Here is a 137,556-nt window from a genome sequence, read left to right as displayed (position 1 = left end):
CACTAGGGGGCAGCAGTGTGTTAGGTTTCAGTAGCATGGCTGATTGACTCCCTTTGTATTGCAATCGAGTCGAAATAAAACCTCATGAAGTGCAGAAGAAAAAAAATGTAACACTAGAATGGCGGAATCATTTATTATGATTTTACATTTGTTAATGTATGAGCTATTTGCATCATTTAGGGCTGTTGTCAAAGGCTCATCTCTACAATGGTTGGTTCATTTAGGCTATTGTCACTGCCCCTAATTTTGTCTGTAGGGGTTTTTAAAAATGTAAGAAGTGTTGAGTTTGACCTGTCAGCTGTCGCAGATTTAAGTTGCTTATTGACAATTTGCTGGATTCACAACCATTCAGCACAATAGGAAATGAAATGCCTATATTATTTAACTTCTTTTCACAGTAAAGGTCACTAACATGTCACTGTGGGTGTTCCTCTTGCACATTTGCGCTCTCTATTAAACAAACACATACATAGCCAGATAATGATGGTGATTAAACAATATGACAAGCTCTACAGATCAAGACACATACATTGGAGGATAAATATACGGCACCACACCGTGTAAGGTCATAGGAGGTCAGAACTTATACACTTACACACACCTTAAATAGCTCTCTTACACATGGCTGGTCTTGGGCCTTTGTGCTCAGATCTTTTGTGCTGTACGTGCAAGCTGCTAAAAGACTTCTTTTCAGAGCAGAAAAATGTCACCTGTGTGTACGTTTAAAAATATGTGTGTGAGTGTGAATATATTTTGGTTTGTGTGACAGATGTATTATATAGCTACTTGAATTTAATCTTAAATCTGAGGGATATGAGCATGGGGCAACTTTGTTGATGCTTGGTGATCTTTTGAAATGAATACTTCTACAAGTTTGAAGAATAACCTGTCCCTCTCTCTTTATCTTTCTATCAACTCTGTATTGATTGCTCAACATCCCACAGTCTTTCCTGAGTGTGAGGCCTACTTTCCTCCCACTTCTGTACGGTGGGCTGCTAATCTGCCTGCATGGGGTGGCCATGACATTTACCCAGGAATTATGGGAACATAATAAACTCTTAATCAAAGAGGAAATGACTTGTGCTATGAGACCAGGAGAGTTGAGAAAGATAAGAGTATCTTTCAAGTGTGAGAAGATGCTTTCATGTGAGTTGCACAGATTGCTATTGTAACTATCTCTAAAAAAATAATGACCAATATGCATCCCCTATTTATGAGACACAATTAGTCCATTAGCATTCCTTTGCATTCTACATTAATGATGAAATGGGCTACAGAAGTAGACTTGTCTTGTTAGCATCACCAAGCTACCACTGTGGGTTGTATTTCATCTGGGAACAATAAAACACTTTTTAACTTGATCAAAGGAGAATTCTGAGATTTGGAAAGCACTTCCAGCAATTCCAGGAAAAAGGGGCACACCTTTTGTGTAGTTCAAATTTTAAAGGCGAAGTCTGTCATTTTGGAGTCACCATACAGAGTTGCAAAAATAATGATAGTTTTCAAAAAGGCTTCCTGAACACTCTCTCTGTCTTGCATTGGTCAATCAAACAGATAGTACTGCCCCAATCTCATGTTATAGGTTGAGCCAATGTTGCTGTGTCAGGCTGGTTGGGATGCTCAAACAAACAGAGACTTCCTGTTTCAGTGGCATACCCAAAATTAAAGACTTATAACTCGAAAAAAAAACAAGGAGGGTCAAGTGTTTGGTATCATTGCAAAGAAAACTTTTCAAAATCTTGTAAAGAAAAGACTCTCAGTCTAAAAAACTGCTGAAAAAAAATATAAATAAATAAAAAAGTAGAGCCAAAAATGTACTTATTTTTCTGATTTGACATTATATACAGTATCTCTGGACGTAAATAAGGTGGCTCCGAAATTTTTATTTTTATTTTTTCAATCGTGTCAACAGTAGCTGCATTTTTTTGGTGTGTGTGTTGTTATGACAAAGCAATCAAAAGTAATAGCATTACAAAAATAAAATTATCATAGTGTCCAAAAATGTCTCCAAGTGTCCAAAAGACTCTCTAAACAAATAAAACATGATAACTGTACATAAGAACTAATTACACAAGCATACACAACAATGACTAAAGGTTTGCATAGCATGCAGACATGATTTTAGTAATGAGATTTCACAGAATGCATGCCTTTTACATTGCGGGTAGTTAGTGAATAAGACTTTTTTTGCGCTGAAATACCATGCACAAAAGTGACACAGCTGTTTAAAGAATTTGCCCCACAGTTTTACACTTTTTGGGAAAATATGCCTACAAATGGCTTTTTTATAGTTGTCTCTGTATAATAAGCTAGGATATAAGAAAGTATTTTAACATAAAAAAGTACACTACTTTTTATGCAGTCTTCCTAAAAACAGGGCTGTAAGTGCTAATACAAATGACATGAGCAAAAAGATCGGTTCTCAAATAGAAATATCAGGGGATACTTGGTGTAAAATATTCAGATGCTTAGTGCATTCTCTGCCGTGGCTGTCCAAAATGTGTTTCTATTTGAATGAGTAGAAATTATTTGACAATAATTAATAAGGTGTTAATATTTAATATCTCATCACTCATAGGCCCAGCTGGGTCCTGCCTCTGACTAACCAATGACTGACAGACAGCAGTCTTGCTACTGTAACCATGGTGACACCTGGTCTCTCATGGACTCAAGACTTGGAGACTTTAATTGGAGTTTACTGAACTGGATCAGAGTTTGTAGAATTAGAGTGGCTTGAATAGATTATAAATTGTAAAAAAAAAAAAAAAAAAAAAAAAAATTGAGAGAGAGAGAAGAGATTTGAATGAGTTAACAAGGGAACAAAGTTTGCTTGACAGAAGTGTGTGAGCATGTGCATGTGTCTTTGACAGCTACAAAAAAGGATAGTGGAAAGACAGATGTCATGAGTGTTGTCATGGTGATATCAATGGAGGGAAAGATGAAAATATTTATTTTTCTCACTGAAATGTTGGTGTGGCATTCTATGCTTGTAATGATTGGATGAATGCAATAGTACGTTGTAATGTGTCCCAGTTTGTCGGGGAGAACACATTCTTTAATATTAATAGATGCTAATGTGCCTATACATAGAAAAGCACATGCTGGGTAACACAGAGAATGCAGGCCACAGGACTTCTGTGGGTGGGGGGTTGGGGGGCAGCAGCATTCTAGATTGGACCCCCATCCTTCCTTCCAAACCTGTCAACATTTTTAGATTTAAAGAAAAACTTGATTTTACAATTTATAAGCTTGTCAAATAGTGAGAACTACTTTGAATGTCCTCACAAATCAGTTTGTGACTGGTTTCACTACATTTGTAATGATATTTTCCAATATATGGTCCTCACAATTACAGCCAAACCTACACACACACACACACACACACACACACACAATTTATTAATTAATTATGAATTTTGAGAGCAGGGTTTGCTATGCAAATGTTATAATCTGGTGGGAAAATGGAGAATGATGGGTTTTTACAAAAATATGACCCATCAGAAATTCCTGTTCTCAGTCTCTGTGTTTGTGCGAGTACGTAATGTTCTCAAATCTCAGTATATGTGTGCCTCTGAGAGTGTGTGTGTTTGACAGCAGGGTGCCAGGACACTTCTGGGGAAGCAGTCACACACAAGGTCAGATCCAGAAAAGCTCCTTTCAAAGGTCACCATCCTCATACAATGAACAGACATCAGAGGAGATAAAAGAAAGGATTTTAAACAGAAGAGCAGAAGGTGCAAGAAAGAATTAAAATGTTGGGAATTAAATATGCGTTGGTGATCTCTAGTGGAATATATTAAGGCCACATCCACACACCTATGCATTTTCGGCGGAATAAAACACCATTCCAGTGTGGATGAGTGGTGTAAATGTGGCAAAATCAATGCATTTTCAAACGAAAATGACATCCACATGAATCAGTTTTCGTTTGAGAACTCTGTTTTCAGTTTCCTAATGTGATGTTTTCCAAAGTATAATGGAGACCGTTTTCGAAATGCTCTGTTTTCGGTGGAGTAAAACGCCATTCCTATGTGGACGAGAGGCATAAACGTATCAAAATCAATGCGTTTTCAAATTAAAACAACATCCACATGAATCAATTTTCATTTGAAAACTCTGTTTTCAATTTCCTAACGTCATCATTTTGTGATAATGGAGAGTTTTCAAAATACGCTCAGTTTTTGGTGGAATAAAACGCAGTTCCAGTGTGGGTGACAGACCAAATGTAGCAAAATCAATGACGAGAGGCATAAACATATCAAAATCAATGCGTTTTCAAACGAAAACAAAACACACATTAATCTATTTTCATTTGAAAACTCTGTTTTCAGTTTCCTAATGTCATTGTTTTCCAACGGCTGTGGTAATGCTCAGTTTTCAGTGGAGTAAAACGCCGTTCCCATGTGGACGAGTGGCATAAACGTATCAAAATCAATGCTTTTTCAAATGAAAACAACACCAACGCGAATCCATTTTCATTTGAGAACTCTGTTTTTAGTTTCATAACATCATCGTTTTGTGATAATGGAGACACTTATCCATTTCTGGTGGAGTACAATGCCATTCCAGTGTGGTCGAGATGCAGAAACGTAGCAAAAGATGTCCACATAAACCTATAAACCCGAATAAGCTAGCAGAACAAAACAAAAAATTGAGGTAATCAGTTACATCAATATTTTTTTCTCAACTTGAAATACTGAGAAAACTAACTCATGCATTTCAATGATATTTAACTTTCAATTAAATTCTTTGGCTGCTCAACAAGTACTGTATATCATTATACTGCTGAATAATCTAATATTGTACTCTAATCTCAAGCTCCACTATTCACCGTAATGGTAACCCCCCAAAAATTTTAACCTGACAGAAACTCTTCTAAACAACACAACAAAACATTAAACACTACCAATCTCCCTTTACATTCATCTTGCACAAAGACACACTATATAACACTTTATAATTTTAACATTTACTCTCCCTGTCGAGTGCCATGTAAAGCATGCTGGGAAATAAAATTCTCCTTCCCAGTTTCAGTTAAATTTAAGTTCCTGTAAATTTAAAGAGACAAGTTCATTCAACTCAAAACATTAAACAATTCAGATTACTTAAAAGGTGTAAGTTTTGTGAACTCAAAAGAAAGTTTTAAATACTCATCAAGGTTAATTTATTTGAACTGAATTTGAATTGAATTTTTCCCTACTCAAAACAATTAATTATTTTGAGCATTAGGGTTTACAGTGAATCTATTTTCATTTGAGAACTCTGTTTTGAGTTTCCAAACATCATTGTTTTCCAAAGTATGTGTAATGGAGACCATTTTCAAAATGCTTCATTTTTCAGTGGAATAAAATGTTATTCCAGTGTGGATGATAGGCCAAATGTAGCAAAATCAATGCGTTTTCAAAAGACGCCAATCCGTTTTTGTTTCACAACTCTGTTTATTAGTTTCCGAACATCCTAATTTTCCAAAGTATGCAGTAAGGTAGCAAAATCAATGCGTTTTCAAAAGAAAACAACATCCACTTGAACCCGCTCAGTTGACTAACCTCATTGTTTTTCAAAGTATTCTGTAATGGAGACTGTTTTAGAAACGCTCCATTTTCGGTGAAGGAAAACGCTGTTGTATCGTGGATGAGAGGCGTAAACTTACTGTAGCAAAACATTACATTTTCAAACGAAAATGTGAGTGGTAGTTGCTCATCCAAAACTCACCACCACAGCGTTGTGGTCTCAGGTGGTTTCCAAGGGTTTTTAGGGGGTATGAGCAGTAGTAATAATGATTCTTACAAAGCCTATATTCAAATTAGAGAATTAATTATAACATATTTAATTAATGAGTAAAAAAATATGAATAAATTACTAAATATGTATTAGTATTAATAAATATTAATGTGCTATTATAAAACCAATTAATTTATCACTTTTACTCTTTATGTCCTCCGGATTGGTCACCAGCACTTTGGAGAATTGGCAGAGACTCTTGATCATTGGGCAGTGTAGACTTGGCTCATCCTGGTTTGGACACACCACATACACAACACACACATGCACACAACTCTGCCAGCTGCAGCCCTTGGTTTTTATATCTCGTTTAGTCCCCCATCAGCACAGATTTGTGTGTGTGGATGCAGTGGTATGGTGCTGTGTTGAGCAGGTGTGGTTCCAGGAAGGGGTGTGACTGCTGTGAGGTTTGGTGGAGTGATCAAGAGGGATTTGAAGAGGAAATGTGGAGGGACAGGATGTGTGTGTTCCGAGGATTATATTAGGAGATTGGCAAGGCGTTTGGCATTACACTCTCACTAGGGTCCACTGCACACAAACTTGTGCGTATTCTGTGAGGGTGCAGATGTGCCATCGATTGGGGGGTAGAACTAGAATATTAAGACCTCATAGTGCTGCTGGTTTAAACAATATATATGGTTGTGTGTGTGAGTGAATTAAGTACAAGTGAGTGCTTGTTTTTAAGTGCAATGCTGAATATCAGGGAATTCACTCAAGCAATGGTGGCACTGAGATTAAAAAAACCCTTTGCATTATGTATGTGTGTGTGTGTGTGTGTGTGGAGAGAGCCCCAAAATAACGTATTACTAGGTCAGGAATCTGACACATCTGTATGTGGGTATCTGATCATTTATAAGGGCATAATACCTTTAATATGCTATTGTCTACATACAGCAAGAGTCTCTCTGACAGAGAATGCATCCCTATAGAAGAAACCAGCATTATTATGTGTCACATTTCATAAAGCATGCAATGTTTAAAATAGATACAAAACTGAATGGCCAACATTTATGTAAGAAATCCATGCTGGCAGTTGTAAATTAAGAGCAAAAGGGTAACTCAATACCTTTTTACTTTTGAGTAACTCAAAAGAATAGTCTTGGCCCAATTGAACATTCCGTCAATCAAGTCTATTGGACTTCTTGGTCGTTCACTGTACGAAAACAGGAACAGTGTGAAGGTCTGTGCCGTGTTTGGAGGATGTATTTTAAAAGCTCTAGGAGGAGATACAACTGATCCCTATTTTGGGAAAAATCCTAAACCCAGTCTGTAGAATAATAGTATGTTGACTTTGTCAAGCCAACATAATAACAAAAATGTAATACCAAAAATAAGAAGAAACATTACTATTTCAATAAAAAAATAATGAAAAGTGATAGATCATGATGAGATGTCTGAAAGCCCCTGTTTTCCACCATAAATTATAACGTGATTTATACTTTATGAATTTTCTTGTTAAAAAGCATGAATTACCATATAATGTATGATTAAAATTTATATTAGGGTGAACTCACACAAGTTGAGGTTGGGTTTTTTGACATTTGACATTGATCCACCCATAATGAAGATTTATACAATACATCATAAGTTAATTTTTACTGCCCAAAATAAATAAATATATTTTTATAATATTTTAAAGCTAAATTTTCTGTATTACTTTAAACATATCACACATTTTCACTATACACAGAAAGGTTACATACAGTTACCCAATTAACAGGCTTTTGCTGCATTTTTATTTCCATCAAATTATTATTATTTTTTTTTTTGCAGTCTTACTAGTTTCAGTTATGTCTTGTTTTGCTGCTGTAATTTCAGAAAATGCCCGCTACCTGTAGACTTTACTATGCTGGTTATTCTTTAGAAGAGAAATAGGAGGGATGGGGGGAAAGAAACAGACAGTTAAGGACTCAAGTGTGTATGTGACCTTTCTATATTGTAGCAAGACTGTGTATAAGAAACAGAGTTTGAGGGCATTAGAGACTACTGCAGCCACCCCTTTCACACACACTCACTCCCTTCATCCGCCAGTGAGCTTTAACTCATGCAACATTAATGCCTTGATTTATTCCCCTCACTTAGCGAGAGAGGGAGAAATGTCAACCATTGTCAGCATCTATACAGCCTTCCACTTCTCTCACTCCCTTCTCTGATGCAGAGGTCAGCAGCACAGTATGTCCCATCCAGGCATCCTTACAGAGTTTTGCTGTCAGCCTGGTGTATTTGCAACTTCCTCTTCAATCATGCCGACACTTTTGGATTAGTCAGGAAAAGCTGACAACACTTTCACTCAAAAAATAAACACCCACACAAACACGTTACTATAATGCTTGACTGACACAACATTATCAATCACAATTTGCTGATCAGATTACAAGGGGGCTTCTAACAAATGTGGCATTATCAATTTAAGAGACAGTAGATTAGATTTCTGATATGCCTAGTTTTTTTTTTTTTTTTTTTTTTTAAGCTGACCAAGGGACTCCTAACATAAAAAAAGCTAGATTTTCATTATGAACATGGTATTACATTACTAACCCTTCTACATGGACTCCCAGGGGATAACCTAGCCATAACATGCAAAGTTTGTACATATACGTATAAAACATATTTAAAAATATAATTGCAATAAAGCCAGAAAGATTATATCAAACAGGTTTATTGGTTTAAACACACACATGCTCTTGGGACTTGATCCAACATAATCCATAATTTCAACAGTTTGTGGATGTTGAGTTTTATATAAGAGTTAAGAATTTACTTCTTATAACATGAAACTGTTTGTATTTGTGTTGTTTGTCAAAATTAGTTGCTTTTTTAAAAGTTCTTATGGACCAACTTTCATCTTCACAGCAGCCCAGCAACACAGAACTCACTAGACAAAAGACAGAAACCCAAAGTCAAAGGTCATGCCCCATGTCTTTTCAAACAGTATAAGCAGAGTGTTGCACGGTCATGACCTCATTCAGGGATGGACTCTCCAAACTGAAACATGTCTTCATCGTAGAGGTCTTCAGGGAGCTCCTCATCTCCATCAGTAAAGAACGTGGGAAAGGGTGGGTTCTTGTTCTTCTCCAACCGATTTGGTAGGACTGTGTCTCTGACCTGATCAGGTAAACATAACCACAACATTGGTTGGCAATTGTAGATTAACTTTGCTTACTACTGATTCAGCATCTACTTCTGTATGTTCCTCAAAATTAGACAAGGTACTATTTTGTCATCTATCTATACTTCTGAAAACAAAAAACAAAAGTGCATGCAAAACACACTCTAAAAGACAAAATGCTGACAATATTTGATCGATTCACTGATGCTTATTAATGCACTTTGTACACACAAGAACCTCTCTGTGTTGATATAGATGAATCCCTCAGCACGAGTGCATGCAAGTGCAGGAGTGGTGGTGGCTCAGTGGGCTAAAGCACATAACTGGTAATCTGGTTAAGGTTGCTGGTTCGATCCCCACAGCCACCACCATTGTGTCCTTGAGCAAGGCACTTAATTCCAGGTTGCTCCAGGGGAACTGTCCCTGTAATAAGTGCACTGTAAGTCGCCTTGGATAAAAGCGTCCGCCAAATGCGTAAATGTAAATGTAAGTGTGCCAAGGTCAGTGCTTGTACTGGTGTGGACAGTACAGTATAAAGCTCTTATTTTAGCTGAACACTGCTAAAACTGAAGACAGCAACAGAAAAATTAAAAGCAGAGATAGACTCTCACTTAGATTATGAACTTTCTGTTTTCACCTTCAAAAAGCAACTCCTTAGGACGAGTGTTTGAGACATTCTTGCATACTTGTGAAATGTGTGTGTGTGTGTGTGTGTGTGTGTGTGTGTGTGTGTGTGTGTCTGAGGGGTTTTACCTTAACCATACAGTTGCGGTGGCCCGGTACAGAACCGTTGACATAAAGAACGTTATATTTGGTGTTTACTCTCCATACCTGCCATAGAGAAGAACTGAGTGAACCTACAAATGCACACACACTATTTTCTCTCATGCATCATCATTACACTGTGACACCAGGTCACTTCATAAAAAGCCTAGGTGTGCTGAGGTTGCACTATCTTTAAGTAAATATTATAGTGCGCAGCTGAGCTTTGAAATTCTTTTCACTGTGCACTGTTTGCATCTTGATATACCATGTGGGTATTTAAAGCATAACATGTCCATTAATGGTTTTTGTAGTCAACATTAAGATTTTAGGTTAAAATTCATATTTATATGGGGAAGTGTATATTTTGTGTTCCAACTGGCATTCCTGTTAAGTTATTCACACTTTTAAATGACTCTTTTGCCTTCTAGTTCAACTTTTTGCCACCAGTTCATTTAAATGGTTCTGTTGTGTGACAATTTTTTTTTTTAAACATACAAATATCCCATGCAGTCTCTTAATTAATACAGGGTTATAAAAAATTCCATGCAAAACAAAAATAAAAAATGTGAAAAATACTGTATAAACATGAACGTGCTAAAACCTGCATTTCTGCAAAGAGCGTGACAAATGGGCGGTGTGAATCTCGTCTTTGGACACACATTACACGGAACAACTTTTACTCTAAACATGCAGTAAAAGGATCTCGCTGCTGAATACTCCACCACTATACTACACAATTACTGGTGAGTGAAATCTAAACATTTACCAGCCAGTTGCCAAATATATACATTTTAGTTGCATAGCGTGAAATTTGGTTGAAAATGCATGTGATTTCCTCTCATTGTAGTAGAGGGTTGTGCAAAGAGTAAGAGCGATCTTGGGATTTAAGAATCGATATCAATATCGTTCAAATGAAGATCACGATGCATCTGAAAATCCCATCCTTAGTTTTAGCAGGAGTATAGCATGTCACACCACAGAACATGGAATTGTTTCATGTCAAAAACCAATATTATGTATATACATGCTTCATGATTAAAGCTTGCATTTAATCCCTTTAGTTAGCGACTTTTAGTCATAGCACAGATACAACAAAATGTGTCTATGCCATCCAAAATCTGCAATGCACAATGTAAACTGCAACCTAGCAGTTTATGCACAAGCATGTGTGTTATGGCCCAATTAAATGGACAAATGTTCATACTGAGAACATTTTGCAACACATTTAGGGGCAAACAGATTCTGTAATTTTACTCATTCAAAAAGTGAAGTGTGTAATTTCTGCACCACTAGCAGCACCAAACAAAACTGCAAAATAATATCCTCCCCCCAAAAAAGTTTCCTTGTCTACCATTAGTAGGAAAAAGCAGTAAATTCCTTGCTCAACAGCTTAATACAAGTAGTTCTGCCTCAAATGCCATTGGTTGAGCCAGAAGTTGACATGTCAGACCATTCAAACAAGCAGCAATGATTTGAAAGTGCCACAAGGAAACAGCATTTACAGTCTTCGGGAGGTCAACCAACAACATCAGAAAAATTACACACCTCACCTAAATTGATTTACAATTTATTTTGCTGTTTTAAATGTGTGTGCATTCCCATTGGTGTACCTTTAAGCCATGAGCAGTGTCATAAATATTTCCCATCCTGCCTGGCATTTTCTTTCCTTTGAAAACTTTAGCTGGGTCCTGGAAGTGAAGAGATAAAGCCATTAAACATTCAAAGATCACTTAAAGGTCACACTAAACTCTTTCAGCAAAGCTCTCTTGATAGACCGAACTGGACAGTTACTTATATGGATGCCCAAAATTACTGACATGAAAGTTAACAGAGTGGAAAGTTCCCACAAACTCAGAAAAAATCCAGTCTGAGACACTGCACTGCAGAATGCACTTTGTTTTCCCGGGAAGACATTCACCTTGAATAACACCTTTGTGACAAAATATTAAGTCAGCAATGAATTGCGGCCTCCTTTTTTGCAAAAGCTCAGCTACATAGTAAAGGAATCTTTTGGGTTAAATACAAATGAATCTCTTATGGACAGCATCTGTGGCATGACACGTACAAGTACCCATAGACTTCCACTGTAAGTGGATTTCTGTCAAAATATTATTTTCTGCGGCTAAAGGATTCATTTGTATTTAACTAATTTCTTCAATGCAAAATTACCACATATAAAACTAATGTTTGCTACAGCAGAACTAAGACTGCAGAGCCCACTTGGATGAAGTGACTTCCATACATTGTATCTACTGCACATCTACATACACAAACAATCTACATACATATAAACACACTTACCCCTCCTGGTCCCAGAGATCCAGGCCTCCTGTGCGTCTTAGTTTGGCCGTGAGAAGCAGGCTGACCTTTGAATCCCCAGCGCTTCATTACACCCTGAAAACCTTTTCCAATGCTACATAATAAAAATAAATAAATAAATAAAAGCATTTTTATTAAGACGTAAGCAAAACAAAATTTTGTCTTTATATGTTGTGTTACAGCATTGGAGACCCGTGGATGAAGCTGCAGACAGGGGGTGTCTCAGGTGTGCAATAGGGCTGAAAAGACTGAGACACTATAATTTATAGCTCTTTGAAACAAAGCTCTTTTCATTAAATGTGAAATATTTTAGAACTCTGTCACTCACTCGATGTTGTGTTGATGTAGTGACACTAGGGGTCTCCCTTGTGAGCCTCAAACACCTCTAATCTTTGAGAAAAGGCCAATGAGATTTGGAGAGTGGAATTTGCATGCCACTCCCCCGGACATACGGGTATAAAAGGAGCTGGCTCGCAACCACTCATTCAGATTTTTTCTTCGGAGCCGAGCGGTTGTGTGTCAGCGAGCTGAATTCCACTGCCGGTCCATTCACCTCGGATAGAAGCGTATGCTGTTGGATATACGGCGCATTCCAGTGGCTTTCTCTCCTTTTGCATGCTTAGTGCAGACTACGCCCCTGGGCGCTTGGACAGCGGTACTAAGAGAATATATATCTCTGCTTAAGAGTATATGTTCCTCTATTAGAGCAGCACATTGACGTGGACGTCTTTTTAAAGATGCTGTTCCGTCTTTGTAATTCCTGGATGCGGTCATTATCTCTCCGCCTCCGACGGCCATGGGCGCTGCCTCATGTGTCTGGGCCACACTCACACCGAGGCTGCATTTGTGGATGGTTCGTGTTCTCATTCCGAGAATATGACCATGGCAACGTTGCGGTCGCGACTTTCCTTCCTCCGAGGGAAAACCATTCCAGCCTGAGGCCGATGCAGAGGTGAACGCCACGCTTGCCCTGGCTACCGCGAGTGTCGCGTTGGACTGGAACTCTACACCCTCCCCTGAGCCCTCGCAGCTAGATGACTGGTTCCTGGGCTCGGGGTGCCGCTCACAGCCGCGCCCCCCCGGTCCCCTTCTTCCCGGAAGTGCGCGACAAGTTGACGAGGTCCTGGAGGGCACCTTTTTCTGCCCGAACTGGACTTCCCAGCTCATCCGCTCTCACTACCCTAGACGGCGGGGTGGCCCACGGGTACGCGGAGATCCCTCAGGAGGATAAGGCATCTCTGCCCGCAAAACACCGCCACCTGGCGGGATCGTCCGGCGCTCCCCTCCAGGGCCTGTAGGACTACGTCGTCTCTGGCGACTAAAGCCTACAGTGCCACTGGACAGGCTGCCTCCACCCTGCATGCCATGGCCCTCCTGCAAGTACACCAGGCCAAGGCACTGAAAGAGCTGCACGTGTGTAGTCCTGATCCCGATGTGATGCAGGAACTGCGCACGAAGGTCATGGCGCGAGCACTCGGGCAGGCGATGTCCACCTTGGTGGTCCAGGAGCGCCACCTGTGGCTGAATCTAGTCGAGATGAGGGATGCCGACAAGGCTCGCTTTCTCAACGCTCCCATCTCCTAGATCTGCCTATTCGGCGACACCGTCGAGGACTTTGCCCAGCAGTTCTCGGCGGTGAAGAAGCAGACTGAGGCGATACAGCACATCTTGCCCTGGCGCGGCTCAAGATCCCGTATCCCGTCTTCTCATCGAGGGCGACCCCCTGCAGCTGCGAATGCCCAGGCAGCTCCACCACAGCCCAAGCCCAGTTCTCGGCCCCAGCATAGAGCCCCCCGCAGGAAGCTGACTGATTCCCCTGAGGAAGGACCTCCTCTCTCAGGGACGGGGCACCATCTGGCACCCGCGCCCAGACCTCTGGAACCTCCACGTCTCTCACTCCCTTTTCTGCCTGGAGTTCGGTGCAGTAGACTCTCATGTGATCCCGAGACCCCGGCCGGGCTATGTGCCCAAGGTTCCCACGACCCCCTTCAGGGATCAGGTGGTGAGGCTGCAAGCGCTGCCCGTGGAGGAGGCAGACCCAGCCCTGTCGTTACTGTGTCCGGTGCGTGCTTTGTGCATCTACTTGGATCGTACGCAGAGCTTTAGACGCTCTGAGCAGCTCTTTGTCTGCTTCAGTGGACAGCAGAAAGGGAACGCTGTCTCCAAACAGAGGCTTGCCCACTGGATCGTAGATGCCATCGCTCTGGCATACCAAGCCCAGGCCGTGCCCGCCCCTTTGGGAATACGAGCACACTCTAAAAGGAGTCTGGCATGCTCGTGGGCACTGGCCTATGGTGCCTCTCTAGCAGACATCTGCAGAGCAGCGAGTTGGGCAACACCCAATACCTTTGCAAGATTTTACAATCTCCGGGTTGAGCCGGTTTCGTCCCGTGTTTTGTCAGGTACGAACGGGTAAGTTTGGTAATATGGAACAGCTGGTCGGGTGTATTGCTTGCGTATAGAGCCTTTCCCCTCCATGAGGTGAAGACGTGCGCTTCTTCTCCCATGCGAGTTCACGAACCGTGAACCCTGGATGTCCTTCCTCCCTAGCCCTGGGGCTCGTGAATTCGATGGAGGAATTCGCAGCCGGACCTAATACGGGTACTAATATGCCCTGTACTGGGATAGGTGCTCCACAGGTGCCAGTTACTCCGGTATCCCCCTGTGATGTATTTTCCACGGTACGGTCTCCCTGTCAGCAGACCCGCGTCTCCCTTGGGCAGAGCCCTCTCTGCCCCCGGTTGCTGTGTTTTTAGAGCTCCTCCCCTTCCAGGCAGGACCTACCGCCGCGCCTCTTCCATGTGTGGCTACTGAGCCCACGTGACGCATTGCCACGTTACCTCTCCTCCGGGCAGGATGTGGTCTCCACAGGGTCTTTTCCCCCTGAAAGAATAGGAAAGGAATAGAACAACTTCCCCGGCGTGTGTAATAGTGTTAGATGGCCCCAGCCGAATCTAATACTCTGTGGAGAGAAAACAGAGAGAAAAGGCTGCGGCTGGCGCAGCCTGCTCCCACACTAGTTACGTCGCTTCCCCCCTTCTGGGATGTGGGGAACTACATGACGTCTTGTGGGGCGTTGGGGGAGGTTACGTGTGGACTGATGCACCTGCAATTACACATGCAGCAGCTTGCTTGCACCTGCATCGGCAGTTCACGTAACACGGTCCAGCTGTTGTGCTGTTTTTCTATAGGGACCCCTAGTGTCACTACATCAACACAACGTTGAGTGACAGAAGGGGAACGTCTCGGTTACTGTTGTAACCTCCGTTCCCTGATGGAGGGAATGAGACGTTGTGTCCCTCTTGCCACAACGCGGTACTATCCGCTGAAATGGCCGGGACCTTGTCTCGACTCCTCAGCACAAAACCTGAATGAGTGGTTGCGAGCCAGCTCCTTTTATACCCATATGTCCGGGGGAGTGGCATGCAAATTCCACTCGCCAATTCTCACTGGACTTTTCTCAAAGATTAGAGGTGTTTGGGGCTCCCAAGGTGACCCCTAGTCACTACATCGACACAACGTCTCGATCCCTCCATCAGGGAATGGAGGTTACAACAGTAACAGAGACGTTACTTTTCTATTATTCAATGAGAAAAGCAGAAATGAATCAATTTTTTGTATCCTAAGAACACTACTGGATGTATATTCAGTTTCATTATTAATATAACATTATTATCAATGACCTACAAGCTGAAGAAACATCTTGATTTCTCGTTGGTTTTCAAAGGTCTTTTTCTCGAATATAATCAAGTGTAAATCTGCATAGAAAGAAAATCTCAGGCTGATTTACTGCAGAAAGAACTAAAGTGGATCTCAGCCAGCCCTTCCATTCTCTTCCTGAGATTCACACACTTATTTTCTGATGAGGAGATGAGGCTCTTGAAATTAGATGGATGAGTAGTAGTAAGGTGGGAAAGGAAGATGCACATTTTTGCTGACTAAAATATCAGTCAGTCATGCTTTTAAGCACTCGAAAAATAAATGTACCCGTCAATCCCTCTCTGCCAGAGCGTGAAAACAGTACGTCTGCAACAAAACTTGCTGTCAACTTAAAAAAAATCTACTATTGAGGGGAAAAAACAATGTTCAGTTTCACACTATGGTGCATAAAATTACAAAACATAAGATTCTCATCAATAACAGGATGTATTTACATTGCTTATGTATAGCAGACTCACGTTTTGGCTGTGATGTCCACATACTGCCCTGGACGGAAGTGAGCTGCATAGAGAGGTGTGCCTGAAACAAAAAAAAAGACAAAGACATGAAAATGTGAGCATGACTGGTGTGCAAATGTGTAATTACAGGTATGATGCAGAAACTTCTTTAACTGGTAAAGAAAGAGTTTTACAAGTTACCTGGTTTGATGATAGCATTGTCTGACACACAAAATGTGGTAATTTTCTGTTTAGGAGGAATTCCTGCATTCTGGAAAATCTCTAAATATCCCTCTGCCCTCTAAGAGAGAGATACATTGACTTTCAGTTACTTCAAGTAGTCTACTAACTTATATTATCCTAGTTCTTAAAAAAAAAAAAAAAAAGGGAAAAAAGGAGATATTGAGAGGAACAAAATGAACAGGGAGAAAGAGAATACATTAAAGTCAAACAGCTCTGCTGTGTTTTGGGAGTTGATTGACTGAAGAGGGACTGAAGGCTCATCCTGAAGGTCAGGAAAATTGACAATTACAGTTCAAGCCTCGCTTTGTGGCAGCTGTCAAGTACAGAGAGAAACAAACACCACCCTTTTCCAAATTAAAAAAAAAAAACAAAAAAAGTCACAATGACTCTTTTGAAAACTCCATAGAACAGTATATTGCAGCCGTTTAAAAAAAATTTCTCCCTCAATTTTTCTCTCATCTGTCCATCACTGCTACTCTTTTCTTTTCTTGGAACAAATTTTACTTAGAGAGAAATGAGAGTTAAGGCCCAGGTATGCTTCACTTTGCGCGTTTCGTTCCGTCTCGCACACATTTGTGTGCGCACAGCTTTGAAAGTATACCTCACGCGGATGAGCACGAATGGATACGTTCGACACATGTGCAGTACAATTTCTTTGTTATACACTACCAGATGTTAGAGGGCAGCACCAAGTTGTGTCATTTACAGGACATCCGCTCTGAAGGATAAAGAAGAAAAACGGAGGATCCGCCATTAGAGGAAGCAAGAACAACAAAACAATGTAGAAGGATATGTTGCTCTGTTTACTGTTCTTGGAGGAAGAAGAAATTGTTATTTCAGCGTGTTGTTGTTCTTCAGTTTCAGTGTGTTGTTTTGTGTTGCTTTATATTCATAATTTCCGCACTCTTCTTCGACTACTGCTTGACAGTACAGCCCAACTGTGCGTATTGCCATCAAGTGGACTCTTCTATCTCAACAGTCGACCTTGCACATGCGCGTTTGTCCGCACAGTCTGTGCGCACAGAAAAATCTGCCTGCAAGCAGACACTGTGTGCGATGTCTGCGGACACTCCTGATGACTAAATTTACATCTCGTGGATTGTGCGCTGACCGTCGTGAAACGCGGACAGGCGAAGTATACTTTAGGCTTTAGAGAGGGTACTAGGGATGTGTCAGGGTTGTCGAATAATCGACTAGTTGTCCAACAACTACTAACATGAATATTTTTAGTGGTGGTGGTTTAAATGGGAGAAGCAATTCTCAAATTAATTACTGTAAGAGAATTGACTTGTTGGAGAGCGTTTTTGCATGATGATAACTTGCTATGCTTAACAGTGAATAACAGTCAGCATGGTAAAACCCTCCGCAAGACATGTCGTCTCTTTAATGCTTTAGGTTAAACTTTTTATCTGCTGTTGTGAAACCAAAGCACCACATCAACAATACATTTCAAGATGATCACTGTCTGATGTTAAATCCTCTGCTGTGAGTGATGTTCCCGTATTTGTGAGATGTTGTGAAGAGATTAAAGTGTTTTGCTAATTCTGTCTGACACTGCTTAAACAAAAAGTTGCAGTAAAAAAAGGTTTAAACTGCTTGATGTTGTGAACTAGATGTGTACCTGCAGTTCTGCGCTTTTGAATGGGCAGCGAGGATCGCCCTGAAGCACTCTGGTTACATTAAGCATGTCATTCAGCGTTCAGGATGCACATAAGTGGTTTTGTGCTGCTCTGTATCGGAGCCTTTCTTATTTCTTACTTTGATAGTTTTGTGCAATAACCATTATCCACCCTCATGGTGTTGGAGCCGGTGCTCATTCTATTAACAAGTTTAGTTTTAAAACAACAACAAATCAGTCTGACAATAGTAATAAAAAAAATTAAAAAAAAGATCTCACATTAAAAATCAACCAATGGAAATGTCCACACGCTAAATTAATGGCACAGTTCCTTTTCTAATTTTATTTGTTATAACATATTACTGTTGCATTAAAGCAGCATGTGATTGTTGCATAAAGATCTAATTACTTTGGATGTTCTCTAACATAATTTATAAAGATCGTTATATAGTAATACAGTCATTTATGTTGTCTCAAATCAGTGAAAACGGTGCCAGTTCTGATACAGGTTCACAGGTGCGAAAGCGGTAGGAGAGAGACAATGAAAAAGGATGAGCAAAAGAGGAATAAAATGAGAAAGTTGCTCAAAAGATGAGCAGACTTGCCTCCCATTTAAATTTTTCAAAATGCGCCTGCACACAAAGGTCACCTCTACATCTACTGAGAGCTCAGTAATTTCTCTCTAGGAGCTCTACAGTTCTTATTATCCTCCCTCTCCAGAGAAGCACAAAAGCTCTAGTCTATTATCCAATTCCACCTCAGAGAGGTTAAGGATCTCAGGAAGGGCAGAGATTACAGGACAGAAGTTACTCACATGAAACGGAGAGACATTTTTTCCTCCCACAATGAGAGCTGCTGTGCGCCCATCAAACTCTTCTTTGGACAGGTGTTTAACCACGTGACAATCCTGGACCTAAGAGAGAGAGCTTTTGGTGTGTTCATGTCAGATTTACAGTGGCAAGAAAAGTATGTTAACCCTTTGCGATTATCTTATTTTTTTGCATTAATAAGTCATAAAATTTGATCTCATCTTCATCAAAGTCACAAGTATATACAAACACAATGTGCTTAAGCTAAAAACACACAAGCAATTATAATCTTTCATGTCTTTATTGAACACAACCTTGGATTTAATAACTGGCCAATCCTCCTTTGGCAGCAATAACCTCAACCATGCGTTTCCGGTAGCTGCAGATTAGACCTGCACAACGTTCATAAGGAATTTTGGACCATTCTTCCTTACAGAACTGCTTCAGCTCAGCTATATTCTTAGGATGTCTGGTGTGAACGTCACCCTTGAGGTCATTCCACAGCATGTCTATTGGGTTAAGGTCAGGCTCTGAATGGGCCACTCCAAAAGGTGGATTCTTTTTTTTTTTTAAGCCATTCTGCAGTGGATTTACTTTGATGTTTAGGGTCATTATCCTGCTGCATCGACCAGCTTCTACTGAGCTTCAGCTGGCACACAGCCACCCTGACATTATCCTGCAGGATATCTTGATAAACTTGGGAATTCATTTTTCCCTTGATGATAGCAATTTTGTTGTAAAACAGCGGCTTCCTTCGTGGTGTCCTTCCATGGACACCATGTCTGCTAAATGCTTTCCGTATAGTAGACTCATAAACAGAGACGTTAACCAGTTCCAGTGATTCCTTTAAGTCTTCAGCTGTCACTCTAGGGTTCTGTTTTTTTTTTTTTTTTTTTTTTAACCTCATTGAGCATTCTGCGGTGTGCCCTTTGAGTACTTGGCTGGATGGCCACTTCTAGGGGGAGTAGCCACAGTACTAAATCATCTCCGTTTATAGACATTTGTCTAACTGTGGACAGATGAATACCTAAGCTCTTTGAGATAACTTTGTAACCCTTTCTAGCTTTATATAAAGCAATAATTCATGATCATAGGTCTTCTGAGATCTTTAACTGGATGCTAGGTTTGCCAACGACTCGAATTAGCTTTTATTGATGTCATTAGATTAGGGGTTCACATATTTTTCCAACATACACTGTGAATGTTTGAATGATGAATTCAATATGTACAACAACAATACAATAATTTGTGTGTTATTAGTTAAAACATATTATGTTTGTTCATTATTGTAACTTGGATGGAGATCAAACCAGATTTTAAAACAAATTTATACATAAATGCAGGTAATTCCAACGGATTTACATACTTTTTCTTGCCACTGTAATAGAGAGGTCAAACATGTATCATGTACCATTGTATCCCTCTAGATCATGGATCTTTTCTACTAAAGACTGATTCTGGTGTCATCAGCTCAGGGCCCATTTTCACAAAAAATCTTAAGGCTAAAAGTAGCTCCTAACGTGGAAATTTAGGAGCAACTCTTAAAAATTAGGGGCATGTCACTCCTAACTTTAGAACTCATACAATTTTAATCCAAGAGTAATTCATGAAGCATTTTGACACTAAAAGTAGCTGTAAACCCACAACAGCTTAGAAGTCCTCCTGAGGACTTCTAACTCCTTAAGAGTGACTCACAAACGACCCGAAGCGTGGCTGCTATCGTCAATCCACATTAACAAAAGATGTATTAGAATATTATTATGACATAGGTAATACCTTTTAAAATGGGCAATCTATCTATCCGTCTATCGATCGTATATATACACTACCGGTCAAAAGTTCTGAAACACACTCATTCTTTAATATAATTTATTTTTTCACATTTTAGAATAATAGTAAAGTCATTAAAACTATGGAATAACATAAATGGAACTATGGGAATTATGTTGTGACTAAACAAAATCCAAAATAAATCAAAACTGTGTTATATTTTAGCATCTTCAAAGTAGTTACCCTTTGCCTAGAATTTGCAGACATGTACTCCTGACATTTTCTCAACCAACTTCTTGAGGTATCACCCTGGGATGCTTTTTAAACAGTATTGAAGGAGTTCCCATCTATGTTGGGCACTTATTGGCTGCTTTTTCTTATTATTTGGTCCAAGTCATCAATTTCAAAAAAGTTTTTTTTAATTTTTTTTATTACATTTTAGTTTTATAATGAAATAAATTAATATGGTGGCACAATTATATTTTTGTCTACAAAACTAATTTCAAACATTTAAGCATACGCCTTCAGATCAAAAGATTTTTAAGATCATGGAAACATTTCAGTGAAGTGTTTCAAAACTTTTGACTGGTAGTATATATACACACACATATATGCATATATATCTCTATATACACTCACACACACACACATGTATATATATCTATATATACACACACACACACACACACATATATATATATATCTATATACACACACACACACACATATACTGTATATATCTATATACACACACATATACATACATATATATATCTCTCATTGTCTGTATTAGCTGACAAATAGCAGTTCCCTGTCTACCAATCACTGAGGACAATTTAAAAGAACACGCTAATAAAACGTGACGTCATCCATAGCAACGAGGTCAACTCCACCTTACTCTTATCTTCAGATTTCCTTACTAAAACTTGCTCTTAGCAGTTTTTTGAATATGTTTTAAGCAAAAACTCCTAGTGGTAAGTCTTTGTGAATATGGACCAAGATCTTTAAAGGAATAGTTCACCCAAAAGTGAAACTTCTGACATTGTCACCATTATGTCATTCAAAACCTATATGACGTTCTCTCTTATGTGGAATATTAAAAGGAGATTCTCAAGCTATTTTCTTTTTTTTATCCCCTTTTCTCCCAATTTGGAATGCCCAATTCCCACTACTTAGCAGGTCCTCGTGGTGGCGCAGTTACTCACCTCAATCCGGGTGGCGGAGGACAAGTGTCAGTTGCCTCCGCTTCTGAGACCACCAATCCAAGCATCTCATCACGTGTCTCATTGTGCATGACACTGCAGAGACTCCGCATGTGGATGCTCATGCTATCCTCCGCGATCCTTGCACAACTTACCACACGCCCCACTGAGAGCAAGAACCACTAATCGCGACCACGAGGAGGTTACCCCAAGTGACTCTACCATCCCTAGCAACTGGGCCAATTTGGTTGCTTAGGAGATGTCTTCTGAAGCTAATTGATAGGTTTATGTAAGCAACGTCAATAATTAAAACACTTAACTTTAAATCGGCGCTTCCATCCAGGGCTCTGATGCTGTTTGAAATGGCCGAACTCTCGCATGACGTTCGTTCTTGTTGTAAATAAGCACCGCTTCCGAATTCTCGTGTGAACTCGTGGACGCGCTTACGTCACACTTCGCGTCAACTGCTGGTAGGAAGTACTTTTTAGAAGTTAATAACGTTAATAACATTAATAACATTTTTTTTACACAAATGTATCAGTTTGCTTCAGAAGACATTCATTGATTGACTGGAGTCGCATGGGTTACTTTTATGCTGCCTAAATGTGACTTTTGGACTGTCAAAATGCTGGCACCTGTGTATTTCCATTATAAGGATCTGAAAGAGCTCTATCTTCTTCTAAAAGTCTTCATTTGTGTTCTGCTGAAGAAAGACAGTCATACACATCAGGGATGGCATCAGGGTAAGTGATTGAGAGAATTTTCATTTTTGGGTGTACTATTCCTTTAATTGTGTGATCATGCTTTATTTAATGATGAGCCACAATGCGCCACATATTAATTTATTATATATAATTAAGCTTTTGAGCTAGTCAATGTAAACACTTGTGTATTTTTAATCAATATTCACGTACAGTGCAAATAGCACCTTCATGTACATTTTGTGTCTTCAGCATATTTTTGGAAAATAATTATTAATCGTTCCAAAATAATAACATCGTTTTGTGACAGATTTATATATAAGCCTAATATTTAATATACAAAAACCCTAATATACAAAAGTAGTAAGTCATTATACTGTAACACAGTGTTTAAAAATAATTTTAATAATTTACACACCAATGCAATAGTTGTTAACATTCCATGTCACTTTATTGTGCTTCAGTACCTTTCACACCCTGTTTTCCCATGGCACTTCCAGAGTCTTGTTTCTGGCTATGCCAATGGTTTTAATTATTTTTGGGTGAACTATTCCTTTAACCACTTTGTTTCTATACCCTGGTCATTACTAAGTTCAAAGTGCTTTATGCTAATGTTCCTGTTTAGAAAAAACAGACACTAAACTGACACCAACTTGGGCCTCTCAGGCTGTTGTACCTGAAGCATGGTCACTACATGTCTCTCTCCAGATTTGGTCCACACAGGCATCATTCCGAGTTTAACAGCCACGAGGCCAACCCTCCGACTCCCTAAGGAAATGCAGTGAATTCAGCATTAAAGATTTAATATCCATACAACCACGACAACAGCAAGATTAATCTGGCGTATATATAAAAAAATTACAATACTGATCACAACAACTGCCATCCCAGCAGACCAAATTACTCCAACAGACTCCAGAGTTGGTGTGACCCACCTTCCACCCATTCATGTCTAGGCCAGGGTTCATCCTTAAGGGGGTTGAGTTTGTCTGTAATCTGTTGTCTGTATTCCTCCCCAACAGTCTTTTTTAGAAAAGAAGCATTGTCTTCTGTGAGGTGCTCATCCCACCAGGTGACTGTCTGATGTGTCCTTACACACTGAATGACAGGTGTTCTGCTAAAAAACAAAAAAAGAGACAGACAGCAGTATGATGGAAATCAGTATCAGGATAGATGGTTGAACTTTGTGTTTCCTGCTGACAGTGCTTACATTTTAAGAATATAATAAGTTATGTTGCATTACATTTACATCTAGCCATTTCAAGACCTAAAATATGGTCTTCCACAAACAATGCATTGCACATGTAACAGTGACAATGTGCATTTGATCTTTTGAGCTACTGAAGCTCTACAAACTTGTATACAGCACTTCAAACTAAAGGCTGTATGTATGTAATACTAAACGTTAAAAAAAGATAGGCCTAAACAGCAACTTATATATAAATATACATATCAAATTGCTATTGAGTTGAAAATACTTATTTAGTAAAATATCTGAATAAATAGCAAAAGCAAAACACGATAATACGCATTTACAAACACAGTATTTTACACATTTGCTACAGGTGAGATTAAATATGTTGTAAGTCAACTTTATGTTGTTAATGTGAAACTATCTGTTGTCAGATACCTTTCTAGTGTTGCTCCAGCTCTGCAAACGACTTTTGGGGCTCCTCTTAGTAAAGAGTCACTAAGCCTGAAAAACCTACACGTCCACGCTGCCATCGTTATTACATGAAAGAATCACACAACACATTACAGTTAAATCATTCAGGCAGACCGCAACATTGTATCAGGCATGACAGTCTCGTGTTTGTCCTGGTCCTGCTCGAGAATGTCATTCACTTCACTTCCGGTGTAACACTGAAATAAGATCGCTGCTTTCTGACGCTTGATTTTCGTTCCTTTAAAATATAGTTCCCCGTAGGTCTAGGAGCTAAAGAGCTTGTTATTATTATTCTGTTGTCAAGCCAAAAATAAATTATATGTACCTTTATTATAAAATTACTGTAGTAATTTTGAGACTTGAGAAGAATTTGTGTAAATAGCAATTTAAAATAACAACCCTGACATAAGAGAAAAAAAATATGGTGCCTAGCTTTAGAGAGGGAAAATGGGTTGGGTGTACCTTAAGTTCCCTTAGGACTCAGTACACCCGGCATTGCGTACCAGTGCATATGGGGAATACCTTCTTATACAACCTAGTTCAAACCTCTCTACAATAACGGCAGTATTCTTATATTGGCTATGGTTTTTGAGCCCCGCCTGTTTTGGCGCGAAACTGTCATTTATAAAAACAGAATTTCCTCAGAATTTCTTCCTCCAAGACAGCGATCTTCTCTTTTCTAGAAGCCTTCTACCTTCACCGTCGATATACACGAGTCAGCAGGCAGAATCTTCACAGGAAGACTTTCCGCTCCCCTGCAGTGCGCTAAAATCACACCGTCTCACCGACTGACGCTTCACTGGTGAACGAGCCTCAGCATCCTGATTCCCCGCAGCGCTTCTGCAGGGTTTGTGTATCCTTACAAAGCAATTGTATATTGTGTATTGTATATTGTGTGATATAAATATACTGTATATTAATTTATATATTTATATATCTAAAAGTGTCACTTACATGTTCATGTCTTTTTAAAGATGTTGTTCCGTAATTGTTCCTGAGAGCTGTGTTTACTTTCTGGGCTGTGCCCACGCAGGGCCAGCTCTCATGGAGACAGGCTACCCTCACTGTGAGGGCATGAGTCTCAAGATGCTTCGCTCACGAATCACCCTCGTTCTGAGGGACGATTCAGCCTCACGCACCCTCCCAGCCGCTTCTTCTGTGATACCCGAAGATTCACAGGAGGAGGCATGGCGGGGCCGGGAGTTCGTGCAGGATGACTTTGAGGTGGTCTTCGTGGCGGCACACACCCCACGAGCCCCTCAATCTCTCCAAAGCGCATGTTTTCCAATACGCTATGTGCGAGACGAGCTCCGAACTTCTGAAAGAGCGGGCGGCCTCGTCTCGTGTAGTGGTTCTGATGCTGGGGATAATAATGACGATGTCATGTCTCTCGCTGCATCAGGCGAGTGGTCAGTGGATGATGCTGCCACTCCTCCCCCCAGCGAGGACAGAGAGATGATTTGCATCCTTACAAGGGCGGTCGAAGAGCTTCACCTTGAGTGGTCTCCCCCAGAGGAACCTGAACAGTCTCGTTTCGATGAATGGTTCCTGCAGTCCAGATGCTGTCAAACGGCAGCGTCCCGCAAATCTTCTCCATTCTTCCCCAAAGTTCATTATGAACTATTTAAGTCCTGGCACGCGCCCTTCTCGGCACGCCCGAGCAGTTATGCCATCCTCTTTAATGTGGATCACGGGGGAAGAAAATGGTAATGCCCAATTATCCCCTGTGGAGGAGGCGGTAGCGGCACACCTCTATCCAGCGAGTAACAGGGCGTGAATATCACGCCCCTACATCCTTCTAAACTGTGTCAACAAACGTCCGCACTGGCAGGAAAAGCTTACTCAGTGGCAGGACAAGCTGGATCAGCACTCCACGCAGTGATGGTGCTCCAGGTATTTCAAGCCAAGCTCCTCAGGCAAAATGGACGAGAAAGGCTTCGATCCAGAGACATTTAAAGAGCTTCAGGCTTAGTGCTGCATACCACGAATGTCACTGCACAGGCCATTGGCAAGTCCATGGGCAACCTGGCATTTCTGGATCGACATGTATGGCTGACCCTCACAGAAATGAGTGATAAGGAAAAAGCCACTCTTTTGGATGCTCCAGTGTCTCCTCTTTGGTGGCTCTGTGAATAAGTTTTCTGAGCATCATGACTCAGCAGCAGTCACAGACTATGAGACACTTTATGCCCAAACGGAGTATATCACAGCCGGTTCGCCCTTGCTCTGTTTCGAGCCAGTGCCCGATTAAAAGCCCCATACCTGCTGCCTCACCGGCACCTACATATCAGCACGTGCAGCAAAAGCGCTTCTGATGGGCACAACCCTTTGAAGCGGAAACCAGAGCCAGCGGTTCCCTCCGGGTCTGCTCCAAAAAAAGGCTCCCCATCTCCCCACTACTGGCTGTCGGGAAAGGAATATTGTTGTTCACAATATTGGTCAAAATGTTGTTTCTTTGTCTTATCAAAAAAATGCAATAAAATATGCAATAAGTGCAAAAAAGAATACAGCACTTGTTGCAAATATACGAGATGCTCACACATTCTCAAAAAAGAGCCCTTTTCCTCTTCAAAGCACACACATTATGCGCAACCACTTCCCTATAGCACATCATATCGTACAGTGAGCAAACCAAATTGCCCTCTGTCCCATTACGTGGAGGCATAATGAGTCCTAACGGGTATTTCAGAATGGGTGCAAAAAACAATCAAAAATGGTTGTATGATCCAATTTGAATGCCGGCCACCCCGTTTCAAAGGCATTCTGTCTTCCAAGGTTTCATCCCAAGATGTGCCAGAGTTACGAGCCAAAATACACAATCTCATCATGAAAAACGCAATAGGGATTGTGCCAAATTGTCAAGCACAAAAAGAGTTTTACAGCCGTTATATTCTTGTTCCAAAAAAAGACGGCAGACTTCAGCCAATCCTGGATCCGAGGTATTTAAATCGTGCACTCATAAAGCGGCCATTCAAAATGATTACTCAGAAATGGATCTTATCGCATGTATGCCCACACTATTGGTTTGCGTTGACTGATCTGAAGGATACGTACTTTCATATCCAAATTGTACGACATCACAGGATCTTTTTGAGATTCGCGTTCGAGGGAACAGCATATCAATTCAAAGTCCTGCCCTTCAGACTGTCTCTGGCTTCTCGCACATTCACGAAGTGCATCGATGTGGTTCTCACCCCTCTGAGACTGAGCAGCATACGCATCTTGAACTACCTCGATGATTGGCTGTTACTGCCGCAATCAGAGGCTTTGTTATGCCAGGACAAAACGTACTGTTTCAGCATCTAAACAGTTTGGGACTCAATGTGAACTGGGCGAAGAGCACACTCTCCCCCAGCCAACAAATCTCCTTTTTAGGAGTCCGCTTCGACTCCACGAGCAAGCATGTTCAGGCCATTCTACAGTGTCTGTCTCAGTTCAAACTAGGGAGAACACTTCCACTGAAGCTGTTTCAGGAAGCATCTGCTGTCATTCCATTAGGTCTCTTACACATGAGATCTCTGCAGTTCTGGCTGAAGCGCCATGTGTCACAACATGCTTGGCGCCAAGGGCAGCTCTTGCATTTTACCAGTGAGGTGTTGAGCTGGGGCAAGTTTTCAGGTAGAAAGTGGTGACCACGGATGCTTCCAACACAGGTTGGGGGGCGGTGTGCGATGGACGCCCAACTTTCGGCACGTGGACAGGGGTGAAGAAAGCATGTTACATCAACCGCCTAGAGCTATCGGCTGTATTTCTAGCCTTAAAGGCTTTTCAGTCAGAAATAACGAGCTGTCATGTCCTGGTTCGCTCAGACAACATGACAGTTGTGGCATATATAAACTGCCAAGACGGAATTCATTCACTGCCATTGCTGAGACTGACGCGTCACCTCCTCCTATGGAGCAAGCATCATCTCCTTTCCCTGAGAGCGACATACTGTATATCCCAGGCCACCTAAATTATGGCGCAGACCTACTGTCATGCCAAGGGGTGATACCGGGTGAATGGAGACTTCATCCTCAAACTGTATTGAGGATTTGGGAAATATTCGGCAAAGCAGAAATCGATCTATTTGCCTCAGTGGAGAATGGCCACTGTCCCCTCTGGTCCTTGAAGTCCCAAGCCCCACTGGGAGTGGCAATGGCACACAAATGGCCGGTGAAACGCAAATATGCGTTTCCCCCAGTATGCCTGATTCACTCTGTCATATGCAAAGTCCGAGAGGACAAGGAAACGGTTCTATTAGTTGCGCCGAAATGGCCCAACCAGCCATGGTTTCCGGAAATGATGGAGATGCTGTACAGCTCACCATGAGAAATACCACTGAGGAGGGATCTCCTCTCTCAAGTGCAAGACACAATCTGGCATCCACAGCCCCAGCTGTGGAACCTGCATGTGTGGCCCCTGAACAGGGCACACTAGACAAACCAGAACTGACGCGTTAAGTCATGAACACCATTTTACAGCCCAGAGCACCGTCCATGAGATGCCTCTATGCGCTAAAATGGAAGGTGTTCACTGATTAGTGTCTCCTACATGGGAAAGACCCAGTAAACTGCCCCATATATGAAATTCTAATATTTCTTCAAGAGCGATTAGATGCAGGACTCACCCCGTCAACGCTCAAAGTGTATGTGGCAACTATTTCTGCATATCACGCACATGAAGCCGGCGCCTCTATAGGCAAGCATGATTTAATCATAAAGTTCCTTAAGGGAGTAAGACAATTAAACCCACCTCGGCTGGTTACAGTCCTGACTTGGGACTTAACTTTAGTACTAAAAGCTCTCGCAGGGCCCCCCTTTGAGCCTTTGGACTCACATGCTCTCTGTTAAGACTGCACTACTGCTGGCTCTGGCCTCAGTAAAATGGGTAGGTGACCCATGTCTGGAGATTGGCCCTGGTCTTTCAAGAGCCACTGTCAAACCCAGGAAAGGCTATGTACCTAAGATCCTAACCACGCCCTTCAAAGCGCAGGTGGTTCACATTCAAGCCTTCTTCCCTCCTCCATTTAATTCGGATGTGGAACAATCATTGCATTTGTTATGCCTTGTGCGGGCAGTACATGAATACGTTGAGCATACTTGCCAGTTCAGACTGTCTGATCAGCTCTTTATATGCTATGGAAGACACACAAAAGGAACGTCCGTCTCCAAACAAAGGCTCTCTCACTGGATTGTCACTGCAATTGCCCTGGCTTATGAGTCGCAGGGTAAGACTTGCCCAATTGGTGTTAAAGAACACTCATCTAGAGGCATGGCCTCCTCATGGGCATGGATGAAAGGTGTGTCCTTACAAGACATATGTTTTGAAGCAGGATGGTCCTCTCAAAACACATTTGTAAGGTTTTACAACCTAGACGTAACGTCTCTCTCTTCACAAGTCCTCTCTGTTAATTCTGCGACACTAGCACCACCAAATTGAATTGCAAAAATAAACAATGTTTTCACAAAAGCTTTCTGAATACGGCCCTCATCTGCCATTGGTCAAAAAAAGAGACAGTCCCAGGTCTAAGCGGGTCTCTCAAAACAAACACAGGAATCTTTGTAGCGCTGAAGAAACAGTGTTTACAGTTTTTGAGAAAATTAACAGATTAATGGCTTACTTATAGTTGTCTCTGCATGTTAAGCTGGAAGAGGAGAAAGTATTTTAACACCAAAAAAGTTACATACTTCAGCTTTAAATAAGCACAACACAAAGTATCCCCGAAGGGCAAAAAAAACAAAAAAACAAACAAACACAGTTCTAGCAAAATAGACTTGAAGACAGGTGGAAAAGGTGATTGGAGGGACTGGTTGGGCAGCTGAACCAAGGACACCAAAGAGGCAGGTGGGCCAGGATGAAGATGTGCGGCAGACCAGCAGGCAGCGATTACCCACAGATGGCAGCAGGGCAACTAGGACAAGGCAGACAGAGTCAGATGGAGAGCCAGGAACAGAGGGGCCCAGGGAAGGGAAGCCAGGGAGCAGATCCACCAAGGCTGGGCTGGACGGGAAGAAAATGTGGCCGAGACAGGCCAAGTCAAGACCACCAGGGAAACCGACACAGGACAGACCAACAGGAAATAAGATTAACAGGACCAACACAAAGTATAATGCATAAGGAGAGCACTATCAGACACCTAGAGGGGAAAGAACCACAACGACCTGGCACAAGACAAAGCACACAGGGAGATTAAGGCCACATCCACACTAATACGTTTTCAACACTAATACGTTTTTGTTTGAAAACGCATCTTTTTCTCTACGTTCTGTCCTTCCATCCACACTGAGACTGCGTTTTTGACAGGGAAAACTGAGCTTTTTGAAAATGCTCTCCCAAGTGGATACATTTGAAAACGTTGTCTTCGCTTTGTAGTGTGGACAGTGGAAATGGAGATATTGTTGTCAAGTAATTGTTATTTGTATAGTGCTTTTCACAACACTCTTAGTTTCAATTAAATATGATTGTAAATTTTGTATAAAAATAAATAATTGTATTTAGAACCCCTGTGAGCAAGTCAAAGGCAACTGTGGCAAGAAACACAAAACTCCATAAGATGTTGGTTAATGGAGAAAAATAACCTTGGGAGAAACCACGCTCACTGTGGGGGCCAGTTCCCCTCTGGCTAACATCATGAATTTAATGCCACTATTAGTTATTTGTGTGCAGTGCAAGTCATGGATTAAAATTTGTAAACTAAGTAAGTGTTAAGGGCCAGTGTTTAAACAAAAATTTTGTATGAACTGTAAGATTAATGACTAATGTCTTTGAAGTCCATCCTGGATTAACTGCAGAAGTTCACATAGATGCATTGTCCTTTGTTTGTTGGTTGTTGAAAGCAATTGTTGGCAGTTTATTTGATAGTCTATTTATTCCATTTCAAGAGTGTAGTCCATCAATAGACAAAGGTAATGCAGGCAGAGATCAGTGAGGTGCATCACAATTAAACCGGCAGGTCATTTTAGTGAGGTTCGGTGGGGTCCATCCTAAGTCCAAAGTTCAGGCCGTGTCATATGAAGTATCTTGTCTTACAGTTGGAGTTGGCATCAGTTCATCCTCTGAAATCCAACGTAAAAGACCGAAGTGATGTCTGGCTAGCACCGGCTGCGGTTAGTCGTCATCACTCAGTGACACGTAGTAGTGGAGTTCGACACCAAGCAGGAATGGAGCTGGATCTAGCTGGCTCTGGTAACCTTGGGATATGAATCCCGAAGTTGAGACAGGGAAACAAATAGAATAATATTAGTGTAGCTACCATTCAATTTATTGCAGAGTTATAGATTATGAGAAATGTTTCTGGTTCCGACAGACCTAACTAAAGCAGCCTAATTGTGAGTTGATGGATAAATTAGGTGTATGCCTGGCTAAACAGATGAGTCTTTAGTCTAGACTTTAACTGAGTAAGTGTGTCTGCGTTCCGAACAGTGTAAGGGTGTAAGGATACGCAGACTCAGAAGCTTGAGATGAACCCAGGTGTGGGAGTTTATTGGACAGGACACTGATAAAGCAGGCAAGCTGGCAAGGTGAGTGTTCAGGTATAGCACACAGTCTTTGGAGACAGTCTAGGATCAGACAGGGAATCAAGGTAGAAGGCACAGATCTACTAGAGTAGATTACTAAAACAACAGGTGCCCAAACAGGTAACTTCAACATCTAACAGGATCACAGGTAAGTCACGTGCATAAACAGTGGAGCAGGTAAGTATACTGTAAAGGACAGTCGATAAGGAGGACACGGGAGGCAGGTTGCTCCACTCACAGGTAAGGCTTTTAATGACCACACTGATCTCTTCAGCTTCACAAAAATAAATTCTTAGATTCACAATAATAGTCTCTTCAGCTTCACAATAATAGTCTTTTCAGCATCACAATAACGACTTTGGGGACCCAGGCTCTCAATCTTGTCTGGTGGCGGTGTGGCTCTTTTATACCGCTCTCCCTGTGCTCACTGTAATTAGAGACAGGTGTTAGACATAATTTAGCTCAGGTGCAAGCTAAGTCAAATATAATACAGTCTCAAAGTTTGTAGTAAAACAATCATAACTGTGTAATTTTAACTATGCTACCTCATCTGTCAGCATGATGCCGGTGAATCATGTTCAGTCTCTTTGAACGTTACGTTATTGTTTTGGCCAATGCTCGCGTCACTATGGAGTGTGTGCACGAGCTCGAGCACGAGCAACAGGTAGCTGGCTGCAGTTCACTTAACGGCCACAGGTGTCATTAATAACAAGGGTTTCTGAATCTTACATACTGCACCTTTAAGAAGTGCCATTGTATTTAATCATTTTATAGCTGCTGTCTCCTTCAGCAATTATGAATTTCAGAATCTTTTCTAAGTTAAACATAATTCATCATAAACTAGTCTGGATCTCCCTGGGTCTAATCTGGCTTACCTCAAGAGACTACAAAAATAATTCAAATGTGTATAAATGACACCTAAAATGACTTATTATTAAATTATAATTAAAAAAAATTCTAATAAATACTTACACTATTTTAAATTATTAAAAATATGGTAAGAATTTACAAAATGGTAGTTAACACAGTAGTTAATGAACAATGGACAATACTTTTTCAACATTTACTGTATTAATCTTGATAAATGCTAATTTATACACATGGTATTACATTTCCCACAAGATATATATATATATATATATATATATATATATATATATATATATATATATATATATATATATATATATATATATATTAACTAGTTAATTAGCATTAGTTAGTGCATTATGAACAAACAATGAACAACAGTACTTTGATAAATTAACATTAAACATGCACTCACGACAAATGCATTCTATTATTATTAAATACACATTATTAAATACATATTATTATTATTATTATTATTATTATTATTATTATCAACATCATCATCCTATACTCAGAATGAATGGTCTGATGCATTTTGGTCTGATGCCTTTTGGTCTAATGCCTTTTAGCCTGATGTCTTTTAGCCTGATGTCTTTTGGTCTGATGTCTTTTACTCTGATGTCTTTTAGTCTTATGCCTTTTAGTATGATGCCTTTTGGTCTGATGCCTTTTAGTATGATGTCTTTTAGTCTGATGCCTTTTGGTCTGATGCCTTTTAGTCTGATGCCTTTTAGCCTGATGTCTTTTGGTCTGATGCCTTTTAGCCTGATGTCTTTTAGTCTGATGCCTTTTAGCCTTATGTCTTATAGCCTGATGCCTTTTAGCCTGATGTCTTATAGCCTGATATCTTTTGGTCTGATGTCTTTTAGCCTGATATCTTTTAGTCTGATGTCTTTTAGTCTGATGCCTTTTAGCCTGATGTCTTTTGGTCTAATGCCTTTTAGCCTGATGCCTTTTAGCCTGATGCCTTTTGGTATGTTGCCTTTTAGCCTGATGTCTTTTAGTCTGATGTCTTTTAGCCTGATGCCTTTTGGTCTGATATCTTTTAGTCTGATGTCTTTTAGCCTGATGCCTTTTGGTATGTTGCCTTTTAGCCTGATGTCTTTTAGTCTGATGTCTTTTAGCCTGATGTCTTTTAGCCTGATGCCTTTTGGTCTGATGCCTTTTAGCTTGATGTCTTTTGGTCTGATGCTTTTTAGCCTGATGTCTTTTAGTCTGATGCCTTTTGGTCTGATGTCTTTTGGTCTGATGCCTTTTAGCCTGATGTCTTTTGGTCTGATGCCTTTTGGTCTGATGTCTTTTGGTCTAATGCCTTTTACTTTTATGTCTTTTAGTTTGATATCTTTTGGTCTGAGGCCGTTGGGTCTGATGCCTTATTGTACAAGACCTTACACACGACAGTGTTTTTCCTGAGACCTGAGACCTTTTATTCAGAGGAATGATGCCGTTCTGTCTGATGTCTGAGAAGTGATGCTGAGGTCTGAGAATGTTCTAAAATGAACACCGTATTCTCGTTGTCTCTAGATATCCCCTAGTCTTGTCCCGTTGATCTAAGTGTTTAATTATACATGATGGAGCTAATTGAAAGGCTGGGTGCATGTGTGCAGGGAAGTGTGTGCGTGAGCATGTTTGTGTGTTTAAACTTCAAAGATTCCTCTAACTCACAAAGAGTTGATCAGGCCTGAAGGACTACTTTTTTCAAGGTTTTTGATGCCTGTTAAAGAGCCTCTACATTCAAGCATCGCTCTGATTAATTTTGCATTTAGTGAATTACAGTATTGTATTTTGGAAAGACTCTGAATTGATATTATGGAGTGTGAATACTTTATAATTCTTAATGGCTTGCAAAGTAAGAAATGCTGATCTACAGTGCATACTGTACAGCATAATGTAACAAAATCACAAATAGCAAAGTCAACAGAAAAACTGGAGCACAAAAATTGGGAAAACATATTTATTGGCAACATGCAAAATACAGTCCTGCGTTTGAATATCCATACTTCCCTACTATACAGTATGCCAGTGGAGTAGTATGTCCGAATCCATAGTATTCATAAGACAGTAAGCGAGAAATTCCCGGATGACCTATTATTTCCGGCGGGAAACCGAAGTGTGGATCAGTTGAACACTTTCCTATCCCACAATGCATCGGGAGCTGAGGAGACGTCACGTTCAAATGCTGGATTTAAAACAAATGGTGGAGAACCATGGGGCGGATGGCTAACATTAAGAGCTGTATACACAAAGAACTTTGCTCATTGTGCTTAAATGGCTCTTGTTTAACCGAACTTGAGTGGATTATTTTCACGGTTGTTGTTGTCACGTCATATGTTCTGGTCACAGGACCATGCGTACGTTCCCCGATGTTAGTATGTATGTTCTAATTCTATTCATACTGCCTCTCGCATATCTAAAGAACATACTGTTTTAACGGCCGAGAAGTGCGTTTCTCATCAAGTACAGTACATACTGTGACAGTACACAGTTTCGGGTACCCCCCCCCCCACCCCCCCCCACAAACAGAGACCTCAAAAAGATGGGAGAAAGAAAGGAAGGCTAATACAGCACCATAATACATACCTACTATTTCAAACATCTGAAAAGATTATGTTAAGAAATTTCGCAAAACAGCTGTAGAAAAGAATAAAAAAAACAATGATCCCTAAATACTGTATGTATTCACAGAAATTAGTCTGTTCCACATGCTTTCAAATAAATATTAATATTCTTTTGTTTATAGCGCTATACACAGTATACTTTCTGAAACATTTGTAGTCATAAAGGCCCCACATTTAAAATGAATCAAATAAAATAGACTTTATGGAAGCCCTAAACTGCACCGTGAAAAAAAAAAAATTCACAAGGTGATTTTTTTTATTAGGTGTCTTAGTGCCATCTTGAGCCTTTGTTCTTTAAATATTTTTTTTTCTGTTAAAGCCTTTTTTTCTCAATCTTTTTTCTGTCTAACATTTTTTTCTCTCTAATTCTTTTTCTGTCTAAATTTTTTTTTTCTCTCTAAAAGTTTTTTCAACCTCAATTTTTTTTCTCTTAAATTGTTTTTCTCAAGAGTCAACACATGAGAATTATTATAATTATTGTTTTGCTTGCTAGCTAACAATTAGCATGTGGTACCAATCTCGATCACCAGGTCTGACTATCAGTAAGCATGAAATCTTATGCTTACAAGGTGACAGATGACAGCTGTGGAACTTGATCTGTTGATTTATAGCTGTATAATACTATATCAAGTATGTTTTGCAAATCGTAATCAAGGAAAGAAACATAATGTTTGAGAGTCTATTAATACATGAAATACTACAATTAAATGAATATGCCTCAGGTTACATATGTTTCATATGGCATTTGTTGTCAGGTGTGACAATGGGAGCTATATCTGGTTGTTTGATGACATTCACCACCGGGAATATTGATGCTGCTATTGATATTGTGATTTTTAATTTGTTGGCCTAAGTAAACATGCACTAGATAGACGACTTTGACCGTTGCGACACCTCTCGCTATGTTTGTCAAAAGTCATGATAACACGTATTCACATGTTTCCATCCCTTGTGTTCAAAAGAAAAAAATCGCCACTTTGCCACAGTGATTCCTATCCTCGTGGTTTAGAGCATGCAGACAAAACACTAAAGAAAAAAAATGATGTTTAGACAGAGAATAAATATTTGTAGGACATAGGCTCAGGAAGGCATTAAGACACCAAAAAAAAAAAAAAAGTCACCTAGTGCGCACAGTGCGGTTCAGGGCTTCCATAAGGTTCTAATAATAATAATAGGAAAAAAGCAATGATAAAATGGTTGCACATTTTAGATTATAGAGAAATAATAGTGTTTACTAACTGAGCATTGGTCATGCACTGGCCAATAACCAATAATCACATGCCTCCTGCACAATCACTTATTGGAATATTGTGCTATAATGGACTATATAGCCCTTTAATAGCAGGTCTGTCAAAATTATAAAAATACAGAAAAGAAATCAAAAACACAGCACTGTCAAATGCAAGTTGGAATCAGTCTGACATCTGAATCTAAAAGAAGACTATCCTCAGTTGCATATTTGAACTCTTTCCCTATTTACACAGAATATGTGACAGTAGACCAAATGGTGCTGGCAGATTTTTGATTGGTTGCAATGAAACAAATTATATGTCCCATTTTCCACTGTTACAGTGTCCCAAAAAAATATTTGGACAATTAAGTCATATTACAAAATGTATAAATGTCATTGCATTATATAACAAAATATAACTTTTCGAGCAAAATATATTTCACAAAAAATAAGGTTTTGTTAGGTTTCAAATGATAAAACTATATATATATATACTGTCCAATATTAAGATATACTGTACTTCAGAAATCCACTAAAAATCAACTGGTTAAAAGTAATTGTGAAATAAATAAATAAATAATGCAGATACCACTTGGTTTAATATTTAGTTATCCATGCAATGAAATTCTTTCATTTTAAGTGTGACCAATGTGTCCAAAAATGTCCAAATACTTTTTGGGGCCACTGTACTGTACAGTATGTTGTTAATAAGACTAATAGTTGTATAAGAAGAAAAATATATGCTATGGAGATCCTAAGGTGTAAGCTTGATTGATAAACATCTAAAAACAAGGATTGAACTGCCTCTCAATACTTATAGTGTTGCTGCAAGCTCTGAAATGATCAATGAAGTTGTCTTTAAGCTTTAGAAGATCATTGAAATTGTGTATCGAGGCAACTCTATGGCTGTGTGTAGCTCAGGGGCTGAATGCCATGGAAGACTCATAGTCCGACAGACATTTGGGCTTGATGCCTTTTCCATTGTAGTAATCCACCACTTGATTGGGGACCTCAGCCAGTACACTTTTAGCCAACGCTGCAGGAGAGGCCTGTGTTGAAGAAAAGACAGAAAGAAGCATGAAAAGAGTAAAACAGAAATCTCACACTCTTTTTTTGCTTGAGTGGGTGATGCAGGAAAGGTGTCACTCTTATTTCTCTCTGTCTGCAAAACAGGTGGAGACAAACAGGAGAAAACAGCAGGAGAGAGCTAAAAATAAAAGCACACGCTCAGTTTCTCGCTGGAACATTAGTATCGGATAGCCATCTTCACACCTCTAGAGTTGCGTTATATTTATGAATTGTGTGATATTGCTGAAGTTGACCTGAGATAGCAAGTTTCCTAACAGTCATCTCACTGTGAGGAAGAAGCCAATCAAAGCCTTCTTTGGCTGTAACTGCATGAAAAGCCTGTACATAGTTTAAATAAAGACAAAAACCAGAACAATTTTAAAGAGCAAGTAACTACCTTTTTTTCCCATACAATGAAAGTGAATGGTGACTGAGGTTAACATTCTGCCTAATATCTCCTTTTTGTGTTCCATGGAAGAAAGTTGTACACATTTGGAACAAAATGATAGTGAGTAAATGATGACAGAAAGGGTGAACTATTCCTTAAAGATCATCTAGTAAAATAACTCCCACAGCTCTTCTCACAGCTTTCACCATAATAATTACAATAAATTACTTATGATTGACTAAATAAATCTTTATGAATAATTTCACATTAATTGAAGTGGAATTACTGTGGAATAGTTTGTCTGTTTTGACTGTGAAGGTCTCATTCTTAACTCATGTAGGCTTATTGGAGAAATAATATTAAAGGAATATCCTGGGTTCAATACAAGTTAAGCTCAACTGACAGCATTCAGCAATCGAGGATACAGTGAGGCACTTACAATGGAAGTGAATAGGACCCATTCTTGGAGGGTTTAAAGGCAGAAATGTAAAGCGTATAATTTTATAAAAGCACATTAATTCTTCTGTTAAAACTCATGTATTATTTGAGCTGTATAGTTGTTTAAATCATCATTTTTCAGTTGTTTTTAGGGTTTATTGACATTACAACAACCTGTCCCACAACGTGTAGAAGATAAAGGAGGTTGTGATGGACTTCAGGAGAAACTCCGTTGACCATCTCCCACTGACCATCGATGGCTTGACCGTGGAGAGAGTCAACAGCATTCAATTCCTGGGGGTGCACATCACAGAGGACCTCACCTGGATCACCAACACAACATCAATCTCCAAGATGGCCCAGCAGTGCCTCTACTTCCTGCTTCGGCTGAAAAGAGCAAGTCTCCCTCCACCCATCCTCACCACATCATACAGGGTAGCCACTGAGATTGTGTTGACCAGCTGCATCACCGTCTGGTATGGGAACTGCAATGCCGCAGACCGCAAGACCCTGCAGTGGGCAGTGAATACAGCTGCAATCGGTGTCCCTCTCCCCGCCATCCTAGACATTTTCCTTGCACGGTGCTCCAGCAAAGCCACCAGCATCATGAAGGACCCCACCCATCCCTGCCACAGTCTCTTCCAGCTCCTGCCGTCAGGAAGACAGTACCGGAGGATCCGAACCAGCTCTGCCAGACTGCTCAACAGCTTCTTCCATCAGGCTGTGAGAGCCCAACACCCAGCATCCCCCCCCCCACCCCCATCTTCTGAACCCCCTTTGAACCCTTATCACATATGTTTACAAGGACTGAAAATCTATTGCCCTCTCTGTTGTTGTATACATTGTGTATTTATGGCCCTTAATGTCCTTTGCACTGTTTGCGCTTTTTGCACTGTCTGTATTGTTGCACTACGTGTAGTTACATATAAGTAAAATTGAAAGTATATGTTTAGTTAAATTACTCTTTAATATAGACTAGATATGTGTATATCTATATATATGTAGCACTGTGGTCCTGTGAGGCACGACATTTTGTTCCTTTGTATATCTCTACATATAGCGGAATGACAATAAAGCTCAACTTGAACTTGATTACATTGTCATGGCAACAAAGTTGTAAAATTGGCTAGAACTTTACACAGAAAAGGTTAGTAAGGGATTTTATTACACTTAAATCATGTTAACACACATATTGTTTACGTCTTGTTGCTATACTTTTGAAACAGTGAGTATTTTAACGTTTACAAATTGGCCTTTTTCACTTCCATTGTAAGTGTCTCACTGGAACCCAGATTTTTGCTTTTTATTTTAAAGAAAAAATGGTTAATCAATTGATACATTTTTGTGTTAATCAATATTATGTCACAAATTCTGTCAATTGATCTTAACTTGTATTGAACCCGGAATATTCCTTTAAAAAAACTGTACTTTGAATGACCTCAGCTTGAACGTAAACTTCAGAGGCAAGGATATATCTGGATGGAAAAACGCTGCACTTAAAGAAATGTTTTCATAATGAAGACTGTTCAACATGAATGATTTCACACTCCTTAATTAAACTAAACACAGAGCTGTAAAATCTAAAAGCTTTGATGTTTTCCTTCCCCGAGTTCCACAGCTCAGATGCTTGTTATTGGAGCTGAGACAGACAGCTGGGAGAAAATGCACAGACCAAAGAAAGGGTAGAGATGAAAAGAAAGGAGGAACATTTTTTTTTTATGTATGACACCCACTTATACTTTCTTTTCCTGACTGAAACCTGACCAGAGGTTCCATACAGTCTCCTAAATCACCAAACTTGGCATGAAGCATTTGTATTCATTAGAAACATCTGGTCATTAAGCTTTGATTTATTAGTCATCTGTTATACTTCCAAAACTTTATATTCTGTTCTTGTAGTCATATGTTTACTGTTTACAGCATCTTCTTATAGTGTTCCATAAAAACGGATTAGTTTAAAGGGCAGCAACAGTCAACTTTTAAGCTACTGCCAAAATAATTAAAGGGAACATATCATTAGCAATCAATTTTCTTTGATCTTTTGAAATAAAAAAGTTAATTGTACTATGAAAACATGAACATTTCAGAACTTCCTCAAAACTTTCTGACATCAGTCATATGAGTACATTTGAACACTTGAACACATGATTGACCATATTTACACATATATAATGCCTGTTTTTTAAGAAACTTGGCCTGCCCAGTCACAGTGAGGCAAAAAGAAGAAGGCAGGATAGATATTAGTTCTAAACACCAGAATAATGTGTCTGATGAAGAGTTAAATTTAGGAAAATCTGCCAACCGTTGGGCTGTTCCTAGTTGTGTGTAGCTTCTTATGCTCTGCATTCTCTTCTAAAAAATCCCAACATCAGAAACAAGTTGAAGCTTATTTATAAACAAGACTCCCGATCATTTCAGTCCGACCTTGATAGGTTTAAGGGTACATTACAGTGTAGAATGTTTTGTACACCTGTCACAATGTAATGCAAACTTTGCAAAGAGGCTGTTATTGAAGAATGGAGCAGTTATAATGGACAGTTACATGGGGGAGTTACATATAATTATATATAATGAAGTTCTAAATGTAGGTTCGGGAGGAGCTTGTGCATCTAGGCCTGCCAATCATTTTGTGGGGGGCGGCAACGAGGCACCCACACAGACCCCACCCACCCCCCACCCCCGTCAACAACTTTGGGGGGCGTGTTGAAGGGGGTTTCGCCCAGGGTGGCATACAAGCTAGAACCGCCACTGATGACATTAATTGATAAATTAAAACTATTTATGGCATTAGTTTTGAAGACATCCTTACTATGCTACATTTTTCATAAGTGCCTAAAACTTTTGCACAGTCCTGTATATGTACCAGCGAACTCGTGAAATACTGTATATTGGACTGAACAGCAAACCCGCAGCTTGGGAATAATAGTGCAGAATAGTGCTGTATCTCCTTTCACAGAGGCTGTTTACAAAGGATTTTTAAATGCACAGTGCAAATAAATAAATAAATAAATAAAATAGAAAGTAGATTCTGACCACAATTTTTTTATTGCCATGAAAAATAAAATAAAATAAAAATAATAAAAAGAACAATTAAAATATGATTTAAAGAAAACCCATTTATGATCCCTTTAAAACATTTCTTGAGGTGCAAAGGCCATAAAACTCTTAAGCTGGCTATTATCTAGCCAACATAATGTTTGCCGGTCATATGATTATTGTTTTTACTTACATGTTTGAAGTTGTGGAAGGGGACAAACTGAACGATGTCCCTCAGGACGGGTTCTCCTTTGGGTGAGCGCAGTATTCCATCATCACCATCCAGCATCTGCATGTCGCTGAAATCTGCGTTGCCCACGCCAACGATGATGACAGACATGGGCAGGTGAGAGGCGTGGACGATGGCCTCTCGTGTGTCTGCCATATCTGTGATCACTCCATCTGTCAGTATTAGCAGAATAAAGTACTCCTAATGCCATAGAGGAAGCAACAGAAGGATGGAGAGGGATAGAGGGAGGGAACGAAGAAAAAGGAAATGTGAAAGAGCACACAAACATTGAAACTCACACATACACTAACTGAGCACTTTATTAGAAACACCTATACACCTACATATTCATGCGATTATCTAAACAGCCAATCATGTGGCAGCAGTGCGATGTATAAAATCATCAGATACAGGTCAGGAGCTTCAGTTAATGTTCACATCAACCATCAGAAAGGGGAAAAAAGTGATCTTAGTGATTTCGACCGTGATATGATTGTTGGTGCCAGACAGGCTGGTTTGAGTATTTTTTGTAACTGAGATTTTCTTTAGAGTTTACTCGGAATGGTGCCAAAAACAAAAAACATCCAGTGAGCGGCAGGAAATGCCTTGTTGATGAGACAGGTCAATGGAGAATGACCAGACTAGTTCGAGCTTACAGAAAGGCTACGGTAACTCGGATAACCACTCTGTACAATTGTAATGAGCAAAATAACATCTCAGAATGCACAACACGTTGAACAAGATGGGCTACAACAGCAGAAGACCATGTCAGACCTTTTGTAAAAAGGAGTTAACATGATCAATGAGTGCGTTTACATGCACGTTCTTACACCGATTATTAAGCCAAAAATGTGTGTGGTCTTGTAAATGCATTAAACGACTTTCCTTTATCTGTGTAAGGTGATTAACGGTGTAAGAATAGACTGATCGACTGGTGTAGATTTGAACCCATCACCCCGATTCCGCATTGCATGTATACACCCTTACCGACGTTCTTACTGGCTTCTCCAGTGTGCCCAAGTGTTGCATGCCTGTTCATGGTTTGAAGTCAAGAGCAAAGCATAACTATATTATTTCAAATCTCATGTAAACACTGGTTTCTTGCTTTGTCTGTTTTTTTTAAATATGTTAAATTTTAGGAGTAAGAAATAGAGCAGAATCCTAAATATTTATTTTTCATTTTACATCACGTTTCTTTAAAAAATTTCAAAAATCTAAAATGTGTTAATTTTTTCCAGGTTTCAATTACAAAAATCTCACATTTTCAATTTTCAGACTGTTTTTAGACTTCTGGATCCCACTGAACATCACAGTAGGCAATAAATTGGGCATTTCTTCCACACTATGTTTTCTGTCAGGTACAACTGCTACTTGAGTTGTGATAAAAAAGGTAACAGCAGTAAAGCAGATGGTGGCGAAATGGTGCTGGCCAGGAATTGAGCTCTTAACAGTCTAATTAAAGGTGTTCTCTTTCTAAGTCTCTCTCTCTCTCTGACTCACTAACCATGGCCTCTTTGGTATGCATCTCCTCAGAGGCAGAGTTGGCAACTTTCTGGATGATGGGAGCAATATTAGTGGGACCGTATAACTGGATTTTTGGTAGGCAGTTCTGATAAGCCTCCACCACACCTTGAATACCTGCAAAACACAAACAAAATGGGTACAGTCATTTACGAAAACCACTCAGGGATAAGTGACATGGCAAACATGTAACAATTAAGCTGGGCCTATATTCAAAATATAGCACACCCTTGAGTGCTTTATTGCTTTTATAAAACCGTTACTACATATTAAAAATATTAAGGACACAAATATTCATTTAAGCATTATTTTATCATGCAAATTCCTTAAGTGCATCCTTCCACTATATGATATAGTCCCTAACTTTTAAACAATAACTGAATGTTATTCTATTGGTGATAAAATGTACTTTTATATTTATTGGCGATAACATATATTTTAAAATGGCTTAATCAGCATCCAGGACCTGAACTATCTGCTTTATATTGGTGGTCTGATAAATCCCACTGCTACTAACTAAATAAAAATGCAAGATAATAGCATGACCTTTTACCTCAGAGATAAAAGAGGTTATAATAGGGGTTATAAGCAAGTCTTGTTTGTTCACATATTTGTTTATTAAAAGACAGGCGCATCCTTATTTAAATGCACAACAGCAGCAACATCATCATCTGCTTTCCCCAAGGGTGAAAGTGTAAGATGTTTGCCACATAAATGAAGATAAAATCGGACTGTATTGAAATTTCTTTTTGAAAAGCAATTATTAATTTTATCAAGGCATGACGTTTCTTTCATTGACACTTATATGACTCACCAGCACATTCTGGGTTGTCCTCATCAAAATTCACTGCAAAATCATGCGAAACCTAAAGAGAGAAGAAAGACAGCTTAGTGTCAAAATCTAAAAAAAAAAAAAAACAGTGACATGACAGCAGCTTCGATTTTCATTTCCAAAAGCACAGAGAAAAAGACTAGATCAGTTTAAACTCTGAACGCACTCTGAATACAAAATCTGTTCAATCAGATTTACAGACTTTAAAGTTAACTGTTATCTGGTGTTGGCATGATGTTATTAGAGCCCATCTAATGTACTGGAAGAACTAACATTTAATTTCTTTATTTTACTCACAGAGTTTGTATGGTTCATTTACAGTCATTTATTGCAACCAATGAATGGGATAAGAAGACCATGCATAAAACATTGAGCTTTCCTGTAGCTTGAACCACGGTCAAGAAATTGTATTTTTGAGTTACATCTAATCACATTTTGGCCATGACCTCTGATTGAAACATGGCAACCAATCAGATGACCTGATTTTGAGTGATTGGCATAGATTAGCATGTGATGAGGTGATTACTGTAAAAGGGCATCAGCAGTTCATTAATTATTCAGAAATATCCTGTCAGGTAACTGTGAGGGATTCAGAACACTCTGGTTTCCATGGTGATTTATTGTATTGCATTGGAAACTTCTTGCAGTCATAAAATCAATTTACAATTTCAGTCACCTTTATATTCTCTACTTCATAGTCATTTGTACAAAAAAAAGTAACAAAAAATAATACAAATTATTTACCGTAAAAACCACTTAATTGCTCAAAGTAAAGATTATTACTGAATTATATATGATTTAACCTTAAAGGTGAAGTGTGCAATTTCTGCATTTCTAGCCTTAACAAAGAGAACAGCAAAAATAATTATTTTCAAACAGGTTTTCCAAAAAAAAAAAAAAAAACCCCGCCCTCCATTGGTTGAACAAACTCACAAACTCACACTACCGGTTGAGCCAAAGTTGCTGTGTCTGACTGGTTGGGATGCTCAAAAAAACAGCAATGTTTTTATAGTGCTACAGAGCTACTTTTGAGTAAATCAACCTATGAATGTCTTACTTATAGCCTTTTCTGTATACTATACTGGTATAAGGGAAAGTGTTTAAACGTCAATAAATTAAAAAATGATACAATTCAAACTCATTTCAATATTAAAACTCTGTAGTAACGCTACAACAGTCAAAGTGACTGGTCATTTGAAATAAATGACCAAATACCGTTAAATTGCAAATAATTAAATGTAAATAAATGGTATGCCCTGAAAGTTTAATCAAAACCAAAGCTCTTTTATTTTTACATTTAAAATAATAAACGTACTTTGAATTCCGGTGGGATTTGGGCTCCAAAACCAAAAGCGGGAAACATTTTGTCGCTGAAAACAGATCAGAAGCAGAGAGGATTAATAAGAGTGTGTTGAGTCCCGGAGATGAGCAAAGAGGTGAGGAGGAATGTGACATTGTGAGGGGTCAAATATAATTGACTCAGAGCTTAAGGGAGTGACTGAAGTGTACACACACAATCCTTGACATGACAGCATTACATCTTACAGGCCCTGGCAGTCATAAGGCTGAATGCGTAATTGATTGATTAATTGGTCTGAAATTTGGTTAAATGCCTATTCTGAGAAAACAACTGATGTAAACAGTTGATTGGTCAATTTCATGATGGAATAGATCAGTTAGTTGGTCTATTAAATTTTGTTTGGCAAAAAATCATGGCTGGTTGCCTGCTTGATTAACTGATTTATTGGTTGACTGACTGACTAACTGATTGACTGAGTGATTGATTGGTGGGTTACCTGTCATAGTCCTGGCAGATCTCGCCAACAGCAATCAGGGCTTTGAGGTATTCGTTGGGCTGGTAAGGGTGGATGTAGTGGAGGGAGCAGCTGTTTCGAGGGTCGCCATTTGAAGCAGTGAAATCAATCGCCACCTGTAGAACAACAACACTATTGTTATACAGACACAAATTTTAATTTATCATAAAAGAACACACACACCAAAGGAATGGGAATTATGCCCTGAAAAGTTTGCAATCTGGATAGGGAGTGTGCAGAAACAAGGTAGAGACATCAAGGAAGAGTCTGTACTATGTACTAGGGCTAGGTATTGATACAGATTTCCCGATTAGATTCAATTCCGATTCACAAGCTCTCGATTCGATTAGATTTCAATCTCAATTCGATATTGATTCATATGGGTACATTTCTGTTACAATATCCATTTTGTTTACATATAAAAGAAATTGTCTCTCAGCTAATGCTCATAATTATAAAGGAATTTTCTATTTTCAAATTGTACCTAGAAGGGCAACCCTTCTAGGTACAATTTGAAAATCAAAAATTAAATTTTTACAAATTCAATTTTATCAATAATTGTTCTTCAAATTGGTCACATTTTAGCTTTTGAAAATTTTTCAAATTCAGTCTATTCCATCAGTTAATGCCTTGAAATTGCATATATTATGTTGCATATATATTTTTGTTACACTTTTATGGTTTACTTGAATAATTTGTACTATTTACAAGTATTTACATTGAACACGTGCTTAATCAGTACTGTCTCTCTAAGACTAGCGGCATCAGCCAGTAAGCACATATAACGAGATAAGACGTGCGTAATTTCTTTAGTGCATCCATATGTGATTACAACCAAATGTTTATTTATTTTATTTTTTTTAATCAACAACTGACTGTAAAAACAGAAAGGGTATTAAAAGAGACATAATTAAATGACATATGGATCCTTGGATCTCGTTTTTTGACACACAGAACAAGTTAAACTGAACTTTTACTCTCATCACGTTGTGAAAGGACCTCTGTGCTAATAACTTCTCCACTATACTACTCAATCACTGATGAGTGAAATTCAAAATTTTTAGTCGCTTAGCACGAGATTTGGCTGCAAATGTGATTGATTTACTTGCATTATAGAGGGTTGCCACATAGAGTGAAAGATTGATCTGGGGATTTAAGAATTGAGATTGGGATCATTCAAACAAAGATTGCGATGCATCGGAAAATCAATATTTTTACCTAGCCCTAGTCTGTACAAGCTACATTTTCATCGATTCAGTTACACATTAAAGAACAGAGGTGTCCAAAAGTATTTAGAGGGTGTTTTTTTATATTCGGGTATTGATAGATGTCAATTCTAGCCATTAAGTTAAAAGAATGGTTCATCGGAAAATGAAAATTCAGTCATTTACTTAGCTTACTGTCGTTCCAAACCTGTATGACTTTGTTTCTTCTGTGGAACACAAAAGAAGATTGTTAGCCACAATGTTAGCCTAAGTCACCATTCACTTTCACTGCATCTTTTTTCCATATAGTGAAAGTCAATGGCGACAGAGGTTAACATTCTGCCAAACATCTCCCTTTTGTGTTTCATGGAATAAAGAAGGTCATACAGATTTGTATACATACTGGTGGATAAATGATGACAGAGTTTTCATTTTGATTTAAATTAGACTTTTGGTTGAACTATCCCTTTAAGGCCATTCCAAAAACACATCACAACAGTTTCCTGATTGTATGACTGAACTACAGTTACAAAGATCCAACCTGTATTGACTCTTGGTTTCAGTGGGGTTTAGTTTTCTTTTATTCATCTGCAAAGTCTTAATAATGGCATTAAAATAAATAGTGGTAAAAAATGGAAAATGCCTTCCAAAACCACTTACTGTGAACTGAATTTGACAACCTCCCATGATGTAATCCAGAAAAGAGTGCATCTTTATGATCTAAAACAGAGATAAAACAATGAATAAAAAAATTACATTAGTAATCCAAGAAGGTTACAAGTGACCTATTGAGCACTTCAAAAAACTACAGTGTGATCTACTCTTACAGCATTACCAATCCATGGAGAAGATCTTGTTAAATGTTCGCCTATACTTGGTATTGATCCTTCCTTTCTGAAAATACCCTCTTAAACCCTATTCGGACGGGACTAGTTTTTCCTGAGGAGGTTAGGGAAATTCGTGTTTCACAGATGTACTTTGGGATTTTAATCCTGTCCGAATTTCTCACACAACCTCTATAAATTTTCCAGAGCAAATTACCTACTGTATGTAATCCCATCTAAATGTGAATGTCTGTGATTACTCATGTTGAATTTTTACAACGCTTCTTCTCATGTATTTTGACCTACATGAAATAACGTTAAGATTGTATTTATGCACGCCAATCTTCTGCCTGCTGCACTCCTTTTAATTTGGATGTAGATTTTTTTGCCATCCAATGAAGAAAATAAGAAAATAAAATTAACAAGGTGAGTCAAAACTGGCCACTGTAATATCAGGTAAGCTACTCAACTTAATTTCTCTGCTCAATTATGTAATGTTATAATTATATAATTCACAGATAAGTATTGTTTATTTCACTGGGTTTATTATAAGCAGCCACTTCTATAAACTCATGCAAATGTTATTTTAATAGGCTTTTAAAAAAATTATTTAATGTATAATTAATAAATGACAATTAAATCAATAAATTAAATAATTATTTAAAATAAAATGTTAAAATGATGAGTAATTTAACTAATAAACTAATAAAGTTTTAAAGATACATTAATTTTATCACCTAAATTATGTCTTCAAGCTTCTGTAATCTGGAAAACAGACACTCCTACCTCTGTAATAAACACGGAGATCTTTAGTCCCGTCCGAATCAACGTTAAACTTCTTTTAAAATTCTAAACGTTGTTTAGGAAACTAATCCTGTCCGAATAGGCTTAGATCAGCTAAGCCTAGTCTAAGCTTAGTCAAGGCTGCTTTATGCTGGTTTGGTGGTAGACTAGCTGGCTGACATTCTCACCTTGCACAGGGTTAGAACTACCATCCCAGAATTTCTGTAGTTCTTCTTTTTCATTTGGTACTTAGGGTTGATACACTCCCATTGTATCTATCAGAAAAAGAGTCAGTAGAACACAAAACATGAGCACTGCATTCATTTATTCACTCATCTCTGCACTAAACCCCATTAAACCACAACATGGATTGTTCAGACTTGAAAGTATTTCATCAGATTTCAGTGGTATGCTTGTGATGGATTAGTATAGAGATGGATTAGTAGATAAGAAGATGCCCAAATGCTTACAGGCACATTTACAGATACAGTAGACTCAGTATAACATAGTATTTGGAATTAGGCTTTTCAGAAAATGTGAGAATGATTGGTTGTGAGCTAGCAGTGCAGATGAGACTTCAACAAACATGTCAGTGTTGATAAGTCACCTTTTGGTGATCTTTTAATCCGAGATCAGTTTACAGTATCTAATGGCTGAGATCATAATTTGAATAATTCACCCAATAATGAAAATTCTGTCATCATTTACTCACATTCATGTCATTTCATACCGACTTTCTTTATTGTGATGCATGGAATGCAAAAGAAGTTATCTAGCAGTATGTCCAAGCTGCTTTTTTTTTTTTCATACAATGAAATTAATGGTGACCATGCCTATCCCTGGTCCCCATTCACTTTCACTAGATTAAAGAAAGACATATGGGTTTGGAATGACATGAGGAGTATTAGTAAATGATGACATAATTTTAATTTTTGGGAGAAATATCTCTAAATTAAGATGTCAGAGATCAGCGCAAAAAAAGAAAGATTTTCTAGTGTGTGAAGACAATAGCTCAGGAGAATCAACCTTAATGAGCGTCACATCAGTTAGGCCTACTGGCAATGTCAAATATCCAAAGATCTCAGCCTGTAATTCATGGAAAATTATGCTGAATTATTTAAAATGTTACAATTACTATCACAGACATTCAGGCATGATTATCTCAGTCTGTTCTAAAGATCTTAATTAATAAGGTCCTCTCACTGTAGAGCATGTGTGAAGTTTCCCTCCACCCCTAGAGACTCAATGTATCCCAGTTTCCTGTTAAAGCACCTGTTTTTGAACCCCGCTGGCAGTGTAATCAATGGGCACTGACGGACGAGGTTTTCCACTGATTAACAAATGCGACGGGAAGCATCTGTTGAAGCCTGTTTGCTTTGCACTCAAGAGGATGGTAGTGAGTATGAAGTTAATGTAATTTAAAGCCACACATTGGCTACTAATCAGCACAGCCTGTAATCGATTTAAAATGAGAGAGACGACAGAATAGAGTGAACTCATTCAGACTCTTAATAGACTGATGTTTATTGTGTATTTGGTAAGGTAATAGTGTGTGTCTGTTTAGATCAGATTTTGTGCATCCTGATCTCATGAAAATTACGTGACCGTGGCAACATTTTGCAAAACCAAATTACGTGCTTCATTACACATTTCGCTGCAGTTTACCAGTGAAATGTCCAAAAAGTGCAAAAAGCGAGTGAAATGGTGTCTTAATCAGACAAGGTTTTTAAGTTGAATGTTAGATGGAGGTTTTAATGAGTAAAACATACCACACTAACCTTAAACTTCGACCTAAACCTAACTGATAGTGTCCTAAAAGCAAATGAGAGGTAAACAAAACAGACTTCCTTACCATAAACCAATACCTAAACTTAACTGATAGTGTCCTAAAAGCAAATGTGTCATGAAAAGCAAACTTTCTGTAGCAACAACTTTGTGCCACTTCTACGACATTTTCGGCTCACGTGTCAGTTTGCATGCTTGGCTCGAGCCTCGGTCTTCCAAGTCCAAAGCCCAACACTCAGTTGAGCTACCATGCAAGCTAATCATGTTGGAATACAGTAAGTGTGTAAGGTTAAGTGGGTCTGTAATACAAGAATTAAAATGTACAGTTTTTCAAATGATTTGTTAAGAGAAAAAGTGTTTCGTTTTCATAACTTATGTGTGTGAGTAACTGAGCAAAAACTAATTGTTTATAAAGACATAATCAGCCATTACTTATGATTTGTGTTAGTGTGAAACGCACAGTTGTTGAAGCACCTCTAGTGTTCATTTTACCAGGAAACTGTGGCGAACCATAAATCGCAGCACGTAAAATTCAGTTAGCAAAAGTGTAGTTATAGTAATGTTCATTCAAGACTAGGTTGACATTTTGGGTGCCAACAAACAGTCACCATAAGGAAAATGGCTAAAAATGCAAAAAGTTTTTTTAAGGGTAAGGGTAGAGGTAGGGTTAGGGGATAGAAAAAATAATTGGCTCAATGTGAAAAAAATAGAAGTCCCCAATTAGCTAGTGTGTGTATATTTACATGTTTATATGTGTGAAAGTGTGTCACGAATGCGTGTTGGGTATATGTACAGTTGAATGTGTGTTTGTGCGTAGATACTATGGTGACCCAGTCACCCACTTCATCACTAGAGCACTCAAAACTGGCAAAACATGACACTTTGCAAACTACCACTTTTACTCTATCTTGCTTTCTTGTCTGCCACTTTTTAGGGGCCAAGCACTGAAGGTGCGTAGCCCCTATTGTAACCATTAGTATTATTAGGGGCCAAGCACCGAAGGTGCTGTGTCACCTAATGTTTTCGTTAGTATTATTATTATTATTATTATTATTATTATTATTATTCCTCCCAAATGGGAGTTTGTGGCAGCCCATGATGATTCCAAAGGACCCCTTACATTAAAACTCCGCCCCTTACAGTGGCCGCCATCTTGGATTATGTCAATTGTTGTTTTTTCACTTCTGCTCCTTCACACTTTGCCTGGCACACAAAATGGCTCAAAATAATCTCCAGACCGAGCCGCACAGAATGAATTATACAGAAGTTTGATATTTGACTTTGTTCAAAGGTTATAAAACCAGTAGTTAACGAGGTGGCTGTGAAATCTGATTTGAGGCTGTATCCCGGCAACGCTGTGTCCTATTGAAACGAAACTTGGTATGCCTCATGAGAACCATGGTCTGAGGCCACATGCAGAGTTTTGTGACAGTGCCACCTATGGGTCAAGAAATTGGGCAACATTTTTTTGCCCGTAACTTTTGAACCGTATGTCCTAAAATCATAAGGTTGGTGTCTTTGGACTCCAAATCATGAGGATTTCAATTATACAGATTTTTCCCATGCCAGTCATTCTATCTTTGCACCATATTTAATTTGATTAAAAAGTTATATATCTTTAAAAAGCATTGTCAGATTTAAAAGAAAATTGGAATGCATCATCAATATCATGTCCTGAGGATACCTGAGCAGTTTTGAGACAGCGTCACCTAAAGTTTAAAAGATAATCCATGCTTGTGTGCTGACTCTAAACTTGGCATGTCTCTTTGCCATGGCTGAGCTGTGTGAACTGAGTGGTGCAGTGTTTAGAGCATAGGAGTACAGTTCAAAAGGTTGTGAGTTTGAGGCCAGTAAAGATTTAATTTAGAAATGTTAATTCTGTTGACCTGAGTCTTCATGTTGAGCTTGATACTATGTAGGCTGTACTACATTGTATAATTCCTGCTTGAATTCAAAACCACTAGTTTTAAAACCAAGGTATTCTCAGCTGTCATTTTGTACTCTCAGCTTGGAATGTGTCTTTCAGATGAGCTGTGTCAACTGAGTGGCCCAGTGGTTAAAGCTTTGGGTAATGGCCTGAAAGGTTGTAAGATCAAGTCCAGCAAAGTACACTTTTAAAAATGGTGCTTCTGTTGACCTCTGAGTCTTCCTGTTGTGCTTACTACTACTGCAGGCTGGACTACATTGCATAATTCCTGTTTTAATTTAAATCCACTTGGCTGTAACAGAAGTCTTTTAAAAGGATTGTCAGATTTAAAAGAAAATTGGAATGCATAATCTACATCATGTGCTGAGGATACCTGAGCAGTTTTGAGACAGCGCCACCTATAGTTCAAAAGATAATCCACACTTATGTGCTGACTCTAACATTGCCATGTCAACTGAGTGGCACTGTGTGAGAATGTCTGGTCAAAGTTCTGAGGATATGGGTTTGAACCACCACCTACACCAATCATGCAGTTTCTGTTATTACAGGGATCTTTGAATTGTGCTTTCTAAATGGTTGCTGGTTTTTTTCTCCAATCAAATTTTGATTTTCATTTTGTTGTAAAATTAATAAGTTGATTATGATGATTAGCTGTGATTGCTCTATGCTTGGTATGTCCCTTTGGTGAGTGTCAACTCTGTGGTGCAGTGGACTGTGCAGGAAGGTGTAGATTCAAATCCATCCTGAGGTGATGAGTGTTGTTGTGTGTGTTTGTGATCTTTGGGTTGTGGTTAATATTTTGCAGTAATTGCTGCTTGCAGCTATATTTATTTTTCATTTGCTTTCTCTGTTTCTGGTGTTCCTAACACTAACCCTAACCCTAACCCTCTTTTTCACTTTTCTCTTTCTCTGCAGGTAACATCGTGTTCACAGTTACAATAGATCTGATGTCTCCACATAATCAAGGACAAAAAGAAGGTCAAAAGAAAAAGGGTGAATCAGTGGGAGAGACACACACAGGCAGAGAGACAGAAAAGACTCAATGGAAAAAGTGTCAGACTCAGTGGAAATAGTATCAGATATGACAGGTAGGAGGACTACAATATCAAAAGGGTAGCTGGAGATGAAGAGAAACTGGGAAAAAAGGGAAATAAAATATAGAAAGAGAGAGTCAAAAGTCAAGAGCAACCATAGAAAACTGCAGTACAGAAACAACTTCATATATTCAAAAAGAGACATGAATCTACATATAGACTAATAAGCAGTTTAACTGATTTTGCTTTTCCACCCAAATTCATTCATTTCCACATAATATTAACAATTCCACTGGGTTTCATTTGTTATAATTTTTTAAGATCGATTTTTATAGATAAATGACCCTATCTGGTGGTTTTTTTTAAACAATAGCACCCAACAACATCATTACATTACTGGGCGTTCAACAGGGAGCTATTTGAGATTTTATCTAACATCTTAACATGCTTAAGTGAGATGTAGCATTTTGATATTAACAGATGTAGCCCAAAACATTGATGAACTCACAGAGTGGAAGACAAATTGTGTCATAGATTCCAAATGATTTACAATTTTAGGTTACATTAATTTAACAGGTTAATTAATTATTTCTTGACTTAGCACAATATTTTTCTTGTAAAGTAGGCCGAGGTTAGTGATGAGTAATTTAGTTAGTGTAAAAAAAAAATAAAAAAGAAACAAAGAATTAAAACAACAATAAAAAATTAGTTCTGCATATAGTATCAAGGCCCCGATATACTTTGAAATCGAAGAACGAACAGGTATGACATCATTTAGAACATAATCTGGCCAAAAAGAAGGTGTTTTTACGTTCATTTGGGTGTTTTGTAACAGCTCGCCTGGGCAAACTTTAACGAAAACATCTAAAAAGCTGCTAAACATATTCTTGCTGCCACTGGTCCACGTCATCGGTAGGTGTGACCTGAAGCTCAACCTACTACTTTGTTTACATTGAACATGAACACTCACGTCCAAGACCATGTCATGAGATTTGCTTTGTTTAATCAGTCTACAAAAGGAATCAAATCTACCCAAATACACTTAAGTGCCATCTGCCGCAAAAGCCATTCAGACATCAGTGTAAGATATGCCTCTATCACCATTCCTTTGTATGTATTCTGAATATTAACACCCTTTTATATACCCATCTTTGCATTTATATCAGTGTTATCATAAATTACAATAACAGAGTGCAATTGGTGCATATTATGGCTGCATATAATAAGCGCCATGAATTCAGAATCTAAACAATACAAATTAAACATTTTCTACTGCATATATATTACTTTATATCATCATCAAGTGGTTAAAGCAGCTTCTTTTACTGACCTCATGTGAATTCTACTCATAGAATAAGGCATAAAGTCATTGATAACACATTTTTAAGGTTTTACATGTAGCGTTCTCATATTTAAATGTAACTCTAAACGCCTCCCACAGTGGTGTGGCTGGTGTCTGAATGTTCGCAAACAGTATAACGCTGCTCAGCTGTTTAGAATTCCTTTTTACTGCTGAACAAAGAACGAAGAAGAACTTCTCCGGAAGTACATGTATCTGACCTTCAGTCATCAGATACTTAACCATAAAAACACCACTACACTGAAAGAAAAAAAAAAAAGATTTTGTGGTGCAGTAAATACAGCAAAAAAGATGAAGTACTTTCTACACTGAATAAGTTAAAGTGTGAACTTAAAATATTCCACAAGTTCTACATTTGTACTCAATTCAAACATGTAAAAATGAATGGTCTAGCTTATTTGTAAATGTTATTTATGATTGTTTGTTATCTTTACAATGTGTCATCATGTATCAGTCCTAAAGTATAAGTAAAACTAATCTTGCCATTTTATACGCTAATTTGAGTAAATTTCAGCAGGGCAGTGGTGGCTTGGCAGTTAAGGCTCTGGGTTACTGACTAGATGGTCAGGGGTTCAAGCCCCAATACCACCACAATGTCACCATTGGGCCCTTGAGCAAGGCCCTTGACCCTATCTGCTCCAGGGGCACTGTATCATGGCTGACCCTGCACTCTGACCCCAGCTTAGCTGGGATATGTGAAAAGAAGAATTTCACTGTATATGTGTGATAAATAAATAAAATTAATTATTCACAGGTAAATGTAATAACTTAATGTTACTTACAGAAACTTCTGTTCTCAGCATGCAACAGGCTTGAATAATTAATGAGCTTGCATGGTTTAACTGTTTGTAAGTTTATTTACACCATTTTTATTGTTGATTTTGTTGTTACTTTTGGTAACTTCTTGTTTTGTGAAGTTAGATTTTTTTTTCTACTCAAAATTACCTGTTCATGATCCAAAAAATTATGTTTTGATTGTTAACATCATCTTGTTTTGTGCACCAAGGGTTGAGGTTCGTGTGCACAGCCCTGTCATGCAAGGTGATGTTGTCCAATAGACTACATGCATTAGGCTTCCCTGTGGAAGGCTCTTGTATGTTATGTGGTACATGATTAAACGTGCTTATAAGAAAATTCAAAATGTGAGATGTTCCTATAAAGTGTTAATATCAATTGTACTTGATTTTTTCAAGTACCATGTAAATCAGATTGTAAATAAAAGTTACTGTGTGTTAACTGAAATGTTTAGGTTAAATTTACTCACTAACTTTAATCAATATTATGTCCAGTGTTGGGTAACATTACTTTTAAAAGTAACCCATTAGAATATTGCGTTACTCTTTATAAGATAACTTAAAGCTAGGGTGTGCAATCTTTGTCAGAAATATTTTTTGTTATACTAGTTAAAAGTCTCTTCACATCCTGATAGCAATCAATAATTTATGTGGTCTAAATGTAAAAAAAAAAAAAAGAAAAAAAAAAAAATATATATATATATATTCTGCGGAAGGGACAGGACTAAAAAATGTTCGACCAATCATTGCATTCGGTCTGAATGTAATGATAGGATATCCTTCCTGTCTGTCAATCTATAATTGCATACCGCCACACAACTTGTTCGCACAATCACACGTTATCATCGTGGGTTCCTTGACGCTGTGCAGCGCGAGCGTGAGAATGGAAGGCGAACCGCAGCTACCTTATGTTCCTCCTGAACCACCATAAAAGGAAACAAAAAAAATTTTATTTAAAAAAAAATAACTTATGACATTATATTATTGCGAAATGTGATGTTTTTAACCTTTTTTTAAACCGTTTTTTCTTTTTTTTAAAAACATAATAACCGTAAATAAGTTGTTTACGTTCATTATTATTGTAATGTCAAACCTGTGAGTGCTTTTTTTCTCACAGGCACTTTCTCTTCTGCTATGCTGTGCATTCCATACAAATAAGCCATGCATTGCATACAATAGTCATTACAGGTCATGCTAGCTACTGTACAACACTCATGTCAAAACAACATAGTAAACAAACAGATATTTAGAAAGTAGGTCTTCATGTCATATTTATAATAAAGAATCAATAACATGAATATGCATGATTTGTTTTTCCATCAACATGGCAGCCAATATGAATAATGAAGAATAACCACTGTCTTACCTAAAACAGTAAAGTCCAACACTTGAACCTGCATCATTTATGTCATCATGTGCTGTGCCCATGGACAATGTCAGAGTCAACTTAAGATGTTTTTCAAAAGTCAGGATAAAATTCAGTGGGGAATGCCAGTCTAACATGTTCAAGGAATAAGTCTGATGAACAAAATAATATTTTTCACTTAAGTCATCTCAGTGCACGCTTGTTTTGAGTTGAACCACTGTGCGTACAGATGCCACTGGTTGATCGCATACAACTTCAAAGTCGCATGTTGATTCAACTTGAATGGAATCGTTTTTAATGTTACCATAATGTCATAAAAACAGTTTGTTTCATGAATCAAACTACTTGTCTATAGTTTTTTAAACAATTAGAAACTAAGACATTTTCTCTGAGTACACCATCAATGTAGAACGTTGCTCGGAGCCACTGATCCAGAGTCAGCTTTTCTCATCCCGTTCTCCAAGTTACAGGGAGCTCTAACACGGAGCAGTTCGGCTGCATAAGTCAGTGAACTGAGTGAGTTTTTCACCCTGTGTATCATGTAGTGGCCAGTGGAAGACTAGTCTTATAATCTCTCTGCCTAAACGCATTTACTGATTTTTTAATGCAGTGTGTATTAACACATGAATCAATCGCGTTTCACTCAACTAAATGCTGAACTAATATTACACTAAAACAAGCAATTTTCCCGGCTTGTATAGCTAATGCACATGCGCATTAGCGAGTTGATTGACAGGTGATGTCTGTATCTAAAAAGTGATTGGCTTTTTACCTGCAAGGTGGGACTTCCTTTCTACATCCATTGACTGTTGGGTGCTAAAGCTTCTTGGTTGGGCGTTCCAATTTCTCCCATTCATTTAAATAGAAGTGACTTGTCTCTGCTAAATAGTCTCTGGCCTCACACTCTATAGAACTACAATGCCCATCATGCACTAAGTCTCCTCCCAGAAGTTTGCACACTTTTACTACTGATTTCTTGCAATACAGGGAAAGTAGAGGTGTACAAAATCAACGCATTACTTTCTTTAAAAAGTAACTCCGATATTATGGTCTAAAATAAAAATATATTGTGTTACTTTAATTGTTACTTGAAAAAGTAATCTGATTACGTAACGTGCGTTACTTTTAACGTGTTACCCCCGACACTGATTATGTCCTGAAGTTAGGTAGATTTTACTTAATTTAATACCACTCAAATTTGCTTAGAAAAAATGGGTGCAAAAACTTATGAAATAAAAATAAGGCATTGTATGTTTAATGCTTAGGGTTATTTTTTTTATTATTTTTTTTATTATGAGCAATAGTATTAGTACTAAATATAACTTATTGCATTATTACTCACCCATACAGTCTCTTGAGTGAGTCTCTATCAGCAACAGAGTATAGAATTTTTGTTTAAACTTTAAAAAAAACTTTAATCTTTAAAGTTCGATTTGGTCTGTTTGTGAGCTACAAAATTTCCACAAACGCTCAGTGCACATAGAATTGAGGTTCAAAGGTTCATTATCATCAGACCTCATCAGACAATAAAATCTTCTTTGAATTCCCACTGCCTTTCACATGCCCACGGGCAAACTCCAGTCGAGATGTGATATGAGTTTTTTTATTTATTTTTTTATTAATGAAGGTTTTCTTCTTTCCACACGTCCATATAAGATGAAGTTATGAAGTGTACATGCTATTGCTGTAACTCAGTTCAATGTGCTTCAAAGTATTGAATATTCAGCACTTTGGAAGTGTTCTAATATGCTTGCCCTTACTGTCTTTTTTTTTTTTTAAGACCCCTGTGTGGAATGTTTCTGGATCTTCATAATCTAGTGTTTCCTTAATGCAATGGGGATGCACATACTGTAAATGTGATTTGGAGAAGAGCAAAGCAAAAAAGGTGAACAAGTTTATTTCAGTTAGTAAAATAATATTTTATTTCACTTTGACAAGAGCACTTTGTATTGATGAAGTGATCTATTGTATTGCATTGTCTGTTTTATTGATGTGTGTGTAAGCATATACCTGCTTCCCATCCATGGCTGACTTCATCTCTTTGAAGGTGGTTTGAAATTCTCCAATGAAGTCGTGTTTGCCATTAGAATCCCAGTCCCATACTGTACACTAAAACAAGAAAAAAGTGATAATTTTGCAGCAAGAGAAGACATGACAATATAGCTACTTGACAAATTCAAATCTCAAAATGACAACTAATCACATTCAACTGGCAATATGAATCATCACAGGATAAAAGCAGTACATCATTAAATTAAATAAACGTAAATGCCCTTTAAAGAACCAGCAAAATCCTGCATTTAAACTAAGCTCCTGAACCACATTTTTATGGTATAAATCTGTAAATATTCTTTGATTTAGGTGTGAGAGATCAGTCCTTGGAGAACTAAGCTGAAGATCCTGTGCAAAGTAGTTTTGTAAAGCAGTACAGATGATAGGTCTCACTGACTTATACACACACATACATTCACACAGGCAAATACACACACAAAACTCTAAGACTCATGCAATGAGTATGTGTGTTTGTGCACGTGTCCATAAAAGAAAGGGGTATATACAGTATGATTTAAAAGCATAAAATTGTAAAGAATTGGAGTTTTTTTTTTTTTTTTTTTTAAAAAGCCTTTTAAGGACATTAGGATTATGAAAGGTATAAAGAAGGGATGTACACAATTAATCAATTAATCAAGTACTCAATCAGCTTTAAATAGTAAAAACACTTCTCAAATACTGCAAGTTATTTTTCCTTTGTGCCTTTGCCTGCCATGTGCAATATTAAAACTGCTCCTCTCACCTCTTAGTATGTTTCTATGTGTCCGTACAAATGTTTTTGTTGTTGTTGTTCATTTTTTAATCTAGATTTTGTTGTTTATGCATTGTGTTCATTTTTTTAAATAAGAAAAACGGTTTAAAATGTTGAAGGTGGAACTTTGATTCTACATTTCAAGTAATCGATTACTAATTTTTTGAAATTAGGTATAGCTAAGTACTAAAGATTTAAACGTAAAGGTAAAGTCTGTATTTTTTATACAGATTTATCATTTTATCATTTTTATCATATTTTCACCTATCATGTCTTATTCTACAGAGAGTAAGCCATCTATAAGTAAGCCAGTCACAGTGTAAACAATGTTTGTGTGCCCAGGGGTGTATTCCAGAATGCAGGTTATGTGACATACCTGGATAAGTTTATGGATAAGCTAATGGATAACCTCAGCTTTCAGTTCCAAAAACGGAGGTAACTTTCAGGATATGTTAGTAGCCATAGCAACTTACTCTCTGAACATAACCTGCTCCGGAGTAGGTTATGTTCCAGAGTTCGTTTTTTTCAGGTAGATGTTAGTATGTTTCAGAGGCTGTCAGCGCATGCGTGACCTTTTAATAGCAGCACAATGGGTGAGAAAATTCAGATTACGCACAATATTATACCTTTAAAGCAATATTACTGTAAACTGCAATCTTTACCTCATAAATCTTTTTTACTCTAAAAAATTGGTATTTCCAGTCTCACATCCCAGATTTGCATTCAAAAGTGAAAAAACTGTGTACATTGTGCTTTAACTTTTAATGGGAAGGTTTTAATACTGTAAAATTTTTTATGTATTTATATTTAGCCCTTCTAATAAATCATTTTTATTCTATAAATTTAATAGAATAAAATTATTATAGCACCCACATTCTATTTACAGTTCCTTCAGTCAATGAATATTAATGTTATTTATAAAATGACATTCCATAGTATCAATATGCAGGTAATGTCTGCCAATTAAAAGCTTAAGCAATTAATCACTCATTATTCTTCTAGATAATAACTAGATAATATGTGATAATTTCACAGACCACAGATTAGAAATTGTATTTCTTATCACTCTAATTCATGTAGGCTACTGTACATATAAATGCACACATTTCCAGACTTGTACATTACTCTATTATATAATGAAATAATTATGAAAATATAAATGAGACATGCTGTCATTTAGAGTCACCCACAGTGCCCTCATTTAGCTGGTGGTCAGGTGATTCAATGAAAAGATGTATCTTTCTGATGCTCAGCCTCCACTACTCCATCAGAAGCTGTACATGGTCCATCTCTAAATTACATTTTTGTTCTGCATTTCAATAGAGACCTTTTACAGCTTCCTATTAACAAGGAAGGGATGAGTTACTTTTCCCTAATGCTGAGATCATGGACATCTATAGTAAATAGTCAGACACATGATCTTCAATTAAAACAACATAATTTCATTCCGTGCCAAGTTGGTGGAGGCAGATGGACCCCACTGTACATGACAACACAACATGACAAGTTTTAATGCCACATCAAATGAGAAAAGAACACAATGGACATGCAACTCCTATCATTGTCCACCTCTATTACAGCAGATCTTCATCTTATAATGCACATGAATAATCATGTGTGGCCTACTAAAAAACATTACATTAAATCAATGGAAAATGATGACAACTGTGGGAGATCCTACAATTGAAAGAGGGTCTATTAATACAATGAGACCATCAGCAACTGTGGGAAATTATAGGTGATATGATTCTAAGTTTTTAGAAACCCCAACTGGGTACATCAAATGGTATTAAAAATAAAGGAAATACATTCGGTTCACATGACAGTAAAATAAAATTAGCATGCACAGATCATGGTAAATACCATTAAAATTAATCTTAATATAAAATATATAGTAAACCTATAGCCTATTATCATAATATTAATAGAATATGAATGTTAATACTTAAAATGAAGTTCAGTGCAAACAAATAACATAACGGTCGACCTACAAAATATTAATGTAGTTGAGAGAGGTCTAATATTAATGTTGAATTAAACTTTTATATGTACGGTAGAACTTTATAGTTTTAATAAAACTTTTATTAATTTAAACATTCACGCAATGATTCAATATAATTTCTGTCAAGCAAACTCTCAGTCCTAAACCAGTGTAGCTCCTATCGCTATTATGAGTGAAGATGAAGTAATGCTCGTTTGCAGCCATTAAAACTTCATGTTCTGCTTCACTGAAATATGGCGCGCCTTTCTTTTTGTGTCTGTTTCCATGGTGACAAACTGTGAGTTTCAGACTCTTGGTTGAGTGAACTAACCCCAGCCAACCAACATACCCAGAGTAAGCAAGGAATGGGTTAATCAACCCAGAGAGTTCAGGGTATATGTGACGGTAAATTAACCCTGCTTTCTGGAATACACCCCAGGATATCTAAATGAAAACAGTCATTATTTTTGCAGTTGTTTGGTGACACTAGTGGCGCTAGTGGTAATTTGGCCTTGGTAATTGAAGGCCATTTAAAATATTAATATAGAGGTGCTAGAGTTGACTTTTCAGTTGAAGGAGCGAGAACCAGCCATACCTCAACATATAAAACTCACACCTCTTCTACACAATAAAAAGTTTAGCTTTAAACCCCCATTAATCTTCTCATAAGCATTCACGCACAAACATTTGTTTTTATCCTGCAACTGCTTCCAGGATCAATATATCTCAGAAATGATAGATTGTACAGAGTGTAAAAAATGCACACAAAGTAAACAGTGTGTTCAAACACCAAGCTCTGAGATTAATAACATCACAAGTGCAGCAAAGATGAAAACAACATCAGCTTTTCTTGCAACAGTGAGACTAAGATGTCACAATTAATTTCATAGATTTTTTATCTAGCCAGTGTTCAATCTGAAACAAGTTTAGCAGTCTAGAGTTTCAAGCACTTGCAGTCCCTATGGACTGTGAAAGGAGTTGATCGTCATACAAATTTACAGAGGAGCACTGCTGCAGAAGGTCATCTTGTAATCATAACACTTATTTAATTTTAATATCCTTTGTCATGTTGTTGGTTTAAAGATTTAATGCTCACATCTGTACAAGGGAGTGTGTTTGTGTGTCATTGTGAGTGGGTGTGTATCAGAGGTGGCAGGAAAACAGCACACTGTAACATTGCTGTTAATGAATCATTGATGCTGAGACATAAGCGGGTGGTAATCAAAATTTGAAGGCCATTTAAAATATTAATACAGAGATGCTGTGGTTGACTTTTCAGCTGAAGGAGCGAGAACCAGCCATAACTCAACATGTAAAACTCATACCTCTTCTACACAATTACACTATTCTGTCCTTCTAGAATATTTATCTAACATAATTTCAATCACATTCATTGCATAAAAATATGCTCAAACAATTGACCATGAGTGTACATAAAAGTTAAACTCTGCACTCAAAACTGCAGTAGTATTACTACAGTAAAGTATGTAGAAACCCAATCTAGTCTCACAGAGTGAGCTCTCTCAAAACAACAAGCAACATAACCAGCCTGATATCATGAAAATTACATGAATGTGGCAACATTTTTGATAAATGTTGATAAATGATTTTTGATTGCGGCAGTTCTGAGGTGAAATTTGCAAGTGAAATTGTCTCCCAAACAGATGAGGTTTTTACGGTTAATGCAGTCGAGTTTTTAATCAACAAAACCAACCTCCCTGCCCTCAACCTTAAACCTTAATGCTTGTAAATGTAGTTGGTTTATGTATTACAAACGTTAAATGTATCGTCTTATAGGGCTGGGTATTGATACAGATTTCCCGATTCAATTCGATTCCGATTGACAAGCTCTCAATTAGATTTCGATTCAATATCAATTCATATGGGTATATTTTAGTTATAATGTCCCTTTTGCTTACATATGAAAGAAATTCTCTCCCAGCTGATGCTGTTAATTATACAGGGGACCTTCTATCTAGGTACATTACGAAAATATTAACTTTACTAATTATATTTGATTCATTTTTCATCATGTTGGTCACATTTTAGCTTTAAAAAATAAACAAATCTGTGTATTCAATCAATAAATAAGATAATATATTTCACATATAATCATTTTTTACGTTTATTGTTTAATTGCATACTTTATACTATTCACAAGTCTTTACATTGATTTGTTGAACATGTGCTAAGTTGAACACAGCAAATCTCTTTAAGAAAACTGGCACGAGACCTTTTGTAGATGAGTGCATGTTAACGAGAGAGGACTCGAATGGCTTTATCTCATCTGTGTCATGCATGATTTAAATTAAATGTTTATTTTTTGTTGTTTTAGATCAACGATACTGAAAGTGACATTATTCAATGACAAATGGGTCCCGTGGATCTCATCTTTGGACACACATTACACGGAACAACGTTTACCCTCAACATGCAGTGAAATGATCTTGCTGCTAAATATTTCACCACTATATTACACAATTACTGGTGAATCAAATGTAAACATTTACCCGCCAACTGCCAAATATATAAATTAAACACATTTTAGTGCGAAATTTGGTTGCAAATGCGAGTGATTTCCTCTCATTGTAGTAGGGGGTTGGGCATAGAGTAAAAGATCGATCTTGGGATTCAAGAATCAATATCGAGATCATTCAAACGAAGATCACGATGCATCGGAAAATATATATTTTTACCACCTCTATCTTTAACATGATTCTACTAGACCAGGTTGCAGCTAACAGTTATACTGCCCTGTCTTATACAGTATATCTATTGATCTATTTCACAACAGACATGACGTGATGCAGTGGTTTTCAGTTCTGATTTTTAAATCCATGGATCTGAATTCAATATGTGTTTGAACTGCAGAGACATTGCTGTCTGTGGAGCACAGTGTAAAGAAGCCATGAATATTAAACAAAACAGTTCATGTTTGTTCAGAACGATGTAACCTTAAATAGCTGTTTTCCCATCTGTCTGATACCATTGACTATCCAACACACCCTCAGAGAAATATATATATAAGTATTTGGAGCAATCAGCAATATTTAATTATTTGATTGAAATGTTCCTTTAAAAAGCTTTAAATGAACATTTTGCACAACTGCTCATGCAACCACTTAGTGTAAGAACCAGAAGCTTAATTCACAATGGCACGTTTCCAAGCATTAAGTTAATTTGCTGTAAGTGGCGTTTATTTACAAGCAAGGCTGAGAGCTTCAAAGTAAAGAGCCAACGTTGAGCTGATCAAGGAATTTAGCTTTCATAAATTATGATGTTGGCATTCTTTGGACCCTGTCTTTTACTTTCTTTATAATTGACATAACAGCAATCAATGTGATGTGAACATTTTAGAATGGCTTTACTTCCTAAAAGCTTTTGTGCAGAATTTGATGAGTTCTCAGTATAGGCTAAACCTTATCTCAATGCTACATCATTATGAGAATATATAAAGAGAGAATCATTCTTAGAGACAGATTATTACAATACAGCTCCAATCCCCACTTCTGCATTGGCATACCAATGAGTATCTTACACCTGCAGTGCTGAGATCTGTGTGTATGTGTGTTTTGGAGGGGAAAAAAGAGAATGAAAGTTATACAATCTTGGGTGCTTCCATCCAGTAATTAAACAAGCAAACATACACACAAACTGAGTACTCAATGGACACTGAAATATCTTTATCTTTAAATAACTGCAAGAACAACTGATACAGCAAGATTATTATTTTTCCACAAACACTCACAGCAGTCAAGGCCACACTATATAGTTATGCAAAATGCATACTTAACAGATACTTTGACTGTAATGATACTGTATCTGATATAAATTACCAGACTCATTACACATCTTTTGTGTTTACAAAGTAAAGTCTTAGGATGTCTAATCAGACAATTCCAGAAATAAATATAATTTCATTGTACACTGATTATATTAAAGAACTTGATAAATGGGGCCTGGGTAGCTCAGTGAGTAAAGACGCTGACTACCACCCCTGGAGACGCAAGTTCAAATCCAGGGTGTGCTGAGTGACTCCAGCCAGGTCTCCTAAGCAACCAAATTGGCCCAGTTGCTAGGGAGGGTAGAGTCACATGGGGTAACCTCCTCGTGGTCGCTATAATGTGACTCTCGCTCTTGGTGGGGCACGTGGTGAGTTGTGCATGGATGCTGTGGAGAATAGCGTGGGCCTCCACACACACTATGTCTCCATGGTAATGTGTTCAACTAGCCACGTGATAAGATGTGTGGATTGGCAGTCTCAGATGCAGAGGCAACTGAGATTTGTCCTCTGCCACCCGGAAGTCACTATGCCACCATGAGGACTTAGAGTGCATTGGGAATTGGGCATTCCAAATTGGGGAGAAAAAGGGGAGAAAAAAAAAAACTTGATAAAAAGGATTTGGCTGTCACAGTGCATCTGTGAGGTCATTTGCATCTGTTAATAAAATAAAAAGCTCTAGTCATTCCAGCTCCAATAGACACCCTACAATAATAACATGACAAGATAACCCTACATAGTTTGATTTACTTTGAGACTGATCTTACTTAATGGTCCCAATTCAGTCTTGTCTGTTATTCTTGTTTACGATTGGATCCAAGAACAGGAAGTTCTCTTGTGACTCATGACTCAAAACCAGGACTGTGTGGGTTTGGATGGACTAAATGGCAATAACGTCCTGGTTACTGGCGTAACCTCCGTTCCCTGATGGAGGGAATGAGACGTTGTGTCAATGTAGTGACACTAGGGGACACTAGGGGACACTTGGGAGCCCGAGACACCTCTGGTCTTTGATACAAGGCCAATGAAAATCGGCGAGTGTTATTTGCATACCACTCCCCTGGATATGCGGGTATAAAAGGAGCTGGTATGCAACCACTCATTCAGGTATTATGCTGAGGAGCCAAGACAAGGTCCCGGCCATTTCAGCGGGTAGTTCAGTGTTGTGGCAGGAGGGATACAACATCTCGTTCCCTCCATCAGGGAACGGAGGTTACATCATTAACCAGGACATTCCCTATCTGTCACTCACTCGACGTTGTGTCGATGTAGTGACACTAGGGGTCCCCATACAAAAACGCCACAACTGGCTGAACTGTGTAACGTGAACTGGCGGTGTGTGACAGGCAGACCACTGTGTGCCTCGTAGCCAGCGCACCAGGCCGACACGTAACCTCCCCCAACACTGTTATGAGTGTCGAACAGCCCTTTGGGACAAGTTGACTACCCAAAAGATAGAGATGGGCTAGCCCAGTTGTGGCCTCTTATCCCCTTTTTTTTCCCACTCCCTAAAAAAAGGGGGATTATCCAACTGGGCTGACCAGGTCTAGTTGGGGGGGGTGTCCCTCCCAAGGGGAGGACACCACGGAGACCACACCTCGCCCAGAGAGAGGGGTGTATTTAAGTGGAAATACATCACATGGTCTTGCCGAGCTATGTCGGAAGTATGCCATGTGGAGAAGTCCCATGGTAGGTCCTACCCTATGGGGGAGGAGTAACTACAAGCATGGAGACTGGGGCAGAGGGGCCTCTGCCCAAGGAAGACGCAGTTTGCCAACAGAGAAACGAATTAGCGGAAGATATATGTCGCATGGGTTTACCTACGGGGAACCGCAACATGCGGAGCACCTACCCCAGTACAGGGCTTTAGTTAGCACGTGTACTGGGCCGGCAGCGAGTCTCTCTGAAAACTCGACTGTCACAGGGCTCGGAGGAAGTCAACCAGGGAACACAGTTCGTGAACACTACTGGGAGTTAACAGCACACGTCTTCAGCTCAGGGGAGGTGAAAGGCACTATATGCAAGCAATACACCCGGCCGGCTGTCCCGGACTTACCTGCTTGTGCGTGCCACTACACGGGATGAAACCGGTTCTGCCCGGAGGTTGTAGAACCTCGCAAAGGTGTTGGGTGTTGCCCAGCCCACTGCTCTGCAAATGTCTGTTAGAGAGGTGCCCCTGGTCAAGGCCCAGGAGGCCGCTACACCCCTGGTAGAATGGGCTCATAGCCCTACCGGGGGCGGCACGTCCGGGGCGTGATATGCCATTGTTATGCCATCAATGAGCCAGTGGGCGATCCTCTGCTTGGAGACAGCGCTTCCTTTCCGCTGTCCACCAAAGCAGACAAAGAGCTGCTCAGAGACTCTAAAGCTCTGCGTGCGATCCAAAAACATGTGTAAAGCGCGCACCAGACACAGCAACGTCAGGGCTTGAGGCAGTGCTTGCAGGTTCACCACCTGATCCCTAAAAGGGGTCGTGGGAACCTTGGGAACATAGCCCGGTCGGGGTCTCAGGATCACGTGAGAGTAGCCCGGACTGAACTCCAGGCACGTTTCGCTGACAGAGAACGCTTGAAGGTCTCCTACCCTCTTGATGGAAATGAGCGCAGTCAGGAGGGCAGTCTTCAAGGAGAGTGCCTTAAGCTCAGCTGACTGCAAAGGCTCAAAGGGGGCTCTCTGTAGACCCTGAAGAACTACAGAGAGGTCCCATGAGGGAACGAGGTGCAGTCTGGAGGGATTCAGCCTCCTGGCGCCCCTCAGGAATCTGATGATCAGGTCGTGCTTCCCTAAGGACTTACTGTCCACTGTGTCATGGTGTGCCACTATAGCGGCTACATACACCTTCAAGGTGGAAGGGGACAGCCGCCCTTCCAACCTCTCCTGCAGGAAGGAAAGCACCAATCTGATTGCGCATCTCTGGGGGTCTTCCCGTCGGGAAGAACACCACTTAGCGAACAAACACCACTTAAAGGCATACAGGGGCCTCATAGAGGGGGCCCTAGCCTGAGTGATCGTGTCTACCACCGCGGGTGGTAGACCGCTTAGGTCTTCCGTGTCCCATCCAGGGGCCAGAGATTCCAGAGGTCTGGCCGCGGGTGCCAGATGGTGCCCCGTCCCTGAGAAAGAAGGTCCTTCCTCAGGGGAATTCACCGCGGGGGGGGGGTGCTGTCGCGAGGAGTGTGATGTCCGAGAACCACGTCTGGGTGGGCCAGTAGGGTGCTACCAGGACGACCTGCTCCTTGTCCACCCTGACCTTGCACAGGGTCTGTGCAAGTACGCTCACTTGGGGGAAACACATATTTGCGCAGTCCAGGGGGCCAGCTGTGTGCCAGCGCATCTACACTGAGAGGTGCCTCGGGCAGGGCCTACCAGAGTGGGCAGTGGGAGGATTCTTGGGATGTCAACAGGTCTACCTGTGCCGGTCCGAATCGACTCCAGATCAGCTGGACCACCTGAGGGTGGAGTTTCCACTCTCCCCTGAGGGTAACCTGCCATGACAGCGCATCCGCTGCAGTGTTGAGGTCGCCCGGGATGTGAGTGGTTCGCAGCGACTTGAGGTGCTGCTGACTCCAGAGGAGGAGATGGCGGGCGAGTTGTGACATACAACAGGAGCGCAGACCACCTTGACATTTGACATATGGAGCCCAGCTGAGACTTCTGCATCCGAATGGACAAACCTGCTCTCTGATGCTGTGCTCGAGAGCTCATCAGCTTCGTGGGCTCCGAACAAGAGGTCAAACTCACCATAAGATGAGCCGGCGGACTCATCCGGAAGCCCAATCGGGGCAGACGAGCATGCTGGGGAATGGGAGGTCCGTGGGGGGATACCCGGCGGAGGTGGTCCCATTGGGGTCCCCAAATCGCCCCCAGTGCTAGCCGCACTGGTCTCATACCCGTAGGTAGAAGGACTGAGGCGGGGAGCTGCTGGGGTGGCTTGCTTTCTTACAAAAGCAAGCCGCAACCGCAACGTTGCCATGGTCATGTTCTTGCAATGAGAACATGATCCATCCACGAATGCTGTCTCCGCATGGGTCGCTCCAGACACGAAAGACAGCGATCGTGACCATCAAAAGTTGAGAGGTAACGACTGCAACCAGGAATAACACACAATCGGAAAGGCATCTTTAAAAAGATGCGTCTTTAAAAAGACGTTCCGTGTGTGCCGATCTTTTAGAGAAATATACTCTTTTAGAAAAATATACTCTCTTTTTTCTGCCGAAGCGCCCAGGGGCGTCCTCTGCAGTGCACCAGTGCAGAGGAGGGAGAAGCCGCTGAAATGCGCTGTCAGATCCAGCAGAGGTGAATGAACAGTCAGCTCAGTAAACATCGACCATTCAGCTCCGAAGAGAAAATCTGAATGAGTGGTTGCATAACAGCTCCTTTTATACACGTATGTCCGGGGGAGTGGTATGCAAATACCACTCGCCAATTTTCATTGGCCTTTTATCACAGACCAGAGGGCCTTTTATCAAAGACCAGAGGTGTCTCGGGCTCCCAAGAGTGACCCCTAGTGTCACTACATCGACACAACGTCGAGTGAGTGACAGATAGGGAACATCAATTACTGCCCTTGGTTCCACCATGTCTGCCCATCTCAGCTAACTGTCAGGGCCCTCCACACAGCCAGGCTTCATTTACCCACTCAGTAATTAGCTCACTATGAGAGATGTCAGCTGCAATGGTGAGGCAGAATGGAAAGGACTAGCTTTACATAAATCTGCCAAGATGATTCTGATCTGATGTGACCAAAATTGTCACACTGAAACTAGAATAAAGTGCAAGAAAAAACCTATCCTGAAATAAAATCCTTGTATGGGATGTGTTGATACTGCTTCAGTAGTATATCAATGAGATGATCCACTGGTTTATAACATGTTATAAACATCTTGAAGAGCATGTCTAATCATCACCTGTATGCTATGGTTAGATTATTGATTTATAATAAATTAATAGTGGATCCAGTCAAAATAATTTTTTTTCCAAAAGTCAAAATTGGCATGTATACCTATAACATTTAAAGGGATAGTTCACTCAAAAAAAAAAATGATCATAACAACTATTCCTTTAAAACCTGTGACGCTAAATCAAATCAGGATTGTAGCTTGATTTTAGTTCCAGGGCATTATTGAGATTATTGCAAGATGTCATCATGCAAAAGGAAAAGTAAATTTTGTCATACCCTTAGTTCTCGCTCTTGGTCTCCACTGCAGAGTGTGTTTAAAGAAACTTTGAATGATTTCCAGACAGGATTAAGGTTGTTCATTATAGTCTGCAAAACAGAAAAAGTCAGTTAATACACAATCATTATATTTACAGAATATGTATATACAGTGCTGGGCAGATTACATCTGAATTGTAATCTGGTACTGATTACAAATTACATGACTAAAATTGTATTCAGGAAAAGAATCTCTTGGATTATATTTTTAAAGTAATTTAATATGATTGCTTTTGGATTACTTTTGGATTACTTCTGACTTAATTATTGTTTATATGATGTTACGTGCATTTGACTAGGATTGTACCATTTTGACATTATGTTGCTTAAATGTAAAGTAAAAAAGAAACATTTAAATTAAAGGTGCAGTACGTAAGATTCAGAAACCCTTGTTATTAATGACACCTGTGGCCGTTAAGTGAACTGCAGCCAGCTACTTGTTGCTCGTGTTCGCTCACATACTCCATAGGGACACGAGCGAGCATCGACCAAAACAATAATGTAACGTACAAAGAGGCTGAACGTGATTCACTGGCATCATGCTGACAGATGAGGTAGCATAATTAAAATTACACAGTTATGATGTTTTAATACAAACTTTGAGACTGCATATTATATTTGACTCTCCAGTGCTGGAACAGGGCTAAAACAAAGTGTGGATATAGGTCTGACTATGCGAGACTGTAGTTTGAAGTAATCACTTTTCTTTGCATGATTCATTGACTGCATTTATACGATAGCCTATGTTAGTGTTCCCGCTTAGCCAGATGGGATTCAGTAGCTAATTTTTTAATTTTTTGTATTTTTTAATTTTTTTTTTTTGTGTAGGAGTCAGTGTTGTGCTGGGAGCTGGACGTTTGCTGGATTCCATCTCTAAGATGACATTACCTAGAGTTGCAGACTGTCTGTTGACGCTGTTGAATAACGGAAGAGAAGCTACTGTCTGAGGTAAGGCTCTCTGGAGCACGCATAAACGTCACATCCTTTGGATTTTCCCGGCAAAAGCAACCCGCTCCCTTTGCATGAAAATCTGTCTACAGGCTTTAATAGGTAACCTAGGAAGTCTGGGAAGGGCTCATTTTTTAAGTTGCGTTACAAGCTGTTCACACATTGGCAAAAAAAAAGGCGAATATTACATGAAAAATGCTACATATTGCACCTTTAAGTAATGGGTCAGAATATGAGAATTGATCGAATATGATTGATTTTGTTTGTGTTTGTTTTCTTGTCTGTTTCTGAGTGAAATAAAAATGGTACTTAAAATGTTCTTACTACGGCAATTTTGGCATTACAAGCGGCATCACTTCTGTTAACGTATGGTAACAGATCAGAGCAGTTATATTTGTGTTGTCGCAAAAGCACATTCATGTACATTTTTAAAGCTGCGTACAAAAGCAATTGGCAAAACAAAAAACTTTATAGCACAAATGCAATCAGTTATGAATTTATGTGTGGATTACCACACCATCTTCAGTGTAATTATCGCTAGCGGCTCATATCAGGTCTGTAAGTGCAATTCCACCCCTGCCAGATTGGATTAATTGTGTTAGCTGGGAGGCCAGCCAACAAATTATTACAGCAGTCCAGTCTTGAAATGACCAGAGCTTGGACCAGGAGTTGTGCAGCATATTCAGACAGAAAAGGTTTAATTTTCCTGATGCTATAAGCGCGAATCCGCAAGATTGGGCAGTTGATGAGATGTGGGCGGTAAAATTAAGCTGGTCATCTACCACCACTCCCAGGTTCCGAGCTGTTCTGGTTGGTGTTAGTGTAGTTGAACCAAGATGAATAGTGAGGTTGCGGTCAACAGATGGTTTGGCTGGGATCACAAGGAGTTCTGTCTTGGCAAGTTTGAGCTAAAGGTAGCGTTCCTTCATCCAGGCCAAAATGTCCAAGAGGCAGACAGAGATACGAGCTGAGACAGAAGGATCATCAGGTTGGAACGACAGGCAGAGCTGCATATCATCTGCATAGCAGTGATAGGAAAAGCCATGTGCCTCAATGATTGGTCCGAGTGATACATCGAGAAAAGGAGGGGTCCAAGTACTGATCCTTGAGGAACACCAGTGGTCAGCAGGTGTGACTTGGACACTTCTCCTCTCCAGGAGACCTTGAAAGATCTGCCAATGAGGTATGACTCAAACCATCCAAGTGCAGTTCCTGTATACCCAGGTCAGAGAGGGTGGACAGGAGGATCTTGTGGTTCACTGTGTCGAAAGCAGCCAACAAGTCAAGGATGATGAGGATGGATTACAAGTACTTGATTTTTGTAATCTTATTAGATGATCCAGATGTAATCCATTACTACTCAGCACTGTTCATAATGTATGTTTTTATGTTGTTGCATGTGTGTATCGCACCTCTGTTCTGTGCACCAGTGATTCTGTGCCATCGTCATTCACTCTGAAGATTTCCAGAAATGGATCTGACTTGCTAAAAAAATCCTAAAGAAAAACAACAACTTTAAAATTTCTCAAATTCATTCTCATTAATAAGATACATATAACATTCACAATAGGGAAAAGAAGAGAAAGACAAAGATAGAGAGCTCTTTAATGAATTTTTTATTCATTCATGCATCAATCCTAGGCTCATCTTTTGTAGTAATGAATGGCCTGTCTTTACTCCCATTAAGAAACAGAATGGGATTTCACCTGAATGCACATTCTTATAATATTGTTTTTCTAAATGGTCCTTTGTGAATTTAGACTCAAAGCTTTGTTCATTTTGATGATGGTATATTAAAAAGAAGAACATATTTTGTTGCCGCATTTAAAGTAGTAAATGATCCATTGCTTTAGCTTTGAGGTCATCTATATGCTAGTGTACTACTAAAAGTTGACAAAATTATCTTTTAGCAGACATTTTCATTTTAAATATCTCTTTCTTCCATGAAAAGGGACCAAAAATATTGCACTCACAACATTTTTGTCCAATAAAATCCTGTCTAGAATGAGAATGTCCCTCCCCCTCATACCACCTACTTCTGACTAGCAATAGCAAATTCCAAATCATTGCTCATAGCTGAGAGCCTGTGACGTTAACAAAAGGCTATTTTTTCTCCCAATTTGGAATGCCCAATTCCCAATGTGCTTTTAAGTCCTTGTGGTTGTGTAGTGATTTGCCTCAGTCTGGGTGGTGGAGGACAAATCCCAGTTGCCTCCACATCTGAGACTGTCAACCTGTGCATCTTATCATGTGGCTTGTTAAGCATGTTGCCATGGAGACATAGCACGTGTGGAGGCTTCACGCCACCCACCACAGCAACCACGCTCAACTCACCATGCACCCCACCGAGAACGAACCACATTATGGTGACCACGAGGAGTTTACCTCATGTGACTCTACCCACCCTAGCAACCGGGCCAATTTGGTTGCTTAGGAGACCTGGCTGGAGTCACTCAGCACACCCTGGGATTTGAACTAGCGAGCTAGTGAACTCCAGGGGTGATAGCCAGTGTATTTTACTACTGAGCTACCCAGGCCCCTAACAAAAGGCTATTTAAAAAAGGACAAACCCTTTGGTGTGTCCCGCCCCAGCTTCCCATTTCAAGGAAGTGCAATCTCAAACTATACCAGATTTTATGTCTCACTGTCAAATAGCAGCATTAAAAGGAAGTTTGTCTGTGTTGCCAACGTTACCAAATGTTTGTCTCTATTTTATTAAAAAAGTGCCTTCAGTGCAATTACTAAGATGTCACACCTTGTCATCCAGTTTCTTGGCACTGAAGGCTAACTCCACATAGTCATCATTCCCAGACAGCTCTTCCGCTGTGACCTGTGATTTTTAAAGAGGTCATCGCTCAGGTTATAACAATATAGAGTGACTTTTGTGTGTGAATTAATTCAGGGGTAAGAAGTCTATTCTTACTGTAATAGATGATTTTCCGGATGTGTTTCCTTGCTTCAGTAAAGCTTTGGAGAGTTTTCTCTGTGACACAATCTTTAAAGGAAGAGAAAAGACCATGAAGCAAACAATGACATGCAAACAAACTGTAAACCCTGACAAATAGAATGTACTCAAAGAATCATTCAAGTAGAGAAGAATCAATTAAGTAAATTCATTGCCTCAAACTAATATTGTATATCTATCAAAGCTTGTGTAATCAAGGTGAGGTTTTCATAATGAGTGAACTTATCAATATAATTACAGTCAACTAGTTACAAGTATACTTAACTCAAATTTGCAATTATATTATATTTGCAACTATATAATTATAGTCTTGCTTTCTCTTAATAATTTTAATTGAATTGGCTAACCCTATATGCAATGAAAGCTACTTCTTGTAGCATTACTTGAAATGCAAGTTCACATGCAATGTACACCAATGGGAACATTAATCACCATGGTGACTTCAAATGAAACAACAAATTGTAACAAACAATATCACCAACACTAAATAAAGCTATACTGAATAGAGCACAATTGCTTTTTAATTACTACTTTCCACATGTCACCATGCTTTATTTATTTACTACCCAGTGAGCAGAACCAGTCAGATTCAATCAGAATGTGTTCTCAACTTGGACATGTTTGGCTAATTAACCAGCAAGAAGCACTGGAAACATGAGGGGACCCTCTCCATGTGGAATGAAACCGTATTTATTAGGTTACTGATATGCCTGGGGTCTTCATCTCTTGTGAGTGGTCATGATTTTACACATATGTTTCAAAATTACAATTAATTTCTTAAGGAGTACAGCTTTTTTAATGAGGAAAAAAAAAATTACTGAGTGCACCTTTTAAGTGAACTGGTTAAAATAAACAGATTCACAGATTCACTTATATGTCACGTTGGAAAGTCTGATTCATTTTAGTGAATCGGTTTGTTCGAATGATTCATGTAAATTAATCAGTTCAGCAAACTCATTATCTGATGATAAATAATTAGTTAATTGCTGCTGTTTATCACTTTGTAATCAGAAAGATGAGATTTTTGTTGTTTTTGTGCCAGATAAATACTGTTCTGATTGCAGAATTAAGTAATAAAAGAAGTATCATCTGATGATTATATTGTTCAAATGCTTTTCTTCCTTAAATAGCTGCAATTTCACTACTGTTTAGTATCTTGTAGTGTAGATAACTAGTTTTTTTTGAAAACCAAAATTACGTGTTTTGTTACACGTTTGGGTGCAGTTTCCCAGTCAAATGTCCAGTAGGGACCACCAAAAGGGAGTGAAATTATGTTGTAATCAGACAAGGTTTTTAGTGTGAATATTAAATGGATGTTTTAATGAGTAAAATGTACCTCCCTAACCTAAAACTTTAACCTAAACCTAACCAGTAGTGTCCTCAAAGATAAATGAGAGGTGAACATAACAGACATCCTTAACCAACACCTAAACCTCACCGATAGTGTTCAAAAAGATAAATGAGAGGTGAACAAAACAGATATCTTTACCCTTAACCATACAATAAGTGTTTATAAAGTCATAACCAGCTATAGTACCTGTGATTTGTGTGAACGTGAATAAAATTTTATAGCTCCTCTAGTGTTAATTTCACCAGGAAACTGTGGCAAAACATATAAGTGGCATGTAAAACTCAGTTTGCAAAAATATAGTTATAGTAACATTTATTCTATAAGACTAGGTTGTTTTTTTTAAAAAAGTTTAGCTTGGCCGTAGCTAGTTTAGCTACTTTAAGTTATGAGTATCTTGGAGCTTAGAAAGCTACAATTTCGTAGTAGCTTCCCCAACACTGCCTTGTTGAGTTTGTTCAACTCAAAAATATAATTAGCCAACATCTGTATTTTCAAACCACATCATATACACTACAACAATAGGTAGTGAAAACTACTAGTGAAAATGTAAGTAATTATAACTGCATTGTTTTAAGTCCATACTAGCACATCAGGGTGTACAGTGGAAAAACGTCTCTTACAAATCCCTTTTTTTAAAGTCTGGCTCCATTATGTTCTTGAACTCTTCCTCAAATTCTTTTTACCCTCTTATGTTCATTTAACTATATATCGTTGATTGTAATCTTGTTTTATTATAGAATAGATTTAAAGAATTTTGAGTAGGCCTAATAGTCCTTTTGCCCACCGGGCACTTCACTGCTCTCTCGAGCCCCTTTTGAATACACACAATGCCTCTCATGCACTCATCCACTCTCTTACGTACTCATTCCATACACATACTTTCATCTACCCCACTGCGCTTCTGCTAAATGTGCACTCTGCTGCTTTTCTTTACAATCACCTGTCCGAGCGTGCACTCCATTGCACCCAGGAAGTCAGCCTCTTTAAGTCCATTATGGTTGCTGCTGATGTCATGCAGCTCAAAACGGAGCCGTTGCACTTCCTCAAAATAGTAGTCCACAGTGAAGACTTTGGAGAAGACAGGACTGATGCTGCTGCGTATCACCTCTGTCCGGTCCACCTGCAAACAGTCAGAACATGACAAATGTTAAAGTTCTGGTGTCGATTTTGATTGTATTCACCACATTCAGGTAAGGCAGCTTTAAAGCTCTTTCCAAATTTCCCCGTCTGAGAGCAACACAGTCCTATTCCAATCCAATACCTCAATCCAATGCATATCATGAATCGATTCAGTTTACAGTTATTGTATTTAAAGTGCACATTTTTTTTGCTACAACTGGCAGATTATTACTGGCATTATGCCAATAAAAACCTCTTAAAATTACATAGCCTCGCTCATATTCATCCCAAAATTAAAAGAAAGTATAAAAAAAATTATGTTTTGCATAAAAACATTGAAGCTTTCATCCAGGACCATTTGAAAGATGCATTGTGACATTATTTTTACAGTAAAAAAAAAAGTTATACATTATTATAAGCATACTGTATATTAAAGTCAGTGCAGCAAATAGTACAATTATGTGTAAATACTTTAAAATGAAAACAATACATATTTTTTGCATTACAGCAATTCGAATATGAGAATAAAACGCATTTTTGCATTCCGGTGAAAATGCGCTTAATTGTCATGAAAATAGTATGGAAACAATGACAAATGCAAACAATAGTCCTAAAATTGGTCCTAAAATTTTCATGTGCAATATATATAATATATATATATATATATATATATATATATATATATATATATATATATATATATATATATATGTATATGGCTTTGAAGTTAAATATGACCAGGACATTTTATTGATGGTTTCATGAAATTCACACAAAACCATTACACACAAAACCATTTCACAAAACGCATTACAAACGCATTACAAACACATTACTTTATTTTCCGCTTTAGCGCTTACAGGTGGGATTCAAATGGCACAGCCTCATTAATTATGGATGGTATCCTAAACTATGCCAATTAAAAAATAAAAAAACATATGCCAGAAACAGCTGTTTGAGTCAAAACTGAAACCTTTTCACAGACAACTAGTGAAAACTAACAGGCTACTTCAAATGCTTGAGCTACTGCAGCACTTGAATTACTGCAGCACTGCACCTCCTCACCATCCTCAGTTTTATTAGTGAGGCACAAGACAGCATGACAGTTAGAGTTGTTTTTTTGTTTTGTTTTTTGTATGATCTGATGGAGCTGTTTTAAATTGCTTTCACATCACAGCATAGAGTACAGCCTCAGAGCCCTAACCAGCCCACAACAAAAGGCTGGAAGGTGTAGGGCTCAAAAATAGTGGTCATTTGGTCAAATTTTTTTTTTTTTGGAAATTCTGTTTACAGCAACCATACATGTTGGCTACCATTATTATTCTCCCATAGAAAAACCCTGCGAAGGCATCATTTAAGCCAGAATTCCCTAGAATATACATTCCATTAACAGAATGTATAAATGAGCTATGAGTCTGTTTTGGAATGTTTGTGATTTCAAACTTCAGCTGTCAAAACTCACACACAAGCCCTTTAATCCGCTTTAATATGCTCTCTCTTATTTTTTTCTTTTTTCTTACTGTAAGACCTGAATTTTATATATATTTATATATTCATATAATACCTCATGCATTAAACGTCATTATCCTCCTGAGACCCAACAATTAATTTTTGCATTTGACTTTTGTTATTTAAGTTTCTCTTAGCCCATACATGCCACAGTAGTAAATGTTGTGAATCTTGTTGTGAAATGTTGAGGACACTCTGGGCTTTTCAGAGATGCCAAATGTTTGGGAGTTTGGCCATGACAACTTCCTCTCCTTGCTCTATAGAAATGTATGACATTACAATTCAGCACATGAAATGCATTTTCATAAATTTTAACATGTTTTTATACACCAAACTCGATACTGAATTTAAAAAAATATATATAATTTTTTTTTTTTTTTTTTGCTGTGGTCTCAGGAGGTCATATTAAAATGACATTAAAATAGCTTTTAATATAAAACCATGACATTTTTATAATGACTGAGCAAGCTGCATATGTAAAATAAATCACACTTGAAATATACAGTATCTTAAAAAATGTATATATCAGTATTTTTAAAACTTTTTAGTGGACATGAATGGAATGGAATGATGATTGCGAGATATACCTCAAAAGCCTGTTGTATCACAACTGATACACTCATTTTCAACATGATTTTTCTATACAATAATGACATTTTAAGTAAGCACATTTTGCATCAATTCAATGAATATTAACTTTGAAATATCAGTAACAATATAAACGTTATTTTTAATTTGACTCAAAATCTGCAAAAATGTAACATCAAAAAGACATGTGCATCACAATATGAAGGTAGCCATTTTGGAAATTATATTACAAGGTCTTCTCCTTCCATGGAAAAGCATGGAAACTTTCACCAGGAGGCATTAGACATCTAGTACACTGCATACAAAAGTTTTTTCAGATAAAGTTTTGATCATGTTGATGACATAGAGCAGGGGTGGGGAACCCTGCTCCTGGAGGGCCACTGTCCTGCAGAGTTTAGCTCCAACTCTAATCAAACACACCAAGTAATCCTGGAGACCTTGATTAGTTTGCTCAGGTTTGCTAGATTAGGGTTGGAGCTGAACTCTGCAGGACAGTGGCCCTCCAGAAGCAGGGTTCCTCACCCCTGATGCAGAGGCTTTAGAAAGTCATGTATCAAATATGATACAGGCAGCATTATAGGGTTGAAGTGTTGCTCAAAATTTTTTAATTTGAAACAGGAAGAAAAAAAGAGTCCTATAAGAGGGCCTTGTATAAGCTGTGGGCATCACATATTCAAGTGTGTATAAAACATTTGTTTTCAACGTTGATGGCCGTGAGACCTTGCAGCTCAGTACAATACAACTATACAAGTGATTGAGCCTATTAAAGACTTGAACATACCTCAAACCACTGTCCATGGGACTGCATCTTGAGGACTACACAGGGATCAGGCTTGGACAGAGCATCCCTGTCAGATATTCCTTTGCAGGCCACACGGAGCTCCACTTTTGTTAGACACGGGCTGTTGAAGAGGCCCAATGTGGTGGCGGCTGACTCATAGATGTTACTCATTTTGCTTTCCTGTGTTCAAGCTGCGATGAAAAAGACAATAAGTTTAGTTCAATGTTAGTGCTGTATGATGCTGTTTACAGGTCCATGCCATTTAATTCAAGAGTTTCCATGTTCATTTTATAAACTTAAAGGTCAATTGATGTTTAGTCATGCCATAAAGTTGAAACACAAACACAATTAACCAACTCTAGCAAGAGAACGTTCAGTGAGTACACACACAATGTGAACATGTGCACACTACAAAAAATTTAAAAAAAAATAAAAAAAATAAAAACAATATATATGTATATATACACACTACCGGTCAAAACTTTTGAAACGCTTGACTGAAATGTTTCTCATGATCTTAAAAATGTTTTGATCTGAAGGCATATGCTTAAATCTTTGAAATTAGTTTTTTAGACAAAAATATAATTGTGCCACCATATTAATTTATTTCATTATAAAACTAAAATGTAATAACAAAAAAATAAAAAAAACATTTTTGAAATTGATGACTTGGACCAAATAATAAAGAAAAGCAGCCAATAAGTGCCCAACATAGATGGGAACTCCTTCAATACTGTTTAAAAAGCATCCCAGGGTGATACCTCAAGAAGTTGGTTGAGAAAATGTCAAGAGTGCATTTCTGCAAATTCTATGCAAAGGGTGACTACTTTGAAGATGCTAAAATATAACACAGTTTTGATTTATTTTGGATTTTGTTTAGTCACAACATAATTCCCATAGTTCCATTGATGTTATTCCAGAGTTTTGATGAACTTTACTATTATTCTAAAATGTGAAGAAAAAAATAAATAAATAAATAATAATAATAATAATAATAATAATAAAGAATGAGTGTTTCAAAACTTTTGACCGGTAGTGTGTGTATATATATATATATATATATATATATATATATAAGATAAAGTATTTTGTCTTGTTTTCTAGTAAAAATATATTAATATTCTTAAAACAAGACAAACTTGAGAAGCAAAATGGCAAAATTGAACAACAAATCGACAAAATTTAGTAGGGTAAAACATGGCTAAAGCCCCCTGGGTTGAAAGGCACATTTGATATGATTATCTCCCAAAACACTAACCAGCAACAAAAACTACCACAGTACTTTCCTAAATACCTGTTTGTCACTATACACTGCAGAATATTCCTGATAGTGTGTTATGTCTAAAGTTTGATTTTGAGGTAATTTAATCTATATTTAATCATTTTTAAAATGTTGCAAATTTATGTAGTTAATGAAAATCCCTGAAATTACCACATACATTTTGAGACAAGGATTTGTCATTTTCGGTTTTGTTCAAGGTGATAAAATCAAAAGTTTTACAATAACTGTCCAGTTAGTGAAAATCCCCCTATTGCAGGGGTTAAAGGCCATTAAACACATGGCTTTTTTTCTTGTTTTTTTTTTTTTTTTTAAGCGGGGTGAATAGATTTATTATGAGGAATGTTTTAATGGGCTCACATTGACTGATCCAATCAAAATAGAGATTAATTTGTTTATAGAATACTTCAGATGTTATGAAATGCCAAATGTGATTGAAATTAACAGAAAATTGTTTTACCCTTTTCTCAAGTGGTTATTTTGAATAAGCATTATCTTAATTTGTTTCTCAAAAAAGCATCTTGCTGTCTCAAAAGTATTTGCATTAGTTTACAAATTTTGCCCTCATATCTACACAATATCACTATAACACCCCTGGGGGTCTTTTACCCCATATGTGGGGGCGTTGTACCCCAAGTGTGGAGTAAAAGGCTCCCTCACCACCTTGTTTTAATGAATTTAATGAATCAAAACAACCTTCTGTTATTATTTCTTTTCACACAAATTATGTTGCTCCATCATTAATTACTAAAAATAAATGTATTTTTTCTTCAATGCTTTTAGTTGTACCCTATGTGTGTGTGTGTGTGTGTGTGTGTATATATATATATATATATATATATATATATATATATATATATATATATATATATATATATATAGATAGATAGATAGATAGATAGATAGATATATATAGATATATAAAAGACCAGCATGAAGCAAATTGTACTGGCAAAACATTTTACAGTGTAGTCTCTGGACGAAGGCAGTCATTGAACTAATTTAAATTAATAATATTGCACTTCTGAATGGACAAGTTCTAACACGATAAGTATGTTGATTAAAACAGGAAAAGGAAGACTTGTTAAATCAGAGGAACCGATTACGTTGTCTTCTAATGAATTTGCTGGTCGCTCATGCACCATGTGGAATGAGCTCAGCGCTGTTCCTGTGGGAGAGATTCCCTGCAACATAGAGCGCAGAGCTGACCCGAATAATCAGGCTGCGATCACCACAGTCTCTCTCCCTCTCTGTGTACACTCAATTATTCATGCTCTCTGCTTGTTTTGAGTGCCACACTTTTATTATTATTATAGTTATATGCAGTTACGGTCTACTGAAACACTATAAACACTCCTAACCCTATAGGTGGACATAACTGTTATTCCAGCTGGCAAACCCATGCAGTTTTTACAGTACGCGTATCCCACTTTGACGCGTCATTTTAATGCACCTGCCGGCACCTCAGATTAATTGAGGTGGCTGCGCGTGAATAGTTCTGTGCAGGTGTTCGTGTTGCGCGCATAAAATCTATTGGAATAATCCTGGAAAGCGTGGAGTCTCCTGCAATATGATGAATTAATAAAGCACTCGCTGGACCAGCGTTACGTCGGCCTAGTTTTCCTGCTGTTAATATTTGTGGTATAGAACCTACATGGGGTGTGGACAACAAACGCTATTTCAGTTCAAAAGCCTGTCCACAAGCTCTCACCTTTCTTTTTGTAGTCGGTTTATACTAGGTGACTACGGCTGAATCCAATGCGGCATCGGTCAGTCCAGTAACACCTAAGGCTGACAAAAACTTGTGCGACTTCTTGGAAAAAGTATCCAAGTGCCTCGTTTTTGTGTGGATGAGGAATGAATGAAAACAACCTGTGTAGCCTATAGTCTACAACAAATGAATTGCCATTCAGTGGCAATAGAGATTATACATACCACAATATACCATTAACGGCAAACTATGCGCACAACGGGCGTTGCATGTACCGAAATGGGATAGACAGTAGGTTCCCTATAGTTACACTTTCTACAAAAACAGTCAACAGAATCATACATCTTTTGTCGAAATAAGATGTGAAGAAAGCATTTGCATATTTCGGTCACGTTTTTTTAGATGACCGTTACTCCATCAATGCGTAAAACATCCCCTGAAACCTGACATCACCTGACAGACATCAAGCCATCTGAAAATAGTGTGTCTGTGTACATTCGTGAGAGTTCTGATGTTTTGCGATAAAAGGCAGCACACTTACCCACTCTTAAAGTATGAGAACAAATCCTATGCAATGTCTGAAAAAGTTCTTTAGTGTTCAGATCGTGCTAAGTGCAGTTGGCGCACTGGATTCATTTTCCATCCAAGGACACCGATCCCATTTCCAGATTCTCTACGGAGACGATAAAAACAGCTCCATCGGGTTGTGCGTAAAGGTGATGGATAGTCCGACAGTCTCCTCTCTCAGCATAAGAGAAGGGCAGGCGAGTGCACTTCAGTTAAGTTGATTGTTTAATCCCTATTCTGTGAAAACTAGGGAGCAGGTGCAGGGTGCGAACATAGTCTAACCCTGCACTCTGGCGGTTAGTTTAGTGACTTACAACTGCTATGAAATAAGGTTAGAATCTTTTAAAGATATCAGATCTGTTTTGATGGATAAGATAACAAAACTAAGTATTAAGAATTATTAAGAATTGTTTTACTATAATATTTAGTTCTTTCTTTCTTTCTTTCTTCTACAAATATGGTTGGTTTTCCACCTTTAGGCCTATATATTTATTTATTTAGTTAGTTAGTCATGGGGAGAGGGCTTTAAACAATAAACTAATGGGAGTTGCCAAAGGGCCAGTCAGACTATGTGACCCATATCTTACTCTCTTTTGTTCTGTGTGTATATTTAGATATCTCTTAGGAATTCTCGTGATTAGGGCTATGATTGTGGTTCACAGTGGTATCTATAATTCTGTTCTATTCTATTCTACTCTATTCTGGTGTCCTGAACTTTGATTCAAGCTGTGATTGTGGCTTGCAGTGGATCCTAATATTTTATTCTATTCTATTCTGATTTCCTGAGCTTTGATTCAGGCAGTGATTGCGGCTCCCATTGGTATCTATAATTCTGTTCTATTATACTCTATTCTATTCTGATATCCTGAGCTTTGATTCAGGCTGTGATTACAGCTTGCAGTGGTGTCTATAATTCTATTCTATTCTATTCTGATTTCCTGAGCTTTGATTCAGGCGGTGACTGCGCTCCCATTGGTACCTATAATTCTATTCTATTATACTTTATTCTATTCTATTCTGATATCATGAGCTTGATTCAGGCTGTGATTGCGGCACACAGTTGTATCTATAATTCTATTCTATTCTGTTGTAATATCCTGAGCTTTGATTAGGGCTTGATTGTGGCTTGCAGTGTTATCTATAATTCTATTCTATTTGGATATCCTGAGCTTTGATTCAGGCTGTGATTGCGGCTTGCAGTGGTGTCTATAATTCTATTCTATTCTGCTATCATGAGCTTTGATTCAGGCTGTGATTACAGCTCGCAGTGGTGTCTTTAATTCTATTCTATTATACTCTATTCTATTCTGATATCATGAGCTTTGATTTAGGCTGTGATTGTGGCATGCATGTGATATCTATAATTCTATTATATTCTATTGTAATATCCTGAGCTTTGATTAGGGCTTGATTGTGGCTCGCAGTGGTATCTATAATTCTATTCTATTCTGATATCCTGCTATCTATAATTCTATTCTATTCAATTCTATTCTGATATCCTGAGCTTTGATCCAGACTGTGATTGTGGCTCACAGTGGTATCTATAATTCTATTCTATTCTGATATCCTGCTATCTATAATTCTATTCTATTCTATTCTGATATCCTGAGCTTTGATTAAGACTGTGATTGCGGCTCGCAGTGGTATCTATAATTCTATTCTATTCTGATATCCTGTTATTTATAATTCTATTCTATTCTGATATCCTGCTATCTATAATTCTATTCTATTGTATTCTGATATCCTGGGCTTTGATTCAGACTGTGATTGCGGCTCGCAGTGGTATCTATAATTCTATTCTATTCTGATATCCTACTATCTATAATTCTATTCTATTCTATTCTGATATCCTGAGCTTTGATTCAGACTGTGATTGCAGCTCGCAGTGGTATCTATAATTCTATTCTATTCTATTCTGATATCCTGAGCTTTGATTCAGACTGTGATTGTGGCTCGCAGTGGTATCTATAATTCTATTCTATTCTAATATCCTGTTATCTATAATTCAATTCTATTCTGATATCCTGAGCTTTGATTCAGACTGTGATTGTGGTTTGCAGTGGTATCTATAATTCTATTCTATTCTGATATCCTGCTATCTATAATTCTATTCTATTCTGATATCCTGAGCTTTGATTCAGACTGTGATTGCGGCTCGCAGTGCAATCTATAATTCTATTCTATTCTGATATCCTGCTATCTGCAATTCTATTCTATTCTATTCTATTCTGATATCCTGAGCTTTGATTCAGACTGTGATTGCGGCTCGCAGTGGTATCTATAATTCTATTCTATTCTGATATCCTGTTATCTATAATTCTATTCTATTCTGATATCCTGCTATCTATAATTCTATTCTATTCTATTCTGATATCCTGAGCTTTGATTCAGACTGTGATTGCGGCTCGCAGTGGTATCTATAATTCTATTCTATTCTGATATCCTGTTATCTATAATTCTATTCTATTCTGATATCCTGCTATCTATAATTCTATTCTATTCTATTCTGATATCCTGAGCTTTGATTCAGACTGTGATTGCGGCTCGCAGTGGTATCTATAATTCTATTCTATTCTGATATCCTGCTATCTGTAATTCTATTCTATTCTATTCTATTCTGATATCCTGAGCTTTGATTCCGACTGTGATTGCGGCTTGCAGTGGTATCTATAATTCTATTCTATTCTGATATCCTGTTATCTATAATTCTATTCTATTCTGATATCCTGCTATCTATAATTCTATTCTATTCTATTCTGATATCCTGAGCTTTGATTCAGACTGTGATTGCGGCTCGCAGTGGTATCTATAATTCTATTCTATTCTGATATCCTGCTATCTATAATTCTATTCTATTCTATTCTGATATCCTTAGCTTTGATTCAGACTGTGATTGCGGCTCGCAGTGGTCCACGCCCAGGCTGAAAAGCAGCGCTCTGTCTCTGTGCGAAACATCCGGGGCTCATTCAGGGGTGTTACTCAAGCCTGCGAAGATGGCGACTACGAGCAGAAATACACTCCTATCGGTTAGCACAAATGTAAATAACAGCACTTCCGAAAGCCAAAACCCCGATGAGGATGACGGACAGAATTTATGGTAGGCCAAACCGGTTCTTTTATGCCCCCATTAAATCCCGGATTCATGTGCATAACATGCCTTTAGGTGTCCCAGAGCCGCATGTGACAGTTAGCCGCTAACTTGCAAATTACACCAGCCGGGCAGGTACACACAGGCCAGCCTGAATTAATGATGGCAATGATGCTTATTCTGTAAACCCATGTGATATTAACAGCTAACCCCACTCGGTTTCCTCCTTTGTTCAGGTCGTCAATATTGAGTGAGGTATCTACGCGTTCCCGATCAAAATTGCCGTCAGGAAAGAATGTGGTGGTTATGGGTGGGTGTTTCTTTCCTCTCACATTTAATGTCTCTTGTGATGGGTGTATCCTCCTCATCTGCATCCAGTGACTCGTTAATATTAAATAACGTGTAGCGTAAGAGGAATGCAGGGGATTGCATGACCATATTTCATAGTAAAAGCGTCAATGTGTGCACTGATGTGATTGTTATTGAGAGCTCGGCTGAGCGCACGTCATTGTCTCCAGTCATCATCATCAGACACAGTGCGCAAGACACACCAGTGTTTGTTGCGGGAATTTAGTTTTTCAATCATCGGCCATTTGTTCAGTTTCAAAGCTTTGTATGTAGTTGAGACTGTCGGGTTTGGTGAATGCAGATAATCCGCACTCTCAGACATAGGCTGTTTCTCAAAACCTAGTGAGCTGCCTACCTAGACCGCATGTTTGCCCAGGAACAAAATCCTGCCTATGATGTGTAAAAATGCTCCCACGATGTCAAACAGGGGGTTTCTAGGGGCTTATGCAGTAAAATGCTATCTAGGTAGACAGCTGACTAGGTTTTGAGCCACAGCCACTGATTGGCTCATTATTGCTGATTCAATGGAAATGCTTTTTACTCATCATAGTGTCAGAAATGACAAACTGTCATGCAAACTCTGTTGGATGTTGTTTTTATCTATTAAATAATTTAGTAGTAATTCAGAGATACAGTCTCTATGTTTCTATGTTTTTCAGTATAGGTAAGCAAAATGTCTCTCATTCAAAGCTGTTAAATATATAGGCTTTTATGAAATAGCCATTGAATACTTTAAATAATGGCAAACATTTTTAAATGATAGCAGTTAAGGCTTTAGTTAAAAGCACTGTAACATGTATGATTCACATTGCTTGTTTTTTATTTGTATTTCTCTGTTTATTATAAGAATGTGCAAGAAAAGTACTGTTTATCTTCTATATTAAATGTTTTTAATGTTTGTCTGATTATGTATGTAAACGCTGACTTGTTTAACAGGTGAGGTGGGGTCTGGGAAGACCACCCTCGTGGCCAGACTACAGGGTGTGGAGGAGTATATGAAGGGGCGGGGCTTAGAGTACCTGTATTTCAGTCTTCATGATGACGACATTGATGGTAAGAATTAAAAGCCAGTTAAAAAATTGGTTGTGTCCTTTATTGAAATATGGAAATGTATGTTGTAATTCTCATTAGAATAAATGCTATAACTGGGCACAGTTGAACATAATTGAGTTAAGTTCAGATCTAAAAGTTTTGTTGTGTAATTTGCATGTGATTCCTTTTTGACGTACCATTAGGCATGTTTTGTTTCTGCCTATATGAAGTATAAATACTGTTACTGTTTTAACCTCATGTGACCCTGCGTCCTTCTACGCGGACATTGTGTTTTGGCTTCGCTATATGCAACGCATAATTTAAATTAATTTAGATTAATTCAGAAGACTCTGGGCTGTCAGTAAAGGGTTAAACATTCGTTGGAGTCATGTGACAAAACAACATGGTGCCGATCACAGCAGAGTTTGTCTTTGGGAGAAACGCCAACAAAACTACATCTGGTAAGAAACCTCAACCTAAGTTTTTACATTGAAACCTGTTTGAGTCAGTCTCTAGATTCATCCAATGTGCCATTTTTTTAAAATTTGGGCAATTTATCGCGAAACGGCACGCTGTTAAACACAATGACCACTATAGTGGACAATAGTGCTAGTTTTTCATTATAAATCTTATATTTATTGTGCATTTTAACATTGAGAAAAGGCTTTATATGGAGTTAGGATGAAAGTAAGGTGCATTTTGAACTGTTCTGAGACCAGTGCAGACAGACAACTCACTGGTGGTTTAGTCATTCACTAAATGGGGTGCAAGGGAGCATCCTATAGATTTCCTATGCAGCTAAGTGCATTCACTCCTAAAATTCGACCAAAAGTTCAGTTTTTGGCTGCAGATCATGATTAGACCAATCAACATGGTTGACAGACATGGAACAATGGTAATCAGTACTTAGAGTCTGAATTTATAATGTATAATTTTATTTTAACATGGTTGGCAGTGATTGTATGATTCTGGCCATTACTTTGAATCAGAATAAATTATGCTCATTTCTGATTAGAAAAATGCTTCAGCACTGGCTATTACTTGTTTGTTTGACTGTGCAAAGAGAGAACATTGATATTTTATGGCCAAAGTAGAAAAAAATATTGTTAAATAAAAGTCAAATCATTTTTATTTGTATAGTTTTTTTATTTGTGTTTTTCAAAATACACATTGCTCCAAAGCAGCTTTACAGAAAATCAACTGTGATGTCTATAACATCTCAAAAACATGAATAACCAACACTCCTGGAAACATAATAAGCAATTTGAGAAAAAAAAAAAAAACTGTCCTGCTGTCCAAATATGTGGACATACATTTTTAGGATTTGTTTTTTTGCATGTTTATTGGGTACAGTTATTAATTACGAATCAAAAAGGGACATGGAAAATGCACACAGCATTCACGCTTGGGTCTCAGGAGGTTAAAAATATTTGTTTTGCCTAATGACAAACTAAGGGCGTGCAACATCCAATGATAGTACTGTTAACCAGCCTTTGCTGTGTTTTGGCAGATCATGCACGATGTAATGCATGGGTTCTGGATGGAGACCTGTATCACAAAGGCCTGCAGAAGTTCGCTCTGTCCACGGAGAACCTGGCGGACTCTCTGATCCTATTCGTGGTGGATCTGTCCCGGCCATGGCTAGCCCTTGATTCGCTGCAGAAATGGGGCAGCGTGGTGAGGGATTATCTAGACAAGCTCAGAGTGCCTCCTGAAACCATGAGAGAGCTGGAGCATAGATGTGAGTAGTGTCTTTGTATGTGTCTTTCGATTGGTGATGGTGTGTGTGTTTGCATGCTAATTCCCCTATAGGAATAATCTAGTGTGGTGATGCATTTTGATCTCTGAGAGTCCTAAAGATCGCTGCAGGCTTTGCTAAATTACATATCTTGTATGTGCATAAATGAATTTTGCAGTTCATTGAATGTGTGACGCTGAATGTGACTGTGTGTCTATGCAGTGGTCAAGGAGTTCCAGGAGTATGTGGAACCAGGAAGTGACCTTGATGGTGTGCCCCAGAGAAGGAATCCAGAATCAGAGGAAGAGAGCATCCTGCTGCCACTGGGGGACAACACACTTACACACAACCTGGGCCTGCCTATAGTGGTGGTCTGCACTAAGGTATACCTGCTGCCTCAAGTAACATTAAAGGCCCCATGACTTATATTTGTTGATGTATTTCCTATTGAAACAGAATGTTTGGGCGGGACATATTGAAAGGCTTGTTCTTTTCTTTACATTAAATGGATAGTTCATCCAATAATGAAAATTCTCTCTTCATTTACTCACCCTCATGCCACCCCAGATGTGTATGCATTTCTTTCTAATGCTGAACACAAACAAAGATTGTTAGAAAATCTCGGTTCTGTAGATCCATACAATTCAAGTAAACTGTGACCGAAAATATTAAGCTCCAAAAATCACAAAGGCAGCATAAAAACAATACATATGACTCCAGTGGTTAAATCCATATCTTCAGAACTGATATGATAGGTGTGGGTAAGAAAGAGATCTTTAGTTAAGTCCTTTTTTCTATAATTTCTCCTCCCTGCACAGTAGGTGGCGGTATGCACGAAGAATGTGAATTGCCTAAAACAAAAGAAGAATGTGAAAATGGAAATTGATTGTAAAAAAAAAAAGAACTTAAATATGAATCTGTTTCTTAACCACACTTATCATATCACTTCTGAAGACATGGATTTGGCCACTGGACTCATATGAATTCCTTTTACTCTGCCTTTACATGCTTTTAGGACCTTCAAAGTTCTGGCCACCATTATCTTACAGTGTATGGACCTGCTGAGCTTAGATATTCTTCTAAAAATATTTCTTTGTATTGAGCAGAAGAAAGAAATTCATACACATCTGGTATGGTATGAGTAAAAGTAAATGATGAGAGAATTTACATTTTTGGGTGAACTATCTCTTTAAGCTATGTCACAGCCATGAACCATGATTTGCTGCTTGCTAGTTGGTTGTAGGTGGTATTAGGGGGCTGGACATTCTCATTCTAGAGAGCATTTGAATGGACAGTAATCTATGTAGTGCATCAATATTTTAGGTCGGAGGAGAGACTGTACATTTTAAATGCGTATATCTAAGGTTAATTTAGTGTACTTTTGGGAGTACAGTAGCATATAGATGGCTTCAAAGCTAAAAGACATTAATTCAAAGCCATATAACTCCAATTCTGATTTCATGTGGTCTTTTAAAGATTAATGTTTCATATTCTGCAACTAGCAGGCTGTTTATTGTGCTACACCATCACTATAATGCATTCATACTGCTCTGAAAGATTCCTGAGGTTCAGCTGGTGCTGTTTTAAGATTGTGATTTTATATTTGTGCATATTCTGTGCAAATATGATAAGCTTGGCATTTCTTATTGTCATTTACCAAGTTGGTTTTGCTTTTACTAAAAGGCCCAAATATATAAAGTTACTAAGCAAGCATGGAATTGTATATTAGTGGAGTCTGCCTTTTCATAATTATTTCTCTCTCTCTGTAGTGTGATGCTATCAGCACTCTTGAGAAGGAGCATGATTATAAAGACGAGCACTTAGACTTCATCCAGTCTCACATTCGACACTTCTGCCTGCAGTGTATCCTTAACCGGCACCACATCCAAACAAGAGCTGTAATGACACTTATATTTTTGATGTTTATATTTGCTCATACTTTTAAGTGTCAGCAATGTAGTGTATTGTCTTTTTTTTTTTTTTTATCTGAAGACAATAGCAGGGCTTGCTCTAGCAGAAGAACTGCATCTTAGACCCTGTTTCCACCTGGTATTAAGATGCGTCTTGGGTGATCCGATCACATATGGTCAAGTGAGACACATCGCTGTTTACACCTGGTCATTTAAATGCATCTCCTGTGACCACTTGTGTTCGGATTTGGAGGGGAGGTTCTCTGTTTTATGAGGACATACATCAATCACCATGTCAGGGTGTTACTGCATGATAATAAATCGAACAAAGTCAGAAAAGACAAGAACGGTGCACAGTTTCTCCCAGATGTGGTTGAAATTTTATCTAAGCATAAATGCAACATGTCAAGCAGAATTATCCATTATTCTAGTGGATTACCTGTATTAAGGGAGCTTCAGGTGTTCGTGCTTCTCAACTGTGTTTATTTCAGACACACTAAAGAAGATCCATGAAGCTCTCGTTATTGTGTATGTATCCGCTTTTTAAAATTTTCTGATCGGACAGTTATTTCCTTTTAAAGCCGCTCGTAAATGGCAACGTTTAAACTCTTGTTTAAGCGTAGCGGTTGATTGACAGGTGAGGGCGGCGATTCACTGCTGCCAGGACACATACAGGATGGATTAGCAGTTACACCTCAAGTGCGATCTGGTCACATGCATTTTTGACCACATTCGTATGTGGTTTTTGTAATTTGATCACAAAACATTTTAGACCCCGTTTAGACCTGTATTTAGGGCTGACCACATGTGATCGGATCACCTGAAACGCATCATAATACCAGGTGGAAACGGGGTTTTAATGTCTTGTTTAACATTGGAAAGCAGTAACATGAGTAAATGGAGCTCAGATATTCCTGCTTATATGTAGCCTCATCTTGTTCTCCTTTACAAGTGACCTTCAGATGGGGCAGCATTACTCTACACATCTATGAAGGAGAACAAAAATCTAGACTTGTTATATAAATACCTCGTTCACAGGTTATACGGCTTTCCCTTTAACATCCCAGCTCAGGTGGTGGAGAAAGACTCGGTGTTTATGTAAGTGTTTGGGTGGCGAGCCGCAGATGCAGCCTCTAGCTTTTTTATTTAAATTATTTATTTAAATTATTATTATTATTTATTTCTTTTTTTCATTTTTCCTTAAGAACAAATTGTGGAAGGTTTTTTCATGCACTACTTCATAACATTAAAATGCAAATTTCATACTGTGCATAAAATTGCTAAAATGTAGAAGTAAAACCAGGTGTACACATATGTTGTGCGTTTCGCTTTCAGTCCATCAGGATGGGACAATGAAAAAAAGATTGCCATTCTGCATGAAAATTTCCAGACAGTAAAAGCAGATGACAACTTTGAAGATGTAATAGTGAAACCTCCGGTTAGAAAGGTACGGTTTCACTCTTAATTCACTCAGATGGCCTTTGCCAATGGATTTGCAATTTCCAGAGTCTCTTTTACCCTACAGTTACTCGTTTCTGCCATTTCTTTCCAGTTTGTACATGAGAAAGAAGTTCAAGCTGAAGATGACCAAGTATTTCTAGTAAAGTTGCAGGTAACGGCTTTATATATGCACAATATCAAATGATTTCAAATGATATCCAGCATGCCGAGGTGGTATGTTGTTTTGTGTTAAGAAAATAACTGGTGGGACACTAGGCATAGATTGTTCTTATTATACTAATAGTTTTTGATTGAACTCTATGTGGGATAAATTGAGATTCATTGAGAATGCAGCTCAATATTGTCAAGTAACCAGAGGAGTTTTGTTGGTTGAGCATGAATTATGCAGGTCAAATTAATCATTACTGAATAATAAATATATAAACAATGAATTATTTTTTTCCTGTATCAGTCTCTGTTAGCTAAACAGCCACCAGTCACTGCAGGAAGACCAGTGGTAAGTATTTTACATATTCTACATTAAGATTTTAACATGGTACTCTGTATTGAATTTATGTTTTTGTGTTTTCTTTCCTGCTGTGAGATATTTAAATTTAAATATATTAATGTAGAAGACAATTTTTATTCAAAGCGACTTACAAACAAGCACAAATATAGACACTAGCGTGACAACATATCATATCACATAAGAACATTTCCTTGTCCTATGGATGAATGTGTACCAGGGTTCCCACAGTCATGAAAAACCAGGAAATATCAAGCAATTTTACATTTGTTTTCCAGGTCTGGAAATAAAAAAAAATTAAATTAATGGAAAAGTCCATTTTCAGTGCTCTAAAATGTTTAGTGATCTAGATATTGTTTATATATATATATATATATATATACTAAAATGTGCTTGCAAGCCAGAGTAATGTCTGATTTGTCAGTGAATCTTTCTTTTTAATGTTTTTTTTAAAAAAATTTTAATTTATTTATTTTTTGAGTCAGTGCTTTTGAATTAATTAGTTGAAACCGTTAATAATAATAATTTTTTTAAACACCTGAAAACGCCTGGAAAGGTTATGGAAATTAATACGTCAAAAAGGTTGGGAGGCTACAAGCTACTTTAATTAGAAGAACAGCAGAATTCAACTTAACATTTCAGTACAAAAAGAAGACTCGGTGACCCATTTATTTGCATAAACCATCCAAACGAACCGATTCTCTAAAATGAATTGGATATCTCTACAGAAAGAGGACAGTTTAGGATAACACATTTAATTAATACATTGACTGACTTGACAAGTTAATCTCAATCAACAGCATTTGTGGCATAAACTTGATTACCACAAAAACTGATGTGGACTCATTTCTCCTTTTCTTTAAAAAAAACTAAAAATCGAGGTTACCGTGAGGCACTAACAATGAAAGTGAATTGGGCCAATTTTTGCAGAGTTTAAACAGAAATGTGAAGCTTATAATTTTATAAAAGCACTTACATTAATTCTTCTGTTTTAAAAACCAACTTGCCTCACTGTTACCCAATTTTTGGCTTTTTTCTTTTAAAGAAAACATTTACATTTACATTTACATTTATGCATTTGGCAGACGCTTTTATACAAAGCGACTTACAGCGCACTTATTAAAGGGACAATTCCCCCGGAGTAACCTGGAGTTAAGTGCCTTGCTCAAGGACACAATGGTGGTGGCTGTGGGGATCGAACCAGCAACCTGATTATCCAGTTATGTGCTTTAGCCCACTATGCCATCACCACACCAGAAAATGAGGGATGAATCAAAATTCATTTTTGTGGTAATCAACATTGTGCCAAAATTGCTATTGATTGAGCTTAACTTGTATTGAACCTGGAATCTTCCTTTAACGGACAAGCTACTGAAAACAACTAAATAAATAACAAATAAAAATAAAAAAGCAGTACATATTTTTTGTTTGTGTTTAACAGGACCCAACAAACAGAGCTCCCACTGGCTCCCCGAGGACGACCAATCGCTCTGCAGCAGCAAACGTGGCTAACGTCATGCCCATGCAATCAGGTACCAAGAAGATTGATCCCAACATGAAAGGTGTGTATGCAAGAAACATATTTAGGATGCATGCCTCTGTCTCCTCTCCACCTTTCTCTGGGTTTGTTCCAAAACCTAGTTTGCTGCCTCATTACCTTAGCATCCTAACAGAGATGGAACCTTACAAGTGACTGATTTAGAACACTGTCTACAAAGGCAGCAACTTTGTGCGCCTTAAACAGCGCTTTGAATGGGAAACTTGATTCTTAATTGATTCTAAGAATCTGAAGTTAGCATGTTGCTAAGCTAACTTTCAGCCTGTCAGGCAAAATGTGTGGCACCTTGGAACCTTTTTGGAATTAGCGTGATGCCCAAATAAGCATAAAAACATAGCACACACAAATACTGCCAATTTTTAATTAGAGTGAACTGTTTTTATCCCTAGGTTTGCCATTGAATGAATTTAATTAGTATATTTAAAATTAACATTTCTCTTGCCTCATTCACCATCTAGGAATGAGTTTTTCACTGAGCCAATCGTAATGGTTTCTGGGATTGCCTTCTCCATAAGGGATACATGCAAAGCTGCACTAGAATTTGGCTAAAACGAGGTATCTTAGGAGGCAACATAATTATATTTCCTTTTGGAACCGTCTTCGTGTTGGGCGTGCATTAAAATGCTTTCTCCATAGGCAGCTCACTAGGTTTTGGAACAGAGCTTCTCTCTCATTCCTTTTTCTCTTCTTGGCTGCATCTATAGCTTTCCAACTTTTGGAAGCAACAGTATTGGGATCACACCTTTCTACTTCCTGGGGATTTATTTCTCCAACTCTCTAGATCTGGTTTCCTGGTTTTCATCACCCACTCATCTTAGTGACAATGCAACATTTGACTTTCAACACGAGATCCCATCCTCTTTCGTTTGGCAATGTTTGTGCACCTGGATGTAGGGGGAAATGTTGATAATGAATAAAATTTTAGTGTGTTCAGTGACTGTATTAGGATCTCAGATCATATGAAAATTGCTGCCCATGTATGAAGAGGATTAGGAGAGCTTGTTGGTATTAGGTCTGCTTTGGCTTTTTTCATTGCTGTCCACATGAATTTCCCCCTCAGACTTTTAATCTCGATTTTCAGCATGATTTTAATTCCACTTTAGAGTTTAGTAGATTACCATTTGAGCTGATCTTAGACCTGTTTTGATTTTCTTTTTAAAAGAATCTACAGGTTCAATACAAGTTAAGCTCGATTTACAGCATTTGTGGCATAATGTTAATTACCACAAAAAATTATTTCGTCTCATGCCTCGTTTTATAAATATTTATAAAAAGCAACTTAGAATGAAAGTGAATGGGGCTAACCCATAAATGTTAAAATGTACACTTTTTTTGAAAGTATATCCACAAGATGCAAATATTATGTGTTAACTAGTTACAGATGCACCGATATGGAAATGTTTGGCCGATACTGATTTTAACAAAAAACCTGTTGGACAATTACAATATTTTGCAACTGTTTTACTTAGAAATTATACTTTAATTACAAAGAAGTACAAAAGCTTTTTTACTGTTTTAACAATAAATAATTTTCATTGAACATAAACTGGATATGTTGAACACATGACAGGCCAAAAGTTTAAAGAGAGCCACAATGAAAGATAAACAGAATATTAATAAGATGAAAGATGAAAAAAATAACTAAATATGATAACATAATTGGTGATTTTTATTTTTATTCTGTACTTTTAAAACATTTTTGCACTTCTGTTTTTGCAGTTCAAAACAATAGAACTTGTACAGTATGTACTGTATATAATAGAGCAGTTTAAATTCATATCATGCATATGTTGGGCAATTCCACGGAAATGTCAACCACATCATGTAAAAAAAAAAATAATAATTTAAGCAAAGGAACAAAACCTTTTTAAATTCTGTATCATAGTGGTATAATGATAATGCCGTCCAGAACACTAGAGGGTGCCACTTGCTCACACAGTGCTGACTGAAGCACTGATTGCAGACTATATTTTAAAACAGCCTTTTCAAATGTAATAACCGTGCAAGAACATACTGCGAATCTTGATTCAATCAATCATGCAGCATTAGTTTACACAGATAAGGTTAGTAAGCGATTCTATCACACTAAAATCATGTTGTTTAAGTCTTATGGCTATACTTTTTAAACAGTATGTATTTTAATATTTATGGACTGACCCCATTCACTTCCATTGTAAGTGCCTCACTGTAACTGTGATGCTTGCTATTTTTATTATAATTATATCATTCCTTTAACACTATGGTTGGGTAGGGAAGGCTGGTCATAGGTCAGTATCTGCTGGAGCCTCGGGCATTATTATTGTACTGATTACTATTGTTTTCCTCTTGTGGCAGGAGGTCAAACCAGTGAGGGTGTACTCGCTAACTTCTTCAACAGTCTGCTGACTAAGAAAGCGGGCTCGCCTGGCCCGGGCAGCCAGCCCACGGGGGGAGGGAGCAACACACCAGGAACAGTCCGCAAGTCAGGTGAGAGATTCTCATTGAAACTCTCATATACTTCTTCATTCATGTGTGTAATCCGTCACCTCGTAAATGTGGTGTGTTTGAAGTGTTTTCACTAATGGCTTAAAGGGATAGTTCACCCAAAAATAAACATTTAGTCATCATAGTCTTAGTAAGTTACTCTTGATAGTCTCAGTCACCATTCACTTTTATTGCACTGTTTTCTTTTTTTTTTTTTTCATACAAAGAAAGTGAATGGTGACTTAGGCTGACATTCTGTCTAATGTCTCCTTTTGTGTTTCATGGAAAAAAGAGAGTCAAACAGGTTTGGAACAACAAGAGGGTGAGTAAATGATGACTGAATTTTCATTTTTATGTGAACTATCCTTTAAGTTTTGTATAAACAGACTTCCAATATAGCTACAGGTACTGAATATGTAATTAAACTCTGATATATATTACAACCTGTAATCAGTTAGATTCAGACCTTTTTTTTTTTTTTTTTTTTTAAGATTCTCCACCCATTTTCAACATTGTGAAAGCAGTAATGTGACAAAGTCAACATTTGAAAACACACTACTTCTGTGGACTGTGCTCTGTATGAACAGAAACAGTGTCACTCAGTTTTCCTACAAAAAAAGCAAAAAGCCCCCTAAAATACAGTGAATATGTTTCCATTGAGTGTTTTTGTCTTGACAAACTGTCTTAAAATAGAATTAAAATATCCACAAAGGAAGACTCACATCTTATGAATCATAGACCTCAGAAAGAGTTAGGCAATGTTGACACAGAAGCTTGATGTTGAAAATGTTGGAACACATCTATAAATCAGAAGACACAAGACAACTTTTTGTCTCTTTTATTAATGTTATATGTGTGAGGTCACTTAAGTTTGTCCCCTGTTCTCCCTTTTTGCTTGTCGTTATATTGTTTTCATCATCCCCGTTCTCCTCCACCTTTATCCTCCCATCCCAGAACTTTGACATCAGCGATGGTAAAATAAACATATTTAATTAAATTCTTCATTGCATGTGCAGCTAAAACCTCAACCCTGCGTATCTTTCAAGCTGACATGCTCTCACCCTGATTGTACACACAATGCATATCAGATTACTTAGTAATAATAACCCAGTAATCTAACAGATAACTCGACTGAGAGAATCAAGTTACATGCAAACATGTGAACTTTAAAAACGTACAATTACAATTTTGTATTGATGTGGGTAAAAATGAGAAAACGTAGTGTGTGGGCTGAATTACTCAAAGTAACATCTTGTGTTAAAATATTTACCAAGGGTTTCTACAGTAAGTCTACATATTTAAAATTCAGCTTGCACACTCTAAAACTAACACAACAGGTGCGGTGGTCAAATCCATTACTGATTTGCTGATTTTAGCTACTTTTTTTTTCTTTCATATTGTTTTGCATCTTCATTTGTTTTTAAACCCATAATGCAGCTTGATTTTATGGGAGTGTATTAAAGGTAAAGTACCTCATTGGCCACAGTGACCTCTCGCAGTCCTCACCCTATGCCCTCATATTCTTTTTGTGACCATATGTGAGTGTGTATATGTCTACTTCAATTTTTTTACACTTTGTATGTATGAATGAGTGTGAGTGAGCAACATTTCTGCTTATGAGTCGTGTCAATTTCTGCATCAGTAGTCAGTGTGTAACCCCTTTAAAACTGTCTTCCATCACATGTGTGTTAGCCAGGGGGTGTTGGCCACGTTAAGGTGTGTGTTCATGCGACGCTTTCCCTCACTTGCATCCAATACATTTTCTTTAACCAGTGCTGCACTCCCTCTTTATAACCACTAACATCTACTGGCATTACCCTTTTTTTTTGGTAGCACACATACAGTAAATGTATATCATTGTCCTGCTTTATTTTACACTATCCTTGTTGTGGAAGGTCCAGTGTCTTCATCATGCATGGCATTCTCATATTTATGTTGCTGTGTGTCATGAGTTTCAAATTGCCCAGTTAATACAGCATGAAGTTCAATTAAAAAGCATTTGTTGGCTTTTATTTGTCATAATTTTCTTGTTACTGATTACGTGCATTGTGAATTGTACCTTTTAATGCTCCGAATGAGCAGATTGTTCACTGCACAATTTCCTGGCAAAATCCCTTAATTAGGAAGTTCTTAATGCATGGTTAGTGTAACTGTGTTCGCTGTATGTTCCTCATATTTTCCACAGCAGCTCATTACACATCAAGTTTAACACCCTGAATGTGCGATTCAATGTGCGTATGCAGATCCATTAACACTTTTCAAAGTCTTTCAACTCTATTCATTCCACCATTTGTATTTACTTTTTTCCTTCAATTTCTAAAATTATTTTTTAAATAATGCATAATTCCTGTTTCTGTAGATCTCTCTACCTAAAATTGCTGATTCGAAACATTCAGTACGTTTACATGCACTATAAAAGTTTGATTTCAGTTGGACTAAAACAACAATTTGTCTTTTTTTTTTTCTCATGTAAATGCTTTAGTCCGACTGAAATTGTACCACTTCAGTCAAACTAACAGACCTAGATAATTCGATTGTAGCTCTGCTTCATCCAGCATGTACAGTATACACGTTAATCGGACAACTGGTCTCCACATTTTGCACGTTCACCGAAAACACAGAGCTGATGTCCTTCCTCCAAATATTCAATTATGCATTGTCATGTATACTTGGCCAGCAGGGATTGAAAACGTTCCAAGGAATGAAAAACGAGCTAAATTTTTGGCAGAACGCAAGCGAAAACTGGAAGTCCCTTTCATTTGTTCCGGAGTGAAAACTTCATTTTTTTTATATGTTGGTAACCGGTTAATCTATTAACAATAATTTTTAAAAAACAAAACAAAGTATGGTTTATTACAGTAAATTTTACGGAATTACAACACTGCTTGTTGCACAAAAAAATCTATTCTCTCTTTTTAGTTGAACATGATAAGCACGTGCTTTGATTCTGCAGGAAACTGCTGCAGCACACATTTCTTTGCCATAAAGCACGTTGTGGGTTAGGGCTGGGTATCAACTGGCACCTCACGATACATTTTGCGATAAATCATGATATTATAATTTGACTTAATTACGAATCAGTTTCAATTCCAATTCAGCTGGGTATATTTCAGTTATTTGCTGATGTCTGATGAAGAGCATGTAGCTGAAACATCATGTTTTTATCTCTTGGTGAGCTCATTAAATTGATTTGGAAGCAACAGTGTGTCAACATTGTTGTGTTTACATGATATGAATACACAAATAGTTTTATATAAATATAAATCGATACCAGTCGAACGCGAGCCTGTCAAAGTATACTCCATGTGACTGTGTGCACACACAGACGGTTGGCGCATGCATGCTACAACTGCTCTGAGACACCAGACTATTTCTCTTCAGGAGTTCAGACCCATAAAGATGTCTTTATAGTCCTTCAGACTCAAGTCAAACAAATGCAGGTATCTCCAGACCTCCTCACACACTCGCTCTTGACTTCCACTGTTGTTGTTTTTACCTTCATCTCCTGATGTTTAGCGGCGACTACATCTTCTAGCGCTTCTTCATGACAGCAATGGCTCAAATGTCAGCGTTGCCACCTTGTGGACCCACTGATTAGTGCAAATATTTCTATAAGCATTCTGTGCGTTCAAAATCGGGCTGCGCACATTCAGTGCTAGAGCACTTGGCTGATGACGAGATTTGCATCACATGTCTGACCGAAATAAACTTTGGGCTTTATTATTAGGTGAGATGCATTGATTTGATGCTGGCCTGTTCTGACCGAGAAGCAGATCTGTAATTAAACAAATAATTATTACACGTTTAAAATAATTTGGACCACATAAGATGACGTTTAGTACAAACATACCCAAACAGTGTGTGTATGCATGCAGGAGAGATACATTTTGGCTTTTAATTGATTTTAGATGGCCAGATGTGTTTTTGAAATATTTTGTAAAAAAAATTTGGGTATATTTAATATTAAGAATACATTTGAGCGGACTATATTTTATATAGGTTACTGCATACTTGGCTTATTATGATTTCTATGCTGATAATTTCCCCACATGGGGAACATTTTTTAATTGCTTATTATCCCTTATTGTGAGTGTTTAGTCCCTGTAGGCCAGACAGAGAAAGAATGTAGCTAGAATATGCTAGAAAACCAAGCTCCTTGTTGTTGTTTGTATTAATCATCTTTATGAGGTTCATATCTCATGTCGCGCTGTGTGTATGTGAATGAGGTAGAGACAGAGTTGTTGTTGGCAGTGCGTGAGAAGGCGGCACTTGTTAATGCAGAAATAATGCCATAAATCGGAAGATTTTTAAATGGAACCTATGATGACCATACACCCTCTTTTCACAGACATGTCCTCTTTTTCAAACCTTAAAGCATCCGGTCGGATTTCTAGATTCCCTAAATGTCCGGGATTTGATTGTTTGCATATTGAAGTGCACAACAAGAAACACAATGAAATCTAGCACATCATATTTGTGGATTCTCGCTCTCGCTCTCGCTCTCTCTGCGTGCTGTATGACTGTGTCTCTCTCTCTCTCTCTCACACACACGCACATACAGGACGTGTGCAGCAAGCGCTAGAGTCCAGTAACTTTACTATGTAAATGTGTGTGATTGTGTACTTTATTCGGGATTGCCATTGAAACCTAATGCCCATATGCTGACATTAGTGAGAAAGTGATTTACATTAAGTAAACACAGACTGTTCTTCCATTTTTGACTGTTGTTAGTGATATTATAGTCTGTTGCATCCGCATTGGAAGGACGCACTAAGCATAATGGGTAATTTCGCTGCCTGTGAAATAGGTGGTCTGCGCATGTAAACTCACTGAATGGCTTATTTGGGCTTTCCACATGCTCTACTAAATCGATCACAGACACATTCACATGCTAAAGTGTTGATTAAGTGTACATGTATTGCTGCTATTGCAAGCTGAAATGTCACTTACTTTAAAGCTTTGGTTAACACTGCTTCCAATTAACAAACATGTGTTTTTAACTGTGGTCAATGAAAAGCCACTGTACACATACTAATATACTCTGATTGTATCTTCGCCATTCACAGGCTCCAAGCTGGGGTTGACAGACGTCCAGGCTGAGCTGGACCGGATCTCCAACAAATCCGACCTAGACTCGGCTCCTAGTTCTACCACGCCTCCTGCTGAAAATGACGAATCCTGAAAAAGAGGCGGGTTTATTCACTGGCAAGCCCCTCCCCTTTTACACTCCGCTCTCTCCGCCCACCCTGAACCTGCCTCGCTTCAGCTGCCTCTCCTCTCTCTTACTCTTTCTCTTGATCTTGTTCAGATGGGGGGATTTATTCCTGTTTATTCCTTGTAAAGCCTGTGACTTAAAGCTGCATGTCGGGCAAATTATGATGCTATGTCTGTCTCCACACACACGCACATATGTACGGCGGATGGGTCCGTTAAACACCGAGACAGACTGAAGGTTGATGTAGAAATTAAGAACACTAGATCAGATCAGTTTTGGACACTAAAAGAGAGACTTAGAAAGGAAATGGAGATGTAGAGCCAAGTCAGAACTAGAAAGTAAGGGGTGTATGTGAACACTTTGTTAATGTGTATGCAAGTTAGATTCTTTTCCATGGTTTTGGTAGTGAATTATGTTCTTATGAGTAAAGAACCGTGTATGTCTACAGTGAATGTCACTTGGCTTCTCACAAACAAAGCCCATTTTTACTTCTCTAAATGTCTTAAGCCTCATCTGAACAAAAAATAATAGAACAATAAAGGGAAGCATCACATTTCAGTAATTGTAGCAACCAAAGGATATGATCGAACAATGTGTTGGATGTAGCCACTTTGTGTTGGTATTTTCATTAAAGATCGCCTTTATTATTCTTAAAGGGACAGTCTACCCAAAAATTAGAAACCATCATTTACTCACTCTCATGCTGTTCCAAACCCAAAAGCCTTTCTTTCTTCCATTGGACACAAAATAAGAGGTTAGGCATGATGTTGGGACTGACAGCCTCAGTCACCATTCACTTTCATTGTATGGAAAAAAGATGCATTGAAAGTGAATAGTGACTGAGGCTCACATTCTGCCTAACATTTCCTTTTGTGTTCCACAGAGAAAAGTTAAGTAGTACAGGTTTGAAACAACATGAATGTGAGTAAATAATAACAGAATCGTTTTTTTGTTTTGTTTTGTTTTTTCTGTGAACGATCCCATTATTATACACTCCTGCACTTCCCTATTCTTCAGTATATCAGGAACAGCTGAAGTTGCAGGAACAGCAACTACAGAACAAACTTAATGACATAATTTCAATACTTTATTTTCTAATATCTGTAACCCATTTTTTTTGCGGCTGAGAAATTGTCAACAGAGTCACCTAGTAAAAAGTCATCACCTGGGATCCGTTGAGTACAGTCAATTTAAATATCGTACTTTTACACAATAGTAATCTCTTACAATGCTGATTGTTGCAGAGTAGTTCAGTAAGTTGTGAGGAAACAACTGGACACAACATGTTGCAACACCACAGCAACGCACCAGAGAGTTTTTAGGCTTAGACATGGTTTATGAAGTCGTCTATCTAAGCTCAGACAAAAATCTTCAGCTATGAGCGTTTATCATTGAGATTATTGATGACGGTGTAAAAAAAACAAACCTCTTTGTCTGTTCATAATAACTTCTGAAAATTGGATGTATATGTGTATGTCTGTTCTCATCTCTCAACTACAGCCGGTTATGACACTGTTTATAAATGGATGCACTATAGATCATGTGAACAAGATCAGTATTACTGTCTTTTTATTGGTGTGTGTGGGTGGTTATGAGCTAAAAAAGTAAATTCAGCAGGAATCTAAGTGGAATTGTCTGTTTAGCGACTATAACGGCTAGAATTTAGTACTGGGAGGGGAGGGGTGGAGAGGCAGAGGTGGTCAGGGCAGGTGAGATCTGAGGTCACCCTCACCTGCTTGTACAGTCATCAACCAAACTACTTAGGAGGGGGAAGGGGAAATAAACATGCGCAAAAACGGTCCTGTAATTTCACAAGATGTAGTGATGTTTCTCTGAATCAGGTCTGTAATCATTCTATTAAAGTAGTATTTATTGGGAATGGGTGGTGTCTTTCAATGGTGTGGGTGGAGAGACAGGAAACCGACAAAGCCAGGTGGTGACACAGGAAGTGTGTGACATCAGGAAAAACTTATTTTCTTTTAAACTGTTTACTCATTCCAGAGATGAGTGCAACTCTTTTACTAATTGTACAGTTTTATTTCTTACTTTTTCATTTAAAGTTTACAAAAGGGTGTGATAAGTTAACATGAAAGATTAACAATAGTGCTGATACTTTTATGTGGTATGATCCAGATTTTGTGTAAATTGTGTCTTTGGACCTTAGAAGTCATGGTATACCATTTTGTTCCAGATAAATTTGTGAACATTCACATTACTAAAGCAACTATTTGGTTGCCCTTTATTTCCCCATCAGTGCTTTAAGTTCTTGGAAGCGGTGAGATATTTCAGAGTAATTCATAATCTTTTTAACCATCTACCACACAGTGGTTTTATATCTGTGGACCTGGAATAGAAATGACATTATTTTACGTAAATGGTTCAGGATGTTTACATTTATAGAGAATCACAAAATGGGCTGTGGACACTTTTACCTTTTGCAAAGTTAAGTATTTGCAAAAAGTAAAAAGTTTTAATATGCCAAAATACACAGAAAGCAAACACAACTTTAAACTTACCCACAGGTTGTGTGTGGCGAAAAGCAAAAAATGACAGCATCATACTACCAGCTAAAAGAAATGAGGCCAGAAAACCAAACACCTGAAACACAAACAACAGAGACCCTTACAATGTTATCAGTAGCCTAATTTCCATCCACTTTTCACGCTATTTTGTTATGGGCAAAGTGAAAATGCGTTAAAAAAAATTTGGGGGGAAATTTGCCGTCTTCTGAAAAATTGATGCGGTGTAATATCAGGGTTTACATACATGATACATTCCTGATATTCAATAGGCTATTTTGAAGAATCATCTAATCTAAAGCATTGCCATCACAACTGCATTATGTCCCGCATATTTGTCCAGCAACTTTTAACAACCAACTGAACTTGATTGTCATTTAAAATTAATTTTAGCATCATAATGCAATTGACATTTTCTGAAGAATCTCAGCAAATCTGAGGTAAAGAGGGTTAGATTTAAAATATTTAAAAGTTTTGAAATGTTCAAAAGCTCGTTTTCTGAAAGTGAACTCCGCATTGGACAAATAGTTCTGAGAGTCATTCAGCTGTCTTTTTTCATCTACAGAACAAGGTAAAGCTAATTTAAGTTTGTGTAAAGAAAAAGCACATATAGGTCTATAAACATTTTTTTCGTTTGGTAATTATTTTATTTAATGCTTTATTCATTTGGTAATTTATTTATTTAATTTAATACAGGGAATTTTGCCGGACGTTTTTCAAAAAGTAATCTAAACAATAATTTAATAGTATTGGGCTATATGTTAGTGTTTCAAAAAAGCACACTGATGCTTTCCTCCTAGTATTGTGTATTTATTTTTAATTTAAAACATCTTTGTGTTATAGAAATGATATCTTTTTTTATATTATGGGCTAATTCCATGACTGCCATCTATTATTTTGAATGGTGTGGAAAAGCAACTTTAATAAATAAACTACCATGATTAAATTAATCACAGTGGCCATTAAAGTTTGCAGCATTGGATCAATATGCCATTAAAATCAATCTATAATCACATACATAAATTGGCTTTCAAGGATGTATACCATGTCGTCATGATTAACACAGGCTAAAACTTTGTTCGCAATGATTAGCACAGGCTAAAACCTTTTTAGCAAAAAATCCTTGGATGGAAAATACATTTCTATCCAAGGATTTTCGTTTCTTAGGATTTTTTTGCGGAAAAAAAGCTTTAGCGCATCAAAATAAAGCTGATGGAAATGCAAATTATCGCTAAAATTTGACAAGTGTCAACATAATATTCCGTTTAATGCATAAACTCTATGTCGATGCTTCAAATGTCACGAAAACTGGTTTGGAAACACTTTTTGTCGAGAAAATTGGCATTAACGCAAAATTATGGTGTCACATGACAGAATTTTCCCCCATTGTTAGCCTGTTAATCATGACCACAAGGTATACATCCTTGAAAGCCAATTTATTGTACATGATTATGGGTTATGGACAGATCCAATGCTGAAACCTTAATGGCCACTGTTTGTGATTAATTTAATCCATCCGTTTATTTATTAAAGTTGCATTTCCACACCATTCAAAATAATAGACGGCAGTCATGGAATTAGCCCACAATACAAAAACAAATCAAAAAAGCATCATTTCTGTGCACAAAAAATTTACGTTTTAAATTAAAAATAAATACACAATACTAGGAGGAAAGCATCATTTTTGAAACACTAACATATAGCCCAATACTATTAAATTATTGTTTAGCTTACTTTTGAAAAATGTCGGCAAAATTCCCTGTATTAAATTAAATTAAATAAATTACCAAATGAATAAAGCATTAAATAAAATAATTACCAAACGGAAAAAAAAAATGTTTTTAGACCTATATGTGCCTTTTTTTTTTTTTTTTTTACACAAACTTAAATTAGCTTTACCCTGTTCTGTGGATGAAAAAAGTCGGCTGAATGACATTCTCAGAATGTTCTACACTTTTTTCAAGACTAGATAAAACTGTTTGTCCAATGCTGAGTTCACTTTCAGAAAACGAGCTTTTGAACATTTTAAAACTTTTAAATATTTTAAATCTAACCCTCTTTACCTTGGATCGCATTTGCGGAGCTTCTTCAGAAAATATCAATTGCATTATGACGCTAAAATTAATTTGAGATGACAATCAAGTTCAGTTGGTCGTTAAAAGTTGCTGGACAAATATGCAGGACACAGGCCCACCCAGTCATGAACTTGGCCCACCTTGAGAACTACACCTGCACCCACCCACTATCAGGACCAATATTACAGTCCTATCAGAAGGGCAACTGTTCCCTTTTGATTGCAATTCCATCTTCTGATTGCATTTATTTGTGAAATTAAAATGACAGTAAGCTGTCTAATTTCAATTAACTGTCTCAATACTCTCCCCATTTTTACCAAAACGTCTGAGGAAAAAAATGAGGGACCTCTGGGAGGTGAAAGTTAGCCTACACAATTAACGATAAACACACATTTCTGTATGGAAACGGCTTAAGGGCAGATTTCTTTTGCGATAAACCAAAACCTATACGACAAAGTGGATTTTCTTTTAGGCATGACGTTATCACACACACCATTTTTATCGATAAAAGGACATTTGAATGGAAAAAGGCAGAAGACGGCAAATTTCCCAAAAAATTTTTTACGCACTTTCACTTTGTCGATAACAAAATAGAGCGAAAAGTGGATTAAAACTAGGTTAGTGTTAAAGAATGTTGGATGTGAGTGCTATGAAGAATAATTTACTCTATATGTAAACTACACCTCACAAACAAACTGTTCAGCACTGGTTGTATAAATGCATTATTTGATCACAAAATGAAAGCCTTACTGAGGCAGCAACAAGAAGTGAGTCTAGAAAAGACTTTAAAGCAACTGCAGTGGAACCAACAGAGACAAAGATGAATCCCAGTGTATCGAACACAAACTCCTATTAGAACAGAGAGAATGTGAGTGTGTGTTCATCAGGACACAGATATATTTTAATGTTATTTTAAATCATACACTACTACACTAAAAACCCTAATAAGTTGACTGTACTCAATTGAGTAAACTCCTTCCCTCAACTGAATGGAGTAATTGTGTCTCCAAAACTTAGAAGTTCACTTAATTTATGTTCACATAGAATGAACTTAACTATTTAAGTTAAGGTAACCATATGCAAGTAGACTAAACTCAGATTTGCTTTTTAAATATTGTTGTTTCTACTTAATAATTTCAATAGAATTGACTCAAATTTAGATCATGCAATAACACAGCTCAAATAAAGATTTCAACTGATTCTAGGTGAATCATAAAATTAATCAGTTCTCCACATGAACGCATATATGCCTGTACTTCCGTTGCTCATGCACAAGGAGAACTGGGGTTGTGTTATCAGGATCTAATTTGACCAAAGGGGACACAGATTACTCGAACGGTGACATCACATGAAACAACTAACAAAACAAACATAAATAATACTACAAAAGAGCTAAAACATCTCTGAATTCTTAACAACAACTATTTAAATGCATCCATAAGTTACCTTTGACCGAGGAAACATGATTAAATAATTACATTTCCTATAGCCTCAATTTTGTACTCAATCATTTGAGTTAACACTTAAGTCTATGGATTTTTAAGATACATAAAAGGAGCAGATATTAACGTTATGGCCTGAAATTTGACATTTCAAGACAACTTAATTTTTCCAGTAATGACAACATTAGGGTTTACAGTGATAATCTAATATACATGTGACATATATAGTTATCTGAGTTTCAGTAAATGAAAAGTACTTACAGCTAAAGCCCATTTCACAAATGTCAGGGATAAGGAAAGGACGATTGCGACAGCATAACCCAGCGTGACCACTTCAAAGAACCCGTATGCAAAAATGATGTGGTACCCCGTGCAGCGAACACATGCGAACGCCGTTAGGAGAATCATCTGTGCACATATAAGATGTTTTGTTTTTGTCCATTTCTTTTTTTACAGTCTTATATTAAAGGTTCATAACGAGTAAGGGTCTGTTCACACCAAACACGTTCTTGCGCTCAAAAAAGCTAGACGCAACACCTAACATAGAACAGAACGCAGATGTCTTTTTTACAGTTTAAGTTCTTTTAAAAACGCTGCGCTGCAACAAGAACCGCTAAATAAACAGCGAAACATCTGCATGGGAATACAATTGGGAAACAGCGCGAACAGAAGCAATAACACGTCGGTGTGAAATTAAACGTGGAAAAGTGTTCATGAAGGTAACATACTTTATTGTCAATTAATATTACTTACATGTTGATTAAATTAAATGACTTACGAGCTGAGCGATCTTAAGAATTCTTTGTTTTGATCGTAAGTAGTCTAGTCCCCATGATCATTTACTTATCTTTTAAAGTACTAGTATCGCTGTGACACCACGTGCACTGCAAAAGCACTAATGCGACAACACTAGAACACTCATTATAATCAACGAAGCTGTCTACGCTATGATAGAGTTGCGTCATTAAAATAATTTTAGATGAGGTGTAACAAAAAGCGTGGTTTCGGTTTAATTTAGGCATAGGAAACGGGATCTGACATGTTCAATTTGAGTTGCTCAATTTTACTTAGTTTGCACACTGCAGGACAAGAAGCCTGAGAGCATGAATTACAACTGGAACACATTACTCAAAAGAAACTTGTCATGCCTGATGACATAAGAGATTCAACATTTATTATATGCCATTTATCTCATATTTCTGCTATACTGAACAGGTAACAAGACATCTGCAGGTAAGTTAAAGTGTATACATGCATTTGTGTTTTATAATAACTTCTACCGCTGGGTTGCCAACTTTGGTTACCTGGCTGGAGTGAAATTATGATGACATGGGCTGAATCAATCACACACAGGCATATTTAACACTAGTACTATCTTTAATCAAACCCTACAGTGCAAATAATGATCAGTAACAATGACTTCTTTGCATTTCATATTTACATACTGGAGTTCTTGAACCTTTTGAATTTGACAAATTGGTTTACTTCAAGGTGGCAGTGCTATGGGAACTCAAGCTTAACAAATGTAATTTAAAAAACACTTTATTTCTATTTGCCTATTTAGAATATCCCTGTTCACATGAGTAGACCACTTTACTGAGTTGGGACTGTGCTTCAAGTGAAAATGTTTGTTTCTTACTGAAACATTGTTTTCCTTTCCTCAGGCTCTTAATAAAATTCCAGTAAGTCAATTCTTGAAATATCAGACAGCATTAGAACAGGAGGAAAACTTTGTCCAAAACTGTCTATAATGCATGTAGGTCCAGACTTTAAAACCCTTCATTATACATTGTGCTTATAATGTACTGTAGTTTTGTGAAAACATCATGGCACTAAGTTTCATACCACAAGACTTTCAGAAAGCTGTTAGTCAAGTTCAGTCAACATCACGACACACATTTTTAGATGATAGGCTACAAATAAGAGTCAAAGCACAAAGGTGAAACATTCAATGTCTGTTCATTCACATCTAGTCAATAATCCTTATGAAATAAGATTCCATACAATAAAATATGTATTGAAATATACTATACGTGATACATCATATCAAATAAAAGAATAATATCTAAACAAATCTCTATATTTGTGGATATACTTAAAATGCAACACAAAATGCTAATTTCTTCATTATTAATAAAGACAAAAGTCAATGGTATTAAATATTTTTTAACTTTAGCCCATACCTGAAGAGTATAAGTATACATACAGTATGAGACATACAGTATTTTAAGTTTGAATTAAAAAACACCATCTACACCTTCCTTCATCTCCGTTTTTCCAGGATTTGAAATTGAAGAATGCACTGCCAGCGTAACTCAGAGAAACAACAAATGCAAAAAACTGGAACACAGAAAAAGAGAGATGCAATCTTAAAAAAAAAAAAACTTAAGGCAAACTTTTTTTTTTTTTAATGAGGTCCTTATTTGAAAACATGTAGTAGGAATCAAGGAGCTTGGTACAAATTACATTGCATGCTACTATACAGATACCTAAAAATGATGATTTAAGATTATTACCGTAGATGCTGCCCAGTAGATGTAATCATTGTGACCTTTGTCCTGTTTATTCACCAACATTGCCTCGACAATAGCAGCCGACATGTACAAAACAGCTGCACTGCTGTTGAAAATGAGAACCTAAAAGGTAGAGAACTAGTTAGTAACAACAATTCACACTGTAATACGTTTTTTCAAAATAATTCAGGTATTTTGTAAGTTTTGCCCAAAAGAAAAGCAAAGCTGTTTTTATTTTTTATTCAAGGTCTGTTTCCACATACTATGATGGCATTCTTTTAAATTCAATCACAGCTTTGTAGATACAAGAATTTACTATAAAACTGTATTGAGTGTACACACCAGAGTAGTCCAAGGAACCTGTTGGATTTGTCCATTGGCCAAGATAATGATTAGGAGGAAGAGTGTGAGAACCCAACAGAAGACAGACACGAACAACACCCATCCAAATGGGGGAAATCGGAAATAGTCTGTGCTTGCAATCAAAGTCCACACCAGCAGACCTAAAATCTGTGGTATAGAAACATGCATTTAAAAATGCTTTAAAATATTTAATGCTCTGGAAAATTATTTGAAAATTTTCTAAAACATGATAATTCTGTTATCTGTAACCTGGCATTAAATTGGGATTTTAGGAGGGGGGTTTTGGTGTACTATAGGCAAGATATGACATGACGACGACTCCCCCTTCCCAAAAAAAAAAAAAAACACCTATTTGTGATAGTATATATATACCAGTATTTGCTGGAATAGAGTAACAAAATAAAACATTTGATAAAACAAAAATTTAAAACACATATATATGGATAAATATCAAAATATCCTATATGATATTTGCAAATGCATATGAGTGGATATCAGCAATTGAATTCGAAGGTGTAGGATTCCGTTTCAGATCATTAAAGCCCAAATTCAATTCCAGTAAGACCAATTCTGTAACCAACCATGTCTATGTAGTAGTTCATGTTGTTATATGTCTGACTAGCCTGTTAATAGTGTAATTTACATACAGTATATGGGGAAAAACTCAGCAGAAGGTTAGGTCTTTAAAGTGTCAACTTCTTGTATCTTTCAAAGATGTTAAACAGAAACAGTTTTTTAATTTTTCTTATTTAAGTGATATATTTTGATGGGCTGTGGCAAACCTGCTTCAAAATAAAAACATAAAAGCAGAGCCATCATCATTTTCAAAACTGGGTCATTGAATTAAACTAGCCCTTGGCAGTGATTTTAAATATAGTTCACTTCCTCTAAAACACACTGACCTTATCTTTCCTCATCAAGTGAGGAACGTTTAGTCTGACCACAATCACACAAAGAACAAGATATGAGTTTAACTGTCAGATTCCTTTTAGAGAACCCAGAAAAGGAGGCTTTGTTGGCTTCTTCATTAACCTCCTGAGACCCGAGCATGACTGCTGTATGCATTTTCTATTTCCCTTTTTGATTTATAACTAGTAGTACCTAATAAACAGGCAAAAAAACAAACAACTAATAAATCTAGAGCAAATAGTTTTCCTAAAAATTTTCAGCAACATATGTGGAAAGTGGGACCAAGTTGTGAAATTTGAAATAATACCAAGCTATAGAAAGTAAGATTTTTCTTTTTTTTTTTTTTGTCAAATTGTTTATTATGTTTCCAGGAGTGTTGGTTATTCATGTTTTTGAGACGTTACAGACATTACATTGGAAATCAGCATAATTAATTCTGATTCAAAGTAATGGCCAGCATCATCCAATCACTGCCAACCATGTTTAAATAAAATTATACATAATAAATTCTTAATCTACTGATTACCATTGTCCCATGTCTGCCAAACAGGTTATGGGGTCCAATCATCATCTGCAGCCTGAAACTGAAATTTTAATTGGATGTTTGGAGTGAATGCACTTAGCTGCATAGAAAACATCTAGGTTACGCACGTAACCTCGGTTCCCTGAGACGAAGGGAACGAGACATTGCATTTGCTAACGCATATGGGGAGTGTCCTTCCACACGACCTAGTTGAAACCTCTCTACAATAATGCCATTATTCTAAATTGGCTGTGGTGTTTGAGTCCCGCCCTTTTAGGGGTACAGTTCTACTCAGTAGTCATTGAGTCTGTCCTCTGCACTTCAATATCTGTCTGGTTTGGTTCAGCTACAAAATCGGATATCAGAAGACTACAAAGCACAGTTCGGAATGCTGAGAGGATTATTGGTTGCCCCCTGCCCCCACTTCAAGAACTATACACTTCCAGAGTGAGGAAAAAGGCTGGAAAAATCACTCTGGACCCCACTCACCCAGCCCACTACCTTTTTGAACTGTTGCCTTATGGCCGATGCTTCAGAGCTCTGAGCACCAGAACCGTCAGGCACAGGAACAGTTTTTTTCCCTCAGGCTATCCATCTCATGAACAGTTAAAACTGTCCCATTGAATAATAATTGTGTGCAATTCACAGTCTAATCTTTTATCCAACAGAGCCAACCTTTTCTGCCATTACATTCCCTTGCACTGTATATAACAGATTTGTATTTAGATTTGCACTATGTATGTGTGTGTCCGTGTGTGTATGTATGTATGTATGTATATATATATATAGTCTATTTTGTATTCTATATATACTTTATTTTATTTTGATATTTATTTATTTTTTATTCAATTTTTAATTATTATCTATGTCTTGTTGCTGTTTTGTACTGTTGTGTACTGGAAGCTCCTGTCACCAAGACAAATTCCTTGTATGTGTAAGCATACTTGACAATAAAGCTCATTCTGATTCTGATATAGTATGAATTAATCCCTTCACGAACCCAGTCGGGAAGGGAATTCATTTATAATGAAAGTGCTTGTGACTTTATGGTAAATTACAATGGCCTAAATGCAGGCGGTTGTGTAAAATGATGGGGAGCCCAAACTTAAAGGGAGGGGCATAAGTATATGTTTGGCAAACGAAATAGCAAGCGCTCTAAACAGAGACGACTTGTGAAGAGAAAGACGTTACGTCTAGGTTGTAAAACCTTGCGAATGTGTTTTAAGAATACCATCGTGCTGCAAAACATATATCTTGTAAAGACACACTGGCTATGCCTCTAGTTGAGCATGCTTTAACACCAATTGGGCAAATCTTATCTTGCGACTTGTAAGCCAGGGCAATCGCAGCAACGATCCAGTGAGAAAGTCTTTGCTTGGAGACGGACATTCCTTTTGTGCGTCCTCCATAGCACACAAAGAGCTGATCAGACAGTCTGAGCTGGCGGGTGCGCTCAACGCATGCGTGTAGCGCCCGAACAGGGCATTACAAATGCAAGAATTGTTCCTTATCTGAATTAAATGGAGGAGGAAAGAAGGCTTGAAGGTGAATCACCTGCACTCTGAAGGGCGTGGTTAGAACCTTAGGCAGATTTCCTTTTCTGGGTTTGACAGTGGCTTTGAAAGACCGGGGCCAAACTGCAGACATGAATTGTCAACTGATAGTGCATGTAAGCCACCGATCCCTTTTACTGAGGCCAGAGCCAGCAGTAGTGCGGTCATAATGGAGAGCATGCGAAAATCAACAGAGTTCAAAGGCTTTCGAGGGGGGTCCTGCGATTGCTGTTAGGACCAAAGTTAGGTCCCAAGTCGGGACTGTAGCCGATCGAGGTGGATTTAATCGTCTTGCTCCTCTAAGGAACTTTATGATTAAATCATGTTTGCCTATAGTGGCGCTGGCTTCAGGGGCATGATGCATAGATATATTAGATGGAGTGAGTCCTGCGTCTAATCACTCCTGAAGAAGTATGACAATTTCATGTATGGGGCAGTTTACTGGTTCTTTGCCATGTGAAAGACACCAATCAGTGAACACATTCCATTTTAGCGCATAGAGGCATCTCGTGGACGGCGCTCTGGCCTGTAAAATGTTGTTCATAACTGAATGCGTCAGTTCTGGTGCATTTAGCGTGCTCCGTTCAAAGGCCACATGTTTAGGCTTCGCAGCTCTGGCTGGGGATGCCAAACCATGCCATGTGTTTGAGAGAGAAGATCTTTCTTCATCGGTATTTCCCATGGAGGCCCGTCCAGTATTTCTACCATCTTTAGAAACTCGGACTGATTGGGCCATTTTGGCACAATTAACAGAAATGTTTCCATGCCCACTCGGACTCTGCTGATGACAGATTGAAGGAGACACACCGGGGGAAGCGCATACTTGCTTTTCGCTGGACATACGTAGGCCAGCGCAACATGGCGACATATATACGCCACTACTGTTGTGTTGTCCGAACGAATCAGAATGTGGTGATTCACAATATTGGAATGAAAAGCTCTCAAAGCTAGAAAGACAGCCAGTAGCTCTAGGCGGTTGACATGTCACAGCCGTTTCACACCTGTTTCCAGGTGTCGCAAGTCGGGCATCCATTACACATCACGCCCCAACCTGTGTTGGATGCATTTGTGGTCAGCACTTTCTTTCTGAAACTTGACCCAGCATAACTGTTGGTAGAAGGCTGGTGCTGTCCATGGTGCTAGAGTAGCCAGACAGTGGCGAGTTACCGTGATGCACATGAAAATGAAATTACTTCAGTGGTAATGTTTTTTCAGTTTGAACTGAAACAGAGACCAAAGTTTGGTCTGTATGTGCATGTTCATGAGGTGCACATGCATGAACTCCTAAAAAGGAGATTTACTGGCTGGGGAAAAGTGTGCTTTTTGCCCAGTTGACATTAGACCAGATTTTCCATGTGGCAAAGCAGCAAGTCTCTGTGTTCGCTCAGTAGTGCCTCTGATTGGCTAGTAATAACCAGTCGCTGAGGTAATTCAAAACACACACATCGTTCATTTTAAATGGGGCGAGCGCCACATCGATACATTTCGTGTACGTGCGGTGAGCCAGAGACAGATTGAAATTAAGGACTTTAAATTGATTCGCAGTTCCCTCGAAAATGAATCTAAAAAGCCGCCTGTAACGCGGTGCATTTGGTACATGAAGTATGCGTCCTTCAGATCTACTGCCGCAAATCAGTCCCGAGGACGGATGTGCGATAAGATCTGATTCTGAGTTAACCTTTTGAAAGGGCACATCATGAGCACCAAGCATCTCAGAACTAGAATGGGCCGAAGCCTGCCGTCCTTCTCCAGAATGAGGAAATAACGGCTGTAAATCCCACTGTGTGTTTCAAAGTCTGTGCATGCAACACCGGCATATTTTGTGGTCGGACCACAGATTGTGCTCGATTCGATCGTTGTAAACAGCAGCTCTGACAAGCCCGTGAGGACTTGCCACGCATTCATGCAGCTGGACAGCAGGCTTATTAATTAATATGAAACAACCTCTATCGCGTTCTTTGCGAGAAGATTGTGTATTGTTGCTCTTAACACCGGCGCGTCTTCGGACGAAACCGTGGAAGACAGAACACCATTGAAACAGGGCGGCCGACATGCAAATTGGATCGTATAATTATGTTAGATCGTTTTTTGCACCCAGTCGGAATGCCAGTAAGAGCTCGCCACGCGTCCGCGTAACAGGACAGAGGGCAATTTGGTATGTTCATAACATGATATAATGCGCCGCACACCATTGGGAAGCGGTTGTGCATAATGTGAGGCTTTGAAGAGGGAAAGCTCTTTATTGAAAAAGTGTGAGCGTCTCATGCATGTGCAACGAGCGCTGTAATATTTTTGCAATCTTTGTAATTCATTAAAAGATATAATGCGCCGCTCACCATTGGGAAGCGGTTGTGCAAAATATGTGGGCTTGAAGTGGGAAAGCCCATTATTGAAAAAGTGTGAGCATCTCGTGCGAGCGCTGTACTCTTTTTCCAATCTTTGTATGTTTATACATGATATAATGCGCTGCTCACCATTGGGAAGCGGTTGTGCATAATGTGCAAACTTTATTGCATGTGATTTATGTGAGACACAGAAAACAACATATTGAACAACATTTTGAACAACAATATTCCTTTCCCGACAAACAGCACTGGAGGAGAGGGGAACAGTATTTTTCTGATGCAGCAAGAGACATGACATCTTTATCATCCCCAGCATCAGAACCGCCAAACGAGATGAGGCATAGATGCGTTACATGGAGATTGAGGGGTTCACGGGGTGTGTGCCGGCACAAGGACCACCTCAAATTCATCCTGCTCGACCTTGCGGCCCCGCCGTGCCTCCTTGTGTGTCACAGAAGAGGCGGGTGTGAGGGCACGGGAGGCTGAATCATCCCTCAGAACGAGGGCGATTCTCGAGTGAAGCGTCTTGAGACTCATGCCCTCAGAGTGAGGGCAGTCTATCTCCATGTGAACAGACTCTGCGTGGGCATGGCCCAGACAGTGAATGCAGCTCTCATGCTGATCTGATGGTGGGATGTGCCTCTTGCACAAGGAATACTTACAGTATCACATCATTAAAAAGACGCGAAGACGTAAGCGACTCTTTTATATACAGTTGCAATCTAAATTATTCAACCCCCCACAAGACAGTAAGGATTTACAAAGGTAAGCTTTTCTGATGACCCAGAATTTTTAAACTTTACATCTATATCAGCTGAGTGACACATTCAAAGTCATAGTGTGAATATATAACCTAATATTTCTAAATAGCAGGATTTTTTAAAAATACAGCCATGTAATAATTATTCAAACCCTACTGGATGTAGCTGTTTCTTAAATGTGTAAGGCTACACAAGTAATTGTTTTAAAACAAAATTAAGTCATCAATCTGCAATGGCACTTATTTAAGTTTTAAAATTTAAGTTTAGCGTTGTAAGCAAAAATGTATTTCAATGCAAAAAATGCAATTAAAAATAAGCTGTCTCAAAAGCTAATAGAGGAGATTATTTCATTACACAAGAAAGGTCATGGCTAAAAGTACATTTCCAAGGCACTTCAATTTCCAATAGACAAAGCACCATTCATACATTTTTTAAATATGGTACAACAGCAACCTTCTTGGGGTGTGGAAGAAAGCAAAACTTCACCAAGGGAAATGTTGACTTGAATATTCAAGAAGTAATTAGGAAAGACCTGTGGAGTCCTGGAAGAAGGTTTTATAGAGGTATGACACTAAACTGAAAATGAGTTTTAGACCCATGGGTCAGCAGTACGTCTGGAGTAAGATGACAAGGTGATGACAAGAACGACACCATCCCCACAGTCAAGCATGGAGGTGGGTCAGTCCTGTTATGGGGGTGTTTTGCGGCTGCAGGAAACGGCTATCCTGACTATGTGACTGACACCCTGGATTCTTTCAGGTATCAGGCCATTTTGGCATGAAAAATGTGATGCCTTCAGCGTGTAAATTGAAGCTCGGTGATCACTGGACTTTCCAGCAAGACAATAACACCAAGGATACATCCAAGTTGTCCAAAATCTGGTTCAGGGATAGGTCGTGGAATGTCCTTAAATGGCCCTTTCAGTCCATCATTAAAATCCCATTGCAAACCTTTGTTGGGATTTCAAGGAAGCAGTGGCAGCACAGAAACCAAAGAATGTCAATAAGCTGGAAGCTTTTGTTCCTGAGAAATGTGTAAAATTCTAATAGAGAGGTGTCCGAAGCCTGAGAACACTTACCTGAAACATTTATTTCCTGTTATTAAGGATAAAGGATGCTCCACAGATGATTGACATTGGGGGTTGAATATTTTTGACATGACATTTGTGGAGAGAATTAGTTATTTTTTATTTTAAAATTTGGGTAAACTGAACTCTTTGTTCTCAAAATCACTCAAATGTGTATTAAAAACTTACTTTGACTGTTTACTGAGGTTTTAGTTGGTGTGTTTTAATTCACATCACCAGAATGTATTGCTGGTCAGGGGGGTTGAATAATTTTGATTGCAAATGTGTGTATATATATATATATATATATATATATATATATATATATATACACACACACACAATATAACAATATACAATTGCTTATAAGGATACACAACTCCTGCCGAGCACTGCAGGAAATCAGGATGCTGAAGCAGCCTGTTCACCAACAAAGTGTCAAGCGACAAGGCGGAGTGATGTTCGCCGGAACACTGCAGGGAAGCAGAGAGTCTTCTCGTTGCCGTGAAGGTCCTACCTGCTGACTCGTGTAGTCGACGGCAAAGCAGTAGAGGGCTTCTAGATGTGAGATGAATCGCTGTCTTGAAGGAAGAAAATTCTTTGGAATGGTGTTTGCGCGCCTGCTTTTATAGCAAACAGCTTCACGCCTAAAAGGGTAGTGACTCAAACACCATAGCCAATATTAGAATACTGGTGTTATTGTAGAGAGCTTTCAACTACGTTGAGTGGAAAGACACTCCCCAAATGCATTAGCAAACGCAGTGTCAAGTGTACTGACTCGTAAGGGAACTGTAGGTTGCTCCCTAGTGAATGACTTAACCTCCAGTGTGCTGTCTGTCTTCATTGGTCTCAGAACATTTCGAAATGCACCTTATTTTCAACCTAACTCCATATAATGCCTCTGAAAGCAACATTTTTCAGCTTTTAGATGAACCCATTGGGTTTTTTATGTGATAATGCACAGTAAAAATAGGATTTCTAAGGAAAAAATAGTGTGTTTAGCAGCGTGGCATTTTGCAATAAATCGCACAAAATTTTTAAAATGGCTTTTCGGATGAAACTAGAGACTCTACTCTCTTGACTCAAACAGGTTTCAGTGTAAAAACTTAATTAGGTTTCTTGTCAGATATAGTTTTGTTAGCGTTTCTCCCAAAGAAAGACTCCTCTGTGATCGGCACCATGTTGTTTTGTTACGTGATATAGCAAAGCGTCACATGGAGGAGTCAGGAAGCGCGTCATTGTTTACAAGAGAAACTTATGCCGTTCACAAACCAAAACAGTTCAAAACAATTTCAAAACAATAGAAAATAAAATAGAAAATAATTTCCAAATAATAATAATTTAAAAAAACAAACAATGTAAACAATGACACACTTCCTGCCTCCACCGCCACATGACGCGTGACCTTACCAACGAGCTTATGTCATCCCTCTCATGAGCGCACGTCACAGAGATGTACGAAAGCAAACATTTGTAGTTAAAAAGGATATAAGTATTGTTTTGTTTCTAAAAATAATCAAATGTTTGCATTCAGAAGAACTTTATTTGTCGACTGGAGTCGTGTGGATTATTTTGATGCACCCTAAATATGCATTTTGGACCATCAAAAAATGGAGGACATTCACTTACATTGTTTAGAGAAGGAGGCCTGAAATGAAATCCTAAAAGTCTTAAATTCTATTTTGATGAAAAAAGAAACTCAGATACATCTTGGATGGCCTGAGGGTGAGTAAATTATCAGCAATTTTTCATTTTTGGGTGAACTATTCCTTTAAAGGAAATTAACTAAAATGCAACAACCAATTTAGAAACAAAGAGATACCTTTATCTTACTGATGCTATGTAATGATGTTTAGATGTCAGAAGATTCATGCATTAGCACTGATAATGACTTAGACGTCTTAAATATTTCATTTGTTTGTTTATTCACTGTATTGCATGGTGTAGTGTGCATTGCAACAAACTGTATCTATACCCAACAATAGTTTTTTAGTTATTTACACTTATTGCAGCCATTATTGAGTTTTGACATTTTGTACTTATTCATAGATGTCGAATGATAAATCTGTCAAATTTACATGAAAGCCTTTTTGGGAATTAACTGGTGTTTGAAATCAGCATGGTATAGGCTACTGATATAATATTGTTGGCATCATAAACATGTAGTCTTTTTTGCATATACTTTGTGCTCCTTAAAGTTGTCATGTAGGCCTATGTATCTTTAAGGACATAACACACAACACTCAGTAAAACAGAAAAAAGTATCCAATGAAAGACAGTGATGTCAGGTTACATAGCCCTAATATGTAAACTGTGAAAGCCAGTAGGCAGTCAAAAATACTTCCTCCTGAATACAGAGGCAGGTACTTTCACAGTGACTATCAACTGTGACTGTGCAAACAGCTCCCGTTCTCGCATAACAGCACAATGAGGACAAGTTAGATATCTGCTAAACTAAAATGAACACGTAACCAATCATTTCCATTAAACCAGATTCAGGTGGGAAAAAATTTGGAAACAGACTGTTACATTTAACACTTTCTTAAATTACAATAGACTTAGACTGGACAGTTTGAGATGTGGTAAAGTACAGCTATAACCACAACTCTTCTACTAAGTGAGCCTACAAGATTAGCAAGAAAATGAGTGCATATTGCTGCGGTCCGATAGACATTGTATGAGCCGTACACTGGGAGGAGACAAGCGGCCCTTTTTAATGGAAGTCTATGGAGGAGATGCTTCAGTGTGCTGAATAAACAGCTTTTCATTACTTAATGAATCAACCGCCTGTCCACTTCTCTTCAACATGTTTTACACAAATCAGTCCTTTTGGAATGAACTATGTGTGGAGTTTACTACGATAAAATTGCTGTTTTATATGAGAAGACATGGATAATTTTGCGACAGGTACTGTAGGTGTCAGTTTATGGCTCTCCCCATTTAACTGTATGGTATCCGCAAACGATGACATATTGTCGTAACACGTTAGTATATCGTGGAGGTTATCTCAGTAAATAAAATAATTTCTGGTATAACCTATTTATTTTGTAGATGAGACTAGCCTACATTTGGTTGCATTGCAATGCGGCCGTCCATGGTACGGCAGGTTACATCGAACGGGTTTTTGCGTCCGCGCTGCTTTTCAATTGTTTTACCATGTAAATATGCACTGGAATGATGTATTACCATCGCGCTGCATTTTGCTGTTTATTTCAGGGTCTTTAGCAGCAGACATAACAAGTTTGAATCAACTTCAACTTTTTTTAAAACGCCTCTCGAGACATGCGTTCTGTTCTATTCGTGGCACTCTGTCTAGCTTTTCTTTTCTTTTTTAGCGAACGGCCCCTTTAATGGTTCTTAACAAAGCGCTATTCTACCCGTGCAAATTCCATGATGGGAAAATAGAAGCGGCACGCAGACAGACATAATGAGCATCTGCCAAACACTAGATAACGTTATCCGCACCACATGAATAACTTCTGTAGCCTATCGCAAGCCTGTTGAATTTGTTCATATTTAAGTTTTAACAAGTTAGTATATTTACTCACAATTTCAACAACGATGAGGTACTTCGGCACGATCTGCATAAACAGTTTGTCATACCACGGAGTGGATGAATTCCTGAATTCCTGGTACGGGGTGCTGGTGGTGGTTATTACAGGTCTAGAGTTTGGATTCTCCGCCATAGATGCGACCCAAAGTCTTTCTGCTCCACTGATAATGTTAAGTTGCTTTCCGCGTGCAGGTGGATACAAGCCAAAGCTGCGTCCCATCCGATTAAATTCAAAAGTATTTCATGCCACTAGCATAAGCAGGGGGTAACAACTCCATACTGTTCATCAATACTGTTTCCACTGCAAACCATCATACAGTCGAGAAAAGAGTGTTTTAAATCCATCCTGAGGTTGAAGCTTTGGAGACTCCACCCACCCAAATCCTTCACGCATTAAATTCCAGCTACCACGATGAACTTCCTCTAGTAAAAACACCTGCCCAGGTTAGACTGCAAGATGTAGTAACTCGTTATAGCTATAAACAAGATTTATTTATTTTTTTCCTGAAGGAAATGCCAGAGCTTTGAAGGCTGAAAAATAACTTTTTTAATACAATCATCCAAAAGGAGAAGAAAGGCACTTGAATGGGAGACAGAGAAGGCAACCCAGCCACTGAAAAAAATAAATAAATAAATAAATAAAAAAATAAAAATGGTAATCTAACAAATGTTTCATGTGGTGGCCTAACATCTAAAATAACTGGTTTTACTCAAGTCAAAAATGTTATTTAACATAACTGAATCAACGTGAATAGATTTGCTTACACTTAACAAAATTAGATCAGGTAGAAATAGCTCCTTAAAGGAATATTCTGGGTTCAACACAAGTTAAGCTCAATCGACACTGTTTGTGGCATTATGTTGATTACCACAAATACAAACTTCGACTCGGTTGTCCTTTATTTAAAAAAAAAGCAAAAATTGAGGTTACAGTGAGGCACTTACAATGGAAGTGAATGGGGCCAATTTTTGGAGGGTTTAAATGCAAAAACGTGAAGCTTATAATTTTATAAAACCACTTACATAAATTCTTCTGTTAAAAATCGTGTATTATTTGAGCTGTAAAGTTGTTTAAATCGTAATTTTTACAGTCGTTTTAGGGTTTGTTGACATTACATTGTCATGGCAAAAAACCTGTAAATTTGGATAAACTTAGCAGAAATGGTAAGCGATTTTATCACACTAAAATGATGTTAACATGCATATTGGTTTCATCTTTGGCTATACTTATGAAACAGTGAGTATTTTAACCTTTATGGATTGGCCCCATTCACTTCCATTGTAATTTCCTCACTGTAAACCAGGTTTTTTTTATTTTTTTATTTTTTTTTAAGAAAAGGATGGGCAAGTAAAAATAAATTTTTGTGGTAATCAACAATATGCCACAAATGCTGTCGATTGAGCTTAACTTGTATTAAACCCGGGATATTGCTTTAAGGGAACAATTGCAGGTTGATACTTTTTAGAGTGACATTAGCAGAAGCTAGATCTTGAATGCCTTACATTGTATCAAAGGGGAATTTTATAGCTTGCCTTTAATCATATCTTTTTTAAATATAAAGTTTGTAAAAATACATAGCAAGCCTAATGCTTATATAATCTACAAAAACAAAGATTGAATGAGCCTGTACATTAAAAGAATAGTTCACCCAAAAATAAAAATTCTCTCACCCATTTACTCACTTTCTTCTGCAGAACACAAACAAAGATTTTTAGAAAAATATCTCAGCTCTGTTGAGCCATTCAATGCAAGTGAATGGTGGACAGAATTTGAAGCTCCAAAAATGAAAGAAAGTAAGCATATAAGTGATCCATAAGACTCCAGTGGTTAAATCCATATCTTCAGAAGCGATATGATAGGTGTGAGTGAGAAACAGATCAATATTTAAGTCTTTCTTTACTATAAATTCTCCTTCCTGCACAGTAGGTGGCGATATGCATGAAGAATGCGAATTGCCAAAAACAAAAGAATGTGAAAGTGAAAGTGAAGATTTATAGAATAAAAAAAAAAAAGATATAAATATTGACATGATAAAAGGGGTGAGTCGAAATTATCTTCTGTGGTAATAAACATTATGCCACAAACACTGTCAATAGAGTTTAACTTAAATTATTAGTACATGTTCAAGCCAAATCTATTCCCTTGCAATCCACTCACCCAAAATGCATACTGGAAAAGTGATGTGAGCTAAAATGCAGATTGAAATCTACAGCAGGAAGGATAATCAACACTATCACTCTGAGCAAAGTTCACTTACATTCGCCTACATTTCCCACAGCAGCCCTTTACATTTAATTGTTTAGCAAACACTGTTATTCAAATCAGCATATAAATGACACCTCCCCATTCTGTTTGGAAATGTGCTAATATCCTCATGTTTTTTTTAATTCCTTCACACACATGATTCACATCATAATATTAAGTAGTTGAAGATAGAAGTTTTAAGGTATAATCTATATATTATAATATCCCAAGGGGTGTCAGTGGTGGTGAGTAGGCCTAAACATCAAACACGTAGAGTCCTGGGCATATATTTTTTTTTAATCTTAATAACATGCAAATCAATCTTGTGCAGGTCAGTGAAGTTTATTCTCAGCAGTGGTGTCAGTATTATCAGACTGAACTCACTCACTGAAACTCACTGCTTGAAATTTGAACCACTGCCCCCAGTTTCACCCTGTGAAATGTCCACAAGGTAGTGCCAAAAGAGAGTTATATTTTTTGGGCTGTAAATTATATAATACAATCAACAGGAATGCATAGTTTCATTAACTCAACCCTCTAACCCAAATAACAAACCTAACCGTCAGTGTAAGAAACATGTAGTTTTAGAGCAAAAATACAACCTCCAAATCACCATTGTTTATGTGAACACAATTACTTCTGGGTTTCAACAGGGCCTGAACCCATGTCACTGAGTGTACATGATTACTTCTTGCATTCCATGGGACCAGAACCTGTCTCAGAGATTGCTCGTACAACGTGCTTGCGCCACAGGTAAAGGTGAACATATTTGAATTGATACAAAAATGCCTGATGGGAGATGCCGCTTCTCAGTAATTCGAAAGAATTGGGTGGATTCCAGGGTACATCAACATTCAGAAACAGCATGCTGATTTCCTGTGTGATCATGTCGGTATGATCCCACCGTACCTCTGGAATGAGCCACCAGATGGAGCCACAGACAAGCCCATTAGAAACAGTGGCAAAGCCACAACAGATGGATTAAGAGTGTGAAATCTAGCTGCATAACAAAACTTTTTGTGATTTTCAGCATTTTTAATGGTGAAATTTAAAATATATATATATTTAAATATTTAGAAACACTATGTATTTTAAATAGCATGTGCTACAAGTTGTCCAATGTTTAGTAAGACATTAGTAATAATAGTAATAGCACTGATCAGCCACAACATTAAAACCACTGACAGGTGAAGTGAATAACATTTATTATCTCGTTACAATGGCACCTGTCAAGGGGTGGGATATATTAGGCAGCAAGAGAACAGTCAGTTCTTGAATTCCATGTGTTAGAAGCAGGAAAAATGTGCAAGCGTAAGGATCTGAGCGACTTTGACAAGTGCCAAACTGTGATGGCTAGACGACTGGGTCAGAGCATCTCCAAAACGGCAGGTCATGTGGGGTGTTCCCAGTATGCAGTGGTTAGTACCTACCAAAAGTGGTCCAAGGAAGGACAACTGGTGAACCGGCGTCAGGGTCATGGGCACCCAAGGCTCATTGATGCACATGGGGAGTGAAGGCTAGCCCGTCTGGTCCAATCCACAGAAGAGCACAAATTGCTGAAAAACTTAATGCTGGCCATGATAGAAAGGTGTCAGAACACACAGTGCATTGCAGCTTGCTGCATATGGGGCTGCTTAGCCGCAGACCGGTCAGAGTGACATTGATGACCCCTGTCCACCACCGAAAGTGCCTACAATGGGCACGTGAGTGTCAAAACTGAACCATGGATCAATGGAAACATCTATCATGATCTATAACTCTGCATAAAATTTAATGACACATCAGATGATTCCAGCTCCGTTCCTGCTTGGTGTCTGACTCCACTGCTACGTGTCTCTGAGAGATGACGACTAAATGCAGCCGGTGCTAGCAAGACATCACTTCAGATTTTTACAATGGACTTCAGAGGATGAACTGATGCCAACTCCAACTTTAAGATATCAGATACTTCATATGCGTCTGCCTGAACCTTGGACTTAGGATGGACCCCACTGAACCTCACCGAAATTACCTGCCGGTTGAACTGCGATGCACCTCATTGATCTCTGCCTACATCACCTTTGTCTATTGATGGACTACACTCTTGAAATTGACTACATTTAATTGCCAACAAAAGCCTTCATCAGCCAACTAACAAAGGACAATGCATCTATGTGAACTTCTGCGTTAATCCAGGATGGACTTCAAAGATATTAGTCATTAATCTTAGTTCATTAAAAAAAATAAAAATGTAAACACTGGACCTAAACACTTACTTAGTTTACTAATCTTAAACCATGACCTGCACTGCACATAAATAACTAATACTGGCACTATATTCATGTTGTTTAGCCAGAGGGGAACTGGCCCCCACAGTGAGCCTGGTTTCTCCCAAGGTTATTTTTCTCCATTAACCAACATCTTATGGAGTTTTGTGTTCCTCGCCACAGTCGTCTTCAGCTTGCTCACTGGGGTTCTAAATACAATTATTATTTAATTATTTAATTTGTATACACCATTTACAGTCATATTTAATCAAACTACACAATGATCACTCTAAGACTTAATAGATATTACAGTTTCATTTTTTGTTAATGCATGATTTTCTGTAAAGCTGCTTTGAAACGATGTGTGTTGTGAAAAGTGCTATACAAATAAAAATGACTTGACTTGGAAGAAGGTGGCCTGGTCTGATGAATCACGTTTTCTTTTAGATCATGTGGACACACAATCTATATCTTGATATTCATGACATTTCTTAATTTTATATCGTTAGAACAATTATAGCAATATTATCTTTAATATTAGACACTTTAGTTTCTATGTCTATGTGTCTGCAATTTTAAAAGGACATAGTTTACAAAAAAGACCTCTTCTGTTGTCACTTATAAATGATTAACCCATTAACTAACATTCAGATTCATAACCCATATTATTCTGACACACTCTCATTACTCAGTCAGATCCTCTGTGCATGTGACATTTCTTGTATCAAATTTAATATTCCTCATTGCACTCCCTTTGCTGCCTTGAAGGCAGATTAATGAGAAGAACTCTAATTGGCTGAAATTGGATTGATAAGTGGCTGCAGCAAATTTGCATAGAGAAAGTAATGAATTTTAATCTGTTTTTAAGGGGATGTGTGTGATGGAGCTGCTGCTTAACACTTGTTTAATAGAAAAATAACATATTAGTAGATAGGCGACAGTGAGGGAATTAGTGTGAAAAAATGGAGAGAGGAAAGAGATATTTTAGGATGTGTGTTTTGAAACTTTCTTGCCAGTTTTGAGACTTCAGTACCAAAACTTTCACAGATAAAACCAAATTATGTACCCCCTCCCCATATCAACTATGGGGACTTTTGGCACTCTGGACTTTTAGGAACTCAAAAGTTAGTAAGACGTAAATACGTGCTGTCCTGCAAATAATAACTCGGAGTTTACATATACCTCATTTTTGTGACGTTGCTTCAACTTTCCTTTTGAAATCGGCCCTGCGTTCCAAACGGGATAAATCCGCCTCCGAAGGGCACTTCGAAGGGGAACGATTTTGGCCGCCATGTTGAAGGGTTGTTCCAAACCAAAGGGCCATTCAAAACGGGCGTTTCCAGAGTTCAACAGATGGACACTTCACTGCCAAGCGGACCGAAACCGGAGCATACGTCACAAATACGGAGGTATGCCAAGTGTAATTTAGTGTAAATTAAACCATCTGCAACTGCAATGTGTTACTATAAAAAAATAAATTAAAAAATTAAAAAAAAGGATAAAAAGTGACATCCCTTCATCTCCATAGTCTATAAAAGCTTTTAATTATTATTATAAACTAAAAATAAATAAATAAAAATGATTAATGCTTGTGTTATTTTAATGTAAATTCGCTGGATCAGTTATTCTAAAGGAGTTGAAATAAAATAATAATACAAAGTGAAATTTAATTTTTTTAATAAATGCACTGTACATTTGTTTATTGGTTTATTTTTTTTTTTTATTAAAATAAATAAAACACATTTTTAAACATGAAGCTAAAAAATTTCTTAAAGACTTAAAGGTGTAAGTAATTTATTTTCACTTTCTATTCTGAAAGCATGTAGTAATCATGTGTAAATACTTCTGATTAGGTGCAGGTGATGTTCATTACCGCAGGTGATGTTCGGAGCAGCGGCTCCTTTGGCTTGCATAGATGGCGCTGAAGTGCGTTCCGATTTACTGATATTTTTGAGCCCTACACCCTTCAACCCTCTGAAGCTCTCACTCTGGAAGGTAAACCGTCTGAAGGGACCAGAGTATAGGGATGAACCCTTCAGAACGAAACGCACTCCGGAAGAACGAAATGGCTCAATAAAACGAAAAAAATAACCACACTTTACAATAAACATAATGAGTGCTGTCATTGTTTTCAGTGATGTGCATCCTGTACATATCTGTTCACATCTCAAAAAATTTGTTTTTGGGTTTCATGACCCTTTAAAACCAACTGTTCACAGCAGTGGCTTACAAAGGGGGAGGCTTCGGGACCTTAAAGGGATAGTTCACCCAAAAATGAACATTCTCTCATTATTTACTCACCCTCATGCTGTACCAGATGTGTATCCATATACACATCCATATCTATATACACACTGTATATACACTCACTGAGCACTTTATTAGGAACATATCATAATTATTAGGATCCTAATAAAGTGCCCGACGTGGTCATCTGTTTTTGTAGTCCATCCGCCTCAAGGTTTGACGTGTTGTGCATTCTGAGATGCTATTCTGCTCACTACAATTGTACAGAGTGGTTATCTGAGTTACCGTAGCCTTTCTGTCAGCTCGAACTAGTCTGGCCATTCTCTGTTGACCTCTCTCACCAACAAGGCGTTTCTGTCCACAGAACTGCCGCTCACTGGATGTTTTTTGTTTTTGGCACCATTCTGAGTAAACTCTAGAGACTGTGAAAATCCCAGGAGATCAGCAGTTACAGAAATACTCAAACCCATCTGGCACCAACAATCATGCCACAGTCAAAATCACTGAGATCACCCTCCCCCCCCCCCCCCCACACACACATTTATTTATAAAGCACAATAAAAACAACAATCGTTGACCACTGTGCTGTACAGCCGCAATGTACTATACATAAGACATAACAATAAAAATCAGATAAAATAGTGTAAACATATATAATATTAAAACTAATTATATGCCAACACAAAAAAGTATTTAATTTAGACTTGAATTTGTATAAAGAGGCAGCAGATCTGACAGACACAGGCAGACTGTTCCACAGCTTTGGTTCAGCAAACGCAAAGGCACAGTCACCCCTTGATCTGGGAACAGTCAAAATTTTATGATCAGAGGACCGTAGGTATCTAACAGGCTTCTTTACGGAAAGTAAATCAGAAATATAAGAGGGTGCCAATCCATTTAGAGATTTAAAAACAAAAAGTAATATTTTAAAATCAATTCTATAATGGACTGGCAACCAGTGGAGAGATATTAAAATAGAAATAATATGCTCACGTTTACGTACACCAGTTAAAAGTCTAGATCATTGGCTTATTCCTATATATAAAGAATTACAGTAGTTAAGTCGAGATAAAATAAAAGCATGAATGACTCTCTCAAAATCTTTAAAAGAAAGAAACTTTACTTAACTTTAGCCAGGTGTTTCAAATGAAAGAAACTCGACTTGACTACTGCACTTATTTGTTTGTCAAACTTAAGGGTAGGATCAAATATAACACCCCAGTTTTTCACCGACAGTTTAATGTAGGACTCCAAATTACCAAGGTTAAATGATGGTTGATGTAAACATTAACTGAAGCTCCTGACCTGTATCTGCATGGTTTTATTCATTGCACTGCTGTCACACCATTGACTGATTAGATAATTGCATTAATAAATAGGTGTATAGGTGTTCCTAATAAAGTGCTCAATGAGTGTATAAGCATGCATCACAATTCTGTCATTTTTGTCACGTTTTATGATCAGTAATTTTTCTGAAACAACAAATGTCATTTCAAGCACATCTTAAACAATGCATTATTATATAAAATAATGCAATTAAGGTTGAAATGTTAGTTTCAATTGAATTATCAATGATTAACTATCCTTATGCAAAACAAGTGAGTGCATGGATACTATCACATTGAAAGCTTTTGACTCCAAAGGGCACGAAGAGCTCTATACATCTAGAAAACACCAAAGAAAGAGTGAAAAACACAAACCCACAAATAGTGTGCAGTTGTATGTCTGTGTTTGAGTGAGGTTACCCACATAAAAAATGGAGTCATGTCCTTGCAGGCCCCTCTCCCACCTGTGCTGAGAGAACAAAGAAAAGAGGGTGTAAAGAAAAAAGATTTAGAGTCTTTGAGTGGATCAGAGAGTGAGAAAATGTGTCTTTTTTTCTATTATATAAAATAGAGGGAGAGTGAGACAGGGTGAAGGGAGAAACATGTCTAAACATGCACTCTACCCCCATTCCCTGTGCGTGCAAGCATATGTAAACAGAAGACCTATGGACACATAAAAAAATTATAAATACGTCAGAACTGGTCCATAGAGTTGCTTTCAGAGCTAAAGAAAGAACTGATTATTGTCATCATTGCACATTTATGCTCTGATATTAGCAAGCTAAATTATAAAGCCACAAAAGTGACATCCCATTCGCATTAAAGCATACGTTAATTTATACGTCAACCAAAACATATGAAATAAGTGGCAAGTGTCAATTCAATACTAATTTTAAAACATACAAGATGACTCTCTTGTTTGTTGGTTGGTTTGGACACTTCTGAACTAAATTTTCCAAATAATTTTTTTTTTATATCATGTAAAGTTTCTGTGTTTGTGTACTTTTTTTTTTTTTTTTTGCTAATAAAAGCTTAATTACATTTGGTTGAATTAATGATACTTTTGTGATTCCTGAATATTATTGCAGACTATGATGGAATTTTAGTCTTGAAAAATACCCATTGCTCTTATTAGCTTTAATTTCTAAAAATGGTTAAATCTACAGTATGACAAGAGTAAAAGCACAGAGAAAAAGAAAAATATTAGGGATGGATGTGATTTCAAGAGAAAAAGTTAAAGAAGAAAAAACATCGGAAAAAAAGAAAGGGCGAAGAAATATGAAGAAACCTTTTCTCTTCTGCTGACAGAGGAGCGGTGAGTGATGGCTTTACAGGATGGCAAATAAATGAAACATATACATGCTGCTGCACCAAAACTCCATCTCATTAATCCTAAAAATAAATATTGGATAAAACAATTAATATGCTTTTTGTCTTAATCCATTCTTAATCTGTTTTGGAGAAGTGCTGTAGATGTGAATGTGTGTGCTTCTGAGTGAATGTGGGATTGAGGTTGTCCATCATGACTCATTTCACTTTATCACTGGTGTCTATTTTTTATCACTGAGTTTGACAAACACAAAAGACATAAAAAGGAGAGATTCCAAAGACAAGAAAACCAACACATGTAGATAAAAACACTTTTACCCATACAAAGAATTATATACATTTTACATAGAGTAAAATGCTTTGGTGGACCTATTTATACATGCACTATGAAACACAGACAAATATGAGAAATAATGCAGTCCATAATGCATGGCCCAAGCATAAGGCTCAACTCAAGCTCTGCATTTTCCCAGGACTACTTAATTAAGTTTATATAATATTTAATACATATTGGAAATAAAAATGTTTTGGTGGTGGAGGGATGCTGGAAGAATTGTCAAGAGTCAACTACATTATATTTTTTACTTAAAGGTTTAAATGTATTCTTAAAAGACAAAGGTATTTTTCATGTAGGTCAGGTCGAGGCATGTTGTCATTTATATTGGGGCAGATTGTCACATGTGTTTTAAATGTCATTACAATATTTTTTGGCAAAAACAATATTTTGATATTTTTGTACTTGACCCTTTTTTGATGAATAATTTTGTGCTTCATAATTGTTCTACTTTTAAAAATTTTCAGAAAAGCTTAATAGGGGTTTTAATGCAGGCATAGATTTAAAGAGAGCTGTATTGTGGTTGTGATGGCGGGGACAATTTCCCCCATTACCCCCCAATGTTCATATTACTGTAAACCTACCTGCCTGCATGACGAAAACCTAAGCGGTCTAAACGTTGTTGTTTAATCTATTAAATAATTTAGGAGCATATTTAGCAGTGTCAATCTCCTTTTTTACTATGAACTGTAAACATTTTGTGATTGTGCACCTACCCTTATTTGTTTTGGATGTGCACACACAACCTCCATTTTGATATTAATCCTATGCCACTGGTTTAGTGGTGAGTTCCATGGTGAAAATTTGCCCCATATAGTGTGATAATATGCCCTGCAATTAGGGTATGTTGTCACAAAAGGTCAACTTGTGTTTAATAAACAGTATCTTTTTTCATGGGGAAAAAATAGGTTTTAGTTGGCAACACTTAAAGGTTTGTGACTATATAAAAATTTACTTTCAAAAATAAATCTTGACATGTATTCACAGGAGTAAAAAGTGTGACAACTAGCTGTGGCCTCCCTTATACCTTTGCGTTATGATTGACTTGATTATATGGACCTGCTCCTCTTGAACTTTTTGTTTAAAATTCCATTAAAGCAAAAACATAATAAAATACATCTATCTATCTATCTATCTATCTATCTATCTATCTATCTATAAGTAAAATAAATTAATAAAATGAAAAACATCTCTGTCATCCCAGAATATCCAATAATATGACTCAATATCATTCAGAATCTGTCATGCTTTTTTTTAATTTTTTTTATCTTACTGTGGTGTTTTCAGTGTGTGTGTGTGGGAAAGCCTCTACAGGTCAACAACACTGAGTCCAGTGGCATATTGGCATATTTTAATACCACTGTCTAATATGTGGGAGAGAGCGAGACAGACAGACAGACAGACAGACAGAGAGAGAGAGAGAGAGAGAGATAGAGAGAGAGATTGGAGCCTCTTGAGGGTACAGAGATATCCCAGTGGCCCTCATTATCTGCCTATTTTGTGTCACTTGTGGTCAAACATAAATATGTATTGAAGGATCAATGTTTGTGGGGTGTAGGTGTGTGTGTGTTTGCTCAGTCTCAACATCACTGCTGGGGCTTTATACCCATCGAGACACAGGCCAGACTCTGTTTACTTCAAAGAGACCCTTGTTCACAGACTACGAATTATGTCCATTAGTGCCATTTTCATTTTAAAAAACATTACTGTCTAAACACACTCTGAAACTACAAACAACTACAGCCATTAACTACACAGACCCACACCACAAATTACATTATTTCTTCACAATGAATATTACCTTACCTTGCTTAGCGTACAAACCTTATTAAGTTGGGTATGTTTTTACTTAAGATCAAAGACATTTCTCTTGCGTGGGTACATGCTTTCACAAATCACACATTTATTACACCTCTCGGTTGATTTCAGCGTTAGTTACACTAGTCTTGCTGCTTCTTGGGTTTTTGGCTCAAAATACCTCAATTGAGAGCCTAACCAACCATATATCCACTGGGAGCCAGGGATAAGGCACAAAGAGAGAAAAGGAGTAAGAAACGGGGAGGAGGCAGTGGACTGTACCTCTCTTGGCCTCCCTTGCAAAATCTTCTGGGAGCTAGAGGGAGTGTCTGGTCATCAAAAAGAGGAGTGGCTGCATTCACCCATCAAAAAAGACCACCAATCCCCTGGGCCGAGGCCCCTGTCCTATTCATTCCGCAGAGCTGTCACTCAAGTGAAGCTCCGCACTTCCAAACCATGAAGTCCCAGTATTTCTGTTCTCAATTAAAAGATGGCGTCTTTCCTGAAGTACAACATATACATAAATGCAACTGCTCCACAAAAGGATCATTAGTCTACTCTATTTTAGGGTTGTCGAACTTCATGGCCCTGGGCCATATTCAATGAGGTCATCGAATGTCAGATTTTTTACATTTTCTTATCCACTGTTGATGCATGAGGAGAAGAGGAGAGAAAAGACAGAGTGAGTCAATAGAGGGAGAAAATCTACCTGCACAGATGGAAAAGCTGCAGATTCAGTTAATTACATTTTTTACAGTCACTAATGTGTCTCAGCATGCATTCACTCTCAAACACACACAGACTGAGTACATGCTCTTCATCATAGCAGGGGGTTTGGAGGATGTCAATTTAGATTTTTATAACTCTCATACTCTAGTTTGCAGAATTCCTTCCCCTAGTTTGCTATTCTGAAGAAAGATCATTTAAATTCAGCTCTTAATTCAGAACTTTTTATCCTATTCATAACAGGATGTTATCATGATGTTAGAATGCAGGAGAACATATATTATATGGCCAAAAGTATGTGGACACCCCCTTCAGGTTTGACTATTCCTCTAATTCCAGTGAAAACAAATAAACTTTGTTGCAAACATTGTAAAAGCATGGCAAAAAGCATTAAGCACTCCATTTTCTGCATCTAGGAATGGTTTAGTGCTAGATGTTAGAACATGGATGCCAGGATTTCCTCCCATTCAGAAACATGAGCATCATGGATGTTAGGCACTCACATTGGGCAATGTGACCTGGCTCACAGTCGGCACTTCAATTTATCCAAAAGATGTTCAAAAGCATTCAGACCTGGGCTTTGTGCAGGCCAGTCAAGTTCATCCATACCAGACTTAGTAAACCATTTCTATGGACCTCATTTTGCTTCATTGCCTAACCCTTCCCTTAACCCATTACCAAAATGATGTAATTTCAACATAAATGTGGCCAGAAAGAAGGTGTTATTGAGTTACGGCGGTTTAAAAAAGCTCACCTAGCCAAACCTTCAGGAAAATTTCGTACCAGCTGTAAAACAACTTATTACTGCCATTGGTCCACATTATTGGTCGATTAGGCAACTTTTACAAATCTTTTTCTGGTTCATTTCTTCATTCAGTCGAGATCAGTCCACATGAACACAGTGGAGTGCAGAGTTACCGAGCTGTTGCAAACTTAACTATGGTTGTGTCTCCCTAGTTCAGAAGACCAGGAAGTCAGACATTTCTAGGGGACTTGACCTGTTTACTATCCCTAGATCCAGACTTAAAAACAGAGGAGACCGTGCATCTTTAAAAGGTATGTTGTTTGTAATGTCTTTCATCCATAATGTGCATGAAAGGGAGATATTTTTTAGAAGAATATAAAAAATACACTCTTTTTTATTTATTTTTTCTTCATTTATGTCATTTATCTTTCATAATAATACATCATTACATTTATATTTATTTGACAGATGCTTTTATCCAAAGCGACTAACAGTGCATTCAATGTATTGTATCAGTTTGTGTATTCCATAGGAAATGCAGAAAATGCACTACATTGTTATTTATACAGTAATGTTGTTGATAGTAATAGTTTCTAAGGTTACTGAGTCATAAGTGTCACAGTGTTCAATGGATGAACACCCGTGCCAGTGCCCGAATTTGTATTCACGGGTGTGAGATGAGATGTACCTTATATCTGTTTGATTGTTCACATAGAGACATTTTCCATGACCCTGTCATGTGATTTGTTTCATGATTAAGACTACAAAAGTCTATAAAATACTTTCACAGATAACAGATGGTAACCAGTGCATTTTATGGCCATGTAGAGTATTTATAGTGTGTTAGCGTTAGCATAAGCACCATGAATGCAGAATGTAAACATAACAAATTACACATTATCTACTGCATATATATATATATATATATATATATATATATTCATTAAATCATAATTGAGTGGTTAAAACAGCTTCTTTTGCTGATCTCAGGTGGAATCTATTTATAGAATGAGGCATGTAGAAGTTCATAACACATTTTAATGTCACATTGATTAATGTTTTACATGTAGTGTGTTGACAGGACAGTGTGCGTCTCACATTTAAATGCTCCTCTAAATGTTGGCCCCATGAGCGCCGTGGGCGATTTCTTAATGTTCGCTAAAGTATAGGCTACCATTGCCAGTTGTTTTGACCTTCTTTGCCACGAGTGTATCAGAGCCTTAAGGCAAGCATAATACAGTACTTAGGTTTTTAATCAAACCCCTAATCTTAATATTAGTCTTTGATTCTTAACTTTCACCACAGACATGAATGATACCCCAAATCTTGTGTTTTTTCATGGAGGGGTGTGCTATTTCTTTTTCAAAGCAATCAGACTTACAGTCTATGCCAGAAGGTTGATAAAGCAGGTGTAAGAATCCTATAGACTTACATTGAAGGAGAGACCCAAGCTATATTTAGAGACCAGAATATCAAAGTGACAAGCTCTTTTGGCATGGGCCAGTAAGCAGCAATTAACAACCACACAGCAACCACCCATAACACCCTAGTTACCACCTAGCAACCACATAGCAAAGCACTAAAATCCACTAAGAATGCTATACCAACCACATATCAATGCACTTGTTGAAGCGAGTTTTGCTCAGGCAAGCATCACGATTTCCTTCAGAAAATCCTGATCTAAATGCAGTAGGATTTTGTATGATGCATGTCAAACACAAAGCTAGATACAGATATGCAATACTTTGTGTGTGCCAAGGTATTCATTACACACATGGATTAGGTAGTGTAGGCTTGTAAAATTAGCTTTCATTGGTAACAAATATTACACTGGACACTGACAGACTGTCAGTCACAATAAGCTTTGCTGTGAGAAACGCATATTCTCTTTTCTCTCTCACACAGACACACACACACAACGGAACACCCTATTAGAGAAGGTAGGGGAGTTTGGGAGGTCACGGGGTCGTAAGATCATAGGTCACGTGTCTGATTTCCCTGTGCACTGTCACAGGTCGGAGGGGTGTGGCTTATTTCAAACCTGCCTCTGGCAATATGACGGAGCATCTCTCCCAGCAAAGCATGATTGACACCCCCGCTGCCTCTAGCCTAGCGTGAGGGTTGTGAAGGTCACATATACAATATGATTCAGAGAATCAGTGCACACACAAATCCTGCCCACATACACACTGCTCAAGGGCTGTTAATGGTGCTGGAGGTGAAGATGCCTTTGGAGGCTGAATATCAATCACAGAACTA

The 137,556-nt window shown here is 38.1% G+C and overlaps 4 protein-coding genes across 13 annotated transcripts; 1 reads left to right on the top strand and 3 right to left on the bottom strand.

The window, feature by feature from the left end:
• Nucleotides 1-8,424: 8,424 nt before the first annotated feature.
• LOC127425197 (39S ribosomal protein L3, mitochondrial-like) lies at nt 8,425-24,326 on the bottom strand. 3 transcript variants are annotated; one of them, XM_051670910.1, is made up of 11 exons: nt 24,105-24,326; nt 23,410-23,591; nt 23,151-23,242; nt 18,807-18,905; nt 16,333-16,432; nt 16,153-16,213; nt 11,957-12,068; nt 11,266-11,343; nt 9,644-9,721; nt 8,742-8,886; nt 8,425-8,656 (listed from the first exon to the last, which is right to left on the bottom strand). In XM_051670910.1, the coding sequence occupies exons 1-10, from the start codon at nt 24,197-24,199 to the stop codon at nt 8,743-8,745; spliced, it is 1,041 nt and encodes a 346-aa protein (XP_051526870.1). In that variant the 5' UTR covers nt 24,200-24,326; the 3' UTR covers nt 8,425-8,656; nt 8,742. The 3 variants fall into 3 exon arrangements, with proteins under 3 accessions (XP_051526870.1, XP_051526872.1, XP_051526871.1); XM_051670912.1 differs by having other exon boundaries at nt 23,410-23,588; XM_051670911.1 differs by having other exon boundaries at nt 8,425-8,886.
• Nucleotides 24,327-36,871: 12,545 nt separating this feature from the next.
• LOC127425063 (copine-4) lies at nt 36,872-83,386 on the bottom strand. The gene is made up of 16 exons (XM_051670692.1): nt 83,338-83,386; nt 79,807-79,997; nt 76,750-76,929; nt 74,417-74,488; nt 74,249-74,323; nt 72,906-72,989; nt 70,507-70,596; nt 58,776-58,874; nt 48,688-48,774; nt 47,553-47,612; nt 45,670-45,803; nt 45,189-45,243; nt 43,856-43,907; nt 43,025-43,158; nt 41,485-41,721; nt 36,872-37,410 (listed from the first exon to the last, which is right to left on the bottom strand). The coding sequence occupies exons 2-16, from the start codon at nt 79,975-79,977 to the stop codon at nt 37,279-37,281; spliced, it is 1,662 nt and encodes a 553-aa protein (XP_051526652.1). The 5' UTR covers nt 79,978-79,997; nt 83,338-83,386; the 3' UTR covers nt 36,872-37,278.
• A 2,951-nt stretch (nt 83,387-86,337) lies between these two features.
• On the top strand, nt 86,338-104,560 carry LOC127425071 (cytoplasmic dynein 1 light intermediate chain 1-like). 8 transcript variants are annotated; one of them, XM_051670705.1, is made up of 14 exons: nt 86,338-86,460; nt 87,736-87,852; nt 88,166-88,292; nt 89,342-89,572; nt 89,792-89,952; nt 91,339-91,432; nt 92,442-92,577; nt 92,815-92,926; nt 93,032-93,091; nt 93,392-93,436; nt 94,887-95,007; nt 97,338-97,469; nt 97,759-97,788; nt 102,533-104,560. In XM_051670705.1, exons 3-14 carry the CDS (start codon nt 88,235-88,237, stop codon nt 102,646-102,648), a joined length of 1,296 nt encoding a protein of 431 aa, XP_051526665.1. In that variant the 5' UTR covers nt 86,338-86,460; nt 87,736-87,852; nt 88,166-88,234; the 3' UTR covers nt 102,649-104,560. The 8 variants fall into 8 exon arrangements, with proteins under 8 accessions (XP_051526665.1, XP_051526663.1, XP_051526658.1 ...); XM_051670698.1 differs by lacking the exon at nt 88,166-88,292 and adding an exon at nt 86,688-86,761 and having other exon boundaries at nt 86,344-86,460; XM_051670700.1 differs by lacking the exon at nt 88,166-88,292 and adding an exon at nt 86,688-86,761 and having other exon boundaries at nt 86,348-86,460; nt 94,887-94,977.
• Nucleotides 104,561-107,391: 2,831 nt separating this feature from the next.
• Nucleotides 107,392-122,619, bottom strand: LOC127425072 (CKLF-like MARVEL transmembrane domain-containing protein 8). Its single transcript, XM_051670706.1, has 4 exons — nt 122,299-122,619; nt 111,573-111,740; nt 111,234-111,353; nt 107,392-111,057 (listed from the first exon to the last, which is right to left on the bottom strand). Exons 1-4 carry the CDS (start codon nt 122,521-122,523, stop codon nt 110,944-110,946), a joined length of 627 nt encoding a protein of 208 aa, XP_051526666.1. The 5' UTR covers nt 122,524-122,619; the 3' UTR covers nt 107,392-110,943.
• Nucleotides 122,620-137,556: the final 14,937 nt, after the last annotated feature.

Source organism: Myxocyprinus asiaticus, chromosome 34 (assembly GCF_019703515.2).
Source record: "Myxocyprinus asiaticus isolate MX2 ecotype Aquarium Trade chromosome 34, UBuf_Myxa_2, whole genome shotgun sequence".
Classification (NCBI taxonomy): Eukaryota; Metazoa; Chordata; class Actinopteri; order Cypriniformes; family Catostomidae; genus Myxocyprinus; species Myxocyprinus asiaticus.
The sequence above is the reverse complement of the archived record's forward strand: the minus strand, read 5'-3'. Positions and strand labels throughout refer to the sequence as shown.

Excerpts from the sequence above, each read along its gene's own strand:
- LOC127425197 (XM_051670911.1), bottom strand. The coding sequence starts at position 24,199 with ATGGCAGCGTGGACGTGTAGGTTTTTCAGGCTTAGTGACTCTTTACTA. Across the intron at positions 16,433-18,806 it reads AAAATGTCTCTCCGTTTCAT|AGGGCAGAGGGATATTTAGA; the intron begins GTGAGTAACTTC and ends TCTCTCTCTTAG. Across the intron at positions 16,214-16,332 it reads CAATGCTATCATCAAACCAG|GCACACCTCTCTATGCAGCT; the intron begins GTAACTTGTAAA and ends TTTTTGTTTCAG.
- LOC127425063 (XM_051670692.1), bottom strand. The coding sequence starts at position 79,977 with ATGAGTAACATCTATGAGTCAGCCGCCACCACATTGGGCCTCTTCAAC. Across the intron at positions 48,775-58,775 it reads CAGCCATGGATGGGAAGCAG|ATACAATGGGAGTGTATCAA; the intron begins GTATATGCTTAC and ends TTTTTCTGATAG. Across the intron at positions 41,722-43,024 it reads TGCATACCAAAGAGGCCATG|GAGTACTTTATTCTGCTAAT; the intron begins GTTAGTGAGTCA and ends CTATGGCATTAG.
- LOC127425071 (XM_051670698.1), top strand. The coding sequence starts at position 86,357 with ATGGCGACTACGAGCAGAAATACACTCCTATCGGTTAGCACAAATGTA. Across the intron at positions 92,578-92,814 it reads GAGAAAGACTCGGTGTTTAT|TCCATCAGGATGGGACAATG; the intron begins GTAAGTGTTTGG and ends TTTCGCTTTCAG. Across the intron at positions 97,470-97,758 it reads AGGAACAGTCCGCAAGTCAG|AGAGTCAAACAGGTTTGGAA; the intron begins GTGAGAGATTCT and ends CATGGAAAAAAG.
- LOC127425072 (XM_051670706.1), bottom strand. The coding sequence starts at position 122,523 with ATGGGACGCAGCTTTGGCTTGTATCCACCTGCACGCGGAAAGCAACTT. Across the intron at positions 111,741-122,298 it reads ACCTCATCGTTGTTGAAATT|ATTTTAGGTCTGCTGGTGTG; the intron begins GTGAGTAAATAT and ends TCTATACCACAG. Across the intron at positions 111,354-111,572 it reads AGGTTCCTTGGACTACTCTG|GTTCTCATTTTCAACAGCAG; the intron begins GTGTGTACACTC and ends TCTACCTTTTAG.